The sequence below is a fragment of the Chamaea fasciata genome, unplaced genomic scaffold (genome assembly GCF_029207755.1).
Source record: "Chamaea fasciata isolate MVZ Bird 193981 ecotype frontalis unplaced genomic scaffold, bChaFas1.0.hap1 SCAF_4, whole genome shotgun sequence".
Classification (NCBI taxonomy): Eukaryota; Metazoa; Chordata; class Aves; order Passeriformes; family Sylviidae; genus Chamaea; species Chamaea fasciata.
The window spans coordinates 8,970,082-9,114,260 of record NW_027094089.1 but is presented as its reverse complement, the minus strand read 5'-3'; the positions used below and the strand labels follow the sequence as shown (position 1 = coordinate 9,114,260).

The 144,179-nt window shown below is 38.0% G+C and overlaps 1 protein-coding gene across 6 annotated transcripts; it reads right to left on the bottom strand.

Annotated features, from left to right (window-relative positions):
- Window positions 1-41,084: 41,084 nt before the first annotated feature.
- On the bottom strand, window positions 41,085-137,895 carry MPDZ (multiple PDZ domain crumbs cell polarity complex component). Of its 6 annotated transcripts, XM_066180835.1 has the most exons (51): window positions 137,828-137,895; window positions 136,594-136,701; window positions 131,846-131,878; window positions 129,972-130,042; window positions 129,222-129,388; window positions 120,306-120,527; window positions 119,207-119,346; window positions 117,088-117,301; window positions 115,017-115,145; window positions 113,609-113,812; window positions 110,200-110,314; window positions 107,298-107,386; window positions 105,337-105,532; window positions 103,901-103,999; window positions 101,782-101,861; window positions 100,914-101,060; window positions 99,571-99,738; window positions 98,399-98,584; window positions 95,858-96,067; window positions 90,728-90,886; window positions 87,609-87,896; window positions 86,585-86,708; window positions 83,330-83,528; window positions 80,428-80,469; window positions 76,071-76,175; window positions 75,190-75,282; window positions 74,525-74,702; window positions 72,327-72,437; window positions 71,716-71,799; window positions 69,061-69,159; window positions 67,823-67,894; window positions 64,840-65,002; window positions 64,039-64,235; window positions 58,423-58,514; window positions 57,767-57,857; window positions 57,339-57,419; window positions 56,697-56,789; window positions 56,531-56,605; window positions 54,992-55,172; window positions 54,085-54,230; window positions 53,684-53,767; window positions 53,384-53,577; window positions 52,982-53,129; window positions 49,612-49,698; window positions 48,196-48,292; window positions 47,531-47,574; window positions 46,345-46,467; window positions 45,415-45,519; window positions 45,185-45,297; window positions 44,072-44,195; window positions 41,085-43,304 (listed from the first exon to the last, which is right to left on the bottom strand). In XM_066180835.1, the coding sequence occupies exons 4-51, from the start codon at window positions 129,985-129,987 to the stop codon at window positions 43,158-43,160; spliced, it is 6,321 nt and encodes a 2,106-aa protein (XP_066036932.1). In that variant the 5' UTR covers window positions 129,988-130,042; window positions 131,846-131,878; window positions 136,594-136,701; window positions 137,828-137,895; the 3' UTR covers window positions 41,085-43,157. The 6 variants fall into 6 exon arrangements, with proteins under 6 accessions (XP_066036932.1, XP_066036933.1, XP_066036934.1 ...); XM_066180836.1 differs by lacking the exons at window positions 129,972-130,042; window positions 131,846-131,878; window positions 136,594-136,701; window positions 137,828-137,895 and having other exon boundaries at window positions 103,910-103,999; window positions 129,222-129,404; XM_066180837.1 differs by lacking the exons at window positions 67,823-67,894; window positions 69,061-69,159; window positions 71,716-71,799; ... (2 more) ...; window positions 136,594-136,701; window positions 137,828-137,895 and having other exon boundaries at window positions 129,222-129,404.
- Between the last annotated feature and the right edge of the window lie 6,284 nt (window positions 137,896-144,179).

Here is a 144,179-nt window from a genome sequence, read left to right as displayed (position 1 = left end):
GCACAACTCTCTTTACTTGAGATAGGTTGTGAACCCCCCCCTACAGTTGGTTCTTTAACTGATTTTCCACAATTAACTTGCAGAATTCAGAGACATAATCACAGAATCATCAAGGTTCAAAGAGATCTTCAAATCTTGCAGTCCAGCTGTCAACATAGCATCACCATAATCACTCTTTAACCTTATCCCCAAGATCTATACCTCTTGAACACTTTGACAGATGGTGACTCACCACCTCCTTGAGCAACTTATTCCGATGCCTAACCACTCTTTCAGTAAAAACATTTCTACTATCTAACCTGGCACCACTTGAGGCTGTTTTCTGTTGTCCTTTCAGTGATGAGTACGGGGGTGTTGTGGTGCATTTTGGGTTTTACCAAGTTTTTGCATACTTTTGGTTTATTGTTTTACAATGGTTTGTCCTATGTTCCCCATTTTAAAGCCCTTTTTAGTCTTTCCCGAATTATTAGTCCTGTTCATCACTCTGCAACCCAGCCCTGAAGCCTGGAAGATTCTAGTGGGGATGTCATGTGATTCAGCAGGTTCTTGGTTCTCCCATCCCCTTTTTATGTATTGAATTGTTCTACTGATGGTCCTTTTGTCCTGGGTCACTCACCCCTGCTTTGCGATTGGTTCCAGACCTGTACCCTTCCCCTGTCCCCACCCCGGTACTTAAGGTGAGAGCAGGGGGGGAAACTCGCTTTTGGTGGGTTCCCTCTCTGGGTGAAATAAACCTGAGTTGAACCTCACAAAAGTCCTCTCTTCATTCCTTGCCACCACCACGCTTCTGCGCAAGGCAAAGACCCACTGGTTCAGAAAGGTATCCCAGCATACTGAACTGTACCTTTTAATGCGAGCTCAGGGTCAAAGTTAGCCAGAAAATGGGATGTGAGTTCCCCGAAGGCAGCACTGAACCACTGCACAGGGGGAAAATCCCTGCCCTGGTCCTGCTGGCCACACTATTGCTGGTACAGGCCAGGATGCCATTGGCCTTCTTAGCCACCTGGGCACAGCTGGCTCATGTTCAGTCACTGTCACAGCTCACCAGGTCCTTCTCCAGTGAATAACTTTTCCAGTTACTCTGCCTCTGGCTGGTGGCAATGCCTGGGGTTGTTGTTACCTAAGGGCAGGACCTGGCACAGGGTCTTTTTTAAGTTCATATTTTTGTCCACTGGCCATCAATCCAGCCTGTCAGGATCCCTCTACAGAACCTTCCTGCCCTCCAGTAGATCAACATTCCTGCCCAGCTTGGTGTCTGTGAGTTTAATGAAGGTGTACCCAATCCTAATCCCGATCATCAATTAAGATCTTAAACTGAACTATTCCCTGTAGTGAGTACCAGGGAACACCACTGGTGACTGGCTGGCAACTGGGTGTAGCTCAAGTCCCACCACCCTTTAGACTCACCCATCCAGCCAGTTTTTCTCTCAGCAAGGAATGCACCCCTTCATTGCAGGAGAAGCCAGTTTCTCCAGGCAAATGCTGTGAGACCTGCATTACTAAAGACCAAAAAGACAGCAGCCCCAACCTTTCCTTTATCTATTAAGTGACTCACTCTGTCAGGCAAGTTACTAGTTTTAAATTTTGGTGTTTCACTCAAACACACAAAAAAAAGACAATTTTTAAATAGGGCCTAGTTATTAAGTCCAAGCAACAGAAATAAATCTATTGCTCCATTTTTACAACTGAGGACTTCTGTCTTTTATAACTAAAATATGGTGCCTGAGGTCTCCAGTTAGTTTCATTCATATTCTTGTGATTTTCTCAGAAATGTTTACTGTAAGAACTAATTTTACACTCATTTTCTAATATCTACAGAAGAAAAGTAAGGTGAAATAAGATTGTGACTGTTAGACTTAAGGCAGTGAAACACCTCTCTTCAGAAAATTTCCAATATCACAATATTGTCATGATAAAGTTGAATGCAATATTAGTGGCAGAAGTCTAAATTCAGCATTAGTCTGATTCACTAAAAGAAATCTTGAATAAAGGAGCAGAAAATCCTGGAATGCCAAAATACTCCTTCCCCATTTTTCTTCTGTTTTGCTCTTCACCCTGGAGTGGTCCACACAACACTCTTTTTTTATCCCTTTTCAAACACTAGACATACGCTGCAAAAAAATCTTGAAAAATACTGTTTTCTTCATTGACCCATGTGCTGACTAGTACAATGTCATTTGTCACACGTGCCTAGGGAGACAAAGAATTAGAATCTCTATGGCTTAAAGTAGACTGATTAAGGAATTTGAAAGAAATCTCAACAAACCATACATTAGTCACTGTTTGTAGTTCAGTGCAAACTTTTTCAGGCTCATTAGAAGAAGTGAACCATAAGATGTTCACACTTACAAGTGTGACAGAAAAAATGGAAATACAAAAGAAAAAATACAAATCAATAGTAAACTTAGCTCTCTTTTTGTTCATATACTTTATCCCATTCCAGTTATGTTAAAAATGTTCCACTTCATCTTGAACATGCAAAATGAAAACTGTCAGCCTGAAAATACTCATTCTGCATTTCCTGTTTGTGCTAACAGTAGCCATAGGCCAGTAATATATTCACATTCACTTCTCTTTAGGCTCATAACTAATCCCACTGAAACAAGTGCAGCTACTTGAATATTTAACGCCATGTTTCTCAGATTACCTCCAGTATATGGCAGTCGTCTTTTACCATATTCTTACTAAAGGAATATGCATACCACCTTAACTCTACCTAGATTATAATATTAGTTTTATAAACTTCCAAAAAAATGTATTCTGCTGTGAGCAGAATGAAATATATATGGGACCATTAGTGAAGACACCCATTATTATAAAGCAATATATGAAGAGTCTAAATTTGAAAATCTGTCTCTTTGTTTGGTCTCTGAGTCTAATTATCCTGTCTACCACAACTCCAGGAGAAACATCTAGCTTTGTTGTTTAATAAGTCTTCTGACATCTTAGCATTCTAGACATGGAAAAGGTCCATTAAAAACATATATTAGTTATTTGAAGTCAGATCAAGCTAAATAATGTCCCAATGAGTTGTTTTTGTTTCAGTTTTGAACCACATACATATTCTAATTAAATAACTTCAGCATACATGTACAACAGTCCCCTTGTCTAACTCAAAGGTCTTGGGCTTCCAAAGTTGGCTCTTTGAAACAAAACTCTTGTACGTGTGTCCGTTTGGAGTTTTGTTGTGGACTCTGGGCTTCTCTGAGCTATGCCAAATCCTGGAAGTAAGCCTGCAATTTCTTACTTCCTAGATGAAGCAGACATCATCTTGCAGGTTCTTTGAACAGGGAACTGAAAATTTCACAGTTGGCTGAGTCAGTTGGAAAAGGGATTCTGACCAAAGCTGTGAAACTCCAGGCATGCACAGATAACCTGCTAACCTGAAACTGCTTAGGTGAGCCATGACTACTCTGTAAGTTGGTCTCCACTGCCAGTGCTGTTCAACCAGCCAGAAGCTTTGAGGAACTGAAACCAATGAACAAGTTTCAATGTGTTTTGTGTAAAGCTGTACCAACTTGTTCACGAACTGTAGAACAGCTACTCAGGATGCACATGTCTACTGAACCAATTCAAGCATAAATCCTTAGTGTATTTTTAAAATATATTTTCATAGAATAGCATGCTATGATGCTGTCACACAATGTGCTGGAAAAAAGTTTTTTCTATGAGGAATGATCTTGGGGCCAGGACATCCCAGAAGCTAACCAACTTGCCATCTGTATACTGTATTCTGAACTCTTCTATCCCTGATTTATCTAACTGCATGCTATATTTAGACTATATACTAAAGAACAATGACTTAGTCTTTAGGTTATTATTATTAGGTTATCAATCATAACCTACAAATTATATTATATATATATATATACATATATACATATATACATATATATATACATATATACATACATATATATATACATATTAGGTTATCAATCATAACCTACAAATCCCATCACAGATATATGGTACTCTGTAAAGGAAAAGAATTGTCCATTGCCACATGCATTAAGAAAACATTATGAGAAGAAGTTTCTAAATCACACGATGTTCAGAAAATATTATGGGAAGAAACTGCATGTGCTTTCCAACTCTGTTTACAAGTTAAAAAAAAAAACAAAACAAAACAAACCCACTGGAATTTAAAATTAAAATAACAGAACAAAATTTCCAGAAAAGTTTGTGTCTTTTCCTTAGCTCCTTGTTTGTTGATAAATTTCATCACTAAGTAATCATCTATAACTAGGATAGAGAACAGCCTGCAGTATCAAAGATCTCAAGGATGAACCCATCCAACCTTTCCTGACAAAAGCATGGTCCAGACAAGACGGCCCAGCATTTTGTCTGGATGAATCTTAAAAGTGTTCAGTGTCAAGGAATCCACAATTTCCCTAGGGAGATTATTCCAATGGTTGATCATTCTCACTATGAAAAAAATTCTCTTGTATCTAATTGGAATCACCCGAGAAGTAACTTGTACCCATTGGTCCTCATCTTTTCTATGTGACTCCCTGTAAAAAGGGAATCTCCATCTTCTTTGTAGCTGTGCTTTAAATATGGGAACATGGTGATAAGGGTTGCCTTCAACTTTCTTTTCTCAGCCTTTTCTTTCTCAAGCTTGAAAATCTAGATACAGTGTATATCCACACCAGAGGTTAGGTAGCCTTTCATGCTCCTCAGGGCACTCAAAAGCCATGTCCTACCTTTCCTTCCTCCCCCTCCTGCCTCTGCAGACAGCAGGCTTGTACGTGGTCAAATCAACATCGAGCAGGATGCTCTGTAGAATCTGCAGAAGGGAAACACATGCCCATGTGCTGCTCAGGAAGCCAGCCAGCCAAGGTTCAAGATTAGCTGGGAAGGGACAGTCATTTGTGGGCTGAGAGGAAGAATTTGCTGAAAAGGGTTCATCTCGGGTCAGTTACAGATTTAGCCTGCTGTTGAACTGAAGCCCCCAGGGGAGCACAGAAGCAGAGTCATGGGCCAAGCCTTAATTGACTGTTTAGAAAGTCAAACAGTGAACTAGTTTGAATTAGATAATGTGAACCCCTTTTAATGACCTGCCCATATGTTGCTGCACAGACCATCTATTATTAAGTAAATATGCTCTCTGGGATTTGAACTCCAAAACAACACCAGCTAACTATTTATTAATGAAGGGATGTTGTACAGTCAAAATTTACCCAAGTTAGGTTATATAAGGTAAAATTCATGAACAATTTGCTGTTTAGATAATAGTGGCGGGAAACTCTGTTACTTTTACTATATGTGGAGGAGATGTGCTCAAAAACCTGTTTGGAATCAGGAATAACAGGACATAGCTGCTACAGAATAAGAGTAGTAGAAGAAAAGCGCCACCCACATCTGAAAAGCATGCTCTACCTCTTTTTGTCTTCACCAGCATTGTAGGGAGGAATCTATGCACTAACACAGTTCCAGCTTTGCTGTCCAAGGATCTGTTTTGCCAAATACAGGCACAGGATTTTAAAAAGTGTGACCAAAATCCCAAATCCTCATGAAGGGATTGTCTGTAAAGCATATCTCAGTCCACAATTCTGGGACACTTTAAGGAAACTGCAAACTCAGGTTAGTGCTCAAGGGTAGCTAAAAGTAATCACTTAAGGGCAACTCATATTTTTAAACCAATGTATCAGATGACATGAATTAAACCTAATTTCCTACCAGATGTCTGAAACATTAGCTGAGGTTAAACACAAGCCTTCATTTTCATTAAAATTCTTACAAACTCAACAGCACTGCTCTTCCAGTGAGACTGTTCCAAGTGAACTAGTACTGCTGGAGAGATGTGAGCAGCATGTTGTGGTTGTGGCTGCATTTGAATTTGGATACCTTCATCCTGTATATTAGAGCTGGTTGCTCATACCTGAACATTGTTAACAGTCCCTGTTCCTTCCTTGAAGAATTTCTTCATCTTGCTATGGAAAGCCACATGCACCAAATACAGACTCAGAATTCCAGGTCAAGCACAAATTCTGGTAGATTCTTTGGGATTCACTGTCAGCAGAGTAGGTTCCCTTGAACACGTTGCATGCTGACCTCCTCTGGCTGGCCACAGGACTGTATCAAGTCAAACATCCCCCTACATCCTGGCTATTGCACCGTAGTCATCTAGACCAAGAAAAAGCACAAAGGTTGTTCGGGAATGGCTGCAAGTTTTTAAAATCTGGATAATTAATCTTGGTAACAAGTTGGTGAGAGAAGTGAGCTGGCAGTGGCCCTGGCACTGGGGACAGAGAAAGAAAGCCACCATTTGTTAAACCCTAGCTTCCCAGAGTTGATCTTACCCTCCCCAATCCAGCCTGGCTGTCTACGACTCTGTTACTTTTGCTATATGTGGAGTAAATCAGGAATAACAGGAAGCTGGCAGAAAGCTGGAAGACAGAGGGGCTTTTCCTGTTACAGAAATCTCCATCCCTTCCCCACTGGCAGGAGCAGCAAGTCTAGAGGGTGGTACAGGTCTTCCACAACTTGATGATCCTGCCTGAGCTTCGTTTCTTTTTCTGACAATCCAATCAGAAGAATTCCTGATAGAAAATTTCTGACAATGCTATCCTGTTCAGACAACTCCCGTCATCAGGAGTGGCCTCCCACTGAGGTCAAAGGAACATTGGAGACATGTGATGAACTGAGCACAGCCCCCATTCCTTGTCCTGTTTCAAGATTTACTTTTTAATTCTCATTTTCCTAGTCTGATGTGATTGGTAATAAATTCAATTAATTTCCCCCAATCAAGTCTGTTTTACCTGTGACAGTAAGTGGGAGTGATGTCTCCTGGTCGTTATCTTGACCCATAAATCTTTTGTAAAATCTTCTCTCCCCTGCTCATCTGATAGAGTGACTTTGATGGCCACATGGCATCTAGTCAGGATGGCCACATGGCATCTAGTCAACCCACCCTACATCTGTTCTCCTGTCCCAGGAGAGCTCCTAAATTCTTCCCACTGCATGACACACAAAATTATCACTGACCCTTCTCAATCCTCAGCACCATGTAGCTACATGTTCCTCCACGTCCCATTTTCTTCCCCCTAACTTTCTCCCTTCTTCTCCAGGAACACACTGACTTCCATCTTTGAAGAATATGGACTGATGTGTTGTTGGCAGGATCCAAATACACATTTTGGTGGCCACTGAAAATTCCTTTGCAATTTAGAAATACACAAACCAACTTTAAATGGAGTTTAGAGTAGTAATACTAACAGTTTTGTGACTACTGACAAGGTAAAGCTCCTTTTGGGTAAACCTAGTTCTGCTGTGTGAAGCTGTACTGCAGACAAAGCATAACTTCTGTGCAGTTTCGCAGACAGCATTTGTAACTTTCCCCTACCTTTTGAAGTAATTCTGATGGTTGGTCAATTCCTACCTCAAAGGGAAAAATATTTCTCCAAAGCAATGGTATAGTAACACAGTGCTGATGAAAGAGCAAAAGAGTATTTCTATTGCTAGCAAAACACCTTCTTTACTCATGTCAATCATGTTCTTATGTCTAGAGGAACAGAAAATGAAAAATCCTCACACATGGGCTGATGGCAGAAGCACCTGAGAAGAGAACCTTTATTTTAGACCCTGCACTGAATTCAAGACCCTTCTTAACCTCCTGCTGGTGCTGCCAGTAAAGGGTGCTGGTATGTCCACCAGTTACACAGACATCATAGCCAAAAGTTTATCATTTTTTTTATCTTTACCGAAAACCATCCTCATTTGATAGGTTCCCACATCATCAACAGGGAGACAGCTACCTTTAGAAATCTCACAGGCTCCTTGAAGATTAAATAGGTGCTCCAATCACTGACAGAGAAATAAGATTATCCCCCTTATAGGAACTGAAGAAGAGAGGATTCCTGTGTTTGTTGGCTTTTGTCATGACTAGGATGTGAAACAAAGGCTGGGGAGAGAAGAGGTTACTGGAGCATATTTTACCTCAATCTGTTGCTGCTGTATTGCTGGTAACAGCCCTGCTCTAGTCACAGAAGAAGGGACATTTCTGTCAAGCTAGTTTGGGTATGTGCAGTGTACAGGTGTTTGTCTTGCCTTGTACTCAGTGGGGAATGGATGATTCCCTTTGACTCAATGTTTTTTCAGTCTTTGAAGAGAGGTGCTGTGTATTTCCTGTATTTGCCAAAGACCAATGTCTAAGTGTTGTCATGGAACAGTTTGTACCTTGCTTGGAGATTGTGAGATATTAAAGAAGGAGAAAGAGGGTTTAACTTGGTACCTCACAATGTAGATACACAATATAGAAATGCTGTCACTACACTGCCTGTCAGCCCAAAGCAGTAAGATGGAAATTTCAAAAATTAAGATCAAAGTCCCAAAATTCCTATTTCATTATGCCAGAAAGCTGAGAGTACTTCATAACCCCCCCATTCTGCAGTTCATCATACAGAAAAGAGGACACCAAGAGTCTGGTTACAGTTGTAACATGAAAATCCATCAATTTATCCTGCGTATAACTCCTAGATCCAGTTGACAGTGGCAGAAAATAAATTGAATTTTATATCACAGTATATGTCTACTATTCAGGGAGAATTTAACTATGCCTTTGGGCCTATCAAAATTTTCTACTCCTTCTGCAGCCTGTGCTGCATACCAGCCCCCATTCTTCTCAAACACATCTCTCCATTCAAAGGTTATGCTACACAGTTGTGGAAGATCATTATTTTCAAAATTCATTTCTATCACATTTTAAAAGCAGTCCCTGATGCCCTCAGAAAGGGAGATAAAGGTTATAAAGAATAAATATTTGAAAAAAATTAAAAGCTTTTACTTCACCACACAGGGTAAACAGCCTGGAAAATACATTGAATTTTTACTAAATACCTGGTTTTACTCAGGGGAAATATATGGGAAAAATACGGGGAAAGATGCTCTTCTGCCATTCTGTTTCTCCCAGTAAATCAGAATTAGCATTTATAAAGAGAGAAGAGACCGCTTGCTAATAATTCAGCCTTCATTTGTCATGAAAATTAACCCAATTCATAGGAAGATTCTTACCCATTTTCATACAGATTGCCAGGGCTCACAAGTGTAAACTAAGCCCTAAACCAAACTTTCCCTCGAGAAATCTCTTTAATCTGAAGTGCAACAGCCACCGTGGGCTCAGTCTGTTTCACCACAACATTGCTATATTGTTCTCTTGCAGAGCACATGATTGTCTTGGATGTGCAGGATTAACCCACTCCAAATTGTGGACTTGCTTTTGTACTCTTCTGCTGTGCAGGATGGACAGCTGTTCTCATGGGGCTGTTACAGTGTTAGTGACTGAACAAAAAGGCTCAGCAGATGTTGTTCTGCTCTTCCTCACGTGTCAAGAGGTTTGCTGGAAAGGACAACTGTACACAGCCCACTCTGTAGACCTCTTGCTAACTACCTCAAAACCCCAAATTTTTTTAAAGAGTAGTTTGTGAAGCCACAATGTCCTTGAAGGGATTGTGTCTAAGTTCCATAAAATCTGTAACACTTACCATGTATTACAACATCGAACAAAACATTCAACCTTAGCCTAGTTGTCTATTTGTAGAACAGCTGCTACAATTAACTGTGAGGTACAGAGCTAACTATAGCTCCATATTTAACCAATACACATTGGCACTAAAACTGTAGTTATCCTGTTTTAAAAAAGCCTTGAACTATAGATGCATTAACTTAAATCACAAAATCAAGTCTTCCCACAGAAACACTGCATCAGCATCAGATACTGGCCACTTGAATAGCTTCTTTATAAATTGCAAGGCCAGCAATATGTTTTTATTAGCTTGGCACTGTTACAGGAATTAAATTATAGAAGAAATTACTGAATCTATGGCATGCACTCTGTTCAACAGGAGTGAAATTGCTTTTAATATAAAAGCCAAGCCTTCCAAAAGCAGGGGCTACTAACTGTGCCTTTTTTATTTGTACAGTTTTCATATTAAATTGCAGATGTATTTCAGTGCTGCTGAGTTGATACACTAAAAAGTGATGCTAAATATTCTGATTATATCCCCCTAAATACTATATAATTTGCATGCCACTAAAAAAGAAGAAAGTAAGGGGTTACTGTTGGCAATTACAAAAATCACTGTGGAGATACTAGAAGGGAACCTGACTCAGACTAATGTGGTGGCGGTTTTTGGGATTGTCAAAATGTTTCGCTGTGCAAAGCAGTATTGTGCATCATACAATAGTGCAACTGAACCCCCATACTGAAAGAGCCTTGCTATTTGTGCAGCCCCCTCACTTTCAGATGGAGCACATGCTCTTTTCCTTCATAGCTCTTCACCCACACAGCAGAGGATTGTCAGGGAAGGCCAGAAGGAATGAGCTGCCTCCATGGTATATCATCCTTCCAGCATGATATTTGTATTGATTTCAAGTGTTTATTTCTCATAAAAAGCTTTTGACTGCAGCCTGCAGAAAGCTTTGATGTTGTTAATTTAGCTTAGTTTACCTACCTAATTCTCCTTTTTCTTTGATTCAACAGTCTGTAGCCTGGCATTTAAATGTTCATTTTTCTGTCAGTGTATTTCAGTTGTGTGCTTGTGTTTTATAGGTAAATAAACATTCTCAGTAACTGAACAGAATTGTTTTTCACAATTGAAGCTTTCAGACAGAGCATGGCCTCTAGGAAAGCAGGGTTCTCATTTACATAGATCTGGAGTTATGGAGTTTTTATAAATCAGTGATGGTAATACCACCACAACAACCCACAATAAAATAACACACATTACACTGGCTTGTAAGGAACTTCTAACCTTGTTAACAGTAAAATATTATTACTGGAAACACAGCCTGCTAACCTTGGAAGAGGGATAGCTTGAAGACTAGCTATTTGCTCTGCCTAAAAATGTTTTTAAAATTGATTATTTTTGCATTCCTGGCAAGAGATATCTATAAGAATGTTTTGACTGAGATAAAGTCAGCAGATCTGAGATGCAGATCCAAACACATTTCTCCTTTTCTCTCACACACTAGGCATTTTTTTTCCTTAGCCCGCATACAATTATTGGGTTTTAATGTCAGGATAATTATGAATTATTTTTTAATGAAATAGGGAGTTCCATTTGTCCATTAAAACAGTTTGCAATCAAAAACTTACAAGTTAAATGTCATCAGCAGGAAAAGGAATTATATAAAATAGAACCATAAAAATACACCTCCCTGTTGCTGCAGTGACAAGAGAAACAAAAACGAGGCATGGAGAAACACTTTCAGACTGAGATTTTTCTCTGTCCAAAGTACACATGAGGTTATTTGGAAGCTGTCTTATCACTGGGGTGCTCTGAGAGGGAAAGGAGCCTGAGCAGCCTCTACTCACCCTGGCCACACAACAAACAAATTACTGCAGCCAGCAGCCTGAGATTCTTACAGTCGCAATCAACAGCTGCAGGTAGCTGGGGGATGAAATCTGCATAACAGAGGATTAGTTTGCATTTTGGCTTGTTGAAACAAGGAAAAAGTAAGTTAATATGGAGTCCTGCACCAGATTGCCTTGCAATCAAAATGGTTCATGAGGTGTAAATATCTCTGGGAAATGAGATCTCCCTGTTGTCTCTATTGATTATTTTTAAATCCTTTTTTTTAACAATTTCATTATCAGAGATGAGATTTTGCCTAGTTTGAAACAAATGCACCTTGTGATAAAGTCAGTATGCAACTCAAATTTTCATTATATGCTTATCTACCTGACTGATTGCCAGAGACTTAGTCAGTAAGCAGACCTTGATAGCTTTTTAAAAATACTAGACAGGGGAGCCGTTATCATCTGTCCAGTAAAATCATGCTAAAATTATATGTCATTTTACTGCACACAAACTATTCTAAAATGAGGGAGTTTTTATTTCTTTATATTTGTTTTTTCACTTTCAGAAGAACTATCTTGGCATGCTTCCCTTATTCTGGGACAGATGTGATTAAAAACATTTTAAGAGTAACTAGGCTTCAGTTACATCTGATATTATTTTAAAGAAAATTTTATTTAAACAGAAAAAAACCCATGTAAATCATCCTGGCTCAAAAAACAAAACTGAAAGGAACTAAAAAAATTATGATAGAGACAATACGTCTAACAAGTAGGATTTGTCTCTGATTTAATGAACAGAAAAAGGTTAGGATTCATGCATGCTAACAAGGTTTTTCCATTCAGCAAAAACTCTAATTAATACATCTCATATCTTCAGAAATCTTCATATTTCCACATATGCTATTCATTGTTTTCAAAAGTACAACAAGACTCCTATAACAGAACTTGAGAAGAAAAACGCACATTATGGTATATTTTGCACAATTAATGTGAAAAAAATGCACATAAAATGCACATAAAATGCATATAAAATGCATATAAAATGTAGAGGTATTGAGGAAGTAGGTGTATATGTGAACTTTTCCAAAATTACATTATAAAAACCTGAAAGTTGCTCGTTCTTCTTTTCTTTCATCTCTGTAATATTGCTGTTGTAATGTTTTGTAGTCAATTGCTATTTAAAAAAACCAAGGCAACAGGTCTTCTCAGAAATACAGTCATTGAATTGTCTGTTTCTAAGCAGTAATGTGAAAGAGGAATACTAAGAAATAGCATTTCGAAAATTTAAACCCTCATAAATTTAAATACAATTTTTAGCATGCTCTATGTTATACAGACATTTAGTGTACTGTAATCCCATCCAGATATTTTTATAATTTAGGCCAGGCAAACTTAAAAGCATACTTTATCTATCAGACATCTTAAAAAATATTATGGAGAGATAGAAATGAGCTATAAAAACAAATAGGAAAAATTCAAGCATTCTGGTCTCTCAGCTCATACCAGATTATGGTGCCAAACAGACAGAACAAAATGAGTGAGGTGGAGAAGTCTAAAGCATTTATACAGCTGCAGAAAAAAACCCAAATGAACAAAACAATGGAGAGGGCCATGCCATTCATCTGGTGGTAGAACATGTACCATAGAGAAAACATACCCACCTGCACCCTCTCAGTGTGTGCAGCTGCTCAGGGGCTAGCAGAATGCATGTCAACAGCCAACACATATACAGAAGCTTTTCTGCTTGACGTTTTGTGGGAATCTTGCCCCAACTTATTTGCTTTCTCTTTCCTTCACTTGTGGGCAGGTGCAGTGCCTTTCAACCTCTTCATCCACGCACGTGTCTTCTTCTCCAGAGCATCACTTCCCACACTCCATGACAAAAACCCTTCAGAGAGCTTTTGTCCCTTGAAGCCCCAAGCGTGTTCATTTCTATTAGATTAGATTAGATTAGATTAGATTAGATTACATTACATTACATTATATTATATCCTCAATGCTGACCTATTGAAAAGCCTTAAAAGTAGCTGTCCTGAAGTCCTGTCTATGAAACAGACCACCATTCTTTTGAAGTGTTTGCTTTAGGGCTGGGAATTTGGAAATTGGAATAGGGAAGTCAGAGGTGTGAAAGTTGCAGGGGAACCCCGATAAAGGTGGGAAGCTGGTGAGAGCAAAACACAGATCTGACCAATATGATTAATGCCACGTTTCTCCTTTTATCGTGTGAAAGATGGCAGGTTTCATACACTCTACATAGTTTACAGTTACAGATAAATTCTCATTGGCACACGGCACAGGGAAGAATGCAAACACTTATTATTAAGGCAGCTACCGTGTCCACACTAATTACTATACTTGCTAACTCCTATAAAACACTCTGACCCTTGCTAACACCTTAAGTTATAATTCTAACTGTGCCACACTCCTGGCGCCGAAATTCTATCTGCGCCACAAACTCCAACAGGCCTCAGTGCTGAGGCCCAAAGGCCTCAGCAATGCAGCCCACTCTGGGTGATTCAACTACAGCTTATATCTCCTACGGAGGTGGGACTCCAAATAGCAGTAAGAAAACCATGTATTCTGTGACCTAACTCAGAGTATAAAAACATCCAATGTACAGTTAGTAAAGCCTGTCATAAAAACACACTATTAAGCACTATGCTTTCCATAGAAGTTTTCCTTGTCAATGTTTACAAGTGAAGTTTTCCACCTGGTTAACAGCAGATGATATTTTCAAATGTGTTCAAATATTTTCAGCTTTCTGCAGTATATCTGAAAAAGTTGTTGACGTCAAACAGAAAGACAAAATAAAAAGAAAAACCAAACAAACTCATGTGAGAAATTCAAACCAAATATTTATCATTATCTCATTTATTCACCAAGCCCATGTTACCACTGTTCTTATATCATTATTATTCTTCCAGTCCAATCTATATGTCTGCTTTACTATATATCAACAGTATTTTTTCCTGAGTGCAACTTATTCTGAAAATGTTTCCTTCTTCACACCAAGCCATATTTATGCTAACAAGAGTTGGTTGATCTTTCTGCAGAACCTCTCACCAACTTTCACTGGGTTTTTTTCAACTTTCTTATAAAATTATCAAGTCAGAATAAGTCAAAAGTTTCATAGCTATCAAATAAATTTACAGGGGACTGCTATTGAAATATTTTATACAGGAAAAGCTCTTGCATTCAATTAATCCCAGCAGAAATCTAGATTTTCTGCATCAATTTCCATGGAATAAATTTCAGGTTTGATCCCAAATCACAAACACATTATGTTATATTTAAATGGCACACTAGACTCCATTGTCTGATGCAGATAATCTATCTAAGATATCTAGACATAGATATGTATGTAAATATATATATAAAATATATCTCACCTTAAGAATAGTTTCAGATGATTATCCAAAAGATTTATTAATATAATGATGCTTAAGTAGAATTGAATCACTAAGAGCCAAACACTTTCATGAATTCACTCCAAGTGAATAAGAAGGAGGGAAAGATTCAGTGGAGCAAAATAGCTCAGACCAGTAAAATCTAGGCAAAATTAAAACACTGTTAAGCAATTGTGACTGTTTTCAGAAATAGCCGCATTGGGGGAAAAAAAAAAAAAAAAAAAAAGATTTTTCTACTCAAAACTTCCATCTGCCCTAGTATTTAGGCAGTCTTGACAGTCTAGTTTGACTTTTTCATCCATGAACATTCCCAAAATCTGCTTTGAGGATAAAAATCTATGGGTTTTTTTCCCATTTTCTTTCCTCACATTAGGAACTTTGATTTTCTCATGTTTATGCTAGCACATACTGAAACAAAAGGGTCTGGCAAGTTGTGTTAGACATATATTATGTACATACTCCGGTGCATTCCTGCATTGAAGTCACTTGCTGCCACCAGCATCTCCTGGCAAACACCAGAAGTCAGCAGGTTCTCCATCTCTGTATTGTGGGTAGAGTACTGAGACTGGGCGAGCCTGTTCTGTTCCACATGCCCACATGGACATTAACTCCCCTTCACAGACTTTCCTGTACTTCTGAAAGGAATGATAAAAATGACAGATTTCTCCCTCACAGAGCAGCACGTTCAATGAATTTTTGAAAGGTGTATACACAAATCATACAGAGAGGAGATAAAACTACCCAATCAGAAGACATGTAGAGTTGCACCTTTACAGGTGAAATTATTAGGACATATACTGATTTAGGAAAGAAAGCATAACCTCCTCTACTCATTTTGGAAGAACACTAAGACAGACCAGGACTATGCCCACTTCCACAATGACAAGGAACAGGATTATTTCAGATAATCTCTGAGATCACAGTATCTGATCCACAAAGACTTTGCAAGACTAATCTCAATCTTTTCTGTGATTAGAGATGTCCTTACTGCACCGACACACCCAACTTTGTTGTTTGCAAGGACAAGGGGGTCATGTCACAAAAAGCAGAACTCAGGAGCAGAGGAACACAAGAGGCACCAAGATGAATGTGTATTCTTATAAATATGGATAATGCTCTCTTCATAGTGCTGAGGTGTAGAAGCGGTACACATCTTTCAATTTAACAAGGAAATTAAAAGTGTTATGAAATTCAACAGCAGTGTATCCAGCAAACCAAAAGTATGAAAGGCATAACATCAGATGTACCCACTGTCTTAAGCATAAGTTCATCATCTGTTCAGTAAAGCCATTGGGCCACAGGTAGCAAGAAACAGATTTTCATACCTATGTAAATACTTCTCTACTGACAATCTTTTTGCCCATTGGTGTTCCACTCCAAGAAATAACTTTTGGAAAACATAAGAAAGAAAAAAAATCTTATGAACTTGGAAGTTTGTTTTCCTATTTTACTTCCACATCTAAAGAAAACTATCCCGTGAATAATGAGAACCAGTATAACCACTCCAGCTGAAGGAAAAGCATATTCACCTACTTCCCTTTTTTTCCCTTATATCTTGACTGTGATAGTTTATGTCATATCTTGATTTTTTTAATATTCTTTTGCACCCACAAACAGGTTTTTATATTGTTCTCAAAGCAAATTACCAGAACCATCTGTGAAAGTTTAAACAAAAACATGTTAGTACATATAAACACAGAATCACAGAATTATCAAGGTTGAAAGAGACCTTCAAGATCATCAAGTCCAACCATCAACCCAGCGCCACCTTAATCACTCCTAAACCATACCCCAAGTGCCACACTGAACTCTTCCACAGACAGTGACTCGACCACATCCTTGGGTAACATATTTCAATGCCTAACCACTCTTTCAGAGAAAAAAAATCTAATATCTAAACTTAATTTTCCCTGGCACAACTTTTTGACATTTCTTCTCACCCTTTCGCTTGAGACATGACAGAAGAGCCTAACCCCTTCCTTGTTATAACCTTCTTTCAGGCAGATGTAGAGATAATAAGGTTCTGCCTGAGCCTCCTTTTCTCCAGGTTAAACAACCCCTGCTCCCTTGGCTGCTCCTCACAGGACTTGTCGTCCAGAGTCTTCACCAGCTCCATTGTCCTTCTCTGCACATGCTCCAGCACCTCCAAGTCTTTCTTCTAGTAAGGAGCCCAAAACTCAATGCTAAATTTGAGGTGCAGCCTCACCAGTGCTGGGCACAGGGGGACAGTCACTATCCTGGTCCTGCTGGCCACGCTATTGCTGGTACAGGCCAGGATGCCATTGGCCTTCTTGTCCACCTGGGCACACCCTGGCTCATGTTCAGCCACTGTCAATCAGCATCCTCAAGTCTTTTTCTGCTGAGCAGCTCCCAAGTCACTCTGACCCAAGCCTCTAGCTCTGCCTGGGGTTGTTGCCATGCACATGCAGGACCTAATTAATTGAAACTGGTGTTGGAGACTGAAATGTTATGCTTTATGACTATTTTTATGACGGACTTTTGTTTATTATAGCAAAATTTTGTAACAAAAGCTGCATGGAAGACCATTGAACCCTGAATGAGCCTCCTGACAAAGGCCCTGGACTGCTATTTGATAGAGATAAGAAAAGTGACACTATGGTTCAAAGCATCTGGGAAGTGATGGATAAGACAGGAAGAACCTGGATGCATGGCAGGGGTCAAATCTGCAGCTGCGGGGTGGAAGTTATAGTTCCATGCTCATTATTGCCAGGCTTGCACATTCCCCTAACCCAGGGGGAAGGTGGAAGGTTTTGGATGCATGGCCAAAAAAGGCCTCTGGTCAGAATCAATGAATACCCATCCTCTGCTGCACAGACCAGCACAGCTGCCAGAGCCCTCTCACCCTGGGAAAGCCATGTTTACAGGCTATCCACATGAGGGACAGCTGGAGGGGTCTAATGGCCCATCAAAGGGCACTCCCTGCCAAGGGGTCCCTTGCCCCAGGGCACTGCCTGTGATGCAAAATGATGCAACTGATCTGAAGTCTTGCAAGACAGTGTCAAGCTTGCCCCCTCAGGGAGGTACATGGGTGTTCTCACTTGCCCAAATATATATTAATAATTCATGGGATTTTGTGCCTTTTAGTGGGGGACCCTCACAACCAAGAAGACCAGATGGAGGGAAGCAATGAGACATTGTTGGGACCCAAGGAAGGGTGGTATGTTTCTACTTAATCTGTCTCTTGTACACTTCTGTCCCCCACCACACACATCCACCCTCCCACCTTTCCTTTCCTTTCCTTTCCTTTCCTTTCCTTTCCTTTCCTTTCCTTTCCTTTCCTTTCCTTTCCTTTCCTTTCCTTTCCTTTCCTTTCCTTTCCTTTCCTTTCCTTTCCTTTCCTTTCCTTTCCTTTCCTTTCCTTTCCTTTCCTTTCCTTTCCTTTCCTTTCCTTTCCTTTCCTTTCCTTTCCTTTCCTTTCCTTTCCTTTCCTTTCCTTTCCTTTCCTTTCCTTTCCTTTCCTTTCCTTTCCTTTCCTTTCCTTTCCTTTCCTTTCCTTTCCTTTCCTTTCTCCTTTCCTTTCCTTTCCTTTCCTTTCCTTTCCTTTCCTTTCCTTTCCTTTCCTTTCCTTTCCTTTCTCTTTGCCTTTTTTACTATTAAATAAAATACATTGACCTTTTTTTTTCTGTCAACATCTAACCTCATTTGGTTTTAATAATGGTTTGGAGAATATTTTAACTTTCTGGGTCTTTTCTACTTTATTCACAGAGAGTTAGCTTTCTTTTCTCCTCTGTGATTAGAGTGGATTTCAACAACAGGCTATTGCATAAAACTCCAACAACAAAAGGGGTGTACAAATTTTGGTTTTCCTAGCAGTCAAGTCTAGAGTACAGCAGAAGTTCTGGCAAATACTCTCTCAAAGTGGTGTGGGCTATCATGACATTACTTTATTCCTCTGTATGGATGTTACCAATTAGCAGCTGCCTAAAATCAGTATTAATAAAGTAGTATCCAAGCATTTTAGTAGCCACTGTGCATTTGCAGCCAAAGATTCCAACACTATGCTGCTGACAAATACATTTATAACACCATTGCCCCCAGAGATGACTATTTTCTGTTGTTATTTTAAATACACTTTGTGATCTCACCTCTTGGCTCAGAGATGTCTGCATTCTTCCGAAAGCTCCCACACAAAGGCTCTTGCGCTTTAGAGCAGATGCCAAAGGGACTGTGTCATTGTCTCTGGAGGCTGGTCTTTAGAAAGCCAAATCCGGGCAGAGAGACTGAGATCCTGGTACGAAGAGTGGAAGCTGTCCCCCCCCCACTTTTCTGGGGGACTGTGGGGAGTGTCTTCCCAGGAGTCACTGACTGGCTCCCTTCTCTGCCAAGAACAAGTCAGGTAGGTTCCATGTCAAGGGCTTCTTTCAAGCATGCCTTTTCACAGCCAGCAATCTCATGCACCAGGAAACAGAGCAAATCTTCCAAGTTATTAGCAATCTAAACAAGCTGGATCTCCAGTCCTCTAAACTTTAACAAAGACGAAATCATTCTTCTGCTTCAGATGAACACCTCACATCTATATCAAGTGGAAGGATTTTGGCTAAACAGAATTTTAAAAAAGACCAAATACTGCCAGTCTGTGGACTAGAAACTCTTTTAGCATAGCCGAAAGTGAGAGTGCCTTGGTAGGGGATTCAGTATACCATTACCGCTCTTTATCATGGAGGTGTCACTTGCACATAGTGGCATGCATTGAGCCCCTTCTAGTAAAATGGTCTAAGGAAAATAACAATTTATCTTCAGGATGGCAGAGGAATGGTCATAACAAGTTTTGAGAAATACCAGATAGTAAAAGGCACTCATACCATTTCTCACTCCTCCCACCCCTCACAGCTTATATTAAATGGCAAATCTGGTATCCCAGTGAGTTTTTACCTGCATTTCCAGTTTCACCAGAGTAAGTCTAGGACTGATTTTTCAAGGTTTGTTTCTGTGAGAAACATCAGAGTTTCCAGCAGAACCATTATACAGATGAGTATTAGTCACACATGCAAAATGTGCTGGATTAGCTTCTTACATGACAATATAATGGAAACTCCAGTCTGGATTTGCCGAGATAAACACACCAAGGAAAGAATAGCTAGGTATCTGGCACAAAGATAAGAAACAAAACAGCAAAACCAAAACCATTACTCTGTATTAGGTAGTGTGAGTAAGATGTTCCATACCAGCTATTTCATAACCTACTTTCACCTTCTTGCAAATTCAGCATCCTTCTCAAACCAACTGCATACTGAATTCATACTGAACAGTTAGAACACAAAGGCAAGCCAGTCACCGCAGGCCAAATGCACTATGGTGCATTTTTCACAAGTTCCAATAAAAAATGTCTACCATGTCCACCTCTGGTTAACTTTATGTCACATCTAGTCTCTCCCCTCACATCAAATAAAGCTTTATTTTGTACTCTGTTTGTGAGAACAGTGAGAACCCAGGACTTTTTTCCCCCACAGAGTGAAGTTGTTCAAAATTCTTTTTATTTTTAAATGCATTTTATAAAACCTAAGTTATTAAACATGAAAATACAGTATGAACACAGTTGCGTAGCATTCTATCAGGAGTCTTCAAATTTTTGGAGGGCATCACTATCAGATATAGGGCATACACAAGGTTCTTGTTATTTCTTACCATATTACTCCTTGCCAATATTCCTTCTTGCCAAAAACAGCATCTAGCAACATCTCCTAAACCCTGCTTGCACGCATTCTCCAGAAGGTAATCATTCACTGTCTCTGGGTACTAGTGAAAAATCATGGAGCATCACCAATGACAAAAATGTCATCACTACATCCAAGACAGGAGAAGAATATTTATTTGGAATAGCACGTGAAATGATCAGCTATGTCATGCTCTGAATCATGCTGCAGTCTGGTAATTCTTATGTAATTCTATTAATTAATTGTGAGTTGATGAATGACAAATAATGAGTTCTAATCACCTAGAAACTGAGGAGAAAATGGCTTAAAATACTTCTGATGAAATACAATTCCAGTTGAAGGCAAACTGGATTTTCCCCGTTCCCAAAAGGATTCCCACAGCTGGAAAGGGAAAGATTTGTAGCATTTTGACTGATACCACTATAATTCAAAGTGCAGAAGCATGTGCACTGTTTTCTGCAAACTGTTATTCAGGCCTGCTGCAAGATCAGGAAGACAACACTGCAATAGTTGTGACATAATTGTGCATTTTCCCAGGGAAAAAGAAAGTTCAAAAATTATACCCCTCAGTTCATGCCTAGCAAAGGGAATATAAATACATCTTTAAAGCACAATATTAGCAGCAAGCCAAAGAGCAAGGAAGGGCAAATAAGCAGAATGCTCCACATCAGCATTGGGAAAAAAGACACACTTTCTTTCCACAGAAGATACCTTCTCATCTGAATCCTGAATTCTGATATCACAGTTATTCAAATCATCTCTGTGAAATTAGACAGAGAATAAAAAATAAGCTCTCATCAGCTGGTTTTCACATCACCCTATGACCAAGAACTAATAATATACATCAACCAGATGCAGTCAAGGCCAGGAAAGAAAGCAGTTTGTACTAAATTCCTCTTTTTTCTTGAGCTTTGAGTCTGGCTCCCAAATGCTGTGGGCAACACATGGAGAGCACAAACTGTGCTGCAAAACACAGAGTGTTAAGAAATGTTCCAAGGATCTGTGGCATGTTCTTCTTCCACAGTGGAAAGCTTCACAGAAATATTGCACATTCTGGAAGAGGTCACTGCTGTATTTGATCTAAAAGAATATCACCCTGAATCCAGAGTCTTGAGAGTCATCTCATCAGCACAACCCAAACCATGGTTTAGGGTAATGTGGCAAACCACAGACTCCAAATATTTTCACTGCAACTTTTTTTTTTTTTTTTTTTTTTTTTTTTTTTTAGGTGGGGTAGATGGTGAGTGGAGAGGAGAGGCTGCAGGGGCAGGGCTGGGGAAGACTTACCTCAACATGCAGGTATCTTACAGCAGCTCTTGATCAATATGTTGTACAAGAGAAATGTTCAGGAAAGAGAAAGGGTGAAAGAGGCACAGCTCAAATACATGCTCTCTATAATTTGCAGTAATATCTTTCTACTATGGATTTACAATAAATCTTTGTTGCTTCAAATTTACTAGTATATTTACAACTCTGGATTTTAACATTCCTCTTAAGAGCATAGATACATTTTTAAAAAATAGCAATGTTCCTGGGACACACTGTAGCAGATGGACTAGTCAATGCAGCTACAGTAATTTATAGCAAGGAAGATTTATTTATTTATGCCTATACTGTAATACAACCTACTAGCTTTTTTATTACCAATTTTGTATTTCAATTCAAACTTGGTCACAGCTACTTTTATATTTTAGCACTTTTTTTTAATAGGCAGTTGAATGCATAGGATTTAGCTGAAAAAGTGAATTAAAAGTAAATTAAAAAATCAAGTGAACAGGTATGCATTATGCATTACAACTTCATTTTAAATAAACCAATCAATGGAGTTCTGTCTGTAACCTCAGCATGAAAGGTAATTTATGTAGAAAAGCAAATCAATATCACCTGAATCTTCTGGAAGTTTAACTGATGCTCTCAATGGGAATCATTGGCATTGGTTTACTGGGAGGGATAAACATAACATGTTTGCCTCAGCCAGTTGTAAACAAAGATAGGGAAGAACTAATAGTCTGTCTAGACACAAGGAATACCCTAAAATAACGTTCAGAAGGGAAGAATATGTTCAGTTAAACAGAAGCTACACTGAAATTAATATCTCACAGCACTGACACAAACATTCGTATATACCTTCCATGGGCAATTTTTCCCATATAATTTATGTGGTGGCCTTAAGCTGAAGTAAAACAGTCACCTATAACATTTTTTTCATCACTTGATTTTATAAAAAATTCTTGTTTTATATGAAAAATGACTTTTCTCCTTTGTTTTCTTTGGCACTTGCTTTCTTTCAAAATCAATCAACAGCAGTACCTGCAGGAAATAAATTCCATTCCTAGAACAATGCTCTCTTGTATTACCTGTGCACATTCACATGCAAAGTACAACCATGCTACACAGCATGGTCAAATCATTTGGGAGTAAAATACAAAAAAGGACTTTCATCATGTTCTGATACCTATGAACTGGCAGATCCTAGCACTAACTTTGTTGTTGCAATTCACTTGAAGAAGAAGAAGACAGACTTTTCTTGCTCTCACGTGTGATAGATGACTGAGCCAAAAAAAGGAAGATGCAATTTCTTAATAGGTACAAGTTACCAGAAATTTTAAAAGCAAATAAAAATGTTTTATTTTTGGAAAAAAACCCCAACCCTAAAGAAAAAAAAAAAAATCCACGTCACGTCTCCCAGACATCATATGTTTCTTTAAGAATCAAACACAATATAAACATTTAATTCAGAATGACGTAAAGTTTCCATGTATATGCACATACATAGAAATTTTATGAAATGGGCCCAAATCAACATTTTATGTGCTTTTCATTAACCAAAAATATCTTATGGAGCTGAGCTGCAGTCTGATACTGAATTTCAGATCAGGGAGAATTTACTATTGATTCCAAAAATTATTTGTATTGATGGCAGGAAAGGAAGAAGTAACTTATGCAATAGAATTTTGAAACAGATTATGTAGAGAGCCCAGTAATACAAATATAGAATGCAAACCATGTTGATTGCTTGAAAAATGTGTGGAACCTACACTAGAATGAATGAACACCACGGCATTTAACCCATGACAGTCCCATGAACAAGAATTGCATCAAGCATCCTGCTGGACAATGCCATAAGTCTTGAAGCAAACCAGTGTCATTAAAATTGTCGCCCAGTAGAAATTCACCCTGGAGAATTAAAGCAGAGCTTTAATACTCAGTACCTCCCTGTTCCCAGAGAAAGAAAAGCTGTCTGTATGAGAAAATGGGGGAGGGAGATTTCTGAGCAGTACCTGTCACATATTAGTTACACAGGTCATGCTTTGCGAGTGTAAGCATGCCACTGAAGGCAATACACCCAAGTCACTGAACTGTGGTTAGGGACACACCATGTTAGGCAACACTGGGTTGGCCAGAGAAGTGGGATATAGCTTCTCAAAGGGGACAGGCCATTCCAGGCCATTATTTCAGTTAAAACTGAAATATTTGGATCTGAGCATTTAAATGAACAGACTATGGGTCCAAATTATAAGCTATCTCACTGAGTTGCTCTTTAACTTCCAGAATTTTAACCCAAGACCAAGACCTTGTTTGCTTCTTCATCAGCCTGTAAGAATGAAGAAAAGGTTAGACACAGCATTATGAACAGGCCATGCTGAATTCCAAGAAGCTATATCAGAATTAACCTATGACTTCCTACTCATTGAATCCAAGCATGAAACCTTTCTTGGTACAACAAGAACATTCCAAAGCTTGTGAATGTAATATGTTTGTCACAGATAACATAAAAGCACCAGTAGAAAACTGTTACAAATTAAGTGATGGAAAAAAAAGAAGCAGTATGGAAAGAAACTTAAAGTTAGCACTTCTGGCAGTAAATAACCAGGTTTCAAAAACATAATGAAGGACTGCTAAAGTCACAGCAGCTATTTTAAATACATGAAGATGGGGAGGACTTAGTTAATAACTGATGAAGTACTAACAAGAAGAAGAAGACAAATCTGAAGAACTAAATAACCAAAGAGAAAAAACATTATGGGGTGGGGGGCGGGGGGGGAAGAGAGGGAAGGCACCTGTTTTCATAGAGCAGTTTTCAAGTTAAAAGGGCAGTTATTTTAATTTGACTGATTACAGAAATCTGCCTATTAACTTAGTCAGAGATAATGATTCCTAAAATATTTCTGCTGACCCAGTATGCCTGCTGTCATTTCCACCCTAGAGGTATGTACTACCAGCTTGCTTCAAGCAAATGTGTTTCCAGCAATCACACAGTTCTGACACTCAGCGCATACACATCCTGATAATTTTGTAAATAAATAATGATCACTAAAAAAAGAGAACAAACTCACAAACGCCTATTTTATTCAATGTTAAATTCACCTTTTAAATAACCATCTTCAGGGTGAGCCTATTGGGCTCCCTTAGTCATATGAAAAAGACCCTGCACAGGGTGACAAAACAAGCACAAATATTAAGCAGATGTTTGTCAGATCACATGCACACAAGAGGATTCAGATATTCTTGCCACCCTGGTAAGGCATATAAACATTCTTTGCTGATGAGGAAATCACTTGTGAACTGGGGAAGAAGAGCCACTGCCTGGAGCTCCCCGGCCAGCTCCTTGTTGCTGCTCTGCAGTCAGCCAACAGGACCAGCCACATCCTTACACTAGTGACTTAGTGACATCAAGCAGTCCTTAGACTAAGCTCTCTGCTTGCTTTCTTTCCAGTCTGCAATTGTCATGTAGGTGTTTTCCCTCTTGGATCTTTGTACCTGATGGTGCTGTTCCAGCCACCCTCCCTCTGCAATATTATCATTCTCATTTCTCTGCAGAGTTTATTTCTGCTCACTTTTGCACCCTCTTGGCACTCACACTTCTCTGGGACAGGGTTGTGCAGCTGGGTGGGACCCAAGCTGAATCCTTATCTGCTACGGCATCCCACCTAAACAGCATGGGTTGTTCTGAGACGGCTTGCTATTTGGAGCAGGCACTTGCCCACAGAGTGCGGATCACCTTTCTTATGAGTGACAGTGGAATCATATTCAACGCTGCTTACAAAAGTCCTATCCACAGTTTTCTTCACAATCTCAGGGGAAGTCAAAGAATTTGGAGCAACAGAAGAATCCCTTTTTAAGATTGACAGAGACCAGGCTGAACTGCAAAATATTCTTACTGAGACAGGAGGATCATTCAAATGCCTGAAGTCAGGTTTTAGGAAGAGCAAAACGAACACCCCAGATAAAAATCCAAAGTTTTTGCATAATACATACAATGGTATTACTTACCTTATCTGGCAATGAAGACTATATTAAAAATTCAAATGAGCTGTTTTAGAGAACTCAAATCTGTAGAAATAATATACAGCAAAAATTATGAGAGGTAGGATTGGCTGCAATTTCTTTCTACTGACTCATTTGACCCTCTCAACTTCCTGATTCCTGACTTTTTTAATGCCCACACTACTCCTTTTCATGCATTTTGCATTCTTTTCTATAGCAAACCTCAAACATAAATAAGCCAAGAGAAGAAAATCAAACACCTGCCACAGTTAAGATTTAAGAGGAATGAACACCAAAAGGCATACCATTTAAATGTAATGTGTTTATATGTAAATGTGTAAAGAGAGTTCACTGAAGCTAAAAGTGATTCCATGAATTGCAGACAAATTTCCAGAATCACAAGATTTTATTTAGACATCTTATTACCCTTGAAATTACTGGGAAATCAGACTGTAAAATTTCCTAAATAAATACTCTCTTTAAAAGAAATTTATACTGGGAAGGCAGCCTGGGCATAAACAACAAGCTAAAACCAGTGTCATGTAGATAATGTGCCCACCACTCCCAGGCAGGAGTTGTTATTTTTTGGCTAGTGGTGTGTATGCTGCTTTATTATTAACTAAGATTTGCATAAACACAGGTGCAAATCCTGCACACCAAAACCATCAGATCAAAGTGCACATGCCTTTGAAATCAGAGGCATGATTCATTTTTCTGCCAGCACTTCTGCTCCGAAATGTAGGTAGAAGCAGATAAATGCATTCACATAATTCAGGATTATTTCTGCCTTTAGAAAATGAGTAGGAAGCACCAAAGCTCACAGGACTTACTGGTTTTTAATAGGAAAGAACAAAAAAACATTCTTGGACAAGGCAAACCCAAAAAATTAACTGTATTTGGTTGAATTTACTCTTCCACCAGAGTGGAGATGTCTCAGATAAAGCATCTAAAATGAGACTGAACAGTTGTGTGTAATTAGCTTAGTTCTACCTGTATATTTTTATCACTGATGTCCCACAGACAAGTGTATTTTTCCATGATTTGGAGGAAAGCAACTTCTTTAGTTCAAACGACTAAAACCTTCAGTTGAGAAAAAGAGAACAGACTCAGGACAAAAAGTTGTGTACCATTTTATGACAGTGAGAGACAGAGAAAATCCTTCTGTGACCTCCTTTTCAAAAGCATAGTGCAGTAGCTAAGCATTAAATAACAACTCAATATGTTTTCATCAATGCAGAAAAATAATTATCTGGGAAAAGTTATATAACCTCCAACAAACAAGGTCAAAAATCAAGATTTTGTACCCGTGGTCTGTAAGCTCTCCTCTTGCATGAAGTAACTTCTTGGATAGAAAAAAGTCATCTTCACAGGGCTGGACACAAATGGCCTCTTATTTTAGCAGCAATTAATTTTCCTTCATGCTGAGCCTATTAGGGAAATTCATTATACAGTCCCATTGGTTATTCTACTTCCCTGCTCCAGGCATATCCACAAATCCATACTGGACAATCAAACTGCATCTTTCTGTATTTCGGAAGTAAATTTAAAAGTGTTACTTTTTGTTCTTTACTGGAAACAAAATTTTATGGGCGTTATCCCAGCTTGTTTCATTAACTTGTCTTTTCTCTTTTTCCTGGAATGTGTAACTATTGCCCTTGAAACAGAAGAGATCTTAGTGCACAGTTAATCTATGCCACTGGTTAAAACCCTGTTAGCAGCCAAAATTCTGATATGAATAAAGGACCCCATGTCCTTGCAGTAGGAGCTGAGAGTTTCAATTATTAACCTATCACAGATACTGCATTAAACAGATCATTAATGTTCTCAGCAACCATAACTGAGTCACCATCACATGGCAATCGTAAATTCACCTTATCTGAGGACTGCTGCTTACCTGTCTCTATGTATTACGTCTTCAGGAGTGGTATGGAAACAATTCTGGCTCAATTTCCTATTTCTCTTTAACTGGTGCCCCAGTTAAAGAAATTTTATTTTCCTCTTTCTGAGGTTTCTGACCCTAAGCAATAGATCTCCCCAGTGAAACACTGCCTTCCTGAAAACCAGAGTGTTGCCATTGGTTTCAGTGCGGTCAGTGCGTATTCTGCTGAGTCTGGGACTTCCCATTCCAGTATGTGCAGAGTAACAATTGGTGGTGCAAATTGTGGTGCTGAAAGACTGAGAACAAGGAGTATCTTTTAGTCTTTGACAAGCCCTTGCCAGATTTGGGGGCAACTCTGCAGGCTGTATAGGTAAACCCAGTTTAAGCCTAGGGCTGTGAGCCAACAGGAAGAAATTCAGCTGACATATTTGGGATGATATCCTGGCAGTTGTTTCCTACCACCTCCCTCCAAACCACTGATTCTGACAAACTGGAGGTGGGCCTTGGGCTGATAGTTTTGACCATACTAATGGAGTAACATATACTACATTTCCAAATAAATTGAGTTCTCCTCAACACTCCATTTTGTGTGTTTATATGAGGCATAATGTCACAGGATTCAAGCTTGAGAACAGCTACAATAGAATTTTTTACCCTATAAATGTGATCCATTTTCTATGACATCTCAATCAAATCAAATCCCATCTCAGTTTACCAGCTGACCCAAAGTCTCTGAGAAGCTCAGAAATGACCATCAATTTTAAAAATCATGCTTCAGGTTTCCTTGAACTTTTAAACATTTCTCTGGTGACAATAATTTCACAACCAAATACAAGTTCCCTGGTCAACTCTGTATCAGATCCAATGTCTTGTTACAAAATCCTATATTTTCCCCCTTGAACACCTTTATTGAATAACATTGGTGCTGGCATTACTGCCTCTCCAGTCCTGGTTATTATTAATTCTTTCTTAATTTACTATTAAGGAGGGAAAGCTGCTTCCACTGAATATCTTACAATAGCTTAAATAATTTAAATACATTAAAATATTTGCATAATTATCACTTATTAATTAAGTGATGTAATTAGTGAGCACTACAAACAGTCTCTTGCTCTACAGGTGACAGCCCAAAGAAATTTCCAGTCCTTTGCACAGAGCAGAACATCATATGGTCCATCTGTCAGTAAAGCAGCTGTGAGTGGTAATTCCCCTGCTAAGTGCTCCAGCAGTGCTGCTGGTAAACAGCTGGGTGTCAGCCCTTTTCCTCACTGTGCTAGGGAGTAATATCTTCCTGGATGATAAGTATTGCATGCCTGCCCTGAGGAAAAGGTTCAAGATTTTGGACACTGGAAACACTGAGGTTCATAGCCTCAACTGAATGAAGGCTGAGATGTTGTGTAAAACCTAAGAAAGCTATTAAGTTAACTAGTGTGGGTGGCTGATTAATCTGAGAACTGTTTGTACAGTCTCCTTGTGGATATTTGACTTTTACATTTTTCTGTAAAGAGACATTTGGTACTCTCAGTGGACGTTCAGGCAACAAAGAATTTGGAAGGTGGTATGCCAGAGCTCTTCTAAATTAAGAAAGTGCTACTTTGAAAAAAAATCCTTGCCTTAGAAGATTATAATTAATTAATTAATGTCTCCCAGATATCTCTCAGGGGAGTGCTACATTGTTATAGTTTTACAGCTAAACATTTTGCACCTTCTCTGTTCCCTTTGACTGAGCTGATTTTATCATATATATTCTCTAGTAGTCACTGCCACGTGGAAAGGATCTGCTTCCACTGACATCTTTCTGCACATTAAACACAGGAAGTGGCAAGTGCTCCCTTGTCCATGACAAGTATTTTGTTGTTCCTCCAGTAATTGAGAGGACAAGAGGAGTAGGGTTTGAAGACTAAGATCATCTGTAACCAAGCTGAGCTTACTCTTTGACTTAACAGTGAACAGGCCATTTCCAGAATTCCAGTCTCTGAGTTCTTCCAAGTCCAAAGCCTCTGCTCTCAGTTCCTCTCTGAATGAGCTGTCCTGAGCTGTCATGTGGCAACCCAAAGACAAGTGCAAGCTTCTTCTCATCTCTCCAGGTGTGCCACATCCAGCCCCACAAATTCCAGCAACAAGCTGAAATTTGACCTGCCTTTGCTCTGTTGCACCATGTAACATGGAGCACGAAAGACGGGGATCCCTGCTGATGACAAAAGTGCACCAGCTTTTGGGGCCAAGCCTGTCCTGTTTCTCCAGTCCAAGCTGTAATTCCCTTTGAACAGAAACAAGTGTCTCACATATTTTCCCTGGCACACGGAGGCTATTATCTTGTCCATTTCATACCCTAATGCAAAAATTGTAGGTTTCTTCCCTGACACAGGCACTTGGAGTAAAATTCAGATTCTAGGGTTTCAATTATAATTTTTGACATTTCATAGTGCATTTAAATGCCACATTTGTATCAGTAAACAATAATTACATATTAAGGCAAGACAAAAAATAGCTTTAATAATGTGCAAACATGTACCCATGGCAATGAAAAGGAATTTTTACCTGTAATAGGTCAAACTGTGCAGCTGGAATCTCATCACAACTCTATTTTGGCTGAAAAAATATACATTTGGGTGAAAAATGGGCATTTGAGGACCACGGAACTCTGATGACACCACTGGACTGATCATCCCTTAAAGCATTTAGACTGCTCAACAATTATTTTTCCATAACAGTAGTTTCAGGGTATATTTACAGCACAACTGCTGGAAACTTTCACTGAGCAGATGATAAGGGGTGAGTTACTTTCAGTTGATTTAGCTACGAGGAAAACTTATGCTTTGCAAATTTAATTCAGATCTGCCCTGCTTGACTTGATCACTAACACAAAGACAGCTGCATACTATAGTTGCTTCGATTCCAGTTGCATGTTCTATTTGCTCAAGCAGTAATTATAGCTGTTTGAAAAGCAAGGAAGGAAACAATGATTACATGGATAAAGAGGGAAAATTTTGAAGCTAAAATTAAGATTTATTTTCCCACATCACCTAATTTAGGAGCCTATCAATAAAGCATATTAGACATACAACTACTTTTCTCTAGAGCTGTTCTTAGCTTCAAACATTACCCATATTTTGGACAGTCTGCTGCTTATTTTCAGGTCACTGTATCTCTCCTCTTAACACAACATAATCTGAAGGCAGTTTTTTGGGGTAGCTACACTATGAAAAAGACAAGTAATTTTATTTTGGGAGTGTACCTGCTTAATCTTAACTGTCTTCAGGGACTAAAATACAGCAGTCTGAATCTCTGGTGTATCTGTAAGACATGTAGAAGACAGTCTGCTGTCTAATGAAAACTGAATGGAGATGGTTTAGCAGACACCCCCACTGGTTCTTAAGTGATGGAGCACAGTTTTCCCAAGCTACTTGTTATCAGCAGGAACACCTAGACAGGAATGTTGCCACCCTTTCTTGAGCTGGGTCTTACTCAGATGCACTGTAAGCAGTAGAGCCAGAGGACCAAAAGGCAAAGCTTGCCTGCACCTCTCCTGAGACAGGATAGCATAGTGATGTGTGGCTTCTAAAGTTTTCAGTCAGATACCTTTCCTAATGCTTGCTTTTGGGATTGTCAGCAACAATACATAGCACTGTTTATGTCTCGCACACACATCTCTCTTGCACACATGTTCACTCTGCTGTTTTGGGAACCACATGCGTTGTTGACACAAATTCTGTCTTTTCCAGCTTCCAACTCCCCTTGTCAAGAACATTTTTAAAATTTAAATAATGCTTGGCAGTGTATACAAGCAAACAATTACCCATACAAATTTGGTGCAAACAAGTGTAAGACCACAGCAACAGAGGAGAGGAAGTTTGGTTTAACCATTAAAATGTGTCAATTGCGGGTTCAGCAATTGTTTTTGTTCAACAAACCATGCTATTTTATTGTGTTGCTAGCTTTTCTGGGCCACAGATTAAGCCTACCTCAAGCTTTAATTAAACACACAGCTTTTTGTGACAAAATGGAGGACCATCTCCCTGTCTCTAACTCTCTCCCCTGCTCTGATCCCTTCTCACAGATGAGGACTGAATGATCCACCATTTTGAGACTTCACTGCACTGCAGACACAGCTAACACTGTGTTGAGGACCAAATACAGTTAACAAGGAGGCTTTGTGTCTTCCCAAAGACAGCAGCAAATAGGTTAAGGAAATTAAGTTTGGACCTCCAACTCCTGAGGTGGTTTTGTATTTTGTTGCTTCAGATGCTTCTGCAGGTACACTCTCACCTGGCCTTACTACTTCACCCAGCAGCTGGCCATTGGCAATCTGCTTGATTAACTTCTAGCTACAGCAGTGTTCCTGGGATTTTGATTACAATTTAATTCCCATGCAAAAAGTAAAACACGGAAAAATTTCCCCATGGTAATTTGAGTAGCAGTCCTGCATCTAAATGAAGTCATACCCAATGCTAATGAAAGAGCATTTGAAACCAAAGGGTAACCAAATGCCTCGGGCCATTTTATCATCTGAGGTACACAGGAGTAAATATGAAAGGCCCCTGATGTAGATTAATGGGCATCACAGGTATGTAAATGATGTCTCAATTTGGCACGCTATGACTTACTTGCTCTCAGATCTTAAAACACCCTAAAGTGTAAATTTGTAACACAAGAAAATTGTTCTTAATTCCCTACAAAAACTTTATGTAATTTTAACATAAAGTTAATTAGAAAAGAAACATTTATAAATAAATAATTTAAACTATATACTAAAGATCAGAGATTATTTGTGGGAAAAAAATCTTGCTTCAGGTTTCACTACAGACTAGAAATACTATCAGAAAACTCCCCAAAAAACCAAGGCATCAGTTTGTGGTCTAATTTTTCCTACTCTGCACTGATGCCATCCTACATCTCCCATGAGTCATAGTCTGGTTTACCAAGGCGTATGTGCCTTCACTTACACTTCCTTGTGGTAACTCCAGTTCCTTCAAAAAGAACAGCAACCAAGAGCCCATACTTTCAAAAATAACTGGCTAGAATTGTATGTTGGCAATTCAACTAAGTTTTACCACCTCTAATATGCTAAATGCAGGTTGTCTTATTCCCAACTGTTACATGCCTTTGCCTTTACTTCGGGTATCTTCCCTGCTCAGACCACACACAGGCTTCTGAGCACAGCCTCGCTACCCCTCTAAACTTACATGAAAAAGATTCTCAGTGTTTTGACAGCAGGTCTTCAAAACAAGGACTGTCCCCGCAGAAAGAACTATTGAATTACATAATCTGCAAGGCACCATCCACACACCCCACGCATGAAAAAAAAAAAAAACTGTGCAGTAAGCAGGGTGCTACAGATAAGTTTCTGAGATTGTATCCTACCTAGAAGTTACCTATACACACATGTACAGATGGATTTACACTGAGGTTTGACATGTTTCTTGGCCTTTTAATTTTCTGGCTGTAAGTTAATGGGTGTGAGAACAATGCCAACATGTGCCCCTTTAAGAGCAACCTTTTATGTAACCCAGATTAAAATTTAACTGGCCCGTTTCAGTATTCAGAATGTGCAGCCCTTTGAATAGGATCTGATAAAGATCAGTTTTGCTGGAACTTGTTTTCACAGCACTTGAAAAAAAGCTTCCATAGGGAAGCCAGTGGCACTTGGAGCAAAACAAGCTGGAAAATCTGCTGCATTTGAGAATGAAGTAACATGGTTACTTATATTTATTGTACGTGTTAAACCAGTATGGTTTAACACGTACAATAAATATAAGGCCAAAAAGGGTCTGGAAGGATTTCCAGTACAGTGTCAGTTGCCAACCTTGCTTCAGTTGCATTGTAACACTAGCTCAACCTCCTAGTCCTGTAGGGAACTGCTTTACTGGCCTGGCAACTGCAAATAGCTGTCAACTACTAAAGGATGCCTGAAGTAGCCTGAAAGTGTGACTGAAAACCTTACTCAGTTCCATGCTCACATTATGGGCTCATAACTAAGAAAGTTCAGCCTTCCAAGCTGCAGTTGAGGGACTGGCATGGGAGGAAACAGGAGAGCTGCAAAATCTTCATTTAAATTGTGGAGAAACAGATGATCAACCTTCAGTTCCATTAAATCTCTTACCTTGTTCAAACACGTGCCTCTCAGATGCTGTTGGGAAAAGGTGAATTTACAGGAACTGGTACGTAATGATATTCTGGGTGTACTGTAAGTGCAAGCAAGCCCCAAAGACAGCCCACACATCTCCTGATAACAGGCTCACATTTCTGCAAGAAACAGTCCACTGGGTGAATGAGTTCACACATGTATCAGTCCAGCCCACAGGGAGCTCCTGTGAGCTCTTATCAATGACAGCCAAGATTGAGGTCTTTAAAGTCCCCACACAAGAGATGAACCATGCCTATAGCAAATAAGCCCCAGTACAGTTGCATAGTTTGGTATCAGTCTGTTTAACGTAGTTTAGAAGCAAGTCACAAGAGCCAGATGCCCTGAGCTGATTATGAATATCTCCTTCAGGACAAGCACTTAGGACACATTACTCTAGGAGTTCAGGGCAACCAAACTTCAGATTTTAGATCCTTGTGAAAAATTCTTAAGACATTCTCAAAGGAGGAAGTGGCATTGGTTATAAATAACAGAATTTGTGATTACTTCGAAATTATTTTAAAATGAATTGAGGAATGCAGTTTTCAGAGGAGACATTAAGTTCCTACCTCGCACAGCACCCACAGCACCTGTGTACATTCCTCAACACTACCACAATAAACTGCTTATGAATGTGCAAAACAAAATTACTTTTGTGCATTAAGTATATGGTTTGCAAGAGGACTGCAAAACTTCTGAAAAAGCACTGTACATGCAGGCAGAAAACCATGTCTTTCTCCTAAAACCTTTATCCCTTTCCTAACCGTCTGGAAAAAAATTTCATATGGGGCTTCTTGAAAGGCTATCAGTAAGCAAGTAGAAGCAGTACCCTTATTGCCTTCATAGCAGAGATTAGGAATTTCAGTCCCTGACATCTCATAGAGGTAATAAATAAAGGTATCTTCAAAATCCTAAACTATACTTGAAAAACTAAAAATGATGAATAATTTTGAAAGGGATAAACTTACAGACAGTGACAGACTTTTTATTCTCTCTCCAAATAAGATGAGGATTTTATTGAGGCATATTTTTGGAAAACATAATATGCCTATGAATATTTTTAGAGGTGTTATTGTGATGGCCAGTATTAAACATTTTGGATTTAATGCATATTTTGTTGAAGCCTGTGGTTTTCAATAAAGTTCAAACGCATTAAAATCAGGGTCAGAGTAGGGTAACTGTTCAAGCTAATGCTATGTAGTTTTCTGCTTGAAATACATCAGCGTAGACATTTTAAATACACCAGAAGTTAAAATAACATTCTCCTGACTAACTAATTTCCATTAGGCTGCTGATATGAGCTAAGCACCAACAAGTTCCAGTAGTTGTTTGTTTTGGAGTGCTTGTGATCATTTAAACCTCTGCAACCTGCACTGAGATTTACCTTGATTCTCTAGTGCTATCTAGTGGCTATTACTGAAAATTTTTAACATGTATAAATGTAGCTAGACAAAAGTCACCTTCTATTAACCAATTTAGGACCTTCTTCCAGGGCTAGTCTAACTTCAAGGTGTTCATATAGGGCTGTGCAGTAGAGCCAAATAGCCTCTCCCACAAAGCTTCAGCACTTGAAGCTCCCAGGCTAAGTGCACAAGCTGAAATCAGCAGCTGCCTGCATAAACACCTTGATTATTGGTTTTGTAATACAAGAAAAACACTCATGGAATGCCATGAAAAACACTCACCCCCATGCCTATTTGTGCCTAAATAAGTGAGCACTTCCCCTCTTATGCTACCTGTTAATTTAACTTACCCCTCTCCTGTTAATTCAATTCACTTTTGAATTGGAAGTTCATACTACGGCAGTTGCAGCCATCTTTCAAAATAGAAAGAAGCACACAGGCTGCCAGGTATCAGTAAATACCTTTGTCCCCTTACTGCTAGCTGCCCAACATTTCTGCTTGGTTCACCTCCTCGACATTTACAAGGAAACCAAACCAATTCACGTTACTGTCTCCAGTAGAGACACGAAAGAATGAGGCAGGCAGCAAGAAGGTCAGCAGGAAAGTTCAATATTTAATTTTCTGACTCCATCTTATATACAGTTCAGAAGGCACAAGATTGGCTACATAGGTTGCCACTTCTTTGACCTCGTTGGTGAAGACCACCATCAGTCACCTTTCTCCTCCCAGAGGAGAAATATGTAAACAAAAAGATAAATTCTAAAAATATACATTGTTTTCTTGAAGCTGCGTGAAAACAAAATGCAAACTCTGAAAAGCAGGCAAAGTTGGGGTGACACGTTACCACTTTGGCTTAAACAGATTTGTTGGCTTGGCCAACAGATTCAAGGTTTATACTCAAGTGGGAGTCAATAACACGTATTCAAACTATCAGTAAAATAAAACGGAGTATAATTCCTGTATATAAAAGGAACAATCCTAAGAATGTGAGGTCTTTCACATGGGCCTAAACAAAGGGCTTCTATCAGTGAGGAACTCCGAAGTATATTCATACTCCATGAGGTGATCCTAGTGCCAGAAACTAGCATCAATATCCCAGACCCAAACATTTCTCAGCCTCAAGTAAGACTTCATTGTCCTGAAAGAAGAACCTGGAATGTGTTCCATTGTTAAACTTACCAGATTAATAGAAAAGATGTACATTCATATCAGAAAAAGGTTCATTGGGAATCACAAAATCACAAAGAAGAAATAGATAAAGTCTCTGATGCAGTTTTTCCTGACATTAAAACAGATCAAATATTTATTCTCTTTTAAAAAACCCTTTGAGAACCTTTACATATTAAAAAGGATTAGAGTACCTATTTTAATTTCTTCCATAAGATTAAAAAAAAAAAAAACCTGGCAGGAAATATCTTCAGGCCAATAGTTAGCCCTTACACAGTACTATTCCCAGATCTACACATGCACACATGTCCATGAGCACACACGCAGCCTTTGACATCCTCCTCTCACACATAATGTGCCCCCCCAGCACAACACACACACTCTCATCAAATAAAATGGGAGCAGGAGAAGCGCAGACAAGAATGGTTTGGCTGCTGGCAAAATAGCTAGCTTTGAAGAGACTCTGACCTAAGAGTGGAAAGAAGGGAACATATTACAGCACACAATACACAGTTAATGAGCAATTTATACTGAATGTTAATATTCCATAAATATGCACTTAAAGCAAAGGTGTAGCTGTATTATTTTTCTTCCTGCTCTAGCAACCACAATAGAAAAAAATCCTTTTTCCAGAGGGAGACTATATACACAGAATTCTGATGGTCAGCTTCCATTTGAAACAAACAAAAGCCCAATTGTTCCTAGGAAGATAAGGCATAGATTGAAGAGAGCATGCTCAGTCACAACAGGAAAATCAGCTCAGACCAGAAGGTTCCTACTTTGCCTCAAGCAATTCTCCTTCCTGCCCAGATTTATCCTTATTGCGAAGATTTTGTTAATTTAACAAAAAGGCAATCACTGCTGTCATTCAGTGTTGTGAAAGAGGCTGTAAAAGCCTTACCAACAAAGTGTGTCCACAAATATTTTTGTGAAATAATCAACATACGTATTTAGTTAGAACAACCTCTAGGTCTACATTAACAATAAACTGGAGTGCAGTTCTTCTCATGTATACGTTTAAAAAGGGAGGTACCTGATGGAACTGGATAAAGGCACAACAAATTCAGCTTCTCTACATGATCTTTACATTTAAGCCAAGGTGCTCAAGGATAGATCTTTTTCAGAACCCCCACAGTCAACCAGCCACCCAAGCCCTGATTTCCAGGACTGCAAGTGAAATTTCAGTATGCAGGACTGAAAAGAGTCAGTATGCATCCATCCTGTCAAGGAGTGTCTCTGGAGCCTGCTGTACCCACAGTTGAGTTGCTAACCACCACACCTGTCAGAGAACAGCCCACTTGAGCTTTTGTCTGCCTCAGACTTAAATCTCGTAACTTCTCACACAGACAGAAGCCTACAGTTATTCTTCCAAAACGCTACTGGACCTCAGTTTTCAACTGAAGCATGACTTGCAATGAGAAATGGTGGAGCCTAGAACTTCTCTTACACTAACTTTTCCAGGACACGGCAATTCAAGTAGTGTACCATCCTGATGCACATAAAAAGAAACTGCAGATGCAGCAGGTATTGTCTGGTGCTTAAGATCACCAAGAAACAACTAACTACAATTAACTACACTAAATGTGTCACTTATGCTACTTAATTACCCAACCAGCAAAACTGTAGTCTCCAGCCCAGACACTAGCTCTGGAGTTGCTTTGATTCCCCAAGAGAATGCTAACATTAACATTTTCCTGCACTACCTATATGTGTGTATATTCATCAAACCCAAGAAAAATTATGCATTTGAAACACTGATTTTTTTTTTTTTAATTTCAAGAGTATAAGAAAAATAACATTTTATTAGACCTTCAGAGGAACTTTACACTTGGGAAAAAAAAAAAAAAAAAAAAAACAAAAAAACTGGGAAAAAGAGTTAGTGTGAACTTATTAAAAAAAAAAAATATATGAATACTAGCACTTTTACCCTTCTTCTGGTCTTGGTGACAGTAACAAAGGTTAATTCTTTTTCCATTTAACAATCTTTTATTATCACCTGTCCTCAGTGGTCACAAACATGAATTCCAGTAAACACCTACTACTTTAAAAATGAGGACTGTTTTGAGATCGATCTACCTATCTATCTATCTATAACTCATTTGCAATACTGGTCTACTTCCAATAGACATATTCACATTTAACAGTGAGTAATGAATATATTTTTTTCAGTCAAAACAAACTGTATATATTTTTGACAGTTTCTGATAAATATTCCCCCAGAAAGAGAGTGCAACTTACTTCCTACTAGCTACCCAAGGTGCTGCTCCCACTGCTTTTTGTAAAATTCTTAATAATGTGAAACCTTAAAGTGCTGGACAGTGTGACTTTGGCATCCCTGTGATGACAAGGTACTTGAAATTTACAGCCCAAAACAACCTTTCATGTGCCTCAGCCTATGTGCCTGTGTGAGGTGCCCAAACAAGAAACTTCTTTTAACTGGTGCGCAGTAGTGGAAATCCAACAATCCATCATTTAATGTACCAGGCTGTGAACAGGGAGAAGCATAAACAAAACACTATGAAAACACACCAAACTGACACACTGCTGTTGAACAGTGCTGCACAGGACTCAAAAAGGCAACTGATATCCCACAGAAATATTCAACAAAAACATTCACTCTCTTTTAGGTATAATGTCTACATTTGTCAGTCAAAGCATACTTTTAATTAAACTGAATTCACTTAATAAAGTGCAATCTTAATTAATAAAATACTAAAGGCTGAAATACTACAAAATACTAACAAGTGTTAACAAATTGAAAGCCTCCCCTCTCAGAGAAAAAGCTTTCTCTTGTCTGCCTATAGACAGACTGACATATAACTGCAAGCACTTAAAAAATCCAATGTAGTACTGGCAGGCATAAAAACAGGTACGTTGTTTTTGTATGTGATTCAAGCACTCTGATGTAATAAAAAAGTTATATATTTAAATTACTTATATGAAGATCAAAACCAATGGACTGAAGAGAAAGTAGTCTGAAGAGAAACAGTAAGTAAAAACCTGCTTGGCTTACTTTCACAAACCAATCTGCTGCTGCAACTGAACAAAAAAATCTCCAGCTGAAAACTAATATATTAGTTTGGAAAATTTTGTTGTTTTCAGCTCAGGCATACACAGCTTTTAGAATGAATATCTTAACAGAATTTAATCTCCTTTCTACTGAAATAAGAGAAGCAGTATCTACGTTTTTTCTACCCATTTCAAACAATTGTTTTCACTGGGAGTAGAAAGCTTAGGAAGATTTTATAACAGGAGAGTAGGATCATAGGAACCTGGATTTACTTGGGCATCATTTTCCATTAGGTGTATTCTTCTCAAGTGTTTGAACTGGATCTTCTCACCTGTTATTGTTACCACTTCCATGAACAGAGGTGGCCAAACTTCGTAAGTTAATGCATTACCGTGCAACACCGGCTATAGACTAAAACACATTATGGTAAAGATCTACATGTCTGTTGAGGAACATGAATGATGACCACTTACAAAAGAAAAATCCACACTGCAGGTGTTGAATATGCTAAGGACAATACTGTTTACTATTATAAATATTTACAGTTTTAAGAACATTTGTAAAGAAAGTGAAAACTTTATTGTTAGTAGTTTCAATTAGAACTTAAAGGAGAAGTACCTCCTACACAGGAGTATTTTAGAAGCTTCAAACTATTTGTTTTTAAAAAGCAAGAAAAAGTGGGTGTAGAAATCTAACAAATGCCCCTTTCCAATCTCAGTCCCATTTTAACTTAAGGCTTTCTTTGCAAAACACTACTAAAAGTACTAAGTACTTCCACATTATTTGCAAGTCTCTGTCAGCAAAACAAAGTATCTTCTTGACACTTAACAACAAAGCTGACATTTTTTTCTTCATCTAGGTCTACAGAATATAAAGCCTTTTTTTTTTTTCTTATAAAAAGAGACTGAACAGTGTGAAGGAAAGGGGATCAGCAATAGCTGTTAAATTCCAACCCTTCTCCCAGCTGAGAATTAACAATACTACTGCTACCATAAAGCTAACCCAGAAATAAAACCTAACAGAGCAATGAACAGAAAAGCAGCCATGCCAACAATACCTGCTCACTGTCAAGAAATGAAATGTGCAATCCTATGAATCAGCTGTCCTTTATCCAGACCCATGCTTTCATAAAGTGACAGTCCCTTTCATTAATACCACTCTAACACTAAAGACATTTTCATTAATAGCACTCTGATTACCCCCAGCAATGAATTGCTGAGAGTTAAACAAAGTTAAAAGAAAGGGCTGGTTATCTGACCAGAAAATGGGATGGAACCTTTAAGATACCAGGCCCTTCTGACCCTGTAACACAATAACATGGAAAAAATGTAACCAAAACCATAAAACTTGGTAGAACTGTGCCACAGTACCTAGCATCTTAGAGGACTAATCCCTGTTACTGAAAAATTGCATTGAATACAAAATGGTAAAGAAAACCAAACATCCTAAGCCTGAGAAGTTTATCACTATGTGGCCCAGTGCATGGCAACCTCAAAGCAGTGGTCATGCAACAGCTTCCTGGCATGGGGCTTGGGGGAGAGCCTGTTCTCTGAGTCCCAAGCTCCATGGCCCACTATTTTTGTCCCTCATGGCACATCCCATGCCTTAAAAAATGGTTTTTTAACAATGATTAATGCTCTCTGTTACAAAAGAGCAAGACAGCTTCACAGTTTCATGAATTTGCTAAGAGTTTACAAGTGAAGATAAAAATCTTTTAAAAAATTCAATTTTTAGCAATGCTTTAAGGTTCACATCAAGAGTAATGCCTTTCTTTACTATTAAATTGTTTTGAATTAATCTTTGGAACAGAATGAATAATGCAAGCATGCCATTATAAAGCAACCAGTAACACACCCAGAACTTTACTTCATCATGACAGTTTGGAATTTATTAATTTAAATCCCCCATTGTGACACAAGAGCAGTAACAAAATAGCTGTACACTACTTCTGTTACAAATATAGATGCTATTTAAAGCGACTTTACATACTCTAATGTAGGCATTTCTCACTGTATGCAAGGAGTAAGTACAAAAGCAATTCAATAACAGCAGCATCCGGCAATGGTAACATCTAGTTTATTGCATCTTAGCCTACCACAGTGTAACTTCTAGAATAGTTATAAAGACAAAGAGAGTGGAGTTTGTTAATTCACTTACACATAGCTATACTGTCTGTTAATACTATTTGACAGACACTCCTGCTTTTGTGACCCATTAAAATGAATGCTAGTCTTTTGTATTATCCCCTAATAATGACCTGACCATTGCCTGCATTTTCAGTTCGTATTTCTCTTAAGTGATAGTTGAGATAGTGGCCTTCTTGCTAAAATTCAATTTTTGCTAACTAACACAAAGCATCCTGCTGCCAAATAGCATACTAGTTTAACTGATACCTTCCTCTCTCAAAAGACTCAGCTAAATTTTTCTGCAGGAAAATAAATCATGAGAAAAGCATGATTTATCTGCCAGATTCCTAAGAGCATGGCAGGCAAAGGCAGGCAGGTTACAATTAGCAAAGTGTTTCACTGAGTGCAGTTTTTAGATAAAGTTTTAGTGATAAGAAAGTAATGCATTTATTGACCACACTGCTGATCTAACTAGATCAGCAGTGTGCTCAATAAATTACGAGACACTTTTATCTGCGCCTCTAAAATTAATATCCCCAAAATAATAGCTGTAGCTGTCACAGCTCCTCTTCTGCTTATTACTGATGCAAACCTTCACTGCTGCCTTACTACTCACCTCCACTGTGAGGCATTTTCAGGTCTTTACCCATTGTCAACCCCATTACTCCTGGTTGTATGCCTCTTCAGTTCAAGGAGGACTCGACTTTTGCTGCTAGTGATCATGGCAGCAACACCATTAATATCAACTCCTTGCACATTGGCAATATCCAGACACCTGCTGCAGCTGAGCAGAGCTGCTCTGAGAGGTTTGTTGACAGCTCTGATGCAAGCAGCTTGCAGAAATGTCTGCACTGACCCTGTGTGTAGTCTCGCACGTTAGAAGAGGACAACCCTCGCCTACAGACACTTCATATTAGGAAAGTTGTTTTCACCCATATAAACTATAAAATATTCCTATTTTAAAAGCCTAGTTCTTCTAATACTGCTGTTTCTGGGCATTCTTAATCACCAGGAACAGTTTCCACTAGTAATGGATTTTTCAGCCCTGAGCACAAGTCCCATAAAATCCACAAACAAAACAAACAAACAAAAACCAAAACCACCATCACCAGCACAATCACAACCCCCCAACCCCGCACTGCTGCCAAAACCCTCAAACCTAAGCCAAGAGAAACACAGTGTTCTTTTTTTTTTTTTTTCAGATACACCATGACTTAGTAAATTTAAATGCACAAAAAGACAAGCAAAATAATCCACCCAAGTCACCAACCAAGTTCCTTCTACTTGAGCATTGTGAAATAATATGGTGATTGAACAGTTTGGGTTGAAAGGAACCTTAAAAATCATCTAGTTCCAAAGAACCATTTGGTCCATTAACCATCCGCCTCCAGATTATATACTTTTTCCCTTATCTCCCAAATACTTTCTTTCTTCAAAAACCTTATTCCTGTTTTCTGACTACTGCTACCCACGCAACTCCCTTGCTGACTTGGTGAATTTATAATTTTTCAATATTATTCAAATATCCAAAGTCTCTTACCAAAACATTTCAGTTTTCTTATGAAAAATATCCATGTGTTTCCACAGTTAACAAAACTTCATCTCAGTGGTTTGACAGGAAGAGAAGTACTTCTAATGTATACAAAAATATGGTTAAATGTTACTTTTCCTCTGTGCTGCAACACAGTTCTGTGAAGCTGAAAGAGCAAGAAGAATACACAAATATTTCCATTCTCTTAACTATGTGGAGAGTAAACAATATTGCCTTATTGGCCCTAACCCATCAGGCAGCCAGTTCATGACAATATGGTCAAAGTGACTGTTCCTTTTGTCCTTTTCAGAATAGCAACTGCTTCCTCGTGGGTCACCCCTTCTAAACTCTGCCCATTCACAGCAATGATTTGATCCCCCCTCTTGAGGCGTCCATCTTCTGCTGCTGCACCCTGGAATGACAAAAGAAGTAACTGCGGACTCACACATTTGTTTTTCTTCCTGACACACAATCCTGAAAAGAAAACCCCTTGCAATATTTTTGGTTTTCAGGGAAACAAACAGAGACAATTGTTGGGAAGACTCCTAACTCTGCAGTACGCCCTGCCCAGTTAAGTTCCACATCTAGAAACCAGATCTACACGATTGTTTGGTTCCCTTAACTCTGTTTTTCCAGCTAGTATATAATTTAAACCCTAGTATTATAGAAGTAACATTTTCAAGACCTGGAGAACTTTTCATGAAGTGATGTAATAGACAGCTTGATGCTTTGATTTACCATAATAATTTAGCATTCGTGATTCCAGTTTTCTCTGATTCTTTGCAGTTTCCTAGAACCATCCAAACTATCAAATCCAGGTCAGCATTGGAACTTCTCTGAAGGTCCAGTCTGAGTTCAACAAAACATCTCTCTCTACTACCTGAAGTAAACACAATCTAAATATAAGGCCAGGGAGGTTTTTTCTAAGTATTTACGCAATTCCAGTCATGAGAAGTGGACAAGACTCTGCTAATAGGCTGAATCATGTATATTTGGAAATTCTCAATCTTTTGAGATTACAGCCTCAAATGCTGCAAGCACATTGTGATCAGCCTTTGCACTAAAAAGGAAAAGCTGTGAGAAACTGTAACATTCTTTTGACTGCAAATCCAGGCCATGATTTAGAACAAAAACTGCAGTGAACTAATAAATGGATTGATTGAACAAATTTCCACCTACCTTTGCAAACACTGTCTTCACATAAATGGGTAAGTCTCCATGGGGACTGCCATAGCCACCCACAATACTAAACCCAAGGCCGTCTGGTCCTCTGTCCAGAGTAATGGTCTTGTACTGAGGAGGTCTGAGAAAGGGAAAAGAGTATTTTGTCTGAACTTTGGATTTAATGTAGAATATTCAACAAAAAAACATTACTCCTTTTAAGCTAACCAATACATTTCCTTTTCCACTATAACTACAAATACATGTATTATAAAGAACTGGCCATTTCAGTTAATGTAAAACACTGTAAACTACCCAATGTCTATATTATATAAAAGTAGCTATTTCAAATACACAGCTCAGGGCACAGTTATGGCTGCTATGTGCCATCAACAGTGCTTACTAGTGAACAAGTACAATGCATTGCCAGTATCTCCAGATTCCATAACATCTACTTTAAATATCCTGTATTGTCTAAAATTACCTCAAATAGTTTATGCTATTAAGGTTTAATTGCTTCTCTCCTAACAGATGACTGTTTATTTGTATGTATGTGTTTATTATACAGATGGTTTATAAGTGTATTTTTCCATATATACTTTGATGGTAAGAAATTTCGGAATTCTACTATTCAAAGTAGGTATGTGTGACTAAAGAATCCTTTTTCTCTCTCCCCATTACTAAAAGAAAAAATGCATCAAATTTATGATAGAGTTTGACGCAAAACTTGTTTACATAATGCACCCTGCAGAATACCAGAAGCAGTATACCTTGTATACCAGAAACATGTGGCACGCCTGATAGCCTCATAGAGAGCATACTATGGAAACACAGACACAACAGTGAAAAGAGAATTTCTGTATGTATCAATTAATCCCAGCTATCCAATCTCAGTGAAACAACAGACTGTAGAAGGCTCTACAGAGAATCCAAAAAATTTGTAGCACAGCAAACTGCACCATGAAAAACACAGAAGAGGACTTACAGCCCACAGTCCCATGTATACCAAATATGTTAATCATGATTAAGCAAAAAATGTCATCCATTATTTGCTAGAATTTGTAAGGTTTATAGGTTAAATATCATCTAAAGTAACAGGCTACAGAGGCTGTACATTCTATAGTTACTGACCCTAAATCATCCTGAAAAATGCCAGTTGAAGTTAGTCCTGCAAATGAAAGACTGGATGTAGGTGGATCCTGCTGCTGACCAGTTATGACACTCACTTCTCCTCCAGCTACAACCTAGGAACAGAGATTGGAAATCAGTGATATAAGAATGCTGACACTAAAATAGTTCAATGTAGCAGCTGGAAAAACAATATTCAGAAAATATTCAACATGTCACTGAGGACTTTTTACCTGCAACTCAATAGCACCTGAAGCATTTTTTAAGATTTTAACAGCTTGGGAATGGGTCATGCCCTCAGTAGATGTTCCACAGATGCTAACAATCCTGTCCCCAACCTACAAAAGAAAATGTAAAAAATCTAACTTAGTTACATAAATTTGTCACTTTCAACAACAGCAGAACTACAAAATGACCCAGTACAAAAGCAGAAAATTCAACATCGGAATTAGCAAATTACACCCGTTTAGTGTAATCAGTGTAAAAAGTACTGATGCTTTACAGACATGATCCTAAAACTCGTGAAATACACATATTAAAAAACAGAGATGCATTTTGCATGTCACCTGAAGACCGACAGACTGAAGTAGCAAATTATCATCAGAGATTCTGTTTGACTGCATCTTTAAATAACATTTTCCAAGAAACCTGAGTCAAATTCAACCACCTTTGATGCAGACTGGATACAACATGTTTTTAAGTACAGTTTCAGATAAAATCCCCCACCCTAATGGAGAGCCTAAAATGTACTCTCTCTGTCCTAAGCACAGGAAACATGAGAGATAAAACAGACTGTACACCTACATTTGTAGGAATGACCACTTCACTCAGCAGAGGCACCTGTTTATAGAACGCATCCTTCTGAACCACTCTCCATGGTTTTAATTTTCATAAGCTGACTAATTCTAAGATCAATACTGCTTTAGGACCTCCTTTCTTAAGTAAGCACATGCCAGCAATTACACTTTCCCATGCTACCAATCTGAGTTTCTTTTCCATCAATCCAAGTGTTCTTTCATCAGTCCAAGAATTCAGCAAAAATTCTTTCAACAGCCAGAAGCACTTAACGACTGTATCACTGAACTGCTGGTTTACTGCCTGTCTAGAGCAATTACAGTGCATTACTCATGCAATCTTTATGACCTTCTTAACAATTAACTTACTCTTAACTTCTGAGTCTGAGCTGCAACTCCATTCGGGTGCATCATGGCAATAAATATAGGAACATCTCCAAGAGGACTTCCTACACCTCCAGCAATGCTCACTCCTAGTGAATCTGCAGGGCTCTGTTATAGTATTAAAAAAGGATTAGATTTTTCTGGAAAGAAAAATACAGAGAATTGTAGGCTTACCTCAAAAGATCACTAAACCCCCTATTTTATGCAAATTCGAATTCCTGTGTCAAATCAGTTTTAAAGCTTATACGCTTTGCATCACTTCAAGAAAGCAGAGACCAGAATTGATGTTTCTTCTTCTCAGTGGTATGTGAGAAATTGCCGATTTAGTTGTGCATTTTATCTTAACCAAACTAAATAATTATAGAATTCAGCACCTGACTCTTAATGTCAGCACAGACATCTGAGCAAGGAAAACCAGTGAGACAGGATTGCTGTCCTCAGTACTTCTATATGAATATCCTATTATGAATCTCCTGAAGACTAGAATTAATTTTTATGCTTCCCCTAATGACCAAATGTTGAAGAACAAAACCAACTATATACCACTGCCCCACACCCAAATACCTCACTGTAAAAACTGCTATTGCAAACTGGTATTTGCAGATTCTACTGTAAAATAGAATGGCTGAATACAATCCATGTAATCAATTCAAATGAACTAGATGCCAAGCAAAGACAAATAAATATAAATATTTTTGAAAATAAGATGCAGTTTGTGACTAAGCTCACATGCATAATCAAGGTAACTGAATTTCACACTTGAAAACCTGGCAGCTGTCATGCAAGAACCTACTCATTAAAAATATATGTGAAGAAAAATATCAAAAACTAAAAAACAGCCTTCCAAATTTGGTATAATTCCCCTGACTTGACTAAAACAGAGTCTGCATTTAACTCAATCTGGTAACAATAAAACTAGGTCCCAGTATCACTTCCATCTTTTGCTTTCAACACGACTCACAAAACATGATTGCAGAAGTCACACTACCTTACATAAAAATATAGGCAGTGGAGATCATAAAGTCCTGAACTGAAAAGACAAACAAATTTATTTCCTGCTCCTTTCCTAAAGCAATGAATAAGCCTAGACTTCTTTCATTTTGTAAAGACACATACTGACAACACCTACAAAACCTATTCCTGATATATGCCACTGCATGCTACAACTTACCTTTTTTATTTCAACTGTTCTTAGTCCCTGTATTTCAGAAGCTGCTGTCAAATGAATTAAAATAAATTTAAAATAAAATGTTAAACTAGCATTCCTAGAAAACTTTTCCAATAAAGTTATCCAAATCACTAAGTTTCTGCTTCTTTGTTATATACATTTTAATCTGATTTTGATAGTGGCCATCATTACAATAATCAAATTTAAATACTTCTAGAATAGGTGAAAGAATTTTCTCCATTTAAATAACTTTTGGAATAACACTGTTAAGCATGCTCAAGTACAACAGAAGAAAAACATTATTTTCTAGCAATACTTTGATCAGAAATAACTTTGTTCTAAATTTAAGCATGAGACAGCTATTCCACATGTATCAGTATTTCTATGAATGAGACAGCTAGTCATATGATATATTTAGATTAAACACAAAATTATGGCTCACCTTAGATTGTCAATATCTCAACTGCTGACATTAGAAGTTTCTTTTATAAAGAGCTACTACAATATATATACGATGTACTGAGCAGTAACTGCTTCCACAGTGTTTTACTGACTAAGGAATCACTTTGAGGCCTACATCGCATAGTTGCAAGTTTTTAACAGAAAGATCTCAGCTACCAGTTCACATGTATAAAATACTAAAAGCACCAAAAAACTCTCCAACTTACCGGTATTTTTCTTTAGGCCACTTTCAAAGACCTCAGGTGCGCTGGACCCAGAAACTGGGAAACTGAATGACAAGAGACAGCCACTTCCTTCACTGACCTACACACAGTGTTAGAGTGGGATTAGAGAAGAGCTTCACTGACCTAGCTACTAAAAGTAAAACTGTAACTTGCTATATTCAGTTTATTTTCTGCAGCATTTTATTTTTCTTTGCCCAGTTAAAACTGAGTCAGAGAACTCCACAAAATTTTTGGTCACTGTAGATGGCTCTTTTTTGATGCATCGTAAGACTAACAGAGCCTTCACTGTATTTCTACAACCCCATGCAAAGATTTGAAGTGCTTCTTCTGAGGGCCCAACAAGGTCCTAGTATCTGCACCTTACAGAGATCTTCTAATGCAAGTTAGCCACAAGTACCACAGTAAGGACAGAACACAAAAGACAGATCTCAGTACTCCTCATGTGGGCTCTCAAATGTTCACCTACTGCATCAGCTACAACTAAGATTAGGCTCTCCACTCAACTTGACCTGCACAATTTCCAGAAAGATTTTCACTCTACTTGAAGGGCAAGTAAAGGAACAACATGGTTCCTAGTGAGGAGAATAGTTCACTGACTGTGACACACTCTTCAAAACATTCAACACTGTGAACTTCATCTTAAAATAAGACCAGCCAGAGTCTGCACATTTTCATGTTGTTTAGCAATACTAAGTCTGAAGAGAGCCTAAAATGTCAGTCTCATCTAGTCTTAACCCACTCACTTTAATTTTAATTATGTCTTAAAACTATTTATATTTGATACTGGATAATTTTCATCCCCAGTTCACAACCAAAGGAAGTTATTAAGGTACTTAGAGAGCTTTCAGGACTGTAGCTCCTACTGGAAAGAATCACAGTGTAAGCTGCTATGGCATGGAAGATACTTTCAAATGCAGAAATTGATGTGAGGTCTTAACAATCCACCATCAGACCAACAATAAAATAAGTACGAGAAGCCTGATGGAAAGAGCACAGGTTTCCTGCTTCTGGCAGGCAAGGTTACAGTAAGGACCATCCAAAGAATGGAGCAATTCCCTAAGCTTACTGAAGCAATACTTCACTGCATGCCAACTACTCTCAAATTAACTAAGATGTCTAAAGTTGACTCTAGCTTCTTCTGGTATTGATGAGAATTGGAGTTCTTTAAGCTTCCAGGCTGGAGCCTGGAGCAAAGTCAGGATTATATTTTTGGCTGGATCCTGTCTAGAACAGATATAATTTGCTAAACGGAACACATAAAATGGCTACTGAAAAGCTGCAATTTTTTCCATTTTGGATCAGGTATGAGAAAAATAATTGTCATTATAAAACCAATCTTTCCATTTGCTTTCATTATCTACCGTTATTTCACTTAAACTAAGTTTTATAGTTACATACCTGGCTACTCTGGGATGTTCTCCTCTCAGAGTGAAATGGCCCAGCTTTTATTCTTCCAACCTCTAGTCTTACTGTACCTAAGGAACACTAAAAAAATAGTTACTTGTAACAAATGTCTTCTGTCTACAAGAGTAAAACCTAAATATTTAAGTGACTTTCTAGAAAGTGGAAGAAGAAAAAAACAAACCATCTGGACAGAGGGAAGAATGATGGACTAGCAGTCCTGAAATGAACACTTTCCAGGTAGAGTTCATGGCAGGACCAGTGACACACACAAAAGTACACCATGATACCCAGTACTGAGCAGGATAATTTTTTTATACTGGATTAATCAGTATTACAATGCAGACATGAGAATCACACAAGAAGACTAATTCTATTACATTGCACTTAATAAGGAATAGCTTCTGAACAGCAATATCAACACACAATTTTTACAATAAAAACTAAAAACAGTGTAACATCTTGGAAGTCTTAATCATTATTTCTCTTGATATGATTGAGAACATGGTAATTAAACTGGAAGTTAATAATCTCTCTCAAACTTTTGAAATTATCTGTTACTCTGCATAGACACCAATTTATCTAAGAAATTTTGGGCAGAAAATTTCCTAAATACCTAGTTTAAGTGAACTTTCTGCATCTGACTTCCAGCAATAAGTTGGGTGAAAATGACTGACTGCACATTGGAAAATCCTAGCATTTAAGATTTTAACTACTACACTATTGAGTATTCACGTCTACATGAAATGCATACGTCAGGAGAAAATTCACCCTGCAATTAAATATTTCAATATCAAGACATTATTTTGAAAAAACAGGAAAGTTATTATCACAAAGCTAAGAAAATTAGACTTTCTACATAATACAAGTAGTGTCAAGAGAAGACATCAATCTGCAATGTACAGAAAATTCAGTTTTGTTGCTATTTTGATTTTTTTTCTTTCACTGGGAAGTTGTAAGTGTAAACCTCTGCATTCAAAGAATACAGTAACACATGATGTTGCCTTTATTTATCCTGTTTCAACTTTATTATTCTAAGAGAGATTCATGCATTTGTCAGAAAAATTCACAATAATAGGCCAATACATCAAAACCAACCAGACAGATCCATTCAAACAAGGTCTCAATACCTCATATCCTGTTGCTATTCTCTTAGGGGTGACACTAAAAACGATTTATTACTAAATCACTTTTTATTTTATAAATAATATTGACTTCTCAATGTCTTGGAAAAGACTTGATCAAAGCTCAGGCAAAACCATTCTTCTTTGCTTATATGAATTTAGTTGTATTAAACCCTATGGACAACTCCTATTCAAAGTGGAAAATTGAGGAAATTATTCACCTAAAATTACCACACCCTCACAATACACAAGCCCACAAATGAGATTTTAAAATTATGTGTGAAAGTAGGAAGTAATACTTTCCAAAGGAACTCGTGAATAAATCAATTCCCATTTAGTTTTATTACACCTTTCTCTCTCTTCCTAAATTTTTCCATTTGATAGATCCTTTAAGTCTAGTGAGGGGAAAAGCTGATAGTCTTTTTATGTACTCTAGGGGATACTTCAAAAGAAACACTTCAAAAACAACCAGAATTCTCAGACCGATGACGCATTCTGTCGATCTCATTCTACTTAAAATACACGGGAATTTTCCAAAGATTATAGAATAATTTTATAGCAAAATACATTTTAGGCAGTTCAAGGCAATTCACTCCTAGATCCTACTCTCATGAATGAAAACTGAATGGATACCTGAACAGGAAACAGTGGCTGCCTACATGTAAGTGACCATGTTTTATTCCACTTATACTATGTGAACAAAACAATTATTAAAAATAATCAGTGTAAGGTATTTAAAAACATTTCTCAGGGCTATGAAAATTAACTGGAAGTACTACTGAGCAATGATTAAGTACTTAGAACTTGAATATATGAATGGTAAGTGGAAACTAAGCATCGTCAATTAGATACTCCAAAATGCTTGTCAAAATTAAAGAAAATTCCCATATGAAAAGGCATTTTTATTCAGCAGAGGTACAGTATATGAAGAAGAAATGCTGTGTTTTAAATAAAATTTAAAAAACTATCATGTAAGAAGGGAAAAGTACTATAACCAAAGAAGAGTATACTAACAAGTTCACTGCCACAACATAGACCCTGTTCTGGCATTCTCACTAAGGAGCACATGCTGAAAATACAGAAGTCCTCCTACCTCCCTTTCTGACCACTGCTCTCCCTCAGAACCCCTGCTCCCCAATAAATCCAAAACCTCAAGGAACTGTCCAAGATCTGGAAAAAAAATACCTTTGATTGTGAGTGTTAAGAAGCATGACCTATGTACCTATGTATCCAAGAGACAGCTATAATAAGTGTCTTAATTTTTTTCCAGAGAAACGGTTTTCCATTGAAAATGATAAATCACTGGAATCCTATGGAATACTGTGCAGTATGTCTCAAAACTTGGACTGAAAAACAGACAAGCTGGTTGACCAGTTGGACTTCCTGCCAGACAACTGGAAATATTGTATATCTGACTTCATTCTGATCTGGAAACATGGAAAGGATACCAGATACAAAAAAAATTATTAAGAATAGGTTGGCTCCAAGAGCTCCAGGTAGGTACTTCAGTAAACTCTGAGAAAGCAGTTTCTTATACCAAATGCTTGGTCACTGAAAAATGCATTGTAGTACTTAATGGATGTAAAGGTGGCACAAAACATATATATTAAAAATAAAAATTAATATCGCCTAGTAGACCAGATTACTCAGAGCCCCATCTAACCTGGCCTTGTAAACTTCCAGGGATGGGGCACCCACACCTTCTTTGGGCATCCTATTCCAGTGCCTCACCATTCTCACAATAAAGAATTTCTGCGTAACAACTAATCCAAACTTACTCTTTTGGTTTAAAACCATTCCCTCTTGTCCCATCACTACTAGCCCCTTGTAAACAAACTATGAAAGTAGTCACTTTTAGCACAACTACTCTGCTGAACTCTCCATCATTTAAAGTCAGTTCTGCGTATCTTTCTGAAAGTGTGAGACAGTTAATCAGCTATCAGTTTGTTCAACAAAATACAGTGTCGTTTTCAGTTGTTTTAAGTAATGGTACTCTATAAAGGTCTTCTATAAGCCCCATGTTCATAAACATTAGGGGTTTCTGCACGACCACTACTCCCACTTTTATCAGTCAAAGTATCAAAATCTGAATGCTCTAGATTGCAGGAAGCTAAAATTTGGATCCCCAGTTAATCTCACTAACATCCCACTAACAGTCTGATCTCAGTCTGAATCAAGTTAAAGCTTTCAAAAAATCTGGATCTCAATTTTTCATTCTTATCCATCTTCTCTTTTCCCAATACCTTTAGCAAAGCTGCAACAGCCTCTTGGTTAGCGTTTCGCACATCTTCTCCATTCACTGTCAGTATCTGGTCTCCTTGCATCAACCTCCCATCTGTATCCGCTATTCCTCCTTTGACAATGTCTGACACAAACACACCTGTGTCATTTCTGCAAATACACACACAAATTTTACAATACAGTTCTGCTTGACAGTCATGTTTATGGCTTCCTACTGGGAACACAAAAAATATTGTCTCTTTTTTCTGCTGAGTAACATTTGTTTAGTTCCTCTAGAGAGGCTGGTTAGCTTAAGCACAAAAATAAGATGTATGGCCTTCAAGCCCACAGGATCTGAGCACCAGACCATAAAAGAAACAGGATAAGCAAGGTCCAGACACTGAATCTCCAGGTACATTACACACCTTTTCCCAACAATGCTCAGCCCAAGGCCTTTACCAGGCTTCTTCTGGAGCTCTACATTCAGCACATCATACATGTCTTCTTCCTTGTACTGGGCTTCATCTCTGTACACAGTCAGACGAACTTTTTGGGGTGTCTGTCGCAGGACATTAATGGCTTCATCATGTGTGGCATTCCTGAGATCAATTCCATTCACCTGCAGTGAAAGTGTACAATGGTAAATTGTGCAGTACCTTCCAGTAGGCAAACACAACAGGTTCAGCTAGCAATAAAAACAAAAGCAACCGAAGAAATCACCATACCTCTAGTATTTGATCACCAGCCCACAGTCGTCCATCTTTAGATGCTGCTCCTTCTTCATATACTTCATGGATAATGATTGCTCCCTGTCAACAAAAACAACAAAATTGCATATTGAAAGATCAGGCATCAAAAACTTCTGAACCAAAAGTAACTGAAAATTGTTACTAAAATTTATCAATGACAAGTCAGACGGAATGGAAGCCAGATGTATGATGAACAAATTACCAAAACATTTAAGAAGCTCATTTATATGTCTAATTTTAGAAAGGGCCTTCTTCTTATTTTTCTTTTGCATCTTTCTATAAATGCTATAGAAACATATGAAAAAACTCTCTTCTATCAGACTTTAATTTCATAACTGTCATTTCACTTGAGTGACACATGTATTTTTCCAACCAACCAGTAAAGTGTCTGCTCCTCCAACAATGCTCAGACCAAGACCAGTCCGCCCTTTGGAGATATCAATGGTTGTTTCACATCCAGGAATGATGGGACAAGTAGATGGGTCAGAGGTTAACATGGCTGGAGTTGAAGACCTGCTTGTGTCTAAAACAACAATGAAACATTCTGGTTTCAGTAACAGAGTTCAGTATTATGAAAGTGACTTTAAAAAAAGCATTTTTCAGAGTTCACTGACAGTTGTATAGCAATAGCTGAACAGTTGATCCATAGAAAATGTTGCTGCCAATTCTGCCTCTTCCTCAGAGAGTACTATCCTGTATTTTATTTGCCATGTCTCCTGTAGTTTTTATGCCATCAAGTACCTGGACTATAGTCTGGACAGCCAAAGCAGATATTGTACACAACCTATTCTATTTAGGAAAGAATTTAATTTAAACATCTATTTGATGTATGTATTACTTCAGTCATTATTGACTTAGAAGTGTTTTTATTGCTTAATCAATAACTAACATCCATCAGAAATATCTTGACCTCCCACTCCGAAGGAGAAGAATCAAACGTGGCTACTCATAAATGGCAAGACAATCGACCATCCTCTTTTTCCACGAAAAATGACATTCATTTAAAAGAATGCCTTTCACTTGGTTCTAGACAACCAGGACAGAGGCACCGGCTGCACGTCTGAGATGGTGGAGAGAATCCTTTCATCCTCCTGCCTCTGCAACAGGAAGGCAAGAGATCTTCAATATGGGGGCACAATGCTTTATTTGCATAAACATGTAATGTGAAAATATTATAAAATGGAGAAGACAGCTTAGTGCATACAAAAAGGGAAAACTTACAAGCCACATCCTTGTTTTTATGTTACAACCCCAGTGAATACAGACACACAAGGAAAACATTACTTTTCACTGCTTCTGGTTCTGGTGAGCTGGAAGTGGGGACAGCTGCTGCTGGTGGTTGCATATTCCTCTTCTCTGCTGGGACAGTGCTGGGAGGGGCTGGTGCTGTTGTGAGGTTATCTGTCTCTGCTGGGTTGATTGTAAGCCTCACCACAGATCTGGATGTCTTCAGGAGACTAATAAACTGAATGATGAAAAGAAAAGCCTATGAAAATTGTAACCAGATTGTTCAGCTGCAAACCAAAAATAAAGCAGAACAACAGTTCTGCAAACTGGAGCTACTAGTCACAGTCCTGCAGGATTCCTTACAAGGAACAAACAAAAATATTGATTTTTTTTCTAAGAAACCTTTTCCCACAAAACTTTGCTGAACTATACTAGATGAGAATACTGCAGTCTTTCATTGGCTTCTCTGGAAAAAAACCACTATACTGCATAGCAATTATTAGAGAAACAGAAGTATTGCCTTTTAATGCTGGGTGTAGCCCAATTCTTATCTCACAGAAGTCAATGCCAAAATATCTACTAAACTAAAGAAATGTTCAACAGTCATTCTAGAAGAAAAACCTGAAAATAGACCTGAACTATGGAAGGGAGACAAGGACACCAGGGTGTAACACGAAATCTAGTTCAAAGAAATACTGAAAACCCTTCAAAATCAATTGCCATCTTACAGAAAAGACACCAAATCCTCTTGAGACTTTACTTTACTCTTTCAGTAGAGATATTTTCAGAAATTACTCATTCTCCATTCTTAAAAAGCTTACCTACCCCTATCTCCTTACAGGCAACTTCACTATCTCTTACTTATTTACTGCCTCAGAGATAGCAGTACATCAGAGAGTAAGACTGATGCTCTCCTAATTGCCCTTTAACAAACAGAAAGTAATCCACTCATGCCTAAAGAATCACTCTTCTTGGCAGCAAGGCAGGTGCTAGTAAAAAGGCCTCCTTGATTTACTACAGAACCCAAACTGAGTTTGCAGAGCTGGAAGCTAAAAATAAATCTTGTTATTTAGGAATGAAGATATTTTTCTCCAAAGGTTTGAAATATCATGCTTGGATTATAATGAGGCTGTTACTACAGACAGTTCCGATGGATAAGCACAGTTTATGACTTGATTTACACTGATACAACTCACTCATGTAAATTTATGTGTACTAATTTTACTGGTTCTAACACTTTTAAAGTGGATTACCTATGCAGAGCCATTATTGAGCAATAGTTCATGGCTTTTGTCCCACTACTAAGTGTCTCTCAGTCATCACGTCTGAACCACAGGGAAAATAAAATCACATTTGAAGCAGAGAGAGGAGGATTCATGTAGTGCATTAATGCAGAATAATAGTTGAGCTGTAAATTTAGGCTTTAGATTATTTTGCAGTATTTTCCATATCCAGACAGTGCCTGCAGATCTTGGCTTTTTTAGCCAGCTTTGAAAATTAAGTATTGTGAGAACCTCACTAATTTAACAATTGACACAATCACCTCCTACATTAAGTACTGTGCTTTCTGTAACATTCGTGACATTTCAGAAGCACCTTTTCCACAGGATATCCCACAACAATTTCATCATCCACTGCCAGAATCACATCTCCAACTTTGATACGCCCATCCTGAAAAAACATAAAATAAAAAATATGAATGATGGATGCTATTCCAAAAAACATTCTTCATTCCCTAATCAGATTTGAAAGATTCTCACACCTTTGCAGCCACACCATGATCTGTTAAGCTTTTAATAACTACTCCATTTGTTGTGTCTTCTTCACTAATGGCAATTCCAAAACCTCCTTGATCCTGGGGAAAATAGAAAAATATAAATAATTAAGTACTGTGACATCAGAATGTTAGAATACAAACACTAAAGATCAGTGAAGCCTGATGACACAGGAAGTCTGAGGTTTCACAAATATTTTTGTTTTAAGTCATTTCAGGAATAGATTCTGTCAATCTACTAACAGTATACTGACTACCAAGATAAATCTGAGACACTTCTAAATGCAAACCCATTCCTTTGAAACTTACAAGGTAAACTGTGATTCAGTTTTTACTTTGAACAATTAAGGCACTGATTTTACTTGAGGAACCCTCAGTAGATGGTTATAAAAAGTTCAGCAAATGGAACAAGAGAATACTTCTTCCAGACACACGAAGCAACTGGCAAATCAAAACCAGCCCTTCTGTGAAGCAAACTTTGGGGTCCATTCCCAAACAGGAAGAGCAAATCTCTAGAAATCTCTTTTCTGACTTCTAGTAACTAAGAGATTGTTTGCTGTAAGAGGGACAGCATTATGAAATTGAATGGCTACTGAATAAAAATGTGAGTGATGTAAATTCAGTACATACCTTAGGAAGTTCCACATACTGAATGTTTTTACATGAACTCAAGTAAGAAAATGCACCCGGGTTTGCAACACTGATATCAATCTAAGAGAAAAAGAAAATGCAACTATAAGCAACTATATCCAACATTTTGCAACAAAACAAAGTAGTGCACACACATTTAAAGTGAGTCTTCTCATTTTCTATCTTCCTTTAAACTTCCAAAACCCTATTGATGGGAATATGAGATTTACTTCATAGTATAGAAGAATATAAAATGAAACAAAATTGATCGGAGCTGTACTAAATTTAGAAACTTTACTAAAATCTCACTTCTTTTTTTCTATGGGTTTCTTCCTCTTTTACTGTATTTCTTAAGCAGACAGGGTCCTTCTCTATCCAGAACAATGTTAGTATTCTAGTCAAATAAGAGAAACAAATATTTACTTTACCTCTTGATGTTGAAGTGTCCCTGAATTACACTGTGAAGCCTCTACTGACTTTGCAGGGCAAACAGCCATCTGATTTACTGCATCTTTGTTTCTGCAATATATTGAGTTAAAGAATGGAGTAAGAAGACAATACTAGCACCCCATATTTCTTAGGACAAGCTTAAGTCTGGTTCTTAATTTCTGGCACTCACAATACAAATATCAAACAGAAAACTCCAAGACATATTTAACAAGTAGTAAGACTGTGTTCAAAAGCACATCTATGTTATCAATATTAAAAATAACAAATACTGTGTTGTGGACCCGATATTTTCTGAGCCTGAGAATTGCTAGCTCTTCCCAAGGGAAACTTTTCAACAGTTTTCTTCTTCCCAAAACAACCTCGTGTAAAAAACATTCCTTTCCCATAACAACAGGTGTTGTTTGCTATTTCTGTTACTTAGCCAATAGGAGAAGTGTCAGTCCTATAGACCAATAATGTGCCTTCTTAGCGCATGTTATAAAAGGGCTGAATGAATTGTAAATAAAGCCTTCTGATTTCTACTGCCTTCTGACTACAGTCAAGCATTTTTATTTAGTGTTCTACTGCAACACTGTGTGAAACTTGAGCACATTGAAGATCAAACCTTTTCAGCCAACCTTTAACCAGAACTTACCTGATAAAGATTACTTTAACTTTAGACGGTGCACATTTGATTATTGAAGAAGCATTCTGATGAGTCCTTCCATAAAGGATTTGGCCATTTATCTAGATAAAGAAAGGTAGCAATTATTTATGAAAGTATTTTAATTCCTTGTGCTTAAACTAATTTTTAAGCCTTAAAAAAATCTGTATCACTGACTGAACAGCACCTGTATAAAAATAAGAGCGTTATGTTACGACCTACTTTTACTCTCTTCTTCTAGTAAAAATATTCACTATAGTTAGACTTCAGATTAACACTGTCACAGTACTAAAAATGTCGTCTGAGTTATACTGGGTTGACTTGGCACATCATCTATTTTCACTTGCCTTCATCACTTCATGACTGATGAGGTGATTAAGCAGGGCCATGGGAATTTCTAACCGTAACAAATAAATTAATTGCTTATATCCTGCAATGAGATTGCTATTATTTATTGAATCTCAGGCACACCAAATCCCTGAGCCAGGCACTTTATACACAGAAGTCTGAACACTGGCACATTTAGCAGAGTTTTAAACTAGATTTGATGAGGAATAGGGAAGGGGGATGTACTTCTGTGTGTCAGAGAGGAATGGGGAAACACCAACACTTTAGAAAGCTACACAGACAACTGTAAATTGACCCAAATGAACTAAGGAGGCTTTTTCTCAAAAGGTGAAGAGGTTGATAATCCATCCTAAGAGCCTCTACACCAATATGGGCAGCATGGGCAACAAGCAAGAGGAACCAGAAACCAGTTCCTCGACTGCACCAGAATGGTGCAATTCAAAGCCTATAATCTAGCTGTTCTCATAGAAACTTGATGAGAGGAATCACACAACTGGAACATTCCAATCAAAGGCTACAACCTTCCTCAGAAGAGAGAGGCTGCAAAGGAGGGCAGATGTGGTGTGCTCTGTGTTAAGGAATTGATAGATTGTGAAGAGCTGCTTTTGAGAAACAGCCAAAAACAGCTCAAGAACCTGTGGGTTCTTGAGAAATGAAGGACAGCATCAGTGAGGGACACCTTGTGGCTGGGGTCCACCACAGGCTGCCTGATCACGGCAAGCCTGTTGACAAGACCTCTTCAGATACAGAAATCATTGTGCTTGCAGGCTCTCATTCTAATGGGGAATTAGAACCACCTGCATGCCTGCCAGGAAAGCGGTACAGCTGACTGCATGCAATCCAGAAGACTTCTGGAGTGCATTGAGGTCAACTTCCTGGTCCCTGTAGTGGACACAGCAACCAGAGAAGCAGTGTTACTGGACCTGGTGCTCACCAGAGCTCATTAGAAAGACTGAGACTGGAGGAAGCCTTGCTGTAGTGACCATACTCTGGTTAAATCACTGATCTCAAGGAACATGGGCTTGAAAAAGAGCAGAGTCAGAACTGACCCTGATCTTTAGAATAATGGATTTCCAGCTGTTGAAAGAATTAGTGGATGGGATTCCCCCAGCAACTGTCCTTTGGGATAGAGGACCTCACCAGCGCTAGTAGCTTTTTGAGGATACTCCATCCTCATTTGTGAGAAAACAAGTTAGGCAAGCTAGCTGGAAATCAGCATGGCTATAAAAGGATCTGCTCCTCAAACTGAGGAGTAAGAAAGAAATGCATAGCCAGTAGAACTAGGGACAGATGGTCTGGGAAAAGTACGTGGATATGGTCTGGATGTGTGTAGAGATGGGTTTAGGAATACTAAGGCACAGAAGAAAGGGGCTTTGGCAACGGATGCAAAGAGTTATCAGAAAGGGTTCTGTAAGTACAAGGGATAAGAAAAGAAAGGCCAAGGAGAGTGCACCTCCCTGACAAACAGGAATGGGCAGCTGGTGGTAATGGATATGGAGAAGGGTGATGAACTCTGAAAGTTCTTCATGTCAGTCTTCAATGGCAGCCTGGCTTCTCACATCTCTCTTGTTATTGAACTTCTAGGAGGAGGTTGGGAGAAGCAAAGTCTTTCCCACTGTAAGTAAAAAACAAGTTTGAGACCACTTGATGAAACTAAATAGGCACAAGTCAACAGGGTTTGATGATCTGGAATCCAGATTCCTGAGGGAACTGGCTAATGTGGTTGCCAAGGAACTCTTCATCATACTTAAGAAGTCAATAGAGGTAAGGTAAAGTCCACAGTGACTGGAAAAAAGAACGTCACTCTCATTTCTTGAGAATGGAGAAGGAAGACCTAGGAAACCACGGACTATTAAGCCCCATCTCTGTACCTGGGAACATCATGTAGCAGATCCTCATGGAAGCAATGTTAAGGCACACAGAAGACAAGGAGGTGATCTGAGACAGACAGCACAATCCATGACATCACTTAAGCATCTGTAAGGCCTTTGACAAAGTTCTGCACAATGTCCTTCAAATTAGAGAAAGACAAATCTGAAGGGTGGACTATTAGGCAGATAAGGAACTGGCTGGATAGAGGCAGGCATACAGCTGTGCTCAATGACTATGTGTCCAGGTGGAGGCTGGTGACAAGTCAGGAAGGGCTCTGTCCTAGGACTGGGGCTCTTTAGTATCTTCATCAATTAAACAGATTAAGAGATCGACTACACCCTCAGCAGATTTGCAGATGACATGAAGATAAGTGGTGTAGTTCACACAACATAAAGATAGGATGCCATCTGGAGAGACCTGGACACACTTGTCAAGCGGGCCCATGGTATCTCATGAGGTGCAACAAGTCCAATTACAAGGTCCAGCACGTGGGTTGGGGCAATCCAAGACAAGAGTATAGACTGGGAACAGAAGTCATTGAGAGAAATCCTGTAGAGAAGGACTTTGGGATTCTTGTAAATGAAAATCTGGACATGAGCCAACACTCTAGGCTTGCAGAGTGTTGTAAGCCTAGAGGCCAATGACATCCTGGGCTGCATCCAAAGAGGTGTGACCAGAAGGTCAAGGGAGGGAATTCTCCCCTTCTACTCTGCCCAGGTGAGACCTTACCTCAAGTACTGCATCCAGATATGGAGTCCTCAGCACAAAAAAGATGTGGATCTGTCAGAGCAGCTCCAAAGGAGGACCATGAATATGATCAGAGGGCTGGACCACCTCTCCTGTGAAGACAGGCTGAGACAGTTGTGTTTGTTTAGCCTGGAGAAGAGAAAGCTCTAAGAAGACCTCATTGCAGCCTTCCAGAACTTAAAGGGGGCTTACAAAAAAGAGGAACAGTAACTTTTTACATGGGATGATAGGGATATGACAAGGGGCAATGGTTTCCAACTGAAAGAAGCAAGTTTTAGATTAGATGTCAGGAAAAAACTCTTAACCCAGAGGATAGTGAGGCACTGGAATTGGTTGCCCAGAGAAGGATGTGGATGCTCCATCCCTAGAAGTGTTCAAGGACAGATTGAATGGGACCTGAGCGACTTGATCTGGTTGTTGGCAATCCAAGCCATTGAGGAAGACTTGCAAGTAGACGGTCCTTAAGGCTCCTTCCAACCCAAGCTTTCAATTAGGACTCCACACCTACTATCTGAAGATGTGACCGGCAATCTTTTTTCCATTTCGCAGAGCAGACTAGTCACTACAACACCTTGAAGTACCTATGATACAGTTAGGAGAGGAGCTATCACTGTCAATTTGCAGACTAAGGCCATTATTTGCTAGCATTTTATTAGTTGCATTTTTTCTTGAAAACGGAAAACCACTGTGCTGAAGTTAACTCAAGAAAAGAGAAATGATTGAAAAAGGACGGTTTGGACCTACACAAAGGGAAAGTAATTAAATGCACACAGGTAGCACTAACAGAAGCAGAGATGCAGCAAAGCAACAGATACAAGACACAGTACTGAGCACTGGGCATAACACCAACCACCTCCTAGGCAGGGTGTGTGCACAAGGCATGGTCACAGGGATACTGAGCCCTCTAATTTACACTGGAGTTCACAACCCGAATGTAGCATTTCCTGCAGTGTCTGCCACAGCCTTGTGAAAAATAAATGGCCAGGCAGCCAAATGGCAGAATGGGATATGGCCCTCAAAGCTGAAAGACAGGTGCTTGGAAATATAGGGAGTAAGCTCAGAAGTCTCAGAAGAGGCTCAGGCAATTTCTTAGCATTAGTCAGCAAGTTCACAGTGTGGACAGTAAGCAACAAATCACAAGATGATAGATTCAGACAGATGTGCTTCAACATCTTTTCAGAATATTTCACCTCTTCAACATCAGGATTTTAAAAACAGATGTTTCAAGTTAACTGTGTCACAAACAAAGTTCCCTCCATGAGAATCGGTCCACAGTGCCACAAATCCCTTAATTTCTTTCCTAGTCTCCTTTCTCAATGTCTCCCTCAAGCTTTGTTCGGGTTCGCCATTCCCCCTCTGTACCGTTCCCCCAGTACATCCTTGAACATCTCCACATATGGCGTTGAAGTTACACAAAGCATTTCTGTGAAAGTAGTATTACCTAATGCTATCAGAAAGAATGGGAAAAACTATAGCAGGGAATAATTCTCCAAGTATCATCAGCTGGGCTGTGGGAATACAGAAACATAAGTTATGCTCACATATGTACTTGAAAAGTCAGTTGCATGTTTAGTGGTTTGGTCACTCCACTCCACTAGAAAATAGCAACCAAACATATCATGAGTTAGAAATCCATAATAAAAAGAGATCTGTTCCTGTTTCCCCAATTTAATTTCCACATTCTGTGTTACACAATATAAAAATATTCTGCTATTATCATGCTTCTAGTAAACAGAGAAGTAATTAGAAAGTCTGGAGTACTCCACAGATGTATAGACTGGAGGACTTCAGGATTTTTCAGTCTGCAATTCACTGCCATTCCATATGTCTCCGTAACTCAGAAACTGCTGTCGTCCCACATTCAACACACCTTCACAGAGAATTGCAGAATCTTCTGAGTTGGAAGGGACCCACAAGGACCACTGAGACCAACTCTAAATTGAATGGTGCCTTCAGGGATCTAATCCATGACTTGGTGTTATTATTGATGCCTTAAGCTTTAGCTTTCATACTTTTTCATATTCTGTGCTGCCTAGGTGTGTAGCTCTGAGCCTCACATTAAGTGTTAGGCAGTTCTCTTCACAGAGTAGGTAGACAAAACAATCCTTTTCCACCTTGAGACCAAGGACAACTGTTACGAGTTTCAGGCCCAAAAAAGCATAAACAACGGGGGGCTGAGGGGAGAGAACAAAGAGGATGGCTCTTCATAACCTGAAGCTATAATTGGACAATTAAACCCCAATATGCAAATGGATCAAAACTTATAAAAGTTGAAACCTCATGAGCGGTCGTCCATTTTATGATCATTTTGGGTCCATCTTGGATGTAGCCCTGGCCACACTCTTGTACTTGGAGGTATCCAAGGTGTATCCTTTAAGGCCTTTTAATAAATACCTATTTTATTCTCTTAGCTCTGTCTAGGCTCTGTTCCAGGTCAGCCTTCTCAAGGCATCATTATAACCAGGAAAAAAAACCACTACACTTATCTGGCATACATCAGAAAGAAAATCTGATAACATGGTGATATGAACTTGGATAAACTGGAGATTTCAAAGTCCACTAAAAACATATATATTTCAGCAAGAATCTGGTATTTTAAGTCAGTACATTTGGGCTTCAGTATAAGTTGCAAGAACTCACCTCTAGCAACTCATCTGCAATCTGTAATCTGCCATCTTTTCCAGCTGCTCCATTTGGATCAATTCCCACTATAAAGACACTCATCCTGGATCGGTCTTTGTTACCAGCAAGACTAAGTCCCAGACCTGTCTTTCCTTTTTCCAGCTCAATCATGTGTAGCTCCCCTGGTAGATTTCCATAGCGCTGCATGATTTTTTCTAAAAGTAAAAGTGTGGGTAGCAAAGGTTGGATTAACATTAGAAAGTTTCACAACTAGAGAGTCAAGATCAGTGCTCAGTGGGCAGTATCTGACAGAAGAAGCCCAAAATGATTACATTTACAATGTAAAACACATCTTTTTTTTAATTAACACTTAGGTGATTTATAATAATATTTCTAGCTTATTGTTCTCCATATAACTTCAGAAAACATTATAACTTCTCTTAAAAAAAAATTCATACACAAAAGAAGTAATTTTCTCTCCAGTAACATTTTCAGGTAACAGAAATGTTACTGGAGAGAATTCATATTGATCACTTGTGCCACTGACCACTTAAACCAACAGTTACCTGGAGTACACTGAAATTCTTCAAGTACTCCTACATTAAATTTGGACCATAAAGAAAAAAAAATTGCAGTGCAAGTAAAAAAAAGAAATTAGTTTCGTATTTAACTATGTCCATCTGACCAAGCACAACTAAAACAGCAACCTTGATGCACATGAGAAAGAGGCAGTTCAAATTAGATGCCCCTACACCTGTGTCTTATACAGTGCAATTTTAGCACAGAGTATTTCAAATATTATCAGAGGAAAAAACTTACTCCAGCTGTAACCGAACTCATCCTCCTTTTCCACATCTTCTGGGACTCTGATAGAGGATGACTGTGCAACATCACAGCTCATTCCTGAAAATGCTGAAGGAGGGGGCAGAGGCAAATTACAAAGCGAAGTCTTTTCTGGTTCTGTATCAGACTGACCAAATGCCTGTGGAGAATAAGAAAAAATGAAGTGGCTAAGAAGATGCAGGCTCTCTGTGGGGCAAACCTAGTATACAAAAATGTCAAAATGGCAATGACTATAGCTTCAAAGTTTCAATACCAAGCAGCTGAAACTCTAAATTAATAACAGCACACTGAAAGGCAGAGTTCAAAGATGGAAACAAACACTAGGCAAGGTAGGAAAAAAACATCACTCCAAAATGTATCTGGAAGCAAACAATTCACAATAAAAGCCCAATTCAGTAAAGTTTTATGTGCCATTATATGTTTCAGAAAAAGCTTTTTATGAAGACTTGAGTGCTTTTGTTTTAGTGCCAGATTTGTAAAAGACTTATAACCAGTTTTATTTTTTAAAGTCATCACATATAATTTCCTCCCATCATATGCTTAGGAAGCCAAATATGAGAAAAGAGAAAGTAAACAAAAAACTGGGTACTCTCAGAATACCTACAGGAAAAAAAAAGCAACTGGCATATTCACAGAAAGGTCAGTTAAAAATCAAAATTATACAGATGATAACTGAAGAAATCCATAGTGACTGGACTTTTTCAGTCTCATTTACTAGTTTCCTATAAGCTGGACAGAGATCAAATAAAGGAGGATACAGGTTAAGTCACAAGAGACAAATACTTTAGGTCTTGATGTGTTCTATTCATATTCACAAAAAGTTAAGAGGTATAAATGCACGACTACTGCATGGTTAAATATAATTAAAATACAAATTAAATATTATTTTAATTAAATATATTTTCATAATTAAAATAAATTAAAACATAATGGTGAAATGCCCAAATCCACAGCCTTGCAAGGTTCCATTCAAGACAGTTTCCTTGAGTAATACGGACTCTGATAAGGGATTTCACTATGTGAAATATGTATAATTTTGCCTTGCTTAGAGTAAACACCTAAGCAAGAAACTTCTCTCTGAACATCATTACTCTTTAGCTTATGACCAAGAGACCTTGATACTTGCTAGATCAGCTCTGAACTAAACAACAAGAATTTTAAATGAAAACCCTGCATTTTTACAACACTCATGTTTTCAGGTGTGTTGCCCTAGCTTCATAACCCTATTCTTGCTATCATTTCAGTTCCCACTACCTCCATCAGCAAGTTTGAACACAGTACCTCAGATGTACCATCTTTAGGTGCCAGAATCACTTAGGTATAATCTCTTCATCAGAGGCAACAGTGAAATGAATAACAACATACACCTCAGAAGACTTCATCAGCTTTCAGACTGAAGGTGTTGAGAAATCTGGGAAGTTACAAGTTTAATAATTCTGAAATTTAAGGAAGTTCCCATGTCTAAACAAAAATTACTTATCTTCACTCTGTAACTCCAAAGATATGAAGATATTGCAAATGCCCTGTTCCAGCTCTCTCATTCTGCTTCTGCTTGAAAAAGATTTTCCTCTCATTTAGGAACTTGTTCTAGGACCGAAGAACTCACTGAATGTCAAAAGTGTAGGAACTGACATACAAGCCAATATTTTTTATAAAAAGAATTATTTAAGTTTTGTATGAATTTTTTATCATTAGTCACATTGCACCATGCTTCAAACCTAAGACAATGTCATCATCCTAAGATGAGACCTAATGTCCCGAAACTGAAGCAACAAAATTCTTGCAAAGACATTGTCACCTACCAGAATCAGAGAAGATAGAAACACTACCTAGTAACATTAAAAGTTATTTTTCACAATCAAAATTCATGTGTCCACAAAAAGAAAAGTAGGTAATACATCTCCATATCGAGGAGGGACAAAAGGGAAAAAAGTTCTAGAAAATGTCTTTTTTCAGAGTTCTTCCAAGAGTTTTACAAAAGCTAAATAACATCCTGGAAAATGAGGAAATACAGTGTCGTGGTGGGTTGATCCCGGCTGGAGGCCAGGTGCCCACCAAAGCTGCTCTATCACTCCCCTTTTCAGCTGGACGGGGGAAAAAAAAAAATGAAAGTCACCCCATAGCCTCCCCAACTACCATTATCTTACAACACAAATCCAATACAAGTGTGAGATCAAAACACATCAGCAAACCTTAGCTTTTATGTTTTAAAATGAAAATTAACATATTAATTTAGAGGTACTGTTTGTAAGTGACAGTGCCCAAGAACAGCAAAATTTAAAAAAAAAAATCACCAAAAAACGGAACAAAATATTGGTGTTAAGGACCTCTGGAAGATTTGTAAGGTGTGGATGTAGGGCTACATCCTGACAGATTTGCACTTATTAACTGCAGCCATCATAATATGACTGAAAAAAAAGCATCTTTTTGTGTCACTGAAAATATGCAAAAACATAACATAATCTGAACATTTCTGAGGTTTAAGGAAATGCTGAAATGAAAGTGCAAGCAAGGCTCCTTTGTAGGAGGGTAAAAACTGTGCTAGAATGCCATTTGGGGGGAGGGGAACATGTCCTGCCTGCAGAACTCAGCCTGACATATTTCCACAGCCAGAAGAAGAAGACAGTCCCCACAGTTTACACACACATAAGACTTTTGCTCCCTGAATCGGGCAACGCGCAAAAAAACCTAAAAGGCTTTAACTCATGAAATACTTTCAGTGTGCCACACCACAGTATTTCATTAAAAATGCAAAGCATCCAAGAGTTGCTGAACTCATTTAGCTACTAGGGTCACTCTGATCACAGCCAGGCAAATACTGAAAACGGCAGCCAGTCTGGAACTCGAAAAAATGAAGGCACAGGCAGAAGAAAAAGCACTCCAGAAGTACTCCAGAAGTTATCACAGACCATGTACAGCACACATACAGTAGCACCAACTGATGTGAGTTAAGACAAACCTTGAATGGTGTGGGAACAAAAGGGTTAGTTGGGGAACAACGGAAGGTAACCCTAATTGGATTCGATACCTCCTACAGTAACAGAAAACAGCAATCCACATGTTATACCACCTTTGGCAATATACAGTACTATTAACCAATAACTCATATTCAATTATGGATTCATTTTACTAACTGCAGCAACTTTATTAACTTGATTTATAAATGGACAAAAGTATTTACAGGGTTACTAATGACCCTGATTCATCAAAGTTTCTCACTATACGTGAAACTGAGTTCAGAAAAGAGAGAGACAAAAAAAGGCCATTCTTATATCAGTGCTAAGAAAGGAACTATATATGAACTACACGATCATCAGGTTTTCTTTCAAAATGCATGCGATGTTTTTCAGAAACAGTTTTGAAAATATAAGAAAACGTAAGTCATCATTTATGTTACATGTCTACTCCCTTTTCTCAGAACTGTAACAAACACAAAAAGAGATTTCAAAACACACATGCAATTATACACCACATATCACATCGTGTTTGTTGCACATACAATATTTTTGACAACATGGGAAAATAGACAAAGGGCACAATCACTTCCAAGATGTAAAACGAGCTAGCAATTATTTTATTAAACCAAAAATGCATGCATATTAGGATTAAGTTTTTTTTTTATTACAGGTTAACACTGTTCCCATTGTGAACTACATGCAGAAAGTAAGCACTAGCCAAAAAAAAAAAAAAAAAAAGTCTAAAAGTCTACCTTTTTTTGTATTTACAAAGACATCAGGAAAATATTTTCAAGAAGCATCATTAAAAAAAAGCTGCCAGTTTGTTTGGGTCTTTTTTCATGCAAAAATAAAAGAGATATATCAAAGCTGGAAAGTCATAACCACAAAACACCAAAAAGATGTACATAGCAGCAAAACACTTTACACTGATGAGAGTTACACTTAGTCGGTATTTTATATACCTTAGGGACTGATCTTAAAACTGAAAACCAACTCCTTTGGTAGCTCTGAATAGATCAGATTTAGTGGTTATGATTAATGGAGCTGGCAGTTTATAACTTCTCCATAACTCTTCTATGTATAAAAGTTGCATGTCTGTGTCTTTTCAATTCATGAGAGTTCTCAAGCTCATCAGCTAACCCAAACCCATAGAAAAGAATTTAAACACAGAGAGACAGCAATAGGAAAGAAGCACATGAAGGATGTTTGATGAGTGAAAGATAGTGTGTCATCATCCAACCTTAGCAATGTTGAACTGAGAATCAGCAAATGGGTTAGTGCTGCTGAAGACAGCTGGCCTACTGAAAACACTGTTCTGCAGGAAAGGCAGGGAAGGGTTCTAAAAGGAAAGCACAATAGAAAATAAGCAAAAATAAAGGTTTTAAATGAACCCTTTTTACCTATAAATGAAAACATTTTTTTTTAGTTGTTTGGGCTAACCAAACAAGGTACACATTCTACACTTGCAACAGATATGTGAAATTGGGCAAAACTGTATTTGCCCTGTGTTTCTGATGCTCTGTCAGCAGAGAGGAAAAGCACCAATTCCTCACACCTGTTCTATACCATAAAGTACATCAAGCGCAGACTTATGCAGCCATTTATGTGCTTTGATATTTTTACAATTTTTTCCAAACATCTCAGCATATCGGTCACTTACACATCAATCAAATGAAAAAATTGAGAATTTCTGGTTTAGGATGAACAAAAATATCTGTAATAATGCAGTAAATTTAGTTTTATTTTGAAAACTAGAGATCCTCATAATTTGACTTAACTTCTGTAGTAATACATTGCTTATTTTGTAAAAGTGAGGGTTAGTAATATTAGGCATCTCTAAGCAGTTTTCATATCTAATAATAATTTTACTTCTGTTTTACAGAACACTTTGTATACATGCATAGGCATACGTAACTGCCTGAATTCATAGTTTATTGAAACTAAATACTCTGGTCTTCCCCCAAAGCAAGGTGCTTTCTTATTATCATTTAACAGAAAGAGTTCACACATTTAGACCAAATCAAAGGCTATAATTTGACTATTTATATTCCTTATGCAGTTTTTGTACTGTATTCTATTTTGAGATCAGAATCTACTCAATAATGAGGAAACAGCTCTGATTTCAAATAGTATGTTGGAAATACACTGTGTATACTTAGAAGTAATTTCTACACTGGGTGTATCCATCTGGCAATTACCTGTAAGTCTTAGGGCTGTAAGTTTAACACTGCTGGAAAATAGTATGGACAGGAATGTGAAAACCTTCCAGGAGCATTTAAATCATGAGTAACTTAATCCAAAGGTATGGTGCTGCTTAAAAAAATTCTTAAAGCATTTGGTTTTTTTTTTTTTTAATGCTCCTGAAAATAGTAAACACATCCCTAAACATTTATTTTCAAATACCATCTTGCAAAAAAGTAATTCCATTTTGTAAGACAACAAATGTCATGGCTGTATTGTATCTTCAGCAGTGACAAAGTTATGCCATTAATTTCTTGCCAAGGTTTCTTCACTGTGAAGTCATTCAAGGTCAACAGGCTGTTTCCCTAGAGTACAAGAAAATTTTCTGCATATGTGATTCATAAGTGATTTTATTATAAAGAAAGGTTTGTGAAAAGTAAATTACTACTGTAATCATCGTATTACGCTTCAAGAATTACATGTCACCTGCACAGAATTTTAAAATGTATCTTGTTGAAATTTTAGACAATTAAAAGAAGCATCACAAACACTTCATATATCAACATTAAAATCCTACTAAAATGGGAAACAAAAGTTCAGTCATTCAAAACATTGCCTATTTTATTTTTGTCATGATGGTATAGCTCCTAAAATACTAGCCCTAATACTAATCCATGCAACAGTATTACATTAATATAGACTGACTATCATGATAAAACATGAAGCATTTGAATTTGCCTGAACAGCTCAGTTTAGCCAACTTTTTGCACAGTCTAGGACAAGAGCAAATGCTAAAATAAAGGGAGTTCCCTCTTTAACTACTTCTTAGAATTCAAATCAAAGCCTAAAGTAACAGGATATTTTTCTCGTTTTTTTTCCTTTTTTAACTAACTTCCACTCAGAATTTTATCAATGTGTCCAAGATGCTAAGTTATCAGAAACTAGCTAGCATTTCATACTGCATAATGCTGTAACACTACAATGGGACCATAATCAAAGTGATATATTGTTTCTTACTCAGAAATACACAGAGGGGTTTTAGTATGAAACACTGACTCGATGGGTAACTCCTTATTATCTAAACTATCACTATCTTTTCACACGCCACTTCCATTATTCCAGCTGTTCTGGAGTACACATAGGCTTTTGTTTAACTACTAAATCTGCGTGAAAAAACAAAACTGAAGAAATGGACTCCTTAGGTACATGTCACTTAAAACTGACTGCCTGCTTAAATACATAGTAGTAACACAGTAATTACAGCTTGTGTGTGCAGGCAGGTAGCTATTTGACTGACTGGACATGAATGAAAGCAGGAAATTCCTTTATAAGATCTTATTATAAAGTACAAATTCAAGTTTTGAAAGATGAAAATAAAAAACATAATGCCATTTATGAAGATCACAACATAATGTATGGGTACAGAAAGAGCATTTGCAATGTTTCTGCTTACAGAGAAACAAGTGTTTGTTAGTACAGAATAACCAACAAGTTTAATTTGAAAATAGAGAATAAAGAACTACAACCAAAATTAGCATAGGAGCATTCTCTGAATAAAATTAGTGATAAAATAATGGCATCATTTCCATCCCAAATGGGCCTAAATATTCAGTAGTAGCAATTCTGTTCACATCACAGCAAATGCAAAAGCATTACTTTAGTAGTTTAAGTGTCAACAATCAACATTCAATAAAGCTTTTTCATGCAACTTTACCTTAGATGACTGATGACAAAATGGGTTAGTAGTTTTCTGCCCACAGGGAGCAGAAGCTGAAGAAGCGCTATAAAGAGACTCTGGCTGGGGAACAAGAGTTATGAGACACCTAGTAAATAAACATGCAGCCTACACAGACTCTACAATGAGGAAGTATAGTTTCTAGTGATAAAGCAACTTAAAATAAAGCTCAGTAGCTTTTGTCTGCAATGTCCATGCAGCTTAGTGACGGAAAACTTCCGTGTACTTCTAGGTCCTTTCATTAATGTCCACAGAATTTTTTAACAGGTGCTGTATTTCTGCATGCGCTCCTCATACACGCTGTCAATCTTTAACAGATGGTTTTAGTTAAGACTCCTACTCTGCCCCCCAACAAATTATCTTTCTTGAGGCTTTTCAAAATAGTTTGAGGACGGTGTGCTGGAGGGTATTTCCAGATCCAAATCGATTTCATTCTAAATGGAAATAATATTTAAATCAAATCTTTGTTCCTAAAATAGTTGAGATGGCACTTTCAGGATTAAATATCCCATTCCCAAATATGATCATCTTGAACATTTCTTTCATCTATTACTATGTATTACATCTCTTTTCACATTCTTTATGCTTACCCTTGGTCTGCTTATAATGCTCTGTACCATAAAGACTACAGGATTGCCTGCCTTCCGTATGGCTTCCACAGCTTGTTCGTGGCTGGCATCTCTGAGGTCAATTCCATCCACCTGTAATTGGAAGGCCTCATCTTAACATTGCAAAAAGCTACAAGAGTCAAGAGTCAGTTCTGAGTTTTAGTTGACTAAAACCTAAGTCCAAACCTCTGTTTCTAGTGGACCTTTCTACTGACTTGGTCTGAGGTCCCTCAAACACAGGCTTGATATTTCCAAGAGCACTGACAGGCCATTAAATAAATATTCTCTTACTCCTCTGTTTTAAGAACAGGGTTTTTCAACATTTTTAGTTCAGACTTTGTAGGTTTTCCCACAAGCAATGTAACACAAGAGATATGATAATCCAGAGAGAGTAGGAGTGTTTACCAAATACTGCTTCCTGTAAATCTCACCTCAAGAAAAAGCTACTACCCAGGACTACATGAGATTTTACAAACTGAAACTGGTTAGGTGCTGGAGAGTCTTTCATGATGGGTTATTATGCCAGTTCAGTGTACTCTTTTTTTTTTTTTTTTTTTTTTTTTTTCTCTCTAAAGCAAGATCAATTTTAGCTACTAGACACTTTCATCAGAAGTTAAATTTTTAGGTCAAAGCTGAAAACCTTTCTATCTTCTGGAAGAATGCATTTACTCAGGATGGCTAAAGAAAATTTTGTGCCTGGTTGGTTTTTTTCATGTCTGTATATGTATGGGTGTGTAAAACAATTTGTAAGAACAACGTTAAGGTGAGGTTAGCATCAGTAAAGTATTGTCACAATGACCACAATAAAAGTTAGAAGCTAACACAGAAAGGTTATTTGTTAGTGGCAATTCTAGCACACAAGCTTACATGATGAGAACTACTCCTACAATTTTTTAATTGTCTAACTCTACATATAACTCAATCATCCAATGCACATACGAGAGCTCAAAAACAATCTGAGAGAAATTCTAAACCTATGAGGAACTGAAAAAAAACAATAACATCTTCCAACTTCCCACATCTGGAAAATTTTATGTACTACAGAGATGGAAGTTTACATATGCCACAATTTGAGAGACTGAAACCCTCCATTCAGAAACAGTCACATTAACACAACATTTCGATTCCACTCACCCATTCCAGATTCTGCAAGCATCACTGTCCGAGACAATTGCACTCATAAAAGTCCAGTTATTCAGGTGAAACGAATGTTTTTAACTTTGTGGCCTTCAAGCAAAATTCCACCTCCTGACTTCTTATACACTTCAAACTGTTCCAGCCTGTTTTAGAAAGTGCTGCCTATACTAAGGTATTGTTCAAAGATCCTCGATTTTGCGCAAACAGCAAACTACATTTTCAGTACCACCATGTAAGTCAAGCCCAGTCTGAGCCAGAATCACCAGCTCCATCACTCTGCTCGTTGTGTGTCTTACTGATGCATAGTCAGCTAAGGGCATCCAGCAGGGTTAAATCAAGGCAGCTCCTATTAGCCAGACACTGGAGATAGGGTAGCATCTGACACTGTTGGTAGTCATGCCAGGAAAGATCTATTCCCTTCAGTATGTTTATTCTTCAGTATCTTTAAGTAAGAAAGCAGAAGCGGCTGCATGAGCATAGGACTAGCTAAGTAGAAGAGAAATGAAGATAAATCCCACCCTGCAATACCACATTACACTCAGGCATGGGCAAAATTTTCTTGATGTCTCAAGAATCAAACACAGACTTCTTCACATCAAGAGAAAAAAATAACTGTGCCTCCCTTAACTCCTGCACTAGATGCGTAAGAATTATGTGAATCAATAAAGATTTAAAATGGAAAAAATCTTGGCATTCATTTGCATGGTTTGCACTGGCTGTTTCTATTGTTACCCAGTACACAAAGGTGAAAAATCTTTTCATTTCACCAAACCTAAGCTTTATCCTACACTCTGGTTTTCAAATCAGCAGGTCAAACTGCTGGCTTTGTAGACCCCTGCTCTCACAGTCAGTCATCTGTTTCAGGTTGGACATTCAACTTAACAGGCAGCTGTCAGCACACAAACATCAGCAGATGGTACTACAGTCTGTGTGGCTCAAGTGGTATCAGCTGAACAATTGCAAAGATGTCAGCCCATCACACATCCATCTCAGTGTTTCCTGAGATGCTGGGGGAATTGCAGCAAAAGGCATTCAGATGGTACCTCTACAATCCGATCTCCAGTTTTCAGTGTTCCATTTTTGCCAGCTGGGCTGTCTTCCAGGATGTGTTTGATAAAGATCCCTCTCATGACTTCTCCGTTACTCAAGCGGCTTCCCATCCCTCGTCCTCCAACAATGCTGATCCCCAATGACTTGCTAGGCTCCCTCCAGAGTTCGACCCTTTTGTGACAAAAAAAGAGCCAAACCAAATTAAAATCTGTTGTGATTATGACAAAGCCGCACACTGAAGACACCTGGATTTGCACGATTATTTTGTAAAATTCTGAAATAACTCCTCCTTGCAAAGTTTTGTCGTTCAGTGGAAGTTATCTAATGGATCGGTCAGAAATTCTGTAATTTAATCTACTATCAGTCACTTTGTTTTGGGTTCTAGTAGAAACCTTGAATCTTTCTCTTCATCTTTTTTGACTTGAACCCTGAGAGTCAGCTTGGAATAAGTGAAGATAAATTACTGTAACAATCAAGACTCTGCTAGACTGCAGGGATTTGGTCCAATGGCAGTACAAGTCAACCGTTAATCACTCCTGCAATGCACAACATATATAAGTACAGCGATTCTGTTGGGTTTTTATTATTCTTAAAATATGTTTCAAAATTTTTGAATTTCAGACAACATTTTATAATGTGCAACTAGATCTGCACTTACTTTCTGGGCTGGTTCCAGTTACTGAAAGCTGCATTTTGAAGTTCACTTTCTTCTCCCTCCCCCTCTTCACGTTCTGGAAGCTCTGGAAGTTCCCTGATGGTAAACAGGAACATGCAGTTTATTTCTAAAGAATACACATAATTACTAGATTTTTCTGAAAAATTTCATATATGGAGTCATCCTGCCAGTATCAGAATTTGCATACCAGATTCAGGTAAGGAACTTCTTTTTCTGATGTCTTTTAGAATACATATGGTGTTCAGGGATCCCATGTCCACTTTTTATCTGCAAGTGGCTTATCTGAAGTTTCTGTCCACAACACAGAATAAAAGACTGCAATTTGGAACCAGAACCAAATCAAAGCTAATTTATTGTTTTCAAAATTCCTATAGCATGACTCAACTAAGCTTACTGCTTTTGGAGATGAATTGCAAAAAAACAACTATTAGTTACTTTGAACTTCTAAACTATAACTGCAATGAATTTTTGAAACTCAAGGAAATGAACAGTACAGCTTATTTTTTCCAGTTATGTTCTGGAAAGACCAACAATACCAAAGTCCTATATTCAAAACACTTCTGTATTTGTGGCAATCCAGAAATCCAATTGCATGGAAATTAAGGGGAATATAGGATGAGAAACAACTCAATCTCCTTTCCAGGACAAATCAAACAGCCTTGTAAAAACGCATAAAAATTTGCTAGTCAAAGCAAAACCTGTATTTTTAATAGCTTTTTATTGTAGTGGCTGCTGGTCTGAAGAAAATAATCCATCTTTCATATCTTCTAAAACAAAACTTGTCTTCCTAAAATGTGCAAGGTGTATGGAAAGAGTTACATTTGAGAGTTACTTGGGAGAAAGCTGTAAGCCTTTTGACTCACCTGACAATATGTGAAGGAAAATGTTCAAGTGGCACAGCTCTCTCTGTCTGTTGTCCCAAACTGGCCCTGTACTTGTCTAAATTTTCTGCTGGCACATACGTAATACTGCAATAAAATGGGACATAATTAAACTAGTAGGAATGCCAGTCCTCCTTTTAGTGGGTGTGACGTACGGATATGAAGAAGCCACTCAAGACCACTTTGACTTTAAAACCACAGCGCTGGTATGTTGGAAATAAGAACTTTTACAAATCCTTTGTGATTTTGCAACACGTACGCATTTATAGTCAAATCAGGTAGCTGAACAACACATAATTTTTTGTAATTAATGAAAATGGTACTTGAACAGTGACAGGAATGTAACGAGACAATCCAGCTTCATTCAAAACATGGATTCCTCAAGCAAAGACAAATATTGAAGGATCTGTGAGATTTGAGGCATCATTACCACCCTGACTTCTGAAAATGTTTCTGAAAGCTGGCCTGTAGGAGGTTTTGTGCTCTTCTGTGTTGTTCTGTATTTATTTTAGATTTCTACACTTTTAGTGGATACTGCATGAGTTTGGACATAAAAAATGTGTTACAGCACACCACCTATGCCACAGGGACCAATCCCCTGCTCAATTCCTTCCTCCAGGCCTTCATACACTTCCAACCAGTTCTGGACAGTCAGACAGTCGTGTTTCATCAGCCAAAAGATGAGCAGACTCCACTTGATGTTTGAATGCCAGAAACAGAAATGGCCCAATAGATTGGGGAGAGTGAAACAAAGAGGGGAAAAAAGATTAAGGCCTGAAGAATACTTCTCGAAAAGCTTCCATCTGGGAGGCCAAAGGATAACACAGTATTTACCATGACCATGTAGAAACAGGGCTACATAGATAGCCCTCCTTTAACTATGCTTTGTCTTGTTAAAAATCTACAGCTTAGCTATAGAATCAAGTATACCAAGAAGTAAGGCTGATGGAAAAAGCGGAGAAAAACAGAAGTCTGTATTGCCACACATCACATTGTTAAAAGAAAAAAATAATATATTTCCCCATGAAAAAGACAGGGCTAAAAAAAAAAAAGGTCTTGGCCACCTCACAAGGATATGTAAGCTACTGGGAAGAGACTCTTTCAAGTCTGAGGTTTTCACAAGGAGCCATCTCCTGTCCATCATTCCTGATTGATGTCTCCTCTTTGTCACACTCTGATTGCCACTGACTCCCCCTCTCAGTAGTTTTCTGCTGAATACATCAAGCATCAGAAGAAATGCAAATAAACTTTTATACAACTAATGCTATCAGTCTAAAACACTCTACTAAAAATTATTGTAAGGACCACCTTACTTTTCCATCTGCGTATGTGTCCAAGCATGCTCCCTACTTCATCTCACATCTATCATATCTAGAAAAGTGCAAGAAGGGTCAGTATGAAGGTGTCTAGGGTGCTGAACAGAAGGAACTTCCTAGTTTGTTTATGGAAAACTCTAAAACTGTATTATCTTAATTCATATCCATTCTAAAATTATTATCACTAGCTTTACCTCCTCCTTAAATCTCCCTGCACTGCACTGGCCTTTTTTCGAACACGTAAGTGTTACCCTACTTGACACAACATATTTTCCTTCTGGAGTGCTAAGAAGTTAACATACACTTGGAAACAAACTCTCAGCACCACATCAGTCACTAACCCTTATCTGCCTTTCCTGAGGGAATTCTAGCAGTGGGAAATGCTAAAGACATGCAGCAGCTTTTCTGTGAAGACCCAGCAGTTAAACAGCAAAGAGCTGGAGAGAAAAGAATTTTGGAGAATAATGACTACTATTTCTCTGCCATCTCCAACTCCAAGTGTGTTGAGCTACAGCAGTAGCAGTAGTCATGCCCACTAAACTCTCATGAGTCAAATGCTTATAGAGCAGCTCCACCCAACAGGCCCATAAGAATACCTTGCCTCTACAAAACCTGTAAGACCTGCAAGTTACATTTCAATGTAAGAAAATGTAACATTCATTCAGTTATATTCATCACTTATAAAAATTAGTAGAAAATAAAGTAGTTTTCCCTTGGCAGAAAGATACAGTAAAGCAAACAGACCTTCTGGCTAGAAGGCCTGGACAATCTCCTTTATGCTAAACTGAAGGTGGAAGCTATGGTTCAAAGTGTGGAAAGGAGAATGGCACACTCCCACAAAGGAAAACGGTTATCTCCAATTCAGCCTGAATGTATACAGCAGAGTGTGATCTCTGATTATACAGTGTCCAGTATATATCAGCTCTTGTCTAGTCCTTTTCTGCAAGGAGTACAAGGCAAATAATTACTCAGAGTGCCAAGGTCCAAGGCAGTAGTAGTCCTTACCTTAAACATGAGTACTGGTGATCAGCTGATCTTAAAGGGGAGGCAGAGCAGATGCATTCCAGCTTCTGGGATACCCTATTGTGTTTTGTTACATGATTAAATAACTGACATTGTGCAGAATCATAAAAAAGGTATGATTCAAAGGATGCTCGCAGAGAGTTTTAAATGCTACTTAGAAATGTCTCTGAAAAGCTGCCTTAGCTTCCCTTTCTGTGTCCAGCACCAGAAGTATAAAGAAGAGAGGCCAGTTTTACCACTAAAAAAAATGCATCTAAAATTGAGCTACTGAATTACCTAATTGATTTCCACAGATGGAATAAAATTTAGATAATCTCACTGGGAGCTGTTACATTTTAGCTCTTTGGAAAAAGATACTATTTCTATTCTAGTGCTTAACTACAGTACTAAATAGCCTAATTTAAAGCACTCAAAGGAACACTAAGTATGTTTTTAACTGTTCATTCTTATCTACATGTCCCTTCTTATCTAGGTTTCTGTAATGCTTCAGTTGTTTCACAAATATCAACCAGAACATTTGCATTTTGCAAAGAAATAACATAAAAAAGAAAACCTACATGGATCAAACACATGAAAAGTTATATATTGCGTGGAGTTCACCTTTGTATCTTGCTCGTGATTCCCAAAGTCCAGTTAACTGCAAAGATTTCCCTAACTGCTCTTATTACCTGTATTACTGATGTGACTCTCCTCCTGCTATCTCTGTTCTGCATGATATTATTGAAAGGAAAGAATATTTTTCCTGCTTAGTGCTCATGGGCAGACACCTCACACTTATCAAATCCATCACTTGCTGGATTGATACTGGAGCTCACTCAGAGGTCAAAGTGAGATCTGAAGACATTCAGCATCATCCTGAACAGCTCAGCCTGTGCCTGGGATGATGAGGGGCACAGAACAAGAAGTGTTTTTGTCTCCTCTGACCAACTCTGTTGAACTTTATGCTGTAAAGCAGAAATAAAACCCCATCAAGGCACCTGAATAATTCACCTGCAAAACAGACTGGTAATTGTCTTAATACAGATACAGGGAAGACAGTAAGAAAAAAAAAAGGGCCAGAAAACAGACATGAAGACAGAGGAAACAAAATAAATAAATGACTGCTCCACTTCGTGTCATACTTCTTCACTGCAAGAGAAATTAAAGTTCAACAATTTCAAAGGAAAGTATATGCATGGTTTAACCATCTTCCTCTCCTTTATAGCTGTATAGCTTGAAAGAAAAGTGTTCTGGTTTTCTTTCTTGCAAGCTATCACCACTTCTCCTACCCCCAGAGATATGCACTAGCAACTAAAGCAGTGAAAATGGAAACACTAATGGTTGTACATATGAAAGTATCTTGTAAACACAACACTGCATGCAGTACAGAGGAACATCTATCACACGCTTGACTGAACAGCCACACAAAACCTTGAAACACCAACAAATAAATTACGAAGTATGGAAAATGCTTAGGACAAGTCACTGTAATTAATATTTAAGGTTCAATTTGAATCTTTGCATACATGAAGGAAGTAAAATGTAAGTGCCACAGAAAATATAACACTGAGATTAATCCAGATATCAGTACATGGCACATGCCAATTCTAGAAGTGAACCTTGTACACATACACACAACATGCACACGTGCTCTGAGCACATCTCGGGTGGCTGTCATAGATGAGATTTAAAAATATTAGCAATATTTTTTTTAGAATACAAGTATTTTCATTCCAGACTTAGAAAGTGTGTTCAATCTTCAAGTTTAAAGCCATATATAAATATAGAATACAATTATACACACACAGTTTTGTATTTTTTAATTAAAAAAATATATTTACACATCCACATGTGCAGCCACATGTGCATGCATACACAAATATACATGAGAAGAGAGAGAATATGTACCTATATCTGGATATATCCCTGACATTACTACTGATGTCATAAAAGCATGGAATGATTTTACAGACAAGTTGCAACACAGAGCCATAATGAATTTCTGAATTACCAATACTCACACATAACAGAGGGCCTGATCATCAGCAGGTGCTGGAGAAGATCTAGAATGTGAAGCATACGATGCAGCATCTTTTTACAACGGTGTTAATCAATATCAATGTCTAATGCTGAATGCGAGAGGCATACTTATGTATGTAGAAGTATGAGCTGGTTTTTTTTCCTTTCCTTTTTTTTGTCCTGTTCCACCTCCACTTCATCTACATCTAACCCAGAAAACATCTGTTCTTTATTATAGTCTATAGCAGTGATTATCAAGAGACATGGAAAATGGAATTATAATCTCTCTTATTTCTTGATCAGGAATTCATCCCTCCGTTTAGGCAGGTGAATTCTAATTCAGCTTTATAATTATCTGACAGATGTTACAAGCAGCTGCTGCTGAGCACAAAACACTGGCTTTATTACGGAAATATAAGAGCTCCTGGCAAGGTAGAACAAGAAGTGAAACAGAATGCATTCAGTAAAGACATACATCTGGTTTTCTACACACAGAGGGGAAAAAAATTAAATACGCAACTCTGAAACTCAGACTGCTGGGTCTTGAACTATTCAAAATCAATCATCTTTTTAATAGAATAAAAGAATGCCTTTCCATGGCCAGTAAGAATGGCTTTGTGTTTTCTCTGCAAATACTATTTGCCACTGTTTGAAATACTTCTTTGGAAGCAAAATACTTCTGCTTAATCACTTTTTGGGGGCACCCTGCTACCCCAGAAAAGCTCAGTCTAAAACTTAAGCAGTAAATTTTGCAGTTAGGACTAAGAGGAATTATATCTAGATGGTTATGTCTGAGTGCTAGCATACCCTTGTTTTCCAAGGAAGACACCAAAGAGATTCAACTTAAATCTTTGAAATGATGGCCCTTAAATCAAAAATGCTGCAAGGTGATGCACCACATTAGCTCTGAATTGACAAATATGGGAGGGGAACAAGGGAGCAGTGTGTGTCCTTCTCAGCAAACATGAAGAACTATCTTAACATGAAGCCCCTCATTTCCGTATTTCTCATTTGGGGTGTTACCCAAATGTTTGCACCACAATATTTTAATGGGATCCTATACGGCCCCTTCAAGTCAAAAATGAAAGACAAGTTTGACTATACTGAATAGTTTTACAGCAAAACTATATAACCCCAAAAATACTGTTGTTTTTCTTGCGAGACTCCTTTAGAAGCTACTGAAGAATTCAGTCTTTCTGTTTCTAAAGTGGAGAAGCTGGCTTCACTTTAAAACTTGTCATAGGAATGCAACAAAGAACATAATTACAAACAAAAGACAAAAATCTTGAGTAGGAATATGAATAGCAGCAGCCCTTTTTCTGCAATATCTTTCAGAAATAGGATGCATTTTTCTCTTAAAAATCTGAATATCCATACATAAGGCAAGATTTTAGTATTTCCAACATATCTGCAAAGGAGTAAGACTACAAAACAAAACTGGCAGTCACACAGCATAAAATACAGCAGCTATAAAAGGATAAGCACAAATAATGAACACACCTGTATTTGATCACGAACTACAGCACTAAAAAAGACTCCTCATAGAAGAAAGGTGCTGCAGCATTTGTGTCCCTAAGCAGATATACACACATGCATGCGCACATACAACCAATTTCAATCATGACAGCTGGGAGTCGTAGTTTGGAAGCCTACAGTAGTAACCAGTGTCACAGTTTATCAACACTGACTCACTTATATTCCTGACAGCATTAACAATAATGTAATTCATTATATGAGCATTTCCCTCTATTTAAACAGGCTTACCTTGAATCATAATCTTAAATACATGACAGCTATGGGACAGGCAAGTAAACCCAATACCTATAGTGAAGGTATTTTGACCACCTGCTCCCAAAATACTAGGTCTCTTCCAAGCTAGAATACTTCTCAGTGAGTATGGAATGCCCTGCTGTCTATTCTGATCTCAGTTCCAGCCAGTTACCCATAGCCATACTGGGACCGGACTGATTCTTTCAAAGCCACCCTCTGGAATAAGCTGAGGTTTCTATTACCAACAAGTCCATTAAACTATTTCCATACCTGACCCAATCAATGTTACCACAGGTTCAACAGAGAAAACAGCCACTAGGTTTTGAAGCTCTAAACCCAGCATTGGTGAGTCTACAGTTACACCCACATCTTCAGGAACAGCCTCATTTCCAGACAGTGCTTGTAGGCAAAGTTAATTCCACAACCACAGCAACCAGAAAGAATTGTACTTTAAGACAGTTAAAATATTGTAAATTGGGTGAACTTCAGAAGAAGAATCTTTTTCCTCAAGTGAATTTCTCAAAACCTGTATTAATTATTGGAAATTTAAATCTACTACTACCAAGAGCAGATAGTTATGCACAAGAACTCATATGTACTCATAAAAACCTGGAATTTGCTACAAAAAATAGAGTTTTTTCTACTGTTTGTCATAGACATACTGAAGTGTTTTAAGCATTAATTTTCTGCATTAACATCATATCATGCTTTCAACCAATCATTTCATATTTTCTGTCTGGCACCCAAAACTTGTGCAATGGCCAGGACAGTCCACCTTCAAGAATCACAAACATTTTGAGAAAATTGCAACTTTATTTAGAAGAGTCATATTATGACGCAAAATTCTGTCTAATTCTACTTTTTCAATAAAAAAACTGAAAAATTTTGCAGGGCAGTTATGTTGATGATACTCATGACAGTGACTTCTAAGAACATCTGAAGCCTCTCACACAAGTAATCTCAACTTTGAAATCCGTGGAAATTCAATTTGTAGGTGAATTATGCATCTGACACTGCAACTTAAAGGTAAATTGATGTGTAGTAACAAAATTTCCACTTAAAATACTTGCATAAATAACCAAATTTTGATTATCAGCTTTTTCTGACCATAATTCATCATCAAGTTTTACCTACTTTATGTCTGGTCCAATGAGTGAATGTCGTCTCAACATAGCCCGGGCTTGTGCATTGGTTAAGTTAGTGGTTGACTCCTCATTAATGGACAGGATGCAGTCCCCCACACCAATCCGTCCATCATGACTTATTGAGCCTCCATGGATGACACTGCGAACTATCATTCCCAAACCATCTTTATTGGAATTTACTGTCATCCCTATAGTAAAAACACATGAAACAGTTAATGTCTTTGAGACACAGCTCTGGGTGTCGAGATAAAGAAATGTAACTTGGGGCACAGGGAAATGAAAAGTCAGTCAGTCAACCTGTCAGTATCATCAAGCCTGTAAATGTTGCTCTTACTCTCCCCCTTTGAGACAGCAATTACAAATCCCAAAAACAGTAACTTTACCTTGTCAGTTCACATACTCAGCTCAATACAAAAAAAAAAGTAAGACAGTTAAATATTTAAGCAAAAAAAAAGAAAGATAATGAAATTGCTTAAAAACCTTTTAAAATCACCACTCTTCTAATGGTTCACTGAGTTTATACACATTTCATTTTTGTTTATGACAACTCCCTTTGAAAAAGAAGGTAAAATGATTAAAGAGCTAATTGATAGGCCAAAAACGAATACATACTTATTATTTTTAATAGAAAGCATGAATTAGATCCCACTGAGATGGTGGTTGCCTTCCCACTCTCGCAGGTGGGCCATAGCTTAGACCCAGAAAAACATCCTGACTTCTTTGAAAGTCTGCATGCTGTTAATGGATACAGCCCAATATCTTACTTAAAACAGCATCCTACCTGTGGCACAGAAGGATACTGCTTCTCAATATTTATACCCTTCAACTCCACTTTCTTTCCAGTAATGGGAAATAAGACAGATATGTTCTTGGCCCTTCCACTCCCACGGGGAGCCTATGGGGACTGCCTTACAACGGCCTTCCGGTGTCATTGTGACTGTTCTTACACACGTGAGTTGACACTGTCATCTTCAGGGCAGTGAAGTGAACTGTTACACCCTAGTAACAGTTTCAGGAAAAACTTAGTTCTTCACTAAGGCAGTGGGAAAGGCAGGGCTGGAACCCTTGAAATCCTTCCTTGATGGACTTCCACTCTCTTAATAATGCTCAATAGAATCTTTCTATTTTTCTGAAATGTGGTTTGAAATTCCGAACCTAACCTTACTGTTTAGTTAAGATAGTAGCAGACATTACTGAAGGTAATGTAATAGCACTTTAGGAAAACATCACACATACAACAGACCCACTTTCCCTTTTTTTATGCTGACACCATCATTACAGATCCACAAGGCTGATGTCACACTTTGGACACCTACAGTTTCAGGTTAAAAATGAAAATGCCACTGTAAAGTTGTCGAACTTATTGCAGGACAATGGCATTTCAGCTCTTCTGCATTTGGGTGCTTCCCATCTTTAAAAAAATCACAGTCAAAATGCTAGAACTGCAGCAGTGGCTGGCATTAAAGAGCTGCTGAAAACTATGGATGACACCATTGAAAAGGAAAAAAAGGAGTCCCAGTTCTTAACTCTCAATTATTTAATTGATGCAGCTGCAGCTTTCAACATAATTCATACTTCTTGACTTAGCTATTTTTTTAAAAAATGAAAGGAAAAAGCAGTGCAGCCATGTGTGCAAATTGGTCACTGTGCCCAGGCTGCTTCCCAGGCCAGAGCACATTCAGACTGGAAGAAAAATGCTACAGTCAAAAGCCAAAAGAAAGCAATATTCACATTCATATTTTGTACATATCAAGATCAGTCTTATTTTAATGTATAAAATGTCTGCCAATATTGACCTTGCCTCAAGTTCGTATTTTCATGCCATATTACGCTTGACATGAAATTTGCTTTGATGTTCACTTAAAAGTGCACTTTGATGTGCACTTGAAATACTCATACACATAAATGAAAACCTACTCCACTGAATGAAGAGTTTATTGCAAAGGAAATTTTTTTTACAAAATCCAGATACTTTGAACGGCATTGTGACCTGCACTTTATACAGCCTGGCAATGAGGCCAGTAAAGGTAGAAGTTAACCAAGCCCCCAATACCAATGAGAGATAAACCTTAATCCCATATCAGCCTTTTCTACATCTTGACCCTGATTTTCAACCAGATTCATTTTGAAGGATGGCTGTTTCATGAAGGTGACACATGGCAGACTGAGCATCCAGCCATAAGAAAGCAGTTTATTCCAGGTCGAGGTGCCCACTGAAATACAGCATCACAGCTGTAAAAAACTGACACCCACCTCTGCACAGCAAGGAAGTCCTGACTTGGAACTGTTTATAAACATCCAATTCTGTGGCCATCCCATTTTAAAACATTTGAAGAATTACTGCTAACAGCCAGCACCCACACAAAGCCCTGCCCTGCACAAAGCCAATCCCAGAGTCTTCAAGGTTATGCAGAAGGCTGGAAGAAACAGCACCAGGAACCTAAATCAAATCAAATGAACACACAAGCTACTAACAGGAGGGATGCACCACTGCTTTTCAACACAAAGCTTTCCCAGTATGGGCTCTCAGAGGGTTCTGTTCTTGTTATCCCCTTTACACTGCCCAGGGCCACACCTGAGACCAGGACAGGACCATGAAACACATTATCATCTATTGTGTGTGTTCACTACAAAATGTTTCTAGTCAGTATGCTCAGGAAGTTGCAGATTGAAGATATCTAAACAATTTAACTTCACTACAATATGATAATATCATTAAGCCAAAAATACTATCTGTTAAATTTATCCACGACATGATTTTCAGAAACATAGAGGCACTTTGGATTCAAGAACAAATTTGAGGCAAGGAAATTAATAGCTTGTTTAGTCCCTTGCATCCTCAGGAAGCAAGACCATTTTGTGTTTACAAATACTTGAAAGTCTCATCTGCAGCTTTTTGACCATAGAGTTCTTCTAGAACATTCCGTGGCTATATCTTGATTTTCCACTATATTGCTACATTGAAAGCAATGCATTAAAAGTGTTCTATTAACATTTAGGAAAGACTAAACTGCTTTATGGGAAAACAAAGTCTCAGTGAGACTGCACATTTCACTTTTGTGTTAAGTGACAGCAAATGGATCCAGTGCCATCACAGTCAAACAGGACAGGAGCAGCAACAAAAGAATATCCTGCCCCCACTAAATGGAAAATATTTCGTTTTTACTAATAAAACAGGGTACATACAAGGGAAAACAACAGCCATATTCCTGAAGAGTCTACAAAAAAAGTTCACTTAACTTACCTAGGCTTGAATTGCCTTTTGCAATAATGATAGTCTTCTCATACATATTTTTTACCGAATTTGGGGGTGTGGAACTTCCCTCCAGAGATACTGGGCATCTCTTTTCCATTGAAAGCAATTGATCCTAACATAAGGAAAAATAACACCAGTTCAGATTACCAAGATAAAAATAACATTGGTCATACTGACCATAACTACTTTTGCCTTACACAAAAGTCGTGCACATAATTAAGTCAGATTCCTTATACCGACAATGGAAAAGTCAGTTCATCAAAGTAACGTCTGATTTCTGTTTTCTTTCAGACAATACACCAAATCTATCACAAAGCACACTTTTAATTTAGGGAAATCAGAATTAGTAGAATGAATTCAAGGGCTTCAGATTCATTCACCACAGATGTCTGACAATCTGCCAGTACTAAAGTAACAAATCTTGTAAAAAATTGCAGCTCTTTTAAGCACTTCTTAATAAATCATTGAATGGAATAAATAAGAAACACATGTCACAGTGACTGTCATATCAAGGGAAAGTATGTTTGCACACAGTAGCATTAGCATCAGTTTGTGAGCTGAACTGCACAGCCTTACAAGAACACTATGATGCAAGACATTCGCACCACCTCCCCTTGGCTTCCTAGGCCTGATTGCAGCTGTGCACCTCCTACTTGCACTCACGCCCCTGTGAAGGTTAATAAGGGCTAAGAAAACCCCCCTCTCCTGCCCAGGGGGTACACTGTGCTCCAGCAGTATCTATGATGCGAAGCCTGAGAAGACTTGCATGTACCCCTGTACTGACAGCCTCTGAGAAAATACAATCTTGATGACATAAATTATGTCCTGTGTTGGAAAGGTCTATAACCCAAAGCTTTGATGTGAGTTAACACATCTGAAGAACATTAATAATCCAATAAATATACATGGCTATTGGCCTGTGACAATTTCTGCAGGAAATTCTTCAGTCTAATTACAGGCTTTCTATATGTTTTTTAATTATTATTAAAAAAATAAAGGCAAATAACTTTACTTTTTCATTGGGATCAAGCTGTGTAGTAGTAGCAAGGCTTGTATTTAGTACAGCTTCTGATGCTGTCTGCGATCCAGTCCATGCTGCCATATTTTCACCTTCATTTTGGTTGATATCTGAAACCTCCAGAGTCAGAAGATCTGTTTTAGTAAAATCATTTGCAGTTTCCAGGCTACTGTCCACTACAGACTGTTCATCTCTCAGTCTCTGATTCAGATTCATGTTGTACAGATTCTTCTCAGACACACGGAAATCAGCTGCAGCATTTGGGCATTCCTCTCCAACAGACTGTTCAACACAGGAGACAATGAACAATCACCATTCATTTGTACTATAATTCAAAACCACACTTCATGTTAAAACCTTAAACAAAAACTAATCTCATAGAACTTAAACATACTTGCTGCAAGATCAGCAAAATCAACCTCATCTTCAGTTCCCTACAGGCATTCATTCTACTATAAAGTGAACTTGACTTCTTAGACCATTTCTTCTGCTTTATAATACCAGAAATAAGTAAAATAAGTTACTAACTCTAACTTGAATGAGTCCCGTAAGTTTTCAAAATTCAAGCATGCAGTTGTTTTTCTCAGGTGAAAGAACTTTGCAAGGCCAACGTCTTTACTTTCAGCACACTTAACAAGCAAAGAGAAATTTCAAGCAGCTCAGACAATAAGAATGCAACGTTATCATCCATTTAACTGAGCAGAAACATATTAAGGTTTCTCTCCCTCAGAAAGAGTGACAAGTGAAAACTTGGTCAAACCTCAGCAGAAGGTGAATATGGAAGATTTGAAGTGTGACAACAATGAAATACAATAATGCAATTACAGAAGCTTACCAGTTAAAAATTATTGCAAATCAACCAATTATGGCTGCAGTACTAGAACTAAATTCTCTACACATTTGTTGAGATTTCCAGGACTCTGAGGCCCTGCCTTCGAAATGTTTCAAGGGATTTCAGTAATCACAACATTCTGAAGAAAAAAAAACCCTCCAAATATTCTCTGGCTGACCTTTTCAAGTAAGTTATTGTAAAAAAGTTAGATTTTAAAAAGATATATAAAGGACCTATAAGTCAGACTTAGAGGCTCTGTATCAATATTAGGGATTTTTTTCCTGCAATGCAATTAAAGATCTCAAAATCAACTACCTCTATTTGTTTAAGTTCTTATTCACTGGTCTTATTAATGGTACTGTTGTTTCTCCAGAAAGCTCCAGAGACATGTTCCCCAGGATTTGGGGATATTTTGCAACATTTTGTGTCAATTGCCTTAGTATTCATTTTTGTCAACTTTTATAAAGTGCATACATGCTTCATCTGTCTCCAGACAAGAATCAAAAAAGGCTTACCAGTAAAAAAGTGGCTTAAGTAACAGTTGAGAAGGTAATTGAGCAGAGTCTAAATACAACTAAACTGCATGATATAATCAATGACATAATTTCCTACCTTTTTAAGAACAGAAACACGATACTATAATCTATTTAAATTATTTTATAAGGTTTCAAATACAGCTGGGACATCTACTTTTAAGTCTGTTTTGTACCCATTTCCAGACCAGTGAAAACAAGCATCAAATCATACTCAGCATTTATTTCATATGCCATACATGCATATTAAAATGTGTATCACATACTCTTTTAATTTTTTGTTTCACTTAAAGAAAAGCCAGTGCTGTAATTTTTTAGGACAAACACAATTCCAGGAATTCATAACTATAGTGACATGTGGTCTCACTAGAGCATCTGCATTATCTTAAGTATGTTTTTAGCACCTTTTTTAAATGTGACACCAAAGTGACACTCAGAACCTGCCAACTGCCCTGCAGCCAGAAATAACTGAAATCTCTCTGCATTCCTCACAGCATCAAATAGTGCTGTTTTAATTTTTACTGCATTTCACTTGCTTCAAAAGTCTTCATTAAAAAACAGATTTTCCCACTACATTTGTTTTTTGAATCATGAATAGGTTACTTGATGAGAACTTAATACTCACTTCATACTGGTGTACAGAGACGAACACTGAAAAGTCAGGACTATGGTACTTTAGAAGACTATGTAAAGCAAAGCTATGTTTAAGTCAATGGTGAAAATAAGTAAAGACTTTCTAGAGCCTCAATGTGATATAATGTAAATCCAGTCCCTATCCCACAAAATACTCCTAAGCAGGCAAAATGTATAATCCGTTTAAGGAACTATTACAGAGTTAAACAACGCAAGCTGTCCCACTGGCACAGCAGAGATGTGCTCTTCTGTGGATTAGGAGAAACCATTAGAAGATGAATCTAGCTTTCTAACCAGTGCCTCATAAGGGATAAACATATTCCAGAAGGGTTAATGGGAGTTGCTGCAGCTCAAGTGTGGCAGAAAAAGCAGAAGCTACTCTATTCAAGACCACAGACTGCAAACCCAGTGGTTTTCAATGAAGACTGCTAGGAGAATGGAATTGGAAAGCTCTAGGTTAGTGAAAAAATCTAAAGATATAAAATAAAGAAAGAACATGAAAAAACATGGGAAGAAATAATGCACAATCAGGTCATTATGGGTATGTCACCAGAACCAAAAAAGCTACTTACCTTCTTAATACTCTTAAATAAATCTCCATTTATTGCTTTACATAAAAATTATTAGCAGAGTTTTGGTATATATGGATTTACTTTTAATTACAGCATCACTATGAAAATTTCATTCAAAACCACAGAAACATACTAATTATAAGGCATAAAAGCGAAGATCAGGATGAAAATTTACTCTTGCTTTTCATACTAAAATACAGAGCAACAGAGTAATTTTGTGTTACCACCCTTTACTATGCTTTTAATGACAATTATATTTTTCTAGCAGACTGCTTACCACACTTTTAATACTACAAACATCTCACCATACTCTGGCTAAATCATGCTTTATCTAGCAAAAAATCCAAGCTTTGTTCCTTCTATCTACCTCTCTCTTCAACAAAGACAAATGCAAGACACCAACACTTCTCTAAACAAAATTTTACCCTGGTAACAAATAGAGCATTTTGAACCAGGATAACACAAAACATTTATTTCTGATAATACAGCCTGCTCACACTTAAAATTAAAGTTTGCCATCAATAAAAACATTCTTGATTTTACCTTTGGAGTTGACAATGGAAGAGAGAAGCTGTTGTTCACCTGACCGCTACAGGCACTGTCATGCAGAGCTCTCACTGAATGCTGGAAGACGTCTCTCTCTAGAGAATACTGTGGTTCAAAGGTGGACTCATCTGCTAGATCTGCCTCGCCAGAGTCCACCTAACAACAAAAGCAATTCAATCATCCAGGCTGTTTCCATCACACCACATAAGCCCCAAACACATGTACACCAGCCACTACCTACTGCTACTTTTCTTCTTTATCATTCCATGTTTTAGATTGAAATTACATTTGCACAGTGCAGTAGGAAAATTGTCTGCTTCCACTAAATCTGTGTTACTACCTCTTCAAAGGTTGCAGAGAATATATGAAGTAAAGCCAAGGTCTGAACCAGAATAAGTTGCAGGGCTGAGGCACGCTCATGCCTATTAATAGAAGTACAGAGTGCTGGGAGAATTCTGCTGTACTTCTTGGTGTCTATATTTTGATTTCTTAGAGGCTTTTTTCTTTTCAATTTTCTTTTACAAAAATTAGCATGGAAAAAATAATGAGCTTCACATGGTGCCACGTGTCAGGAATGTTCTCTTGACTCAACCTCTTTGTACTCTTTTAAAAACAATCTGGAAACCGCAGTGCTTTACAGTGCATTTATATAAAAAAATTATGTGATTTTTTTAATAGATTTTAAACTATTTTGCTTTTGACAAGATTACAATGGGCATTCCTATATTTCTATTTCTCTTACATGAGAAATAAAAAAAAGAGTTTCAGACATTTACATGGGTAGTTATTTTTGCCTTTTTTTATGTTTTTTTTTTAGGACTCATGTTCTTTTTTTTTTTTAATTAAGCCCTAACACCCCTAATTCATGGTGCTTCATACATTGTATTTTGATTATTATTTCATTTCCGTGGCAGAGCTCAAGAACATAGTGTAGGCTAACAAAAAATGATCACTGAGTTAAGAGCCATGCCCGTATCAAACTTGTATGAAGCAGATGAGTGCACCCATCTACAGAGACGGGATCTAATTTGTTTTTCAGCGCCTATGGTTAATCATATGATGAACCCATTACAGCAGTAGCAACAATCTGCAGTAATTCAACACATCGATTCATTTTCAGAGTAAAAATGAATTTTTAAAAATTATTTCAAGCCTATCGACTTAACTGCTAATCCAAACTGCTTTTTTTGCTGTAACTTACTCTCAGCTCATCTTCGTGAAAATGCATATTCATTTTACCAAAGCTATGCCCTAAAAAAGTATTGTGAAATTTCAGGATGTATCTGTAAAATCTGGGTACAGATCTGTCTATGAAAAAGAGTATCACATATGTGCACTCTCAAAACATTATCTTCAGCTAGGTGACTGCACGTTTAGTTTCCTATTTAGCACATTTAATTAGACAACTGACAAACCTGATTGCCAATTCTATTATGTCATGTATTTTCATAGCTTTTTTTCACAAGGTGTTTTTGATAGGAACCACAGATGGAAGTCAAAATTTTTAGCTAGTTTTAATCTGATCATTTCAACATATCTTTAATTAAAGGTTATTTAGAATATAAAACGCATTCTCAATGAATGGAGCAAGACAAGTATTATCTAACTGCTAAAGGTAACAAACTGAAGAATTAAAAACATGCAGTCTTGTTTAAAGGCAAGTTATTAAGCCAGCTTGTCATCTCCCAATGTAAAAAACAGCAAACCTGCTGGAAGCAGTAATGCAGAGATTTTCACCTTGACAGGATCCGTTTCAGGTTTTTGAGTTTTTCTCTAATGAACTAAGTTCTGGTGTTTAGAAGCTGCTTCCCTGTTCAAGTCCCCAGAAAATGAGGGCCTAATAATTTCAACATCAGATCCAGACCAGAACAACCAACCATGAGAATAAACACTTGGAATACCTACATACACGTGTGTATTCTGGGTTGCTTTCTTTTTTTATTTTCTGGGAGGAGGCGTTGGGGTTTTTTTTGCTTTTTTGTAGTGCCGTGTTTCCTGTGTCTTTTTAATCTGAGTTCTTATTGGTAACTTCTGGGCTATGTAAGGAACTGAGTGCTCAGGTAAGCCGCATTGTTTGTACAAGTGAACACCTTTTGACCTTGTAAATCTCATAATCACTGATTGATGCTGAAGGCTGAAGAATATTATTAGGAGGAAGTATTTGCAGCTTTTGAAGACAGTATTCCTTGTAAGGCTGGATTACATGCGATAAAGGAATATAAAAAACTTTCCATAGTAGAAAAGTGATGCATTATGATACATAGAAAAATAAACACATGAACATTTTTCTGAAAAGGTGAAATGTCCAAAGGGCTGCTCAGTGCATGCAAGGACAAGTGGACAGCCATGCACCTTTGAAAACATCAGCAAAATACTTTTTCTTTTCCTCAGCAATTAACATATCATAGGCCAGGCTCACAGCTCATGCAAAAAACCAAAGTCTCTAGATGCCAGTTTTTGCAAAGTCAGAATTCATCCCACCTATGGTAGATAAGTAATGTGGAGACAGCAAACACTAAAAAATAAGCATGGACAAGGCAACTCCGTTCACTACTAAATGCAAAGACTGAAGAAATCTGTGGTAAGTTGGGCCACTAACCAGAGCCAGCTCTGCATGGAAGAGGGCTGCCTCAGCTGGCCCCACCTACAAAAGTGACTGGGCAGTGTAGAAAAAGCAATCTTCCTTAGCAGAGACATAGCCCTCCTCAGGCGAAAGCTGCAGAAAGAATGAAGCTCTGAGTAGGATGAGTGGCCTGGACACAGCAGGTGCAGAGTGCATTCTGCAAGGGGGCAGGGGGGCTGTTTAGAAAGGCAAATGGATTCCAAATGCAGCGAAGAGTTAATTTCAATCACAGTCAGAGTATTCAGTGGGTAAAGAGACAATTTCTTTTTCAAATTTACCTGAATTGATTCAGCTTCACACCCCATTCTGAAACCCCAAATAATGAAAAAGGCCTGTTCAGGTATACCACAGAGCCCACCACTTAGTCTAGGCTCATTTTCAATTCCTGGTCTCAATAAAGATACACTAAAATTGCCATCACAGCTGCCAACAGAGAAAGAGCCTAACAGCAGAGGTCTTTATAATCTCGCTAGCCACAGCGCAATCTTGCTTGGAGGCAGGAAGACTTCATCTACTCTCTGTTTTACAATTGTATTTGTCAGCCTCTAGAGGACAAAACATAATTCTGACTACAAACCAACAGCTTTTTCCAACATAATTTGATAGTAGGTGCATTGTCCAGTACTGCAAAAAAAAGCAGGGATTATTTGCAACGTTTAATTACCTGGCAAGCATAATACAGGAAATATTGAAGAGCAAATGCCATATGTCTACAACTTTTGGGAAGAGATTTTGTATTTTCTTTTTTAGAGTGACAACTTCTAGATAAGAGTATGACATTTTTGATTGCAATTAATATGGAGTCTCCAATAAAAAAACTTAATTTAACAGAGCAAGCTAAAATATACTGTCTTACTATGAAAAGCAAAGTTTCTGGCAACTTAAACTAACAGCCATTCCCTCCCACTCTCTCCACAAAGATCTACTAAGAATAAAAATTTGATTTCTACATACACAAAGGTTATAAGATTATAAATTCATGAAAAGCAAAAATGAACCCCTAAAACTGTGCTTGGGCTTATTAATATAGACAAAGGTACCTTCCTTGTATATGTGAATTAATGCCATTCTACTGATTCGAATTCAACCCATGAGGGATGCTTGTTCACTAGCACTCTTACTGCTACACTATTTCAGTGACTATAGGTCTCCTTTAACCTCCTTTTTCAAACTGTTCCAGACTACCTTCTAAAACCAAGACTGAAATAACCAGTTAGATGTATATAAACTGAAGACTACACACTATTACATAAACAAAGTGTGCTGTTTAAATACAATAATTACTTGTGAGGGTCTGGAATGTTAATGGTCAATGTGTCAAACATTTGCAGAAGCAGCAGGTGCTTTGCTGCCCAGGAAAAAAGTAACCATCCAGCTGCAGAGGGGGTGCACACCCACCACCCAAGGCTACAAGATGGGTTTTGAACCAGGTAAGGGAAGAGGCTGGTAAAGAGCAAATCCCGTGAGGTCAGGTAGGGTTTTTTATCATGTCCATGTCCTCATACAGGTGCCTAAGGTGTGAAAACCCCCCTCTGGAAGACACTCATACAAAGCCTGAAGGTATTCATGCCTTCTCATGGACTATAATTGGCTCAAGTATGCTAAACTGAGAGGAAGCTGTAACATCTTAGGTGTCATAAACCATGAAAGACAGAAATACCTCGTGAACTACAGTGTTACATGAGATAGTGTAAAACTCTCCAGCACAGAGGAGGTACTTCAGCATGCTCATCTAGCCTGAGTGTATATTTACTCATTGAACTTTGCGTTTCCCCATTCCTGCTGGATCAGGACTGTGACCAGCACTTTGAAGGGGCACTGAAACCGCAACAATCAAGTCTTGTCACTGGGTCCATAGGTGGTGACTACACACCTTTCTACCCTTACCCCCTCTTTTTCTTTCTTCTACTGTATACACTTCCTAAAGTGTTATTTTTATGCTTTTATACTGTTGCACTTGTAACCAAAATGCCTACATTTTAAAATTTGCCAAGTATTATTCTACCTTAATATTCTAAAGTTTGCAAGTAAAAATTTGTTATTGAACCTCTTGGAAGTTTTGTTGATTCTCCCACACACCACCCAAAACAAATCAACCAATCTCCTTAAGTGGAATAACAGGTGTAACAATACTATACTTTGCAAAGCAAAGGAATCAGTAAATTCCACAAAAATCAAATAAAACCAACTTTACGTCAGCATCTCACACATTCAGAGAACCATGTAAACTCTACAGTGTACAATACTATGCCTGGCAACTCTCAGTCCTGAAAGACTTCTGCTGGTTGCAAGGTGCTTTGCTGTTTTCTCAGGTGCAAGACAGGTGGGCTAGGTCCTGCAATCACTACACCAGTCATATACTACCCAGGCCACTCCTACATGCAAGCCAGTATTTGGGCCACCCAGCTGTACCCCCAAAACACAAAAAATGTATGGAGAAGTCAAGATCAGCATGTACCGGCTTTAACGATATGAAAGTACACACTGAACTCCTAAATCCTTACAGGCAATGGTTTGGCAACTCCTATTTTAACTGTTCCTGCTGGGGCTCCTTTCAGTGCTTGCACCGCTTCCTCCAGGCTGCCGTTTTCCAAGTTGATATCGTTGACAAACATAAGCCGATCTCCAGGAAAAAGTCTGGCATCTTGCTCAGCCACACCCCCAGGAACTAATGAGCGAATCACAATTACAGTGTTTGCTGGATCAACAGGATCCTAATTAAATAAAGGGAAGAAAAATAGATTTTTTTTTTACTTCTTTATATCTTGAGAGAAGAATTTTTATTCATGAGCTTTTATTAACCAGAGTTGTATGATTAGGAAGTATTACCCTCCTCTAGATGAACCTTCAGTAGAAGCGGACCGTCCTATCTGTACTGTCTGTATATTTAGACCTCCACTTAATTTAAATTCTTAAATGTGAAAATTATTACTCCTTTCTAGGTGATGTTCCACTATGTATTTCCAATTTAAAGCAGTACTAAATTGCGTAGTGTTGTCCAAACCAATCAGTTCCTACTGCAACAACAGTGTTGCAAACTCCATCCTCTCTTACACTCAGAGGTTTGAGGACACAGGTGGGAAATGTAGACTGGGGCAAATGTAACATGTGCATTCTAGTGGAACAAATTACTTATTTTCAATAAGTGTCTTATACTTCATGACCCTGCTCAACTGAGAAAGCAGTTTCCAAGAGGCAAGGTCTAGTGCATGCCTAATTAAATACTTACATGAGAGAGGAACATACCAATATAGGACTCTAATACACAAAATAAAACAAAGTGATGTTTGCCTTTAAGAAAGAAAATTGCTTCTAAGTGACCATCCTCCAATAAACTGATTTTTATAAAAAAAGCTAGCATCAAATACTAGTAACAGGAGCATATAATTCTGCTATAACAATTATTACACATGCAAAATATCCGTGTGATTCTTACAGAACTACACTCACAAGGAACATCATGTTAATACTTCCAACATGCAGTTCACTTGAGTGCATGAACAGAGAAAAATCTCAAAAAAATGTAATCATGTAACAGCTTTACTGAAAGCAAAATTAGAGAAAAGCAAACATCTAGAAACCAGCATGCAGCTGTAACAAGCTTCCATGTCATGATGCACATCTGAAAGGACAGACACCATCAAAGCAAGATGAAAAAGCCACAGGAATAGGGAGACTGCTGAAAGCTGGTATGGGAGGGAGGGAGGACGGAAGGGAGGCAATGGCAAAATACAAACATAAATCTCCCCGTAAATTTACTGTTCACAGTCTTACAAAAAAGCAAAACTCAGTGTCCAAATGAAATATTTTTACCGCATATCAAAGGAGAGATCATACCAGAATACACAAATATTATAACATCAAAAAAAGAGCTAAGTTTCAGAAAGCTGACTAAAGATGTAAGACTAACTCATATTTGAAAAAATATATTTACCAAATTAAGGCACTTCCACAAGCCTTTAATACTATTATCCATAAACAAAATTCAGTCACTAACCACATACGCACCCACCAATTGTGTTAATGCTCACAAAAGGCTGAAGCGAAAATATTTTCTACTGTGTGCTAACATGGACTTAAAACACTCAGGCTCATCGGTGATGTATCACAGCAGAGCATTATAAGCAGCATTTTAAAAAGTAGTCAGTGCTTTATAAAAGACACTTGACTATGCCTTTATCCTTCACATTGTTACACTACAGTGCTTTTCACCTTACCAGTGGGCAAATACAAAATCTAAGCCACAGCTTAATTGTAAGGAGTGCCCTGGGGCTGTAATTTCCACCTGGAAGTTATCTCCATATGTAAATGCATATCCTTCTACGGACAAGATGCAGCAGAAATCTGGAAAGAGACCTGATCCCCACAGCACCGCAAAACAGCTTGGCAAAGCCTACATTGACCTCAGGGAGAAATTAACTGACATTCAATTAAAAATTATCCACTGGAAAACTGGGAACAAGAGTAATACTTGTTCTGGCATCCTGACCAAGTGAAGGCAAGAGACAGGCACTGAGATGTTCATTGGGACACATTAGAAGCATAGTTTAGATATCCATGAATTCTGAAGTCAAACATAAAATGAATGGGATGTTTAAGCATGTCCCCAACAGACAGCAGCTGAGCAAGGGATTTCAGAATTACAGTTCTGGATTTTAGTAAATCCTGCTTTAAGCATTTAAGTCCTTTATTGGATTTTGCCCTAAACACCTCACTGCAGGTGCAAAACACATGGCTAAATGCCTAAATATGCTGGCTACATCATCCATTGTCCCTGGGTCATTAGAAGACAGCTTTCTGAAAACCCTAGTATATAATGGGTAATCTGTTTTTCTCAACCAGTATTACCATCATCATTAGAACCTGTAGTCTTAATACAATGAGAGGAATATGTAATATAATTACTGTAATGCCTACTAGCAGTGATTAGTTCTACTCTGTTGCTTAGTTTCAATTAATGAAATAATTGAAATATATATAACACACTGCAAGATCCAAACAATGCAAAGTATTTTGTCCTCCATCCAAAGAAGTGCATAAGTTACCTGATAGTCCAATATGCTAAATCCAAGGCCCATACTCCCCTTCTCCAGCTCAATGTGCTGTACTTCTGTTTCCCACATTGCCAGAGGGGAGCTTTGCACCTCCTCCATACTCTGACCCTCATCAGCTGTTTCCAAAGCTGTTCCCTCTGTGTCTGAGGAGCCAATGAATCCAATTTCTATGTGACCCTGAGAAAAACAGTAAACATTCACCAGTAAAATGTAAACATTTGACAATCTTTATTGACAAAACCCCGCTTACAAAAAACAAGATAAAACCTAAGTGATACATCTCTAAACACAGAAAAAGTGCAAGCACCCAGGAGATTTAACAAACTCTGATAAACCTCGCACAAAATTCAAATACTCTTTATAGTTAAGCTGCAAGTATATTAGACTACCCACTAGACAAATATTTACAAAATGGAATCTCTGTCAAACAAAAATCTTAAGAAAAACTTTATTAGTATATGTATTTGAGTACACAGGATATATACACTATTAAATGGTATGTCTAAAATATGCCTTCATTAAATGTAATCATAATGACAGTAGCCAGAATATTTAATGAAAGTAAAAACAAACATGTATGTACATACACAGACTGTTCTTCTGTCTGTTCTTCATGTGGTTTCATAGAGAAGTTTAGAAACTATAAGCTGAATTTGGTCCCTTGCTCAGAACTCAGAGTTAACTGTTTATCTTTTCACACAAATGCTCTTGCCCTGTATACTATGCCCTAGGCCGCTCCTATATGTTTAGTTTACCAGGCTGCCCAGAGCTGTTCACTTACAAGTGACAGAAGTGTCAGTCAGGAAATGCAAACAGTTATGCGCAACACAAACACAGAAAGCAAAGTTCAAAACTAGATTAAATACATTCAGATTCTAAAGAACCCCGGAGTTCAACTTGCTATACTCATTATCTCACCTACAGAACACGAAGTGCAGTACTTAGAGAGATAGCCCCATATCCTAGAATATATTTTCCTATGACCAGCTTCATATCTTCTGGTGGCCTAAAAAATAGCTGATAAACGTTATTTGCTGTTTCCTATTTATCTGGCTCCAACTCAAAAAATATTAAAATATATTTCTAATCATGTAGAAGAACTTCATCTGTGTTTTTTTCTCAAGGAAATTGTCATTTTCAGTGATTGTTTAAAGACAAAATACCTGTTCTGTGAGCTGAACCTCAGATAGGCTTAGACTCTCTAGTATTTCTGGTTGAGTGACAGGTGGAGCTACTGGACGACAGCACACCATTGTCACTTTAATAGGCAGCTCTTTCAAGATACTAACCACATCCTTGTGGTTTTCTCCAAGCAAAGAGATCTCATTCACCTCAATAAATAAAGAACACACAATGGTTAGAACTACAGTTTTATAAGCACAATAACAAAAACGAGTAAAAGTAAACTCCAACCCACTAATGACCTCATTTAAAAAAAAGTAAAAGAAAAGCAACAAAAATCCCCAAGCTAATAGACACTTTCAACCCTTAATCTCTACTCAGTTTGGTGCTCAGCACCAAGGTGCATATTAAACTGAATGCACAGTCTTTTAAATTGCATGACACCACCCTACAAACACCACATAAACTTCATGTTTCTTGTGTTCATGTAAAGCAAATTCACATCTTAATTCTAAGAAAATAATTTAGAAAAGTAATTAGGTGTTTAGTCCCTTCACTCAGTAGGAATAATCCTATTCAATCTTAATATGTAGTGCTTTCACTACATATTCTTTTCTGGTGACTGTCGTGGTCTCCGCTGGGATAGAGTTAATTTATTCTCAGTAGCTGTGCTGTGTTTTGGATTCACTATGAGAATTACTTTTATACACACTGATGTTTGGGCTGCCGCTAAGTTGAATCAAGTACTTTTTGGTGTCTCATGCTCTATCAGTGAGGACAAACAAAAAAGGAAAAAATCTTTTGAGGGAACACAACTGAAATAAGTGACCCAAATTGGCCAAATGGGATATTCCACACCCTAGAACATCTTGCCCCCTGTATATAAATGGGGGAGTTAACTGGAAGGTGCATGGGACAGGGTCTGGCATTGGTGAGCAGGTGGTGAATACATGCATTGTACATCACTTGATTTTTTTTTCCTTTTTACTTATTATTAGTATTATTATACTTTACTTTGTTTCAGTTATTAAACTGCCATTATCTCTACTTACAAGGTTTTACTTTTGATTCTCCTCCTCATCCCATGAGGCTGGGGTGAGTGGGGTGGGTAAGCAAGTGGCTGCATGGTGCTTACTTGCCTGCTGAGCTTAGACCATGACAGAGACCTTGGACTACACTGAAAAATCAGCTACCAGCTGAGAAATGTATGTAAGCATATGTGCTCACACAAATATATGTAAGTACATGTGAAGTGACTACTCAACCACTAACTGGTGTGCTGTTGAGGTATACGTCACTCCCACGGTCATAACCTATGAGAAGAAACTTATTGTTCAAAAACCTTACTGAATGCAGATTAAGACAAAGTAGTACTTTATCTTACTTCCAGCAGTTCATCTCCACTGAACAGCTTGCCACTTCGTCCAACTGGTCCTTCAGGTAAGATAGATCTGATGAAATGATGACCCACTGTAGCTTCAAGGCTTATCCCTAAACCACTGCTTTCACTAAATTTGTTAACCACAGCCACCTAAAATAAGATGAAGAAATGGTTATATTTGCCAAACTTACAGCCAGATCTGTTACTTTCCATTTCAATTTACATGCAATGAGGTTAAAATTCCAGATGTGAGAGACCAGAAATACTATCATGTGTAATGGGGACAGTCAGGTAAAAACTGATTCATTGATCACATGCCACTTTGCAATACTCAAGTGGAAACTGCTTATGAGAACAATGCATCTAATAACACACACTTCTGCAGACCCTACATCTATGACATGCAATTTTGCAGTATTTCCTAAACTGAGATACTACATTTTTCCTGCATCTACAATATATGTTCTATGCATTATTTATATCATTACGTGAAATCATTTATTCAGTATGCAGAATGAGAATGAAGTTTCAAGTTCTAGCTAATGCAGGGAGCTTTGAAGTTCATATTAAATTTTATTTTTTTCTCTAATACACATTTATCCTCCTGAAGCTAGAAAATTGGTGAAACGATATTCATGGGCAGAGTAACCTTACAAATCTGGTATGGTTTTGATTAAATAGAGAAAAATACATATCTACATTCAAAGTCCAAAATTAAAATAATCTCAACATACTAAGGAGCATATGTGTAATTTTCAAACATGAAGGAACAAATACAAAACAAACAAATTTCTATTCATATGTTGTCAACATAATAGATGCACACATGAAACAGATGCACACTTAATAACAGTAAACAAAATTTACCTACCACTATTTCATAATTCGAACCCATAATCCTCTGCCATTTTATCTTTGCAGCTGCTTCTTCTGTATAAGTTAGCTGGAAATCTAAAATTTATATATAAGATTACTGTGACAACGAATTAAAAAACCTAGTCAACTCCTAGAACTGATAAAGTATATGGAACACGCACAATGACACAATCATTCCCATGATGTCAGAATTCTCCTAAATATGACTAAAGACTTGACATGTTTAGTCTCACCAAGCTTGGGTTTAACAGAGCAAAAACTCACAATGCAGTATTAAGAGTCCAACCATGAAAAACTAACTGTATATTTGAAAGACATGAAGTTAATTCAAATAGTTTGGTGTATGTGGCTGGGAAGAAAGGATACATACTAGCCTCAGAGTTGAGTCAATTTTTTGCAACTTGTCAAGATAACAGGCAAAAAGGAAATGAAAAGGTTTCATTCAAGCCCTACGGTGAATCAGACTACATGTGGGTTGATCAGACTGATTCAGGGGGATGGTTAAAATACTTAAAAATGTAAACTGCACACTGATCCTTTTGGACAGACCCTGTACTTTACAGAGAACGTCCAAAAAACACAATCTGGAGGGGTTCTTTTTTATTTTTAAAACCATGAGCACGACTGTGAAAGACTTTTCTGAAACTGTAAGCCCTAAAGGTTGGTAACAGAATGCAAGTCCAACCTCTTTGCTTTTTTTTTTTGTTGTTGTTGCTGGTTTTTTTTGTTTTGTTTTGTTTTGGTTTGGTTTGGTTTGGTTGTTGCTGTTGTTGTTGTTGTTGTTGTTTTTCCTCCCTAGACTCACATATATGCACACATACAATGACAGAAAATTTTAATAGCTAAAAAACAGCAATAAACTTGGAAAGGATGGAAGGGGGAGAAGTACAGTGATACAGTGACAGACTAGGTAGCAAACTGCAGCAAATCTTAATCTGACTGTAAGTTTTTTTGCAGGTTTGAAAAACAGAGAAATGCTTCTTCCTGCTCATTTTCCCCTCATTCACATTGTCTAGGCTCTATGGCAGAAGCCAATAAAAAGCAATATTTAGATACAACAGTCAGCAAACACAGCATGTTTAACAGGAGCCTACATACTCAAGGTCCACGGTCCAGGCTGTGTTTACAGTAAATATCAAAATAAACTTCAGATCTGAATTCTCATCACAGGCAAAGACAAGAAACTTGATTACAAATTTCTCAAATCCCATTGATTTTAGTAAGAATAGAAAATGACTAAGAGCTTCAGACAGGGTTTTAAGTCTACTCATTGCTCAGAGACATTACTAAGTACAAAGTCAAATGTTGCATGGAATTCAAATAGGACAGTACTTTACCCAAAGCCAAGACACAGCAGTATCTGAAGGAAAGACATTAAAAAGAAATTCCTTCAGGTATCCAAAAAAATCAGAAAGCATGAGCTATGAAAATGCATTTTGCATAACTTTTCATTTCCCCCTTTCCCCCTGGAAGCACAAAAATGTTACACATCAAGTTGACACATCAAGTTATGTCTGAATCTGAAAAGCGTATCATCACACAGGACTTCTAAAATCCCGAAGAGTGTTCTAGGAGATCAAGCAGGAAAAGAACACCTAGTATAAAATAGGAATTTTGACAAAGAGTATGGGAAAATCTGGAGAATATCAGTGCACCAGAATTGACCAAATTGCAGACATTATTAGAGAATACTAAATGAAACTAATGTAAGCTCAAGAATTTGAAAAGGAAATTTATGAGAAGATGCAGAGTCCCTGGTACTGTAGCTGGGCAGCTGCAGACAACTGGAAAGATAACAAGGAAAAGGAAGAATTATTTTTTCTAGACGAGACTAAAAACAGTATATATGCAAAACTAGACTAGGAGAGGGTTGAGCAAGTAGCCAAAGCAGACTGCTTCATGTGACATCTTCAGCATATAATTATTTTCAGACAGATACAGTAGTCCTATTCCTACAAAACTTATGATTAAGAGTACATTATTAAATGTATGACTACTTTGACTTTCTAGTTCTACCTCAGCTATAGAGCTTGCAGAAGACGGAAAGACACCCAAAACACCTGATCTTTGTGTAAGCACAGAGAAGTGCATTTTCACAGAATAAAATATTAAACCTTGAGAACCTGTTTCCTGTTGTTTCACGTCATCTCCAATATTTACCACACCGGCACTGCATGGCAGTGATGGGGATCCCTGTTTTGTTTCATTGTTATCTGAAAAAAAGAAGAAATATTTTCAGCTATTTAGCTATGTTATATGTCACAATATTCATCAACTGGGGCACCAACTCTCTGGGGCACCAATCCTCTCCTTCACTGGACCTCAGAGTACCTGTATTCCATTTGGCAAATGGAATCTGGCATGGGTGGCCCAGAAGAAACATCACATTTGAAAGACATTGTCCTCTGTTAATGCTTTGCCTTCACCAGTGAGTTTCCAATTAAAAAAACAAACAAACAAAAAACAAAAACAAAACCAGCACAACCATCAGTACCCACATATCTATGACTGAATAAAAATAAATCTAAATGTAACATTCTTTAGCATCCTTGTATTAATTTCTTTCTTATTTTTTCCTTTGTCTTTCTGAAACATCAGCATTTCAGAAAGATAATTCTGAAAACAAAAATGCTTCAGCCTTGGAGACCTGCATATCTGGCACAGTTTTCATACACAGAAAACCTCTCTTACCACCAAGTTTTGTTATACACGTGGCTGCCTGTCAGATGTCTTAAACACCTGTTGGCTGGAGAAACAGCATTCTGAACACTTGGTCTATACTTCTCGTTAAAGGTGGGACTGAGAGGATTACATACAGGTAACATGCTATTGGCTCCTTGAAGACCTTGTGTGAGATGGGGAATAGGCCTCTGTTGTTTACTTATGACATACTTTCACTGACATCAAATTATAACACAAGCAGCTGTTCTGCGCTTCCAGCCCCTGTGCAGATATCTTGCATTAAAACACACTGACTTTCAAGATGTGGCACATATACTTAAATATGTGCAGAATATGTAAAATAAAACTGCACTAATCTCATGTCATCAGCAGCAACATTACTACTGGTCTTTGGCTTCTGAACATTTTACATGTACATTGTCAGTACCCTATCAGCCCTCAAATACAGGCTACTTCTCTCATACCTGTACCTTGTAACAAGCAAGAGTAAAAGGGGATGAGATTGATTATGCTCACCAAGGGTCTTCCTCTGATTGCTTTTGAATGCAGCTCTCACTCTTGAGCATGAATAAAACATTTGCTGCCGTCTTACCATTCAAAGATTTTCAAGATCAAAGTCTTGAAGCAATTCAGCCAGAAGTACAATGCAGGAAAGAACTTCCAATGGTCACTTTGAAAATGTAGCAAATAATACCACTGTGTCTAAAAGATTAATCAAACCATAGTAGACAAAATTCTACCCTCATGTACAGCAGCTCTGCCATCTGTAATAGCCATCCAGAATGAATCCGGTCCACTTTATTTCCAGATTGCAATTGAGAAGAAAAATGTTTCAAGCCAACTTTACAGCAAAGCCAGTTTTAATTACCTTTGGCTGTGGTACTATCCATTGTTTGGAATAGTAAGTCCTTTTCAACAGGAGCACTGAAGTCCTCCTGGGGTGGAATACAATTTTCCTGCTTAAGACCTCTTCTGATCAAAGTGAGCTGAACTGTTTGTCCTGTGTGCCGCAAAACATCAACTGCTTGCTGGTTAGCAAAACCCTGAAGATTTGTTCCATCCACCTGCAGGATTAAGCAGCTTTTCAGTTCACCCAGGGAGAAAAAGTTTAGGGCAAAACAATGCAGACAGCTCTCAACATCTGTTAGCCCAAGCAAAAAGCAAGTGGAGAGGCAAGAACAAAACCTATACAACTTTATGTCATTGGATTTGCTAAGCACTCCCACTGGAGTACCCCAGAGCTAGGTGACAACCAGCACCACAACCAGCAAGAAGGGAGGAGTACCAACCATGGTGCGGCCAGGCAGAACTGTTCTGCAAGGTGGGAGAGGATACAGCATATACTCTGTGATGTATCATATCTTATTCATGTGCTGTGAAGGGCATGTTGTGCAGCCTGTCTGCTCAACCATTTCAACCATCCCTACCTCTGAGGAGAAAATACTGGGTGAATAAACCAACACAGCCATGGCTAGAAGTTCTGGAGAGAGAAGAGTAAGGAGAGACACATCGATCCACTGTGGTAGAAAGATCTACAGAGTGCACTCATCCTGAGGTCAAGTAAACTTAGATACAGAGAATTCTACTAGTGAACACAGCAAAGTCCAATTTCCAAACAGTGCACTGTCGCTGGTTCATCATTTTAATAATTTAAAGAATAAAATTTTAGTCTCCACTGTTTGAAACCCTTTGATTACTGCATTAACTCAGGTTTTTTCTGAAAATCAAAACTTTGGTATTTCTCAATTCTATCCCATTATCCCTAGCATCTAACACATTTTATTCTTCTTCTCCCTGCAAAATGCGTATCCTATTATTTCTACATCTACCCCACAGTGCCCTAAATCTCTCAAATACTTCTTACAATACCATGCCCTTTGACTTCTGCATTTGTTTCTGCCTATCTACAATACACAAATACTTCATTATTTTAAGTACTCCTAAATGAAGAATGAATCCCCTGGACACTTGGTGTCCTTCTCTGAAATTCTTCTAAATCTAAAGTAACTAAACATCAGGTGGGAGTATTTAATTTTTCCTCCACACTGAAACAAAACATATTTTAAAAATGTTCATTATTCTTCTGTGTCTGAGATCACTCAATTTTCTCTTCTGCATCTGTAGTAGAAAAAAAAAACTTTGGAATAATCCATTTTAGCCATTTGCACCCAGGATGTAAATCATTATAAAAAATATATATACTTCCACAAACAAACATGCAGGCACTTCTGGAGAGAGACCATACCCTGTTCTTAGTGCTGTCATCACACAAATACAATGACAGATCTATGAGAGAAACAAAAATGAACTCCCTCCACTCAGGACCTGACTTCTGCCACAGAACCTATAGTCAGTGGATGAAAATAAGTTCATCACACAAATATAATGATAGATCTATGAGAGAAACAAAAATGAACACCCTCCACTCAGGACCTGATTTCTGCCACAGAACCTATAGTCAGTGGATGAAAATATGTTCTTCTTTCTCTGAACATCTAGAACTTTACTGACAAACTTTTTAAATTAATTTTGACAACAGCTGCCCAATTTGAATCAAACTTGAAATTTCACACTTACTAATCCCCTAATGATATGGATATATAAGGATATATTTTCACATACAACACAGATTTTTTTTAAAGAAATACAAGTTACATGCTGATAGCATAATCAGAAAGCAAGTGATGAGATACTCTGTCAGAAAAGGACTCAGAACTGCAACACTGATTATAAAGTATTTTAAACAAGTACTACATGAGCATTTCTTTGTAACCTAAAGAAGCAGAGTCTTGTGGACAAGTGATCCCACTTCTTCCTGTGTTTACTTACAACTATAATTTGATCTCCCACATGAATTCTGCCATCATGTTCAACAGCACTGCCTTTTGTAATGCTTTTCACAAAGATACCAGAAGGTTCTGGGATGAAAAAACAGAGAAAATTAAGTTAACTGATTTATTAAGAAACAAATAATGCAACTAAAGACACCAGTCAAAGAAGGGGGAAAAAAAAAGAAAGAAAACAAAATCTCTAAGTAAGATAATAAAAGAATCATAAAGAAAGCAATGATTTAACAGAAATATATATATTATTATTGTCTTAAAGAACAAGGCAGATTAATGTCTGTTTGCATTGGATCAGATTTCATTCAAAACCCTACAATGCCAAATTCACAATTCTTGATGCAAAATAAGAAATATTCTAATTTACTTTAATCTAAGTGTTGAAAATAACACAGACGAAAAACATATCTCTGACTTTCATCAGATTTGGGCAGAAAATTTAGCTACACTAACCCAGCAATTTCTGAATTTTCTAGATACTTGATAAAAGCTTAAGAAAATGCATGTCTGGATTGCGAAATTGAGAAAATTATAAGCAAACAGGACTACAACTTATATTTGAACCAGTTTTTAACCACAGTTATTACTATTTGATAAAAAGGTCAAAAGTTTTAAAAGCCCCAATAAAAAACAAAACAAAATTAAACACCCCCCCTCCCCCATCAAAACAGAAACATTTTAGTTACTAACTAGTTACTACTTTTGCATCTGAAGGAAAGTAATATATAGAAAACACCCACAGAAGGACATTTTGCTAAAAGAAAACATTTCAGGAAAAACACACTTGCCTTTGAAACAAGTTCAATAGCTCAATAAAGTGAAAATATATGGAGTTCCTACATGCACATTTTGCACAGCTTACATGAAATCACTCTGACAGTCTTCAGCCTGTAACACTGATATCAGAAATCTTAACAGCATCTACTTTCTCTCAACAAATGTTCTCATTCTGTTAAATGAACATGCTTGATGTGAAGATAATCCTCTTTTAAATGCATTTTAAAAGCTGTGACAGCCTTTGCAAACCTCAAACTAACTTTTTACTGGTTCTCAATATGACAAAAGTTACAATGAGGGAGGGTTTATGACCCAATTCAGGTTAGGAAAAATAAGATTACATATATATTCAAGTCACCTCATTGACAAGTCTCTCTTTTTCTCTCAGTTTTTTTGGGGGGGCGAGGGGGGTGGGGGTTGGAGCTGGGGTTTTTTAAGAAGTTGTTGGCCTAGCTTTTGTGCATAATTACATGACTGTTCCTCCTAACTTCCAAGGATCCTTACGTCCTGTAAAAGCTGTAAGATAACATGACAAGTTATTTGTCGTTCACAGAAAATACAGCCATGCTGTTTGTTGTCCAGCAGTTTTATTGCTGCTTCTCTGACAGCAAAGTTGTTCTATAACTGTTATGTCACAAAATCAAGTTAGGTAACTAGTTCCTGAGACAAGAATATTCTCTAACATAATTACATGCACCACAGTAATTTCAAACTGAAGATTAGTGATACCCAAAGACTAAATCAGTTAAAATATGCTCTCAGATCTATACGTGTTCTACATCCTAATTTGTCTTTTGAAGATTCAACTGGAAGCTGCTAACGAGTGGTCTTGCACAAACTGTGACTATCTGGTCCTGTGGAAGTCCATTTTTTTCTAATACAAAAAATTACAGCTATAAACTGCCAAAAATATAGAATGGACCTATGCGTACATTTTTTGAACAATATACATGTGGATACAAGTCAAACCAACACCTCTTTGAGAAGCTTTGTGACACATTCAACAGACATCCCTTCCAAGCAACACTAAATTTGCTCAATTTCCTCTGAGGAGGCCTAACAGAGTTCTGGATTATTTGTGTGAAAAATTTAGTGGAAATTACAAAGTAAAAATAAGCAACCATCCATGAACATTTCTGCATTTATTTATTTAAATAAACTTATGTATTGTCTGCCATAGCCCACAGGTGAAGAAACATTTATTACATCTAGAAGTCAGTAAGAATTCATGATGGGTTAGCAGCATTATACACATTGATTAAAAATTAATAACACTCTCTTAAAACTACTCAGAATGCTACTGTGTTACCACTGCTTTTTATAAACACATAAGCACAAGTTTAGCCAAAAGCGAAGATAAAAACTGATTTAAAAATACTGAGTTAGGATTTTATAATATAGATTGCTTTTATTCTGAACATCGTTTTTATAAAAGAAAAACAATCCTATTTTCTTTACAAATTTCAGATAGGTTTTAGATGGTTAAGGGTTCTTTCAAGAAGAGCTACACCAAAATTAGGTCTTTGATGCACATATACCATATGTCCTGGGTTGAAGTATATTCTATCACCATCTTCATGAACTGTTGAAACCAGGTGAGGCAGTGCTCCCTGCCTCCTCCACTCTGGATTATCTTCTGTTAATGGGCCCATCAGCACCTTTGCTACACAGCTCACAGATAACCCCCTCCTGGACTACCTCCTGTTAGTGGGCCCATCAGGCCTTATCACATGACTCACCATCCCATTGTGAGATGCTCTGCCCAGAGGGAGGAACCAAGCATTCCAGCCTGAATATAAGCTGAGACTCTGAACACCAGAGGGGCGCTTACCCACTGGATTCCCAGAGGACCCGAGCTACCAGACCTTTCTACAGGATCACTGCTTCAGGAAGACCACCTCACCTGGACTGCTTCCATCACTCCGCTCAGGTTGTATTCTGACTCTGTCAGTGGTCTTTTGTATTATTGCATCTATTTTATTTTACTTTCTTTCCTTTTTTTTCCTATTAAATTGTATCTCTGACTTGGAGCCTCTCATTTGTTTTGCTTTCAAACCACTACACCATAGTATGCAATAGACTGAAAATAAAGTGCACGAATCAACACTTACCTGATGTCTTGTCTCCAATATAACCAGCAATAGTTATTCCTAAACCCTGGTTGTTTTTAGTGAGTTCAACATTGAATTTCTCCCCATCTTCACAGCTATCAAGAGAAGCATCATACTAAAAAGAAAAGGAAGGTTAGAAAGGAAGCATTTTTTCTTTAAAGATTCACCACATTCTTTAATGTCAATGTTTATTATTTAATGACAAAAATGACTGGTGAAATTTGTACAAATTGAACAATGAATTTCTTGTACAGTAAGTTACATTTATATGTATATGAATATGAAGCTTGCTGCCTTTCTGGGACCTCCTCAGAACTAGCTTTATACTGTTGTGTTACTAAAAAAAAAAAAAAATGCAACCAAATTGTATTCTGTATTCTATTTGTCTAAATTTCGGCTCATTAACTATAGGCATCTTTTTAAAACTTGCAAGTTTAAAATATGCTAAAAGCTATCACTAGTCAGATAATTACATTTCTTGCTTTCGAAAGGCTTAAAAATTTTGTTCTAGCACATAGCCATTATACTTTCAGCTAGCTAAATAATTACAATCTTCATTAATACCTGTTATAACTCTCTTAATTTCAATAACAATGCATTTTGGGGCCATTTAATTACTTGTTGTTAATGAAAGTGTAATACATATTAAAATCCTGTTTTAAAAATAGGGAGTTTGTATTAAAAGTTTTATTCTGTTCTTTCTGCATGTCAAACAGCAGCTAATATTTTTTTTTTTTTAAGTGCCAGTATGGCAACCAGGCAGATACTAACTAAACCCAGTTTGACTAGGTAAGTATGTGCCAAAACAGACTTCAGGAAAACTCTCGTGCCCCATGCAAAAGATAATCTGACTTGAGCTCTTTATCCAAGCAACTCCACCAGAAACTAAATTAAGCACAAGAAAAATAAATTTCTAATGCATTAATCATCCCTCTGATTGAAAATACAGGATTATTTTGGCCACAGGTAATGCCACTAAAAAAAGATCCAATTACTATAGCCTTATGAATTTTTACAGGATAGACATCTGGAGGTAACATGACAAGAAGTGCCCATTTTGCAAAGCCATTCTGGTCTCAAATAATAGTTTTAGGAGCATCATGAAGACTCCACCCACACCATATCTGATAGAAAGAAACTAAAAAATCAAGCTGTTTAAATCATCATCTTCACTCCCGACCCAAACCAATGAGTTTTGCATGACTGTTAACAGGGTGCTCCTTCCAAGAATGTGACTTTGTGTAGGCAGGAGCAGTTTAAAAATAGCCTGCCTCCTGCCAGGAGAGAAGTACCAGGAAAATTATTTGAAAGTATAGAAATTGGGAAGGTGGCAAAAACATCAAATTGTGCTCCTTTGCTGCTTTGAGCTATTTTGTCAGCACTAGAAATTATATATGAGCTGCAGATACATCTTTTAACATTGCATCACATAACCTCAAAAAGGCAAATACTGTAGAAATATACACAGATTAAATTATCAAATTCAGCTTTTATTTTGACAGATGCATTTCAGATAAGTAATACTAGGGCTAAATATCAATCCCTTTATCTAATATTCAGAAAGGTTTTTCATCTCTGATTGCCGTAAAGACACAAAGTACCAGTTTGCCTCTCATCTTCCATGCTCAGAAGCCTCCTTTCTCTGCCTTATAGCCACAAAACAGGGGATGAATATATGTTAGGTTTTCACAAATGTCCCTACAATGGACAAATGGACAAAATGCTGGTATCACCATCATAAACTGTTACATAACATCATAAATTGTTACATAACGATCTGTCTTAGGTTGTAATGAACGATGTAACCAGAAGTATGTATACATACACATTCTTTACATATACATTCTATACATATTCTGTAGGTATTAACAGAAGATACACCCCCCAACCCACCCTCCCCTCCCTTCCGAGTTATGAGGAATGGAAGAGATAAAGGAACACTGCCCTACCTGGTTTTAACAGATTACCAGTGTTCCTTTATCTCTTCCATTCCTTATAACTCTGGGGAGAGCATCTTCTGTTAATGGGCCAGCTGTTACCAGGCTGGGCAGTGTTCTTTATCTCTTCCATGACCCATCCTCCCTCCAGGAGGATATATTCTGTTAATGGGCCATTGAGTCTCATTGCATGACTGATAAAATTACATCATCCCACTGTGAGATGCTCCACCCAGGGGAAGGAGGCAGGCATTCCTACCTGGATATAATCTGAGATTTGAACATCACAGGCAGCCTTTTCCCACTGCTTTCTCAGAGGAAGACTGGATCCATCTACACCACCACTGGATCTTCAGAAGAAAACTACACCCTTCTACAGATTACTGCTTCAACAGAACCACATCTGTCACTCCAGGAGGACTGCAGCCACCATTCAACTGGACTGGTACCAACATCCTGACTGACAGGGTGTCAGGTTGTATCCTGACTGTCAGTGTTTTTGTACTACTGCATTTTATTTTTATTTTCCTATTAAACTGTAGTTCTGACTTGGGATCTCCCGCTGGTTTGCTTTCAAACCAGCACACAATTATGCAGACATTGTAAGGACTTTTTCTCTTCTGATGTGACCATTGCAACTAAAGAAAACATCTAGAAAAACAACAGGAGAAAGTAAAACAAAACCTTCTGTCTAGGAGTAGGCTCAAAAACAAACCTTTTCTTCTCTCATTAATTTACTTCACATATTCACATTTCAGTGTATCTGGTCATAGCCATATGTGGGAAAACAGTGCTGTTTTTGACTCCCATGAAACCAGACTTTGTTACAAACATTCAAATTACCTGTTTTGCAGAGGTTTGGAGCTGAAAAGTCATGATAATATTTTTAGCATTTTTTAAGTGGCTGATAGCTGTAGACGAGTAACAATACAAAGTACAATCATCAGCAGGGGAGTAAGGGTAGCAGCTGGCTTACTTTTTTTAGAAAACCTCTAGCAAATGAGCAATGACAGGTGATGCAGGAAACGATTAGCACCTGTGTGCTGGTCAGCACAGGGAGAAAGTTCTGATGAACAGATGAAATTATATCTAAAGAAAAACGGCAGGCAAACAGAGAAATGCTAAAGAGTCAACTTTAGTTGACTGTCTGTCCTGAAGACAGTTCTGTCCTGAAGAAAAGACAGTGTTGCTTCAGTTGTCCCAATGTAATAACATACGATTTCAAGCAGCCCAGAACAAGCTGTTAATCAGATTATACTTATGGACACCCTAAACCCTAATCCCAGAAGTCGTCAAGAATATGGTTCTTTGCACTGTGGACTCACTACATTTAAATTTTTCCAGAGTCTCAGATGAGAATAGCACTACTGGGAAAGAAAATCCTAACTTTTGAGAACATAAACACAAAACACATTCAAATAGCAGTTAAAAAAAAGGAAGTTTGCAATGGGTTACATATGTTCACTGTTTACCTGTTTCTCAGGTGTAGGGGTGGCTACTGGTGTACCTGGAGGAACTGCTGGTAGAAGTGGCTCCTCAACAGGACCTCTTGCAATTACCAGTTTCACTCTATTTCCACACTGCCTTAGAACTTGTGCCACCTGCTCGCTGCTCATTCCAGCTAGGTCTGTATCACCAATTTTCAAGATGTGATCTCCGCTACACAATCTTCCATGCTAAAGGAAAAATAATGACGAAACAATGCCATTTCTCCCATGTACCATACAATTAGAAAAAAACCACATAGCTTTGGTCACTTCTAAGACATATTAATCAGGTGACTTTTTCTGGATGCCAAGTCAATATCCTGATAACATGGAGAAGAAAATAAGGTTGCCTAATGGCACACTAATTTTACTGGGAATTTCCCCAGAAATATCCAGGAGATCCTTTTTCAAGATGTCACCCAAACACAGAGAAAAGAATGTGTTTAGCAACAGCTACTCCTACTGGTATTTAACAACTGCATGTTAACTGCAGAACTTTGGGTTTCATTTTCAAGCACACTTTCAAAAAACAGCATACAAACACATATTCAGCTTTGCACTGATACTAAAACCTAGTAGTAACAGGATTAACCATGACTTCAAAATAAAATTAATTTCTCTCTTCCTGTGATTCATCTGTCTAAACTGCTTTACACTGGTTTAGTCTCTTACCAATTTACCTTTAATTAATAAAAAACCTACACATGAATTTTGGCCATATGATGAGTGTTACAGTGACAAGTTGGAAAAGGATCCACCTGTTCAGGGGAAAGAGGGCAGCAGTAAATCCTGTCCATGCATCTCCAGGCCCTGTTATCACGCCACTATCGCTACTGTTGGAAGACTGACCAGTCTCTCTGCCTATTCAATCCTTGACCATCATTAATGCAGCCCTTGGTACCTGTCCAATGAACAAGCTTGAAATGAGCTGTGATAACCAAATTCAATTCACAAGAGCCCCTCAGGCAAGAGGAGAGCCTGTGTCTGAAGAAGACATGTGAAGCCATACACCTGCTCCAAGCTTCAGTAAGCTCAGCAGAGAAAAGCAGATGCTCTCACCTGTTAGGGCACAGCAAGTCAATCTTTGGAGTCCCCACCACCCCTGATTACAACCAGTACACTCGTGAAAGAATTGAGACTGTAAATGCACAAACCATATATAATGTTATGTATTCGAAAACATGATTTAGGGCCTAATCCATCTTGAACATTCAAATGCAGAGATTCCCACACTAAACATACCTTAACAAAGGAATAATTTCAGTAGTTACTGTTTCTTTTTTTACATTTTTTTTGATAAAAACTACCACAATTTGGTCTGAGGATTAATCATAAAAGTAAAGAGTAACTTCACACCTTACTGAACAGTAAAAGAGAGGTAGGTTGAATTTACCTGATCAGCCACCCCTCCTGGAAGGATGGTTTTGACAATCACTCCAGTTGACTTTCCTCCCACTATCCCAAATCCCAGACCTGAGCCATCATTCACCAACTCTATGGTCTCCACATGCTGCCAGTGAACCTAAAAGGAATAAATACAAACTTGCAAATGATTAAAAACATAGAATCATAGAATTGATCAGGTGCAAAAAGACCTCTAAGATTATCAACTCAAACTATTAATCTATGCATAAGAATTTTTAAGTTATTTTCTCTTACTTCTTGAGTATGTTTTTAATAATGGAATGTTGGAGGAAGATGGACATATTTAACAATTTTAACAATTGTGATTAGGTGTGATATTACATAATACTTCATTGGTAAATTACTAATTGTATAGCAGGTGGAAGTTCTCTGGTACAAACCAGAGTTGGGTAATGGGTCAGACCTTTCAAGAACTTGTCGAATGAACTTAGGCAGTAGCCTAGGGCTGCCCACATTCATGCCCCTTTGCAGTCAGTAAATACTGCTGCTAGAAAACCACACAGGATTGGAAATTATAATCTTCAGGTAAGTGCATGTTCACATCAGGCATTATAACAAATCCAAATTCAGTATTTTTAAGACTGAAAGCAGAACCAAATATTGTGAGGCAGGTAGTAGCAGAATTACCCCATGTAACAGTGTCTTCTGGGTTCTCTGATGGCAATAGCGCTAGAATGAAGTAATTCTGACAGCAGACTTTGTGTTCTGACAGGAGCAAAACTGCTCCAAAAGAAAGAAAAATCCTAGTTCACTCACACGAGCCACTACATCTGAAAGGATGGCTGGAAGCTCATGGCATTCTTTCTCCTGAAGAAGAACTCAGACAGTAAATTCATCTGAAATTTAAAACCACAGCTGGTGCTACACCAGATATAATCCTAAAACCAGCTTTTTTTTTTTTTTTATTGAATAATTAATGTACTTCAAACCCAAAACCCTGTGGTACCTGTTTGGAAATCCAGTCTTAACGTAAAATCGGTATGATAAAGCAAAGCCTGAAGGGAAAAGAATGGCTCCTAGTATGTTGCATTTGAAAGCAAAGAAAACATGAGAACTGGGAAAGGCATGCTAAAAAAAACCAGAAGCAGCTATGGAATGTTTGTAAGGAACATCTTTTCAAGCCAGGGAAGCTGTTCAGCAAGAACAGAGGCCATCACACAGAGAAAGAGGTTTGTTACAGCAATACTGTAGGAGGGCAGGCTTCTCCTATGTGCTGGCAGGAAAAGTCAGGTCATTCATCTGCACTCGTGGATAAAAGGAATAATTCCAACATTCCTTCACTAAAGGCTTTATGCTAATGATTAAAAAACCCACGAAAACAGTTCCTTTTTCTAGACTGATTGCTCTCTGTATGTCTGGTAATTGAGTCCCTTAAAGAAGAGCCACAGATGACTGAACAGCAAAACCTACAGAAACTATATACAGACTGTTTCATCCCAGGACAAGCCATGACATGAGTATGGTAAGAGGAAGAGAAAATACAGTTAAAGTCACCATGTTTATGAACTGTGTTATCTACACCTAGACGTGCAAAAGCTCTAATAAGAAAGGAATTGCAGCAGAACTGCTTTCTGGGGAGTCCTGAAGTGCATTTTGTAACTTTACTGGAGCTCTCATGCTAAAAGACAACAGAAAAACAAACACAAAAGCACCCATCCAGCTGGTGGTGCAGATCAGATTACAATGCCTCAAAAAATTGTTTGCTCAAGCAGAAGGCAAATAAAAAATATCCTGTTTGCTGCACCTTCAAAATAAAGCTTCATCAAGTAAGGTAAACATGCTGTATTTGCCCTAGTGGATACAGATTATTTGGCAGATGGGAGCAAGGAAGACATCCAAGACAGAGATTTTTTCCCCCAGCAAGCCTGAATATTTTCTACTCTTTGTAGGGGAAAGGTACAATAAAGATAAATAGAAAAAAAACCTCAAGCACTGTGAAGGAATGTACATACAAGTTACAAAAAATGACTCAAGAGACTATATGCAGTAAATACATGCAGGTCCAGAACTGAATACACAGATGTTTGGGCTATACTCACCGGGTTGGAGTGGGCTGAAACTGTGCTAGCAGCAGATGGAGACCGGGAAACTACAGGACTGATGAGCTGAGGAAAAGTGCCTCTAGCCACAACCAGCTGGACATTATCTTTTGCTTTCTGCAAAATGCTGATAGCCTGTTGATGTGTAATTGTCTGATCAAGGGCTTGTCCATTAATAGCAAGGATTTGATCTGCTTCCTTCAGTTTTCCATCTCTGTCACATAGGTATAAACAGGAAGGGAAACAACAAAACAAAAAGTAAGAAAAATCTAGGAAACATTGCCACAGAAATTGCAATATTTTGACAACTTTTCAGGGTTTTTAATAACCTGGTCTCTATTCTTCCCACTTTTCTAATCCCCCCCTGCAGCTGTGCTGAAAGGAGCTGATGTGGCACCCTGGTGATCACTCCCTTTGAGGCTAATCCCACGGCTACCACCCCCTAGTCAGCTTTCTTCTCCCTGAACCCCATGCGATACTAAGCATATTAATCTCAGTCACTCTCAAGCACAGCCTGGGAACTTATGTTGATCCTTGACTTTGAGCTCCTTGCTTTACAGACCAAGCGCCCCACTTTGTTCAATGCACCCATTCTGAATATTCATCAAACCACAGAGTGGAACACTCTTTCATCAATATGTTAACAGAAACAAATTTTGTTTTGCTGAAAAACAACACAGGAGAAAAATGAAAATAATAAATGAAAAAAGAAGGACAAAGAAAGAAACCAAACAAAAAAGGTAAAATAGATCCCTTTTATACAAGGGGGAAAAAGCCACGAACAAATTAAAAAAAAAACCTCTTCACTTTCTGACAAAGAAAATCACTGTAAAATTACATAATGAGTCCTTCCTCAGATGTACTCCAAAGCAAGCGTATGAAGCCTACACAGTTGAATTACCCCTCTCTCTCCTCCACCACTTCTTTGCATTCCAAAATGGCAATGCTTTGATAACAAAGGGCAGCAAGGAAAACAACAATCTCTATTACATCAGCCTTTGTAAGCATCTACAGAGTAGAAACTCAGGTAGAGCACTTAAGAAAAATACTTTTAGTTTCAGCCCATAGCATTTCACTCGTGAATTTGAACTGTTTTTCAGAGTGCTCGCAAAGATTTATTACTGAGAGAGCCTTTCTCATTTATAAGCCCTGTAACAGTTGTTGAATATTCTTTTTCTTGACAGTGAATCGGGAAGGGCCTGATTCAGTAAAGATAGGTCTCACCTCCAAGCAGTAAGTGAAGTAAAAGAAAATACCTGTCAAATGGGAAAGAAACCAGACAGAAAAACAAAACAAAACCTCACCTAAACCAAAATAAAAAACAAAAAGAGAAAGTGGAAATTAGGTAGATTAAAAAAATATCGTAGAGATATATAGCATGCCACATTTTGGAACTGATTAACTACAATTAACTCTGTATACCATATTCTTGTCTCTCTTACCCATGTTCTTATTAGATTTACAGTGTTCCGATCATAAATACTCCAAAAATATCTCTGTAAAGCATGAGAAACAGCAGCAACATGACTCAGCCTCTCCACACAACACAGAGTACCCCACAAAGCAGCTTGAGCCAGGATCCTGAGCAGTGACATACCTTACTAGTCTGCAGTGAACCAGTGCTGCTGCTGCCATTTACTATAGAGTTTGTGTGCTCCCTTGGGCACTTCTCTCAACATTAATTTTGGAATCAGAGTTTAAGTCTAAAGCATACTTTCAGCTAGCTATTGCTGTTACTGAGCTTCTGTAATATCAGCTGAGTATCTCTGTGAATATCCCCCACTTTAGGTCAAGACTTGCTTGACTTCAAATCTGGGTTTCACACCTGCTCAGAGGGACTCTACCGAACAAAAACAGTGTCAGATGCAGCTGACTTTTTGCATCAAATTGTTCTTCAGTGCATTCAACAATGGCAAAGTATGTATTTCAGCTTTAGAAGACATGACACAGAACAGTAGCTGCTTCTTTTTCCCTGTTTAAAAACCCCAGACAAATCTGCAATGATGCTCAGAATAGGAAGAGAGAAACAAGCCCTTGTACAATACAACACCAGTAACACAACTGAACTGCAGTGTCACATTAACATTTGGTATAGTAAAATATTCAGTAGTAATATTACCTATGTGCCACAGTTCCCTCCTGGATTTCTTGCACAAATATTCCTAGTTCTCCCCTGTTTTCACTCTTGAGTCCCACAACACTGAAGCCCAGACCACCACTTAGAGGTTTAATGAGGTCAATTGTCTCAACAAGACGACCCTGTTCAGCAGAAGTTAAAAAAAAAAAAAAAAGAGTACTAATGTTAAAAGTCTAAAAATGAACCAAAACAGTAATAATAAACATGGCAAACAACTTGGAAATTAATTTCTAATGACAACTACAGCTGGGAAAAACGATACAAACTAATAACTGAAACACAGTTGTTCATTTCCAATTTCTTGCTATCATACAGAAAATATTTAGGAAATAAATATTATTACAACCCAGAAGAGGATATCAGGGAACAAAAGATAAATATACAGAGTTTTGGTTTAGTAGTGACTGAAGCAGGATATGTATCTATTTTAGAGGCTACAGGACAACTTTAAAGCAAAACCAGAAAAAGAGAGTGTATTTCAGAATGATGAAAGTAAGTTGGACTATGCAAAAAGGCTCGCCTGAACAACATTAGACTTTTCCTATCCTGCTCTATTACAGATTAAATAGATAAATCCTAGAATATATGCTTGGGCATTCCCAGCTCCAGCCACTGAAGGGACTCATGCACCATTTCTGCCTACTACAGGAAGGTAGTATGATTACAGAATAATGCAAAGCAAGGTCAAATTTTTCCATTTTATTTCCAAAAAAGTCACAGAACTAGCTTTCATTAAACTATGCATACAATAGCATGCTTTGACAAAGTATCTCACTCATGCAAAGAGCTGCACTTCTACAATGAGCATGCAAAAATAATGGCATGCTGATCTGTAATACACACACACTGGTCAGCTAAGGACAGTAGCTCATGAGTGACTACATCAGAGCTAGTTTTTCAACTGATTACTCATTTACCAATTGTTTCTCAAACTAAAAGGTTACTTTTATTTTATACAGGAAGTGGCATTGTGGTTTGTGGTTTGTGTAGTAACTCAATTGCTTTTAAATAAACATACATGTATCTTAAACTTCATATAATCAGTAATCCATATTTTGTGGTTATTATATGACAGGGTTACCTGGGACATGTTTCTGATCAGCTTTTCAAAGTCATCATTAGAGAATTTCCCATTAATCTGAGGAGTAATGGATCTCATTGATGCTTCTAACACATCACCTGGGCTGCCATTCTGCTGAGCCAACAAATATGACTCATTAAGCGGCAAGAACCCCACGTTCGCACCATGATGGAGAAGCTGAGGGAATTCACCACTGGAATGTATGGAAGGTGTAATATTTACCTGTAAAAGATTGAACGCAACATGGACTCATAGACACAGCAGAAACCTTCTCGTTAGGTAAGAACACTATCATAAGCCAAATGATCATTAGAAGTACTTGAAATTCCAATTTCCAATTTTAAACAGAAAAGTTACCTTCAATATTTATACCCAATGTACAGTTGTGAACTACAAGCATAAAACACAAAAGAAATTTATTAGAACAACCTAAAATTATTTTCCATACCCTGTCTAAAATTAATTTGTTCCCATCACCATAGCATCTTGAAGTATCCCATCACTATGTTAGAGGTAATCAAGAACAATTTTTTTCTACAGTATCAGAACTTACAGAAACAACAAAAAAAAGATAACAAAAAGAAAACAAACAAACAAACAAAAAAGTATCTGTTATTTTACAATTAGAAAAAAAAAGTATGCACATATTGATGAGAAAATAAGTAAATCTCACAGCCTACACAGAGAACAAATTTCACTGGTCAGGGTTTCCAGATCACTATGTACTACAGCGACCAATGTGACTATCTGCATGAGCTAGGATTAAATACAAGATTAATAACAAGTCTATAACCACGAGGCTGATATGAAAGTCACAATCCCACATTTACACAGACAGACTTAACAATCCACTTTTCTTAGAACAGAAAAGTAAGAAAATTCTCTGTTCTGCACAGCCACAATATATCACCTCTTTTCAGGCAGATCTGTGCCAACCAATCTAATGAATGGCTGCTGGTATAAAGCTCAGGTGAGGCAGAAACCTCATTTGTCTTTTGTCCCACTTGCCTGTTGACTGTCATTGGTACTGCTTTACTTCAGACAAATTTGCTCCCTACTTGCCTGGCACACTAACTATTGATTGCAGTTTCAAACACTTTTCATAGTTTTACAATGCACACTTTCTAGCATTCTGCAACACAATACAGAAACCCAAGGTTCCCCTTCCTTAAAGTCATATTTTAAACTTCAAATATAAATAAAAATTTCAAAACAGCAGATATATTCTAAAATGTCTACAGCACCAGCCTCAATTGTTCAAGCACATTACGTCTATTAAGCTTCTCATATCAGTCCTCCAAAAGTCCAGTTATTAAAAGGTGAGTATTGTTCTCCATCACACAATTCCATCTCATCTGAGTGTTTTAGGAAAATGCAATAAAACAAACTTAATTTGTCAAACAACTTATGTGGCTGGGAAAGCCCTCAAGTTAAAGAAAAAATACCCCAAGGCAGCATTAGAAAGAAAAGTTCTCAACAGCATTTCTAAGCATGCTCTGACATAAAATATGTAAAGTAGAAAATCTGGATGTTGGGAACTTAGTGGTTTTATATTGATGCCTTTAGCTTTAGCTTTCACATATGCAGATTCTGTGCTGCCTAGGGATGCAGTTCTGAGCCTCATATTAAGTGGCAGTAAGCTCTCTTCAGAGTAGGTAGACAAAACAAATCCTTTTCCTGCTGAGAACCAAGGACAACTTTCAGGCCCGAAAGCATAAACAACGGTGGACTGAAGAGAGAAAACAAGAAGGATGAGACCTCACAACCTGAAGCTGTAATTGGACAATTAAACCCCAATTTGCAAATGGACTAAAATTTATAAAAATGTAAGACCTCATGACATGACTGTCAGCCATTTTGTGACTCTTCTTAGTCCACCCTGGGTGCAGGCCTGGCCAGGCTCTTGTCCTGCCCAAGGTGGATCTGAAGGCCTTTCGATAAATACCTACTTTATTCGCTAGCTTGTCCAGTATCTGTTTCAGGTCAGCCTTCCAAGGCACCAATATCACATTGATTATGTTCTTTATCCATACTTGTCAGGAATCACTGGGTTATGTTTCAAACAAATTGTAATGCCTAAAATGTGCACATAAGCACTTTCTTTAACCACAAACATTCATGTTGGCAAGCTTATAAGGCACAGGTAGACAAGCCTTGTTTCACAATTCATTACATGGAACAACACCCAGAGACGTAATCAAATTCTACCCTTCTGAGAATATAAGACTTCCTCTTACATTGTATGAATGGATTTGAAAATAGTAAAGTCTATGACATACTTGGGTTTCTCACCTGCATAAGGTCATATAATACATTAATTCACTTCCACCTTCAAAATATTCAATGTATAAGACTGTATTAACTGAACTTGGTCAATTACGTGCTTTATTTCTTATTCTTCTCCACTTCAAATCTTCCTATAGAGCCTGTTTTTATGCTTCTTCCCACAAAAAATGGTCATTGGAGAAATCATTAATGCTAGGAGTATCTAACAGTACTGCAATTAATCATTTGTGAATGGGTTTACTGAAAATATTTTTACATTTCTACACCAATATGAAGCAGCCTGAGAGTACATGGCATGCATACCTGAACTACCTTGTATGTGCACCAAAGGCCATAGCATACGGGTCTGATATCACAAGATTAGTAAGTCATAGATTCAATTTCATTTAATAAATTACAGTGCTCATTGCAGAAAATACCCTTTCCGCTGAAGGCCACCATCCTCAGACCACTTTTCATCAAAGCAGCCCTAGAGAACTGATCACCTCCTCTGGCAAAGCAGCAAAGCTAGCCTAAACAAAAAACAGAACAGTATGAGTAAAACCTACCAATTTTATCCAATATCAATAAGTGAGAGGCTCACTAAAACTTTAGTGCAGCTTTTGCAGTGGTAAGTTCAAACTAAGTGAGCCAGGCTCAGAAGCTGAGCATGGTAATGATGTCAATCAGCATGATTACACCTAGAGAAAAATATATTAAATGTCTGCAATTTCATTTAGTACCATTCTAACTGCATTATTCTGCCCTGGGGCCATTTTACAGTGGCAGGAGCTTCTGGATGTTTCATGTTTCAGGGTGACAGAAGGGAAGAGTCACTGGTATTACTAATTGTCTAATAAAACTCAACTCTGAGTGAATTCCCCACTTTGTGTGTGGTCATTTTCTATGACAAAAAAAGAGAAATTAAGGAAAATACCATAATAATGCTAAAAGCAAAATTTGAGACCATGCATAGAAAGCTAGAACATCTACTTTAAAAAGAACAAGCCATGCAGGCAAAAAAGGAAACAGAATTTTATGTCACAAAAACTGACTGTAGCTGAAAGTCCACTGCTTTAAATTTATTCCATGTCACCACAGAGTGTTTCAGACTGCTAATGCAGAGACAATCCCACTTTGTGAAACCTTTCTCTGCCTAAAAAGCCCATGTTTTTCATGTCTCTAGAGTACTTCTTTACACTTTTAATGTGTAGGGAACAAGTTGCACTAGAAAAATCATGCACAAAAATCTACATCAAGCCACAATAATTAAAATTATAGCAGTTTTAAAATAGTATGAATGCTATAAATGGTGTTTGCATTATGATACTCTTTTTCTCTAATATACAATAAAAGACTCTCTGTATGCATAATCACCGAAGAATAAATGGAACTACACATCACAAATAAAAGGTTTTAGAGTATGACACATTGCCCTTATGGATAATATTACATGCCTAATCCAAATCCTAAATACTTTTTGTACCATTCAATCTTGTATTACGATTTAATTATGTTCTCCTAGTACTACTGAACAGTGGATTGATTGCTTTAGGCAGCTCATTGCACTGTTTGCAGTGTTCTAAGAGCAGAGTAGCCATGATGGGCACTTTAACTTACACCTGAACATCTGCCCAATCTCTACTCAAGTTTGAAGGACTTCTTCCAAAAAGAAAAGGCAATGTCCTTAGAGAATTATGGTTTTCTCCCTGGTAGAGAATTTGCACATTCTCATGTTGAAATAGAAGTAGTTATAGCACAATTACTTTTTTAAGTTTTTACTTTGTATGTTTTCACTGACCAGGCCCCATTCAAACTGGAAATATAGTGACCACTTCTTCTGTTTGAAATTTCATCCTTTCTCCATACTTTTGTGAGCCAGGGCATCACTGCAGACATATAGGAATTGACTGACTTCAAAGCAAGAGGATGGAAGTTGGTCATTTTTTTTCAATACACATAACTTAGTAACAACTCTACTATTCTGAAAACACTGGATTGTATTTGTTTGCATGATGGTCAAAATACCACTGAAAAGAAAGCTTCCACACTTTTCCTTTGCAGGAAAAGGAAAAAATAACCTTCCAATTCACACTAGCTTAAATAGAACTTTAAAAGCTTCTCCTCAAAATTTCAATACAACAGCACAGCTACAACACAGCACTGAACACAGTCACATCAAGAGCAACTGACAGTAGCATCCCACTTTCATCACACCTTTCCTAAACAAACACAGCTCATGTTTAACAGAGGTTGTGCTTAGCACATGAAGCCAGCCCCATATAAAAGGTCATCTGACCTCTGAACTCCAAGAAAAAAATAAACTCAAAAAAATGTTAAACTGTTAACAGAGTGAAGTTCTGTGTGTGTGTCTGCAAAAACCTCACATTTCACATCTCCTCTTCTGAAACAGTCATGGTTACACCTTAAAAATTATAAAAACATTTATAGTGACATTTATAGTAGTACTTAAGGTAGAAGTTCAGAATTCTGAGACAAACTGTAAGCAGAAATGTGATGACCACTATCTTCCATGTGACCCCTGAAATCCAGCCTTACAACATGAACAAGTAGAGAATAACTGTTACATATTCTTGCTAACCACAGAAGTATAGGTCATTTCAGGGGGTGCAATAAACTGCAAGTGCAAGACTTAAAATGAAATATTTTTCATAACTTATAAATTGCGCTACTTTACAGTAATCACCATAATTCCATTAAAAAGTAGCTTTATACCATTGTGATTGTATAATTACAGTATGAAACATTACTGCTTTGTTTTATAGGCTTGCTAATGCTATTTTTCCTTGACTGGCTTTTTCCTTACGGTATAAATATATCCAATGTGGACATAATTTGCATAAGATTAAAAGAAAAATTCATAAATACCACTTAGTGTGACAAAATTTATGTTTTAGTCACACACACTAAATACAATCAAGCAGTGCTTACATGCAGTAGTTCAAAACACTTTTTTTAACAAAAAAGCAACACAAGCCATGTCTGCCCTGTATCAACACTTAAAGCAATGTCTTCAACACTCCTATGTCTCAACTTACACAAAAAGAAATTCTCAGTATTTCTGCACTGGACACCCCAAGAAGCAGCCCTGGACAACCCAAGAAGCACAAGACTGATTGCAAATTCCTGAGTAGCAAAGAGGCCAGCTGCAACAGCAAGCACACTGGAAGTGAGGACGCGCAAGCCAGAGATCATGCAAGCACAACAGCAGGGAAAGGCCCTGAGCTCCCAGCAACAGGAACCGGCACCAGCACCACTCTGCTGGCTGCACTTTAATGACTCCATCCTCAAATTAGATGAAGATGCCAAATTAGCCTGTCTTGTGATCACTTCATTTGAAAGTGCAAGCAGTATTGTTTCCAAAAGGGGCTCAAAACATGAATTAAACATACAAAATAGTAAAAATAAACAGTGCAAAATACAGAGTTAACACTGCTAAGTGTTCACAGGCAATAAGAAAAGACAATTTGTCACTTGTAACCCTAACTCCTCTCTTGCACTGACACCTAGCTACTACCCACCACCATACTGGGAAGGAAAAATTATGGTCAAACTCACAAGTGAAAAAACCCAATCAAACCAACCAATCAACCAACCAAACAAACAAAAAAGAAACAAACAAAAACCCAAAACAAAGAAAACAAACAACAAGACAAAAACAAAAGAAACAAACAAAATCAACCACACAAAACAAACCACCAAACAAAAAAAACCCCTCAAAACTGAGAAATGCAGCCATGCCATCTGAGCCAACCAACCACCAGATATTTTGTTCTGGCAGAGCTCTGAGTGGAAATGAGGCAGGAGGAGGTGGGGAGGAGGGGAACAACTAAGAGACAAAAAAGAATGGAAAAGAAGCAAGACATGAATGCTAGCATGGTCTGACCATTTTCTTTAAAACATTTCATAAAGAAAATAAAATATTATTAAAATATTTTAAACACCACAATCTCTGTTTTTCTTCTCTGTCTGCCTTATCTTCAAACAAGACTACTCTTCAACATGAGAAAACAAGAATGAACTGAAGAACAAGGACAGAAATAGACAGGAAAAAAATGGTTCTTTCGGTGCTCCCCAGCTCAAGAGACTTGTGAAGTCAGATCAGTAAAAAAACACACCTTTGTTGTGCCTAGACTTTTCCACTTCAGTTAACTTCACAATGACAGTTTTGCAGTACAAACAAATTCTGCTTGCTCATTTAAGAAAAAAAAAATACCCCACAATTTTAAAGCCTAGTAGTAAGAACCAAGGCATCAGATTCGCTGACTTTAGCACCATATCTCAAGATAAAGTCCACACACTGCGCCAATAGAAGACAGGACTTTCACTATCATCTCTATGCCTTCCAGACACAGTGCCTCAAGCCAGGAATACATCCTTACCTTGAAATTTACTGATGATGCTAGTGGCCTATAAGGAAGTCCCACTGGTTGACCTACTTCTGCTGGGATACTTGCAAGGAATTTGTCTGACTTGTAAAGTAAACTGGCATTCCGGTTTCTCTGCTTCCATCCCCTCTTTCAAACTACACTGTCCTAAAAGATGACATCCCTCAGAATTCTGCAGTAGCCTTATAGCTCTAAAAACTCATTAAAAACATAGGAGCAGTTAAGCAGACTGTCACACTTCACCTTGAAAAGAATCAAATCCCCATTCAACTGTCAATGCAGCTCATCATCAAACATAAAAAAAAATAGCCATCTTAGTCTCCAGTGGGTAGAAGCTGCAGCATCTTGTCATTATACAACTCAGCACCATTTGTCATCCTGTCTCAAACACGACTCTGACTGCAACTGTTGGGAAACAATTTGTCTTCTTAGTCTGGCACAGCTTGGCCAAAAAACCTGGTCACTACTCACATGCCTTGCAGATTTCATTAACCTGCAGCTTAAGAGGTCCAAGAGCACAGTACCCTGACAGTTGTAAAAAGGGTGTCCTCAAAATAAACCTTTGAAAATAGAAGTTCTTTTAGCGTAACTGCTTATTTCATGCTTTTATTTTTTGTCCTGTTTCAGTATGTTTGTAAATATTTAAACAGCACAAAATAAAAACAATAACCTCGTGTTATATTGAAGAGAAGAAATTCTACAGAAAAAAATACAGGATAAAAAATCTAAGAATGCTGGAAACATTTACTTACATGTGTAAGTATTCATATAAGCACACATTAAAAAAAAGGAATTCACATCCAGATAGGTTCCCTGTCAACTACACAGGGCACATACTATGCAACATGCACAGATCACTAAGGTTACTTCACAAATAAACCTGCAGTCAGGACATAAAGTGAAGTTATTATTTGCTTCTTAAAAAATACATGCGTTAAGTTACCCATCCTAGTTTCTCCTGCTTCATTCTCTAATTTAGGCAACTGTATTTAAAAAGACAGCCAGCCTTTTAACTTCAGAGCTGACATCCAGAACTGAAAATTTAATTTTCCATTTTACCGAACTTTTATTAATGTCTCAGGCATACTTCTTTTTCTCACTACACGTTCCCAGGGTCTTCACCATATAATTCACACAATTTCTGGATGTCACTGTAAATTCTCATTTTCAAATAGCAGTGCTAACAAACCCCCAGGACAGCTTTTTTCCCTGAGATTTTTTTAAATTACTCCAATGTCATCAAGTCTTTAAATACTAAACAGACAAAATCTGAAAAACATCATGATGACTACAACACAGACACCATTCTAATTTATTTCTTGTCTGTCCAAAGTAGCATCAAGATGATCCACAAGAAGCAATAAAGGGCCACAGTGCATTCTACTGCCACACAGCTGAAGTACTGTGAGGATTGTGAGGAATCCTCCTCATCACAGCCTGGTCAGAGACCAGATGGGACTCCACACTAATGATAAGTTCCATATGCAGAGTTTGCTCCCGCCCACTTCACTTCAGCAATTCTGCATACCACACAGAGCTGGCCATCTTGCAGGAGTCAACAGGAAGAGCAATTTGTAAAGCCAGATACATAGTTTAGTGCTAATTCAGTTACTGAACTACTTTCTATAGTCTTCAAATTCTTATTCTGCTGACCAGAAAATTATAGCAACAAATAAAGTCAATACAGCAAAGTTGCTGACCCTTTTTTTAAGCTCATTGAAAACATGCAGAAAATTAATACTTAATACCCTGAGCAAGCAAAAAAGGAGGCAGGAGCTCTGGCTTTTCTTTGATCTTTCATTCCTACACAAAGCACAAAATAGATTTTCATATCCTCCTTAAGTCAACCATTCCAAAGCTTCTGTCTACATCCTCATTTTAGCAGGGTAAGACACAAAAGAGCAGTAAAAGGCTCCTAGGAAAAACATCCTAGAATTCATAGAAAACAAGCTCCTTTTGAAGGGCAGAGAAAGAAAGCTTTATGTTAACCCCCCACCCATATTACCATTTCCCTACCCTGCACATTTTAAGTCATGAGCATATACATGAAAATCACATACACAAAATACGGCCTCACCAAAGCCCCAAAAGGTCAGTGGGGTAATACAGTCTCAGCAAATCCCCCGACCTTTGGATCATATGTTTAGTTTAAGCTATTTCACTGTTCAACAAGCAGAACCACACACATCTTTGCATTACCTTAGCAAGTTCACCCTTGCACTTGAAAGACTGCTTTTCCTACCTGATCTCTCAGTTGTTGAACAGAAGTCTGAAGGCTCAGAATTTGATTAAAGAGAGGACTCTGCAGCACTGATTTTAATAGGCTCAGTTTCTCCTCATTTGCAATGTCACCTCGATCCCGAAGTTTCGCCTGTAAGCGCTCCATGGCCTGGAGGGCCTGATGTGTATCTGTAGCAATAATCATTCCTAGTCAGTAGCAGTCTAGAAACAGCCACACAAGGTAACAGCTTTAAATATAACCCTCTTTACAGTTCGAACTACAGAGAATTTGAATGGCTCCGTTGTGAACAAAAATCCCAACCTGTCCAATGAAGCAGGAAGTCAGAGGCAAAGCATAAATCAGAAACCAAAGAAAATTGCATTTTTGTCCAACAAGAAGTGGGTAACAAAAATGAAAGAACCTTCATTGAAATTCAGTTGCAGGAACTGTGGCTACAGTCCATTGCAAATAAATAGTGGCATAAGTAGTCATAATAGAAAACATTTGTCTTGTCCATGCAAACTTTGAATTCAAGAAAAGATTAAAACAATGAAATCAAGACAAGGCTAAAATTTAAATACACTAAACATATGATTGTACAACTTTTGTTTTCAATTACAAAAACCCAAACACAACATGCATTTCTAAGCACAGTAGATTTTTTTTTCAAAACCTCTCTCAGCAGTATACACCCATATCCCAAATCCAATACACACACTTGATTTGGCCACAAAAATACTGTGATGCAAATGAAAAAACAAGAAAAAATACCAGTTGTTTCCAACATGTTTTCTGCTTCTCAGCTTCTATTTCAACACTGGAAAGAGACAGTAAATATCTCCCTGAAAAGTAACAGAAAGGAAAAAAGGTCACATTCATAGAAATGCTAAGCTCTGAAGGGAAAGAAAAAAGCTTGACTTCTGAAAGCAATTAACAGCAAAATAACAATCCACAAAAAAAACTATCTCCACAGATAATTCAAATAACCTCAAAGGTGACCATATTCTGACTCACTTTGGTACTCAAAACCTTCCTGAAAATTGCTTTAGGAATATGCTTTGTAATATATTTGTATTTCCATATCAAAGCAGCTGTCTGCATACTGTTGCACAACATGTCCTATGCTGCTTTAATCAGATACTGTTAATCATAGCTGCCACTGATATTTTACACTGTTTCATCACTTTCCTTTTTCAGTGATCCACAAAAGACATTCCCTGCGGGATCAGGTTTCAACCTCTATGTTGACAATTTCAGGCGCATGAGCCACAGCACATTTTTTAGAGTCATCTTTGAAAGAAAAGTAATATAAATCACAAGGCTTTCAGGAGTCTCACACTAGAGCCTCTCCTATTAGCACCTATTGGAATTGAGATTCAGATGTGGATGATAGCTGAGTTTTCATCATTGTGCGTTTCCACAAGGAAATTCTACACTGGGAGGAAGAAATTCTGAAATTGTTCTGATTATTTTTTTTGTTGCTTTTTGGGGTTGTTTGGGGCTTTTTAAAAATGTACACCTGCAATTGCTCAGAAATTTGCAGTGACAGAACATGTTTCATGGACATGGATAGCATAGCTGAAAAGTGAGGAGCTCAAATATCATTGCAGGTATATGAACCATGTATCTTATCTTTCATAACGGTGCTTTTGTTTCCTTTATAGTAGGAAAACACTTCAGTACAGCATCCCCATTTGAATCTGGAGAACTTAAAAACATGCAGGGCTATGATCTCTAAGTACTCAGGTAAAGTGATTTTTTTCTTGAGACTTTGGATAAAAAGAGGAAAAGGAATAATGTTCACAGATCACAGGATAAGACGGCCTAAGAGGATCATTATTTATAGACCCTCATCATTTTGTCAAGCCTATACAATTTGCAGTTTGTGGAGGAAAAGCAAACTAAATGGGTTTAAAATGGTCTCAAGTTCCATCTATATGATTTTCCTAGTTTCAATATGCCTGAAGCTTCCTATCAGTTTCATTCACGGAATCACAAGAATGGTTTATGTTGGAAGAGACCTTAAAGATCATCTAGTTCCTACCCTACTGCCATGGGCAGGGAACTTTCCAATAGACCTGATTACTCACAACCCAATCCAGCCCACAAAAAGAATGGGGAGTCCACAATCTCTCTGAAGATTGCATTTGAATTTAACAATACGTCGATATAGAAGCCCTGATCATCCCCTTTAGGACAATGTACAATATTCAAACTCCTTAAATGTGACTTTGTCAGGTAAAGTAATGATACTCCATGATCCAAATTATGCCTTTAAATAAAAATAAGCCTTTATGATTTTATTTCTCTTACTTAGGAAGGAAAAACCCAGCATGTGATTACCAAATCTGAAAAACAACACAAATATCTTGTATTTTCACCTTGTCACAGGACAAAATTAAGTCTATTTTACACTGGAAGGGTTGGATGAGATTATTTAAACATTATGAAGGAAGCTGACTTCCCCAAATCTTAATCACCCATAGCTTTTCTTTCTAGATTAAAAACTACTATCACTTCTATTCAGAGCCCCTGTCTAAAACCAGAGGTATTTCTGTCGTGCTTTTAAATGTTTTCCACAGTGGCAAGGCCAATCAAAATAGTTCTTTCCTGTTTCATTGTTCCAGTTCTTTCTTGATACCTACTCTTGAGGCTGTGTAGTGGATGGTACCAGAGAACTGTGAAAAAAAATTAGAAATGGAATATTTTTCAGTGATTTCATTTATCACAGCACTCTACGTACAAGCACATAACATCATATGTTCAACAGATTAAACTACTCAGGAAAAACAGAGGGCTACTGTTCTGCTTTAGCTCTGCAAGAACCTCAAGAAGAGATGCAGCTGTAAAATGTATCTTTTGGAGCAGATGGATATTGCTTTATGACTTAATTTGACTAAAGTCTCATTCTTCTTGTGCTATGAAAGGCAAATTTTACAAGTGACAGCACCCAAGGTCATCACTGTGTTCACGCAAACCTGAAGGTATGAACTCTAATAACTTACAGCAGAAAATTCTAAGTGCAGACACAAGTCCTAAACATATCTATAGGTTGAGACTATGTCATGTAATTTGCAATGAAAAGAAGTCCTTACCTCTGCTAAGACACTCATTACCTACTTTCTATTTACCTCATGCTTTAGACAGAGGAATGAATACTGCTCTAGCACCATGCTAGAGCAGTATTTCCATTTCGAACTTTCAGTTTACCTCCTTATTCGGGTTTATACTAGCAGGAAATCCCTCCCCAGCTGGCCAGCTTAAAGCTTTTGTCAACTGCAGCAATTCGCATGAGCAAGATCAAAACTGTCCTCAGAATGTTTTCCCTCAGACACTTCCTTTGAGACAGACACAATGCACTGAGGCACACCAGTGTTTGCCTCTACATGTCCATGCCAGGATGACCCGTTGGCTCTGCGTGTACTCTGTGCCACATCCATGCTAACAAGTGGAATCTGTCAGCACCAGCTTAGTGGCACATTAATACAGTGGAAGTACTGGAGAAGCAACAACCCATCTGTCCAAAATGCACTGCAGAGACATATCCTACACACCACTACCCACTACAGGACACACTGGCCCTTAAATCAGCACGCTTCTAGGTATTTTAGCAATAATGTGCTAGTGACAAGTAGAGCGGCATGCATGATTGAAAAGCCTAATTCTGCTATAGTGAATATTTTTATAATGGCATTGCAGATTTCTAGATGCACAGTGGGAAGTTTAGTTCTGATATTCTCATTTTGTAATCTCCTGGCACTCTGTATCACAGGAACCTGAAGCCAAAACCAGCCCTTCTGCACATGATACAACAATCTTCACACCTCAAAGAGCTTACTAGCTTAGCTCAAAGTAGATTTAACTATTTTTGTATTTCAGTGCTGAAGTTCATTAATCTCCTCACAGTAATAACACTGTCTGAGTTAAGACCTCATTGGCAAATCAAAGAATTAAAGTTAAGCAAATAACAAATTAAACCTGTTTTCAAGTTCTAAAGACACAGGTAGCTGAAAGTTGTGATTTAAACGAAAAACAAACAGCTGAACAGACTAAAAAGAAAAGAAAAAGGAAAGAAAGCAAACATCATCATCCTCTTTTTCCTTTTGTTTTAGAACATTAGAATAGAAAACACAAGGAATTTTAGATAGGTATATGGTGACAAACATGCTATATTGTCTGGAAGAACAAACCAAAGTTAAAGATGATCGCTTTCAAGCTTCCGAAATTTGATTCTTCTGACACTAATGAACAAAAATGCGCTATACACACATTTTGCCGCTCCTCATGCTACCCTTCTTTGATATCATTGGTTGCCACAAAACAGCTTGTAGCTCTGGTTTCTGTCTGTCTACTTCTGAAACACTAAAATACACAGGTAGCAGAATTTTTTTTTTTAATCCAAAATTTATTTGATCACCTCCTTTTGATCACCTCCTTTCTAATAAGGTTGCAGAAGGCATTTAGCTAAACAGACGAAAGATTCATGAAAATAGAAATATGACCCCTATCCATTGCTCATTCTTCCACAACTGATCACTCAGTTTCTACAAGGAAACCTACTCTGTTTCACTGACGGATACTCCATCTTCTATTTTACAACCCCGTTTTAGATAATACCTTGGAAACTAATGCTCATAGCATGGATTAGGAAACATGCAATGCCAAAGATAGAAAACAGTAATAGGCTTTGCCCCATAGCTCCTGCATTACTTGAAGTGCACTGCGGATGCAGAGAAAATGACTACCTTAAGAGTGATCCCTAGGCCCAAACTTTGGCTTGGAGTAGCATATTAAAATTAAATCTATTTCAATTAAGCAGCACGGGAACCACAACACGCATTTCATAGCTGCTAAAAGGAGTATTTCAAAACTTTTCATCTTACACTTTGTCCTGGATTTGTCTGGGCTAGAGATATCCTTTAGTACTTGATTTTTATCTCATGTCATCTTCCTCCCCAATTTTCTGGCTATCACTCAAATAGGCATATTGTGTTAGCACCGTGTGGTGCAGGAACAGAAACCAAACCACGCAGGAAGTGGAACACACTTGTTACTACTACACTTTCTGCTTTGCCTGCAGATTCTAAGAGCTCTTCCATTTTTCCCAGTTACCTTCTGAAAGCTGGCTACTAACCCCAGGAGAAGAACTGAGGTGGGTCCCCGGACTCCTAGTAGTCTTGTCAAAATTAAGGCAGTGGAAACCATACACAGTAAATTGGAAGATCTCATGCTTTTCTACGTATTTTTTCCCAGCTACTTTTCCACTGTCACAAATGCAATTTTGCTGTTGCGTACAGCACTTTCTTAAGCGCACAAAGGGTGTGAAGTAAATGTAAGACAGCAATGACTGTCAGGGAAAAGAGAACGAACAAAAAGAAAAAAAAGCAAAATTAACGTTCCATAAGGAGCAAAGCAGATTTCCAACAACTACCTGGAATGTAACAAGCAAGCAAGAGATTCCTGACATCTACATTTAAATGCCATGCTAATGAAAATTGTTCTGAAACATTCAAAGCAGAAATAAAAAGGCAGTATTGCACAGCCTATATTAAGACTCTAAGCACTTTGAAAAGACAGTACTAACCTCTTGAAATTTAGCAAATTGCTGAATGCACCAAAAATACATAGAGAGGTAGTGGCTCTGTATGTTGAAGAAAAGTTCTGCAATAGAGCTGAACAGCAAGATGTACTTTGAATCAATTATGAAAATAGAATTTTGAGCATTCAAAACTCATTATGTGCACATCATACTGATGTATTAAGGAAACTTGAAATGCTTTTCCATGAACTGGCAATCTGTTCACTGTGTATAAACAATGTCCTGTAACACTGTAAGAAGCCCTACATCAGCATAAGATATAATATCCATGCTAACTGACATGCTAAAAATTGCAAATGGGAAATGGGCCTAAACTATCCATAATGATTTTACCTACTGATAAATGTGTGTGCTATGGTATATTCAAAATTGATTTGTAAAGAGCATTCCAAAACCAGCAACATAGTACTGTAAGTGTTTCTGGTGGAGTTTGTTTGGGGTTTATTTGTTAATGAAAAAAACAGATCATCTTTTACAAAAAAAGTATTTTTTCAGTAAATATCTTAAATTAACTTCAATTGGAATCTTTCCATATTAGCTTCAGAAACTGAAAAGCAACTTTTTAGCTTATGCAGAATATAGGAGACAATACATACACTGAATTAATGAAATACAGGCATGGTTAATATTGCCTCTTTATGTTTTCAAGCATAGGCAATTGATTACCATATTCATTCAATTGAATAAAAGCTGATGAAGCACAGATTTTACAGCAGTTGCACCTCAGTGTGTACTGGATTATTCAGAGGTGACAACAGCATACAAAAATGAATAAATACAAAGCCTCTTCAAACAGCTGCCAGTATGGATCAACAAAGAGTCATCATTTTCCTTACAAACTGAAAACAAAAATTTCTCTTTGTGTACTGTGACAGTAACGAGTGAGATATACATAAAGTCATAACACTGTGTAACAAGACCACTGTCCAAGGGGTCTCAGATGCAAAGTCAGGGTTTGAAAAGCCTACAGAAGAAATATGTTATTATTGCCTAAGCAAACATAGCACATTTTTGGATTGACTTGTCAGGAACACCAGCAGTGAAACAAAACTGTCCTTATCAATAGTAACATAGTATCCTGCCAGCATGGCATTGTACTGGCCAAAACTGCTTCACCGGGATGCTCAAATACAAAGCCAATTAGAAAATGTACTGCATGCACTTCACAAAATTGTTAATGCTTTTTTATGTGAAACACAGAGCAGAGATTTAGAAGGTCTTTAAAATGTTTCTCAATATACTGAATAAAGTGCTACTTGTTAAAACAAAACCATCTACAGCTATCTGCTTGACTGAGAAGACATAAGGCATTCCCCTCTGAGGAATTCACAGACCAGGGCCCCACCAGGGCCAGGTGGAATAAAAAGATCCACTGGTATGTAAGTGGTGCGGTTCTCTTTCCCTACTGATAGTGATCTAACTTTGGTACTGCACTTTTGTGTGAAGAGGGGAGAATGTATCCAGTTCCTACTGAAAAGCTTCTTCAAAGCACTAAGGAAACCATTAGACACACCAGAGCTAATCAGTAAATGTTACATGCATGTTACTGTTAACAAGACAGAAGAGACAAAACCAAAAAATTGATAGCAATTAAAAAAAATTATGTTCTCTGTCTCAAAAATGCTGCTTGTGAAGGTGGGTATATCCTTAGATATTTTCCACTTGCATTATTTTATTTTAGTGTTAAAATTACTTTCAATTTCCACAGAAACATCAAGCAACACTACCAAAAGATATTTTATCACTTTCCCTTTTTCCAGTTTCGATTCTTCCCAACCAATGAGTTGCTGTTACCTTGGGAAACGCAGCAGTAATATGGAAACCACAGGGCATCACACAATAGAACTTCCGCAACGGCAGGATTCACACCCTTCCACTTGATCTCAGTAAATCACTGCTCTCCTACGGCGACAAACTCCTGACACCCTTACTGGCACCAAAGCCAGTAAGGATGTTTCCTATCCAACAGTTTATAGTTAAAAAAAAAATCAATCTAAAATAAGACACAAAAGTATAGCTGGACAAAGCAATGTTTACAAAAGCAAAGAAAAAGGAAAAAGAAAAATAAAAACACAGCATTTTTCAGCCAAATGGCAAAAGAAATCCGTTAAATGCTGCCCATGGAATTCAAAAGATCGACTTTTTGAGTTTTTTTCTTTCTTGCAGACTAATGCTCTTTCCAGTAAAACAGGGAGGTGCTGGCAGCAAGGAGGGACACGAGAAACGAACCATCCCTTTCCTCTGCGCACCCAGATTCATCAAAAAGCACAACTGCGGGCGTCCCCTCGCCCTCCGCTTCCCAGCCGAGCCCGTTACGTTTAAACGCGCAGCGGGGAGCTGCTGGAGCGCTACGGCGGGGTGGGACCCGCGGGGAGTGCCGACACCAGCCCGGCAACAGGTACCGGTCCTGAGGCCCCGCCTGAGCCCGGGCACACCGCCAGTGTCGCCGGGGCCTCCGGTCCGGCCCTGGCTCGGAGCGACAGTCAACGCCGCCGCCCACGAGTGCCGGCCGAGAGCCGCAGACGCCAGCAAGGACTGTAGCACCGGCGGCAGATGAGAACTCCTCCCGTCACGAAACGCCCACTGGAGGGGCAAAAAAGGAATGCGTAAAAGGGTAGCAGGGCTCCTTACAGATGTCAGGGGAGATTAGGCTTTTGTTTACGTGAGGACGACTCCCCGCCAGGCCGCCCGGGCCCGCGGACGGCCCGCCCGCCGCAGGCCGGAGCCCCGGCCCAGCCCGACCCCCACAGCCCGCGGTCGGCCGTGAGAGGAGGAAGGGACGATGTGCCGGGACAAAGCAACAGGCTCAGCCCCCCGGCTCGCGGCTCCACGGTCTCTCTCCTCCTCCATCCCCCCGGCAAAACCCTTCGGATCAAATTAATAATAATAAAACGTAAAGAGACAAACGCGTTTTAAAAGGTCGCTCAAACTCCAGCGACGCGACGAACCCTCCCCGGCCCGCATCCTCGCAGGACGACTCGGGAGGTCTCGCCCCGCTCCCCGGTGCCCGGCCCGGCGCCCTGCTTACCCCAGCAGCTCGGCCGGCCCCGCCGCCCGGCCCCGCTCTTCGCCCTTCCCGCCCCCGAGTAGCGGCGCCGAGCGAGCCGCGCCGCGGGGGCAACGAGCTCGGGCACGCCCCGGCGGCCTGAAAACTAATCCAGCACCCCCCGCCCGCGGGTCTCACTGGGCCGGGCTGCGCGGCCGCCCGCAGCGACGGTGGGCGGGGGTATCCAAGGGACAGCGGGGCAGGCTCGGCGGTGCCCGGCCCCGTCCCTGCTGGCCTGTCGCGCCGCGGCCCTTCCCGCGAAGTTTGTCTCTCCGCGGCTGCCGGAGCACACGCCGTTTCGGGATGATACCGAGGAGCCGGGCTGCTCCGGTTCACCTCCCCGGTTCGCCTGTGAGGTGAAGGCGGTGGCGGGGTGCCCCCTACCTCTTTCCAGTGGTGCGGTGCCGCCTGCGGCCGGGCCTGGCCCCGCTTGCTGCCAGCCCAGCCACCGGCCGCATCTGGTACAGTAAGATGAGCCTGGCCTGGAACGGAGGAAACTGGGAAAATGGGAAGCAGTTCGGAACTGTTAAAAAAAATTAAAAGGCCAAGATCAACAGACAACGCATGATGAAGTTCGAAAAAGTGGTTTATAAGGTCGTAGAGTTAATGAAGGGATGGCGCAGCACCTGGTTAATGCATTAACTAAAAGTAAGGAAGATGCTGTGTGTTTCACATATATATGTCTAAGAATATAGCACATAATGCAGACGTTTGCAGTGACAAAATACCCGAAAACATAAGTTCATCTAAAGGTGGGACTGTTTAGCTATTTGTTAATTTCGTTTGTCCTAGAAAATGTTACCAGGGTCACGGTTTCCCCTTTTCCTTTACGTAAGATAATTTTTTGGTGTAGGTGCTCTCAGGCAACTCAAATGGGTTAAGCTCCCAGCAAAGAGAGATGGACCCCCGGCTCCTGCACTAGGCATGTTGGGTCTGGCTCTGCAGAGGCTTCGTGAGCTTTTTATCTGCTTGCCTTCTGGCTTGGTTTGGTTCTTTTTCGAAACAGATGTTAACCTTAAATGTCATAATAAGTTCTAGTAGTTTAGGGTTGGAAGGGGGGGGGGGGGGGGTGTTGCTTGGTTGATGGGTTTTTTTGGGTGTGTGGTGCTTTTTTTTTTTGCTCACAGAAAAATTTTAGAGAAACCTAATGTTATGAAGCTAGAATGGAATACTGCCCTATCTATTTTCAACAGTATCAATAAATGCAATCCCAATACAAACACTTTCTTTAGCAGAACATTTCAAATGTAAACTTTAGGAAACACAGGTCTTTGTACACCACATGGTTTGGGTTTTTCATTTTATTTGGAAAATTAAAATCTGAAAAAAAGGTTGAATCACTAAACAGTATTTCTCTTGCTTGCTCTTATTACAGCTGGTGGATTGAAAAACTCCAAATTATTAGCTACCTTTTCCTCTGCTGAGTACTAAAATATGCATGTAATTACACCTTTTAACAATAGTTCTTCCACCTTTTTAACTAAAAAAATTAATTTTCTAGATTTTATTCACAGGTCCCATTGCTCAGTTTGGCATATGCTCATAAACATACTGCTTTTTAGTCAAACACAGAGGCTCAGCTGTAGCTGGAATGCTACAGCTATTGAATGCTGTAGCTATTGAATGCTTGTTCAATGAATAAGCCACCGGTGATTAGATAAGTACAAAATGAGATTGTTATTGTTATTTTTCCCTGTTGCTCAGGCTTTAACTCTGGCATATGACTGAAACAAAATGCAGTGATTCTATTAATTTTATTTGGAACAAAAACTGGTCAAAATTAAGTGCAACAGTACTCCTGACATACAACAGCATCACTTGCTTAATAATTCTTCCCAGTGCAATTTGTCTTTGTATGGGTTATACTTTCAGAAAGTTTTTCTGACATACAGACTGCTGTTCTAAAGTGGAAATGCATTTTAAATTCTATTCAGATTTTGGCAAATCTTTGGAGTATATGTTAAGTAGGTGATAGTTACTGAAATTCAGAACACTGTGCTACCTTAGGCCTTGCCTGTATTAAAAATATTTGCATGAGTATAATTATGCCAGCATAGCTGTACACAGAAACTGAGCCCTCTCAGTAAACATAAAATAAGCATAAAACTGTAATGGGAATTTGCATCACAGTAATCCAATGAGCTATTGTGCACAGTAGTTGATGACATTGATGAAGAGCCATGCAGGCGCAGTTCTAGCAAATAGCAAAACAAATGGTTGGGGTTCAGAGTACACAGCTGGTCTTGTGGATATGTTTGTTACTAGCTTTAGAAAGTTAACTCGAAAGACATTAGCAGTTTGTATTTACTTATTTCTTCCTTTTGCTATAAAATAAGACCTTTCCAGCCCCTTCCTTGAAAAGGAGGGTATCAATGTTTTCCTTAGTGTGGGTTACGTTGTGTACAGTGACATACAAAGTTTTAAGTTATGTCATGGCTTTGTTACTGTAAGGAGTATGGCCACTGGTGTTGTATAATCTTGAGGGATCCTTAAAATGTACTAAAAGAGAATCTCTTTTGTAAGGAGGTTTCAAGGCTAAATGTTTTAACAACCTACAGATAGTTGATGTGTCTACACATATTCATTCAAGTGATTGTAAATAAAAATTGCGAGCAGTTTTTGGTTTGTTTTTGTTTAATACCATAAGCATTCCTGAAAAGACTACTATGACTACAAAATCCATTAAAAATATTCTGTCAGAAAGGACTCTTAAGGAGAGGGAATCTAAATAAACCTTCATTTTATGTTCTCTAGTATTAACATCCTGATATATTTCATTTCTCAGGTCAATTTATAATATACTTGTGGTCAAAGGATCAATATTAGATGAGATGTCTGCCTTGCTGATTTACTTAAATAAATAAAATATTAATATTAATGATCTACTACTTAGATTTATTAGAAAACATGAAGGAGAAGTAAGCTCAGAAAAGTCTTTACAGAATAACAGGGGCACCAGAAACAAGCTTATGTGTCCATTAAATCATTCATTGGGCTGCTGGTGAGCATGCAGCGTTTTAAAATAATAATGGGAACAGGATCTAGCCAATGAAATGAGAGTCTGATTCTGCTCTGAGTCACAAGAACTGACTTCACTGCCAGGAGATGTTGCTGATGAAACACATTTGATGACATTTATGACACAAATCTATTTATTCCCTAACCAAAAAAAAAAAAAAAAAAAAAAGTGCTCATAACAGTAATTGTTTGGTTTCATCACTGTGGGTATCATATTTAGTATGGGCATTGTTACTGCATGCTCCACTGCAGAATGGGTAGAATATATATTTTAGGGACCTAGAAGTATCCTGTGAGGAAGGACTCAGGAATATTTATATATTTTATATTTATGCTTGAAGTATTCCATCCCTGAACTTAGAATAAAATGTGAGAAGGGACCAGTAAACACTTTTCATAAGTACTACCTTGGTTAAAAATTGGATACATTTCTGGTTTTATAGCCTTACTCTTTAATATTACAGCGTAATTTTTTAATGTATATTCATACGTATATATGCATAATTAGACACAATATTGTATTTTTCATTACAGCACTTGCTCAAATTTCATGTTAAAAAAAACACTAATTACCATCTTCCTTTTTAGAGATTAGTAATAATTTATTATAGATCAAATTTTATTCCCGGTTGTGTAAAGCAAGAGTAATCCATTGCGTTAAGTGGAATTAAGCTGGAGAAAACCAATCTGAGATCAAAGGTAACTATGATCCTAATTGCTATAGCTGCTAATCTAAATATATTAAGCGTCTGGTTATGCATTTTGTCCTTATCCAAATAAGGATGGATCACCATCCTTTTTTCATGGAGGTCTTTGGAATAGAATAAATTATACTAGCAGAAGCATACTGTATTAAATATAACACTCTTCTTCTCCTTCATTTCAACACAGGAGTTGCACTTCGAAAGTCATGTAGTACAGCTAAACAGTTACTTCTGTTACTGGAGGTAACACCATTTATGTTATACAGAGTTAAAACTGGGAACTTTGTCTTAACTTTCATGTTTGAAATTTATACAGTTTTTTGGATTATTATGCTGGCATGTAACAAATATTAATTTCACTTACTGAAGCATGCACGTTGGCAGGAGTGGTGCATAGATTTACATTTTAAAGGTTCTTTGGGAAATTGTCTTCCTTGGGGACATACTTCGTAACTGTTGTTATTGGTATTGGAAGTTACACATACACGTAGAAGGGAAAGTATGCCTCATAAGTTAAAACAGAGTAAAAAAAATCATAAAAGGTATGTTCATTATTTATAACTACAAAACAAAATACTTGCAATTATGACAAATTAAAAGGCCATTTATTTACACACAAACAGGATTGTTTAAAGCCACAGGCCTTGCCCATATCACAGAAGTGAAGCCAAATAAGTGACAAAGCAAATTATCATAAATTCTTCAGACACATAATACCTACAAGGAGTGACTGGTTTTGTCAGATTTTGGCTTTTTTTTTTTTTTCTTTTTTTTTTTTTTTTTGTACAAAATGTTGTATTTTGCCAGCGATTGCCATGTATTTGACAGACCCTACTCTCAGGCAACCTATTTTAAAAGTTTTTTTTTTCAGAAGTCCTTCAAGGGACATTGTCAGAGCAACATGTGATCTGGTACACTTGGAACAGTTGTTCCAATGTTTGAAAAGACAAGGCTCATTAGTGCTTCTTGTGTTAGAAAAATCGGGAGGTCCTGCATGACATTTCCTTTAGATCTAAAAAATTCAGAATGGATGGAAACTGACCTGACTAGTTCAGGGGTTTATGTACAGATGAAGTGGTGAAGCTAAAGTAAAGTATAGCTGTATGTACAGAATGATTGGTTGTGTGGCTCTACAACTGATCACTGTCCGAGTAGTATTTACCTCTGTACGCACTATTTAGCCAATCAGAGTATCTTGCATCGTGCTTTGTGCAGTGCATGATGCAGATTGCATTTAAGAGTACTCATTATCTTCAAATCTCTGCTTCTGATCCAAATATGAAATTGGAGAAATGTTTTGCTTTCAGTGATTTTCAGAGTTAAAATCTTAGAAAAAGGTACATCTCTGAGTTTGCAGTATTATGCCTTTTGTTCCCAGAAACATCCATGATATTATCCCATTTTGGATAAATAGTTCCCTGTGTATTAGACCATCAAAGTGGTATCAACTGGTCAAGTCATGGACCAGTATTAGAGCTGTAGGCTGAGAGGGCAATAAAGTTTTACAGATAGCTTTGCCAAGTAATTGTGTGTACAGAGAGACCATGCAAACAACCCTTCTCCATTGCTTTTCGGAGGGAGATGATTCCACATGGGTCTGCATGTTCTTAGTTTTAAATTACATGTAGAGAAGAGGCAGAAATGTACATCTGTGTCTTTTCATCTTGTTTGTGGTGTAGGTGAACTTTGGGTCAGGACTAAAGTTATTAGTATTTACCACTGTTATTAACTGCCATTCATACCATTAGTACATAGTTTTATTGAAAGTGTCATTATTACAGTCTAGGAATTACCAGTATTAAACAAACACCAGTGTTATGGTGTTTTGGACTCTAAGTACGGAGAGTTCAAAATCCATACATGCAAAGAATGTATCCATCTGCCTGTGAAACTGGAAACTAAAAATTGCTCATTCACATCAGCCAAGTAATTTATCGATGGCAACTGACATGTCCAAAGTAGACCACTCTGCTCTTTTGAAGAAGCTACCAAGGAAAAGGGCTTTATTAGCTATTATACCTGATGTTCTATATCAAATCTATTTTGTCTAGCAAGATTAGCACCTGTAAAAAAACGAAGAGTGCGGGGAACCTTTCCATTATTGAGAATATCCCCTATTCAGCCAGCTGGATGTAAGGAGGAAACTTCTGATGCATTGTGCTACAGACTGTTGCCCCAGATATGAGTGTGAATGTCTGTAACTGGCCAAGTTTTTGGAGTCTCAGTCAGATTCACTGATGTAAATTCCTTACAGTTTGCTTTGATACACTGAAGGTCTTTCCTTCCTCCTGCATACTCAGGTGCTGTAAAGGAGTTCACCATTCCTACAAGCCACCCAGAAAGTACTAAGAAAAGTATGGAAAACACAGAGAGAAATGTGCTTTCAGCAGACAAGAAGATGTAAAAAGGTTGTAAAAATTTCTAGAATAAGCTCATTTATACAAGTATCTGACAAATGGAAGTTTCGTTTTAGTTTGTTCTTAGATAGGAATTTAACGCTTAGTGAAAATTTTAGCCAACAAAGCATATTTAGATTTAGTCCAACTGCAACATTAAAAACCTCTGTTAGAGCAGGAAACTAATTCAGTAATTTTTTTCCTTTAAAATCCACT

What these genes read in the sequence shown, in the direction of transcription:
- MPDZ (XM_066180835.1), bottom strand. An exon ending in CTGGAGATCGGATTGTAGAG is followed by an intron (nt 72,438 to 74,524) that starts GTACCATCTGAA and finishes TTCCAATTACAG; the next exon opens with GTGGATGGAATTGACCTCAG. An exon ending in GAGGAGCAGACACTTTACTG is followed by an intron (nt 53,768 to 54,084) that starts GTTGGTTGGAAA and finishes TTTTGTTGACAG; the next exon opens with GGAGCAATCATTATCCATGA.